The sequence below is a fragment of the Pseudonaja textilis genome, chromosome 1, assembly GCF_049901715.1.
Source record: "Pseudonaja textilis isolate UNSWEBS1 chromosome 1, rPseTex1.2, whole genome shotgun sequence".
NCBI lineage: Eukaryota > Metazoa > Chordata > Lepidosauria > Squamata > Elapidae > Pseudonaja > Pseudonaja textilis.
Window position 1 is genome coordinate 211507513 of NC_141990.1, and position 144179 is coordinate 211651691.

Genomic DNA, 144179 nt, shown 5'->3' on the forward strand with positions numbered 1-144179 from the left:
TGCAAAGGAGCAGAGAAGCCTCCTTGCAGGTTCATTCCACGCGGTTCATTCCAGTTGAGAACTAATGCAATAAATCGACGAAGCGTTGCCTGTTCTCAAGTCCCACTTTCGTTTTACATTTCTGATCTTCCCATCCTTTCCGCGAGGAAGTCCACAGTCCTTTACCATCAGAGCCCACCCACACAACTTGTCTTTTCTGGAGGACTGACTATAATGTGATTTAGAATTTCTTAATCCAAAAAGGCCTTTTACTTTACCAGGCAGGCAAATGCTTTAATACGAAGAGTGTGTCCAAGCTCATTTTCTTCTGCCCTGATCACCATTTCCAAAATGGCCCCACTAATCCTTCTGGGGGTACTCACGGCAGTGATTGCCAGGGTTTCTGGCCACTTTGTTGGGTGGTGCATCTCTCATGCAGGCACCCTGTCTCCAGCAATAGCCAATTACAGTCATCCAAAGAGTCCAAAATAACCAGCAATTTTCAAACATGATTATTTCCCTTTAGTTACTATAGGTCAAGGGTATTCAAACTTGGCAAGTTTAAGACTTGTGGACTTCAAATCCCAGAATTCCTGAACTAACATGATTATAGGAAGTTCGCTTCCTGTTATTCAAGATACTGCTTATAAGCGCTATGTGCTTAAAGCTCAAAGCATTGTTAAGAGACCCCACAAACCCACTTCATGGTCTGTTTCTGTGGCTCCTCTCTGGGAGGTGGTTTCGAAGTATTTCTAGCAGGACTTCCAGATTCTGTAACAGCTTTTTTCCCTATGCCATCCATCTGGTAAACTCACAAGATTCGTTTCTCCCACCATGTACATGTATACATCCGAATTAGACTGTGTTGTTCCTCTGTGTCATATATGCGGGTATATGCCTATTTATTTCGTCATGTTTTTGTAGTGTATATTGAAGGTAGTGATCCTTTGAGAGCTGGATGCAATTTTCATTTTAATGTATGCCAATTCGTGTACAGTGACAATAAAGTTAGTCTAGGTATTTATATTACATTTATTCTTTTATAAAGAATGGCTTCCCCATTCTTTATAAAAATGTCAGTGTACGAGAAGGGGAGGAGGAGGAAGAAAAGTGCTGCTACTCAAAAGCACACATTTTTTTCTCAAGGCATTTGGTTTAATTTTCATTGATTTCTTAGATTGACATCCCGTCTTTTCTCCGCATGTCTGAGGAGGCTTTTGTAAATATTTCCATGAATTTTACCCCCACAACAGCACTGCGAGGTAGGCAGAGTTGAACGGCAATGGCAGCGGGAATCTGAATGTGAAGTTTTCCATCAAATTCAGCACCTTCATCATTGGCACCTTAACTGGCCTACTTGCCTGTGATCCATTTACAGCTCCTCCGCCCACTTTGTTGTTGTTACACATCTAAAAATGATTTATGCCATATAAAAGTTACTGACCTTTAGATTTGCATGATACTGATCTTAATCATTCATTAGCATGCTGGTATTGTTATTGTTAACCTTCCTAACTTCTTGCTTCTATTTTGTCTGAGTTTATCAATAATATTTGGCACATCCTGAAGAAACTGGAATTTTTGAACTTTCATTTTGAACAGAAAAGGAAGAACGTTTCCTAGCTTTTAAATAGTGCATTATTTTATTACTTCAGACATTTTTTTTTTTTACAAAAGCACAGGAATATATCATTCATTATTATTAATTTTTTGCGCTATTACTTTAACTAACCAACTTGGAAATTGGGTTAGTTAAAGGTGAAACGTAATGAGATACTCTGGATAGGCTTGGATGTCGTTGAAAATTACAAAAAGGGTGGGTTTTTTCAGGTGATCAGTTACACTGTCATATAGATCAGTTGGATCGGTCCCACTTTTTTGATGCGGGACGAGTAATCCTTTTGATCCAACACAATATTCTCCCACAAGTACTCTGGCAAGGTACATGTATTTTATCCCAGATGCATCTGGTTGCGAATAGGTATCATGGGCAGAGTAGCAGGCATTTACGGCAAAGTAAGTTCCATTTCCGTAACAGGCAGCTGTAGAGGAAGAAAAGGTGTAAAGAGTGAGCAACAACCAGAGTTTATATCTTTTCCCTCTTTAAGGCACTTTGCCCAATAACACATCAGTCAGATCAAACTCAACTCTCAGTAGAAAAAAACTTTCCGAGTACGACTAGTCCTCAGATCACAATGGCAAGTGAGACTAGGATAGCTATGCTTAAGCGATGTGATAGTAAAGAAGGACATCACAAGACCAGATCATTGAGTGACAGTAATCCCTGCAGGAAGAGGCAGGACTCTCAGAAAAGGAAAGGAAGGAGGGTACACAGGTTGTGGGGGGTGGGAGCAGAGGCTTAACGACTGTGGACAGGTTAGCAAGGGCTACTGGCATATGGGCCAGCTACTGCAGGTATGTCTACAAAAGTGCAGGCTTTTGGAGGATGTGTGTCATAGTAGGAGAAAAGGCAGTGGGAGCAATTTAGTCGGGTTCCTTGCGACCTTGCCTGCTAGTCTCCCCACTGACTTTATTCATGGGAAGCCAGCAGAGAAAGCTGCAAATGGTGATGATGTGGTGCAGCTTGCTACCATCCTCATAATCACAATCTGGGCACCTAAGCGCCTCTGCTCATGGGACCACAGGGCCACTGCAATGATGGAATAGTTGAGGACCCCTCAGTGCCACCATAACTTTGAATGATTGCTGAACAAATGGACATAAGCCAAGATTATCTGCAATAAAATAAATCATTCATCTTTAGCAGTACCGCCGTGGTAATACAGTGGTTAAGACTCAGTATTGTGGGCTAATTCAGCTGACTGTCGACTGCCAGCAATTGGGCAGTTCGAGTCTCACCGGCTCAGGATTGACTCAGCCTTCCATCCTTCCGACGTCAATAAAAAGAGGACCCAGATTGTTGGGGGCAATATGCAGACACGGTAAAAAAAAAAAAACAGCCTAGAGAGGGCTGTAAAGCACTGGGAAGCAGTATATAAGTCTTATGTGCTATTGTTAAGTGCTATTAACTTCCATTCGCTCCTCCCTTTAAACTTGATCTGAGCACCTGACTTTTCCACCATGAATGAATAATTACCAATTGCTTACCAAGTGTAAGATTCACTTAACAACCAAAATGATTCATTTAACAACTGTGACAAAAAAGGTTGTAAGTCACTGTTTTGCTTAGCAATGAAAAATCTGGGCTTAATAATTGGCATGAGAAATGGAGGAGAATAAGAATGGGGGAAAAGGGAATTAAGAGAAAGGACCAGAAAATAAAGAGAAACAGGAAGCAAACAAGGATGAAAAGAAATTACATTGTTCAAAGAGCGAGAGACAATGGGTAAAAAAAAAAAGGATAGGGAAGGAGATTCCACAAGGTAATATACTGTGATACACTGCTCAAAAAAAATAAAGGGAACACTTAAACAATACAATGTAACTCCAAGTCAACCACACTTCTGTGAAATCAAACTGTCCCCTTAGGTAGCAACACTGATTGACAATCAATGTCACATGCTGTTGTGCAAATCTAATAGACAACAGGTGGAAAGCATAGGCAGTTAGCAAGACATCCCAATAAAGGAATGGTTCTGCAGGTGGTGACCACAGACCACTTCTCAGTTCCTATGCTTTCTGGTGCTGTCACTCTAGTGGTAGCATAAGACGGAATCTACAACCCACACAAGTAGCTCAGGTAGTGCAGCTCATCCAGGGTGGCACATCAATGCAAGCTGTAGCAAGAAGGTTTGCTGTGTCTATCAGCAAACATCAGTATTGTCCAGAGCATGGAGGCACTACCAGGAGACAGGCCAATACATCAGGAGACATGGAGGAGGCTGTAGGAGGGCAATAACCAAGCATCAGGACTGCTACCTCTGCCTTTGTGCAAGGAGGGACAGGAGGAGCACTGCCAGAGCCCTGCAAAATGACCCCCAGCAGGCCACAAATCATGTGGCTGCTCAAATGGTCAGAAACAGACTCCATGAGGGTGGTATGAGGACTTGACATCCACAGGTGGGGGTTGTGCTTACAGCCCAACACCGTGCAGGACGCTTGGCATTTGCCAGAGAACACCAAGATTGGCAAATTCACCACTGGCGCTCCATGCTCTTCACAGATGAAAGCAGGTTCACACTGAGCACATGTGACAAAGGTGACAAGGTCTGGAGATGCCATGGGGAACGTTCTGCTACCTGCAACATCCTCCAGCATGACCAGTTTGGCAGTGGGTCAGTAATGGTGTGGGGCGGCATTTCTTTAGGGGGCTGCATAGCCCTCCATGTACTTGCCAGAGGTAGCCTGACTGCAGGCTACCTCGGTACCATTAGGTACCGAGATGATATCCTCAGACCCCTTGTGAGACCATATGCTGGTGCGGTTGGCCCTGGGTTCCTCCTAATGCAAGACAATGCTAGACCTCATGTGGCTGGAGTGTGTCAGCAGTTCTTGCAAGATGAAGGCATTGATGCTATGGACTGGCCCACCTGTTCCCCAGACCTGAATCCAATTGAGCACATCTGGGACATCATGTCTCGCTCCATCCACCAATGCCACGTTGTACCACAGACTGGGGGATGCTTTAGTCCAGGTGTGGGAGGAGATCCTTCAGGAGACCATCCGCCACCTCATCAGGAGCATGCCCAGGCATTGTAGGGAAGTCATACAGGCATGTGGAGGCCACACACACTACTGAGCCTCATTTTGACTTATTTTAAGGACATTACATCAGAGTTGGATCAGCCTGTAGTGTTTTTTCCCACTTAAATTTTGAGTGTAACTCCAAATCCAGACCTCCATGAATTGCTAAATGTGATTTCCATTGATAATTTCTGTGTGATTTTATTGTCAGCACATTCAACTATGTAATGAACAAAGTATTTAATAAGAATATTTTATTCATTCAGATCTAGAATGTCTTATTTTTGTGTTCCCTTTATTTTTTTGAGCAGTGTATATAAGTACTTAAAATAGATAAGTATGTAACTCATATGGTTTTTTTCCCCTTAGTTTCTCTCTTTCTATTAAACGATTATCGCTACATTAGACATGGAACTTAATGAAATAAATATGGAATTGGGAATTTATAATAAGAATATTATATATTAATTGATGATTAATGATGTATAAGGGGAAAATATTGAAATAAGAGTTGCTATAATTAATTGATTAGATTAACACTTATGTCATTTATAGATGATTTATAAGGTGATTGAGAAAAATGTAATGCAGAATCTGACAAAAATATATTTGTGTTATATAGTAAACAGGAAGACTGGTATTAAGGTAGAATTAAGGTAGCTAGCTCAAATTATTAACCAGAGGGGACAATTTTGAATTAATAAAATGAGAATGATAAAATTGCAAATGTGACAGAAAAGGGTAACATGGGAACTGAACATAGAAAAGAGATGATAATTTTAGATAATATTGTAAAATAAGATATGAGAATATCCTAAGGAAAATGAAATAAGTTATAACATGAATTGGAATTGGATAAGTTTAATATTTAGTACTAATAAGGATAATGTGATATGAAATTGAATAAATAAAATGAATAGATAATGCTTGTATTGAGATGTGAAACCTGGAACCATACTACTTACCAAATGAGAATTTTTTTATTGAAAAAACAAAAACAAAATTGGGGAGGAAATTGAATAATGAAATTACTAGGTATGTTTAACTGATATGGGGGCTGGCATTAGGAGAGAGTATTGGAATGTTGAAAATAAGCAATGAAGGATTATGATTTAATATGAATATGTGTACTAAGAGATATATGATTGGTATTAAGTTGGCCTATACTAAAATGTATGATATATTGATGCCACATATGTGTAGATTGAAATAAAAAAACTTGATTAAAAAAAATCTGGGCTCAATTCTGCTCTTTAGATGGAGGTCTGCCTGTAATTACAAAGTTAGGAGTTTCTGGGCTCGGATATAGAGGTTTTCCTGCATGTGGAAAGCATCTTCTACTCATTCCTCCTGCCTGGACTACATCTAATCAGAGATCATCAACTCCTCAAGAGCCATATGATAGTTCCTTTTCCATGGGAATTTCTTTCTTCTATCTTTAGTGTCTAGACATTTGACTCACTACTGACCAAGTCATGAGGTGATGTACTGGACTCCTGCCAGAATGTAAAGCAAGCACATTTTTCTTCCAGATTTCTCCAAGGATAGGAAAGGCTTCACTAGGGAAATTTTTTTGTTCTCCCCACACTATCCCCGGAGGTATACAAATTATGCTGTGATGTAATGTGGCTTGATTAGATTTGGCTTAGCACCTTGCTGCAATGCTCTATAAACCATGGTTACAGCTTAGCATACAACCCCAGATGACTGAACCTGAGGAAACCCTTTAAACCAAACGGGGCTTAGGACAAATTGTGAAGCAGCTGCTCCCAAGAACCAGCCTTAAAGCACAATTTACCATGCAATCCAGCGTAACTCCTGTTAAAGCCAGTGCTGTTTATGTGGGTTACTGAGGTACTGTCTGTTCCATGGAAAAGGAGCCTCTCATTATTGATGCTGCCGTTTTTAGCATCCATCTCCTGCTTTTTAATTTGGTATGCCTTCATTTGGTAGGGATTTTGTATCCTCTCAATCTGCAAATGAAAAGAGAGCAAAAATTAGTAAGAAGCCACGTCCTTAAATTAAAACAAAAAAGAATCAATTTAGATCTTTGGAGAATAAGAGTTCAAGCAGAGGAACTTTTCTTTACTAAAATAAATAAGTTGAAACCAACCAATACAGGTTGTTGTTTTTTTTCATCATAATTGCTATTAAAGGGCAACAGCTGTAGCCTCACCCATTCTTCTAGTCCTATCTTGATCACTGTGGTTCGTGCATAAATTGTGGTGTCAGAAATGTCCCAATTCAGTGAGCTTGACTAACACTAATTCTTTAAGCAGCCCCTTCTAGATCATTCAGAAGTACGGTACTACTAAATATCAGAAGGATTCTCACAGAGGAGACAGAGTGATTTTCTCAGATTGCGAAAGAAAGCTGATTTCAATGAAGCATTCAAATTACTTCCTAACATCAATCTGTTTGCCAGGGAAAGGCTGTGTACTTCAATGATGGAGCTGCTTTTGCAGAAGTTTAGTTTATTTTACTTTATTGTCATTGCACCTCTTACCACGAAATTAAATACCGTCTTCAGTGTACATTGTGGCCATGGAAATAAATACAAACACACATCCTTCACATTCTATGCACTGAACTGAAAACCGCTAATATTGCATTAATGTTGCACTATACCATAGAATAGAAACTGTTTTTCAGCCTATTTGTCCTTGTTTTTATTATCCTGTATAAGCCAAGGGTGGAAGTCTACCTAACAAGAATGGTCACTACATTTAGCAATTCCTTCAGCCAAGGACAGTATGGAAATATCTTTTCTGAGATCTTTTCTAGATCTGTGCAGCAACCTGGATTTGAGGAGCATAAGACATCTGGAATGTACGTGAATATGCCATGCATGCGTTTTGCCCATCGAATCCAATTCTCCACACAGCCCTTCTCTCTTCTAGTACAGGTAGTCCTTGACTTATGACAACCGAGCCCCAAATTTCTGTTCCTAGGTGAGACATTTGTTAAGTGCGTTTTGCCCCATTTTACAAGCTTTCTTGCCTTCATTGTTAAGCGAATCACCACCGTTGTTCAGTTAGTAACACGGTGGTTAAGTGAACCTGGCTTCCCCATAGGCTTTGCTTGTCAGCAGATCGCAAAAGGGGATCACAAACGGAGACCCTGCAACCATCATAATTATGAGTCAGTTGCCAAGTGTCTGAATTCATGGCGATGCTGCAATGATCATGAGAAAAATGACCCTAAATCACTTTTCCCAGGACTATTGTAACTTTGAGTAGTCACGAAACAAATTATTGTTAAGTCGAGGACTACCTGAAATTATCCTGGACTGCCCTACTCTAAGATCACAGCGTAATAAAAAGAATTGACTTCTCTTACTTGGCCAATTTAATAAGACATTTCCCCCTGAGTGCAATATGACAATTTACACTACAGTAAAAGGGACAGTAGAAAACGAAGTTTTTCTAAGGGGTCTTCAAACTTGGCAGCTTTAAGACTTGTGGAGTTCAACTCCCAGAACTCCTTCTCCATTTAAACCCTAACTTTAAATGTCCCAAAGGTGCTTTTTCAAGAGGCAACTGGATTTTCCGGTTTTTCTTTGAAGACGTTTCACTTCTCATCCAAGAAACTTCTTCAGCTGAAGAGAAGATCTGAGGAAGCTTCTTGGATGAGAAGCGAAACGTCTTCAAAGAAAAACCGGAAAGTCCAGTTGCCTCTTGAAAAAGCACCTTTGGGACATTTAATGTTAGTGTTTAATGAATAGATGGCATCAACTTCTTTTGGGGAGGGGGGAGGAGATAAGGCTTTACTTGCCACCCAAAGCAGCAAAACAAAAGATTTGAGGTATTTGTTGTTGCTTTACCTTTTGAATGGTATATTCCTTGCATGTTAGGTTAAACATATCCCGGACTTTTTTATATTCCATCATTTCTGGTTTCAGCTCTACCACTTTAAGGCGCATCGTTTCCTCCATGGCATCCCACTCCTCAGGAATTGTGGTGGTCAGATTATCTTTGCAAATGAATAGGAGACAATTCCGTAAGCGTTTACAAATTGCAGCTTCCCAATTCTGATTTTTAAGTACACGAATTAGGCCAAATATAAAAACGGCGTTAACATCTCTTACAACTTGGATTACAACATGACATCCAGTTTGAGGAGGTGGGCGGTCGAAAACAGGAGCAAATTATCTATTGAGTCTAGGCAAAAAGGAATTGGCCTAATTCAGGGGTCCCCAAACTTGGCAACTTTAAGACTTGTAGACTTCAACTCCCAGAATTCTGGGAGTTGAAGTCCACAAGTCTTAAAGTTGCCAAGTTTGGAGACCTCTGGCCTAATTCAATAGTGACGCTGCTGACTTGACTCCCCTCTGCCTAATAGTGCTGACCTTATTCTCAAACGCAGCATAGAGAAGCTCAAGGCACCTAATCATGATTCTACAAGCCATGTCTAAATGAATCCCAAGAACTATGTCTGGTTCCATGCATCAATGCCTTCTGACAAGACGGTACAATATTGTATTATGACCTGTTTGTCATTTGCCTGTTCACAGATGGGCGGGACAATGGATCAAGTAAAAATGGTGTATTACCTGCATTATATCTGGCATTAAAATACAGCAAAGGGTAGCTATTTCAAGCTGAAGCAAAACAAACAAACAAACAAATTGGGCAATGATCTTTAAAGGGTGTCTACTGAAAGCCACCTCATCCCAGCAGGGAAAGAACTCATTTAAGGAGGAAGCACCATCAGTTTCCTGTCTTTGAAACTCAAATACAGGCACTTATATCAAACGTAGGCATGTCTCAAACACCAGCATGGATTATACCAAAATAAGCTATGAGAATGAGCAATTTTATTTAAAAAATGCAGGACTTTTGGCTGCTTTTATGTAGGTAATTATTAAAATATATACTTTTTGTCCCTTTATTTTGTCTTGAAACTATCTATCAGCCTTCCCTAACATGTCGGTCTTCAACATCTATCAACATGCAGCAGGGAGGAAGAATTCCAAACACAACCATGATGGCAACCTTTGATGATGTCTCCATCTCCAAAAGGGAGAAAGTGTTGACCTTTAGCAGGGGTGTTCAGGGGGCTCCAGGTCACTACAAGATATTTACCTGGAGCCTTTGACTACCTCTGCCATACAGTGACAGAATTTGGATACCAGCAGGCAGCCAATTTGATGTAGTGGAGAGGAACTAAATTCAAGGGCTATATAAATAAGGAGACATGTAATTGGAGGGTGAAAGAGAGGAGGAGGAAAGAAAAGAAAGAAAGAAAAAGAGAAAGAGTGAAAAAGAGATAGAAAGAAAAAAGAGAAAGAGAGAAAAAGAAAGAGCTTCTTGGATGAGAAGTGAAGCATTTTCAAGGAAGAAACCAAGAAAGTCTAGTTGCTTTTTGGAAAAGCACTTTCAGGACAACCATGACCTAGATCAGTGGTCCCCAACCTTTTTTGTGCCATGGCCCGGTACCAGAATCACAAAATGATCCGCGGCCCGATACCGGCATCAGCACGCGTGACAAGGCAAGGCAAGCCGAGCGACCGGCCAGCCAGCCGTCCCCCGCTTCTCTCCGCCACCTTCAACTCCTCCTTTATACCTTTGTTGATGGGCTTCACTTTGGGACAGCTTTGGGACGGTCGCTCGGCTCACCTTGCCTTGGGTGCTGAAAGAATCCTCGTGCCTTAGCTTCATTCGAAGCCCCCCCCCCTTCGATGAAACTAAGGCGCGAGGATTCCTTCAGGACCCAAATGCCGCTTTCCAACCGGAAAAGCTCACCCTCATCAAACAAGATGGCGGCGCCCAGCAAACCGGCGGCCCGGTAGGAAATGTTCCACGGACCGGTACCGGTCCGCGGCCCAGTGGTTGGGGACCCCTGACCTAGATGATTGAGGATCTTCAATGAAGGGAGGGAGGGAGGGAGGGAGGATACAGAATGAAGTCATAAATGTTGACCAAGGTATAGAACACACCTTCTACTTTTTCAATACGCCGAAGGGCAATGCACATTCCCTGGTCATCGACAGCCTGCATTTTACTAGGATCCACTTTGTAACTCCTGTTGTTTATGGTCAGCTCATGCAGCCTCTGATGTTGTGCTGCAGCTTCTATCTGCATATTGGTCAGACTGTCAAAAGGTTTATATTCCCCATTGTCTTCATACCGCCACAAAACAAGGTTTGTCAGAAGCTCTGCCTTGGATTTTTCTTCTCTGTCCTCTCGGATCCTTCTCATCATCATCTGTATTTCTGTACTGGCTTGCAAGACATCTTTAGTTATCCCACAAATGCAAAGCGAGGGAAGAGAAGCTTCATTATCTAGTTTAATGGCAATGTGCAACTTTTTCTGGAGTTTCTCCAGGTTTTTATATTCGCTTTCTCCAAAGTTTGAGATTGATTCATCCGAGATAATATATTCATTCTGGGACTCTAAAATCAGGCTCTTAATCCACACCGCTGCACTTTCCACATTTTTCTGGTGGTCACCGCAAATCTGAAAAATGGCTGGCTCAACCGTTCTCTCGAAAAATAAGGCAGGTTTTAATTCCACAGCAGGTTTTTTGGTGGTAAAGAATTCTGTAACAAATCAACAAAGTCAAGGATTCAGTGCTTCTAACTAATGTGTCTGCCAGCCAAATATTTAAGACCCAAACGGAAGACATTTTCTTACCTGCTACTTTTGAGAAAAAGGATTTCGGTGTACGCATCTCACCACCAGATTTACTAGCCATGACACCTTTTCTCTGCATGCTCTCATAAAATATGTCTAGTAGATGCGGCTGGAAAATGATTATTTTAATTTCTCTCACCCCGGGGGCCGATGTTGTACTTGCATAGTCCACTACAGCATCAATCATGCTATCAGCTACCCTAACTGGATCGCGTTTTGCAATTCCTGCGGGGTGAATAAAAAGTGCATGTTTCAACCAAGTCTTTTATTTTACTAGTCAGTACTAAACCCCACCTTTCTTTGTGAAGGGAAAATTCTTCTAATATTGTACAATATCATGGAAATGTCAGCTAAAAATTCTCTACTGCTTTATTTTGGGTGGGAGGAGGAAGAATATTTTGACACTCCAAATATTGGATTCCAATCCTTAACAGTTTTAGAAAAAATGGTTAATTATCAGAAATTTGGGAGAATTGCAATCCAAAAATGTCTGATTAAGGAAACAATAGATTCTTCCAGGTGATCACAAGTCTTAAAAAGGTATTGTTATTCTTTCTTGACAAGGTCTTCCCTTTAACCCAACATACCCAACCCATTCCCTTGACATTGTTATTGTTTTAACCATTTAGTCATTTAGTCAACTCTTAGTGTCTTCAAAATCAAGCGCTCTCCATGCTACCCTGTCAAACACTGTTTCTTTCAATTGTTGGTCAACTTTGTATCAGATCTGATGTTATCAAGCCAGCGTGTTCTCTGCTTGCCTCTTCTTCTTGTTCACCTAACCATACCTAGCATTGTTGCCTTCTCCAATGAATTTACACGCATGATATGGCCAAAGTAGATCAAAAGTACTCTTATGGTTTTAGCCTCCAGTGATGTGTCTGGTTTTATACAACTTAACACCTCTCTGTTGGTTACTCTGACTGTCCAAGACACTTCCCTTGAAATAACCACCAACTATTGGCCTGCAACTTAGTTTTGAGTCCCACTCAATTTTCTAAATAGATTGAGGGGCCCAAATTTAAATTAGTTTTCAGCAGCCAAAACCCCAGCTCACAACTTAATATCCACAGTGATGCTATTTAGGATTATGATGCAACATGAGGTGATCCTACAACATTATTACTAGAACTTTTATTATGGCCCTTTCTACTTATACAATTTTTCACAAGGCAATACAGACCTGTCCCAATTGCTGGAAACACAACAGATGTAAACTGCCTCTGCTCGCATTCCATGAGTGTTTGAGAGACTTGATTTTTGATATCATCGCTGTGCACAAGATGGATTATATTTTTACAAGGCAGATTTCCTCCTTGAGTGCATATGAGGTTATCATGTGGCTGGGAAGCTGAATGAAAACAAAAGTCAGCTAGGAATCAAGCCAGGAATCAACAGGAATACAATTTCCATATATGAGAACAGCTGGATTATATATTGCAACAAATGTACAAATTAGTTTGCTTTTGGCTGAAAACGAAGAATAAACCCCAAAACTATGGGTTTATGGTTAGCAAGTATCAGCCAGAACAGTATGACTAGTTCAACAAATGGCCATTCAAACCAAGTGTGGTTTAGTCAATAGGTGGAATCAGTTTATGCTTCCTTTGTTACCTGCATAATCCATATCTGCAATTTCATTTTATTCTATTTACACATTTTTAAGTTAATGCAGTTCTAGGTAAATGTGATTGATATGAAACATTGTTCACAATGTTAATAACAATGTACAAACAATCCAATGTATTTGACTTTCCACAACTGTTTTAGAAGTATCTTGAAATTGATAAACAACCGATTAAGCCATAAAATCCTACTAAAAACATTGTCCTTACCCAGATCATTACATTCTTTCACCACTTGTGGACCAGCACCTTGCATAATTGCTTTGGAAACACCTTTTAAATAAATAAAGTCAGTTTGAGCAGATGAGATAAACATGCCTGGTCATATTTAAAGCTTACACTGAACAGAACAATCATTTCAATATGTGAAGCTCTGACTCCATCTTTTTTCTCTAAGGCAAGGACAACCTTTTTAAGTTCAGAGCCCAGAAAGACCCAAACATTAATTCCATTTATAGGGTTGGGAAAAAAGAGCCCCTTTGATGATAATCATACAGAAAAAGGGGAGAGAGTTTAATGAGGCCTGAACCAATTTCAAAACTCACAGGATTCAAAATGGAGGCTTTATGGTGAATTGCTCCTGAAGACCTCCTGTTGTCATAGAGGAAACCCTCTCCTTCAGAGATAATAAAGGAACATATGGATTCTTTGTCCATTGCTAATTATTTTGTGACTTTCTCTTAAAGTTTGCTTCTTTCTTTGTGCAGGAGAGATAAGGGGGAATTTGGCTCTCAGGAGTGGAAGGGAGATCTCTACCCAGGCCTCAGGAAACAGGATGCAAATGGTCAGCATACAAGCTTCTCTATGAGAAGCCAGATCCTGAAATATCAAGACTTCATGTAGACAAAAGAAAACAGTTCTTCACATACTGCGTAATTCACCTATGGACTTTTATTACTCCATGAAGTAATGATGGCTATTAATCTGGATAGAGGTTAACAAGGAATGGTTACACCTCAGGGGAACAGCTTTATCTGGGTTATTAATCTTGCAATTCAGTGATACCTCCACCTTGCCTCCAAATATTGCTACAGGAAGGGTTATGTATAAATATTGGGGCAAAATGAGCCTTGACATAATTCAGCATGGCTGTTCCTATAAATGATAGTTCCCCACCTTTGAGGTACCTGCATCACTTACTAATAATGCAGCTGAAATAAGAAAAAAGGCTACCACTTGCTTAACTATAGTATCAGGGACCAGAATTTCCATCACTAAGCAATGGGAGCAGTGGTACGATTCAACCGGTGTACTCTACATTTTAAAAAGCTCATTTTCAACTTAATTACTTACCTTCTACTGCAGCCCCTGGGACTGGAACCGCTGACGCGCGGTGAACTGCTCTGCTGCACAAATCAGCTGTGCTAAAAATCCAGGCAATAAAGCACAGGAAAGAGCAGGGGCAGGTAGGCAGGGCCAAATGCTCACTGGAACTACCGGTTCGAACCGGTAGAATCTCACACCTGAATGGGGATCCTAACATGCAACATCCTCTGACCGCATCCCGGCATTCCCGGTTACCATTGTTAAGCCAGGATCACAAGCCGTTAAGCAAGTCCCAGCCAGCTTGCAAGCGGGTATGTTGCTGCTGAGCAGGTGAAGGGTGTGCTGGAGGTCGACCTGAATGTGGAGGGGCCAGTGGTGGCTGCTGCCAGAAAGGAGGTGGTGTTAAGTGACCTACAAGCATGACTTATGACCTTCCCTGCCAGCTTTCCCATTGGCTTTGATTATAGGAAGTTGGCAGGGAAGATTGCAAATGGCAGTCATGATCGAGGAATGTTCTAACCATGGTAAAAGTGAGCCAGCTGTTGAGTGTCCAGATTGTGATCATGGGGTTGCAGGAGTACTGAGATGGCTGGAACTCCATGGACTGGTCCTAAGTACTCATTCAGTGCCCCCACTCCGAATGGTTGTTGAACGAGTGGTCACTGAATGAGGACTATCCGTACAACCATAGTAAGTCCTTTGACATGAGATGAGTGATTCTTTTCAGCAGATTATTACTTTTTAAAAATAATGTTACCCTCCTGTACCACACCCACCAAAACTGGACCATCTAGCACGCTTCTTAACTCCAGCAAACAAAAGGAAACAAGCTAGAGAACAAGTGCCTAATTTTATGACAAAATTTGAGGCAGGACACCTATAGTGTTGAAAAACATACCATTTCTGAGATTAAACGTTTGATTAGTTATGTTTACGATGGCATCTGTCTTCTGTTTAGTAATATCTCCCTCTTCCAGCTGCAACTCAACTGAGCCAATTTGCATTTTAAGAATTCCATATTTTAGAGCTGAACTCGGCTCAAAGAAAGCTATAAAAAGGTAAAAAAAGAAGTTGAGACAGACAAATCCATTTATTCTATATTCCTGCCTCCCAACATCTGTGACTGCATAATTTTTATCCTACACTTCCCTATAAATGTCTCTCTCTGTACTGAGTTCATGAATTCAATATAGTTTCAACTGATAGTCAAAAGTGCTGGGCTAGATGACAAAATCTTAGATTTAATTAAAATTTTAATAAAAGTTGTCCGATTTAAACATCACTTAATTTAGGGCATGAGTATTACAACATTTTCTTGGCTCTGAAGTGCCCCGATAGGCACCGTATCCTAAAAACTAACAGTAAAATATGTAGCTACCCTCCATTTGCACTTAATTGCACTAAATCAAATAAAATTAACTGAATTTCACTATGGTTAGACATTTAATAATTTTCTTCTGCATATGAATAGTCTTTGGATAATCTCTGGCAATCTCTGAGATGAAGCCTCCCAGGTGTTCATGTGTGGCTCAAGGCCTTGAATTGTGGCCATGGGTTTTGGCGTAATATAAACCAGCAAGAACAGACTTCTGGCTTATGTGACCTTGCCTCCTTTTCATCCTCTTTATCTACTGTTGCTGAAGCCACAACTATTGGAAACACCTGCATTCTGTCTTTAAACTCCAAGCTACTAGCTCATGTCCAAAATAGGCTCCTATCTCAGAAGTGAAACAAGTAGGTCATTAGAAGGGCAAGAATCTGAGAGGCCTCTAAAGATATGAGAGGAGACAGCTGCACAACCCTCCAAAGAGCTGCTTTGATTTGATGACTCATCCCATCTGCCCCCAGCCTACTGCATGCGCGCATGCGTGCACACACACACACACACACACACACACACAGGGTCATCATTAAGAGGGAGGAGAAGCAACTGTGTTCTGCTCTGCTGTGCAACCCTATCCTAGCATCCTGCAAATTGTTCCTCTGCAGCCCCTGTATCAAAGCCTCTTCCAGGAGCAGCGCAGGCTTCTATGGCGTGAAAATGTCTGATCCCTCACATTCTCCTGAGCAGGGGTCTCCAACCATGGCAACTTTAAGACTTTGCTGGCTGAGGAATTCTGGGAATTGAAGTCCAAAAGTCTTAAAGCCGCCAAGGTAGGGAGACCCCTGCTCCAGAGTACCCAGTGACACTGGAATACAAACAGTCCTTGATTTATGAACATAATTGAGCCCGCAACATCGGTCATAAGCTGTGACGGTCCTAAAGAGGGGTCATCGTGTGACTGTCCCCAATTTTTATTATCTTTTTTTGCAAGTCGTTGTTTAAGCACACTCATTATTCGCCATGGAACGACCGTGCAAAAAAAAAAAAAAAAACACAGTCATGTACTGCAAATGGCTGTAAATATGAGGCTGTTGCCAAACACCCTAAATGTGGCCACATGATGGTGGTGGGTCTCAAATCCAGGCTCTAAGTAGCTTTTTCAGAGTTGTTGTAACTTCAAACGGTCATTAAGCAACTGGTCATAAGTTGAGTCTACCATGGTAGGTATCCCTAACTTTGGCAAGGGACAGGCAGGGGACATGTTTGAAGAGGATCTAAAACAGCTACCTCCAACCTTTTGGGCACCAGGGGCCAGTTCCACGGAGGGATTTTTCTGCGGACCAGAAGGGCCATGGTTTTGTGTGCTGACTGCATCCTGTGAATGGGGCTTCCCTTGTTTGCATGGCCCAATTTTTGGCATACCATGGCCCGTTGATGGTCCACGGACCAGGGATTGGAGACCCTTGATCTAAAGTGTTCCAAGGATGTAAAATTGGATGTATCTTTTCTGCCATATGGAGAATCGCACCTCCTCTATAGCACGAAGCTCTCTTGTCAAGGCAAAGCTAACTCTTCTTGTACAGAATAGAAGACAATAAAATATCCTTTCTTTCCTCAGACCTTATTAGTCTTTTTTGTTTTACTCCAGTTAAGGCTTTACAATACTCTGGTTCACTATGTTTTATTCTTTCTCATTTTTCACAAAAGATTTTTATTTCTTAATTACACATGCACTGATGATGTTACCTAGTTTGGTAGTGAAACGTCTGCTAAGAAACAACAACAACAACAAACCCACCAAGCTCAGAGACCTCCAAAGACCCACAATTAAGTTTTACCTTGACTTCCCTGCTGAAAATTCTCAGATGAAGCTTTGGACACTGAGGAGCTTGTTTGGCTTACACTCAGCCTACTGTTTAATTCATCCATGAACGCCTAATAAGAAAACGGGGAAACACAATTAACAAGACTACAAAGGCAAGTGCAAATTAGAGATAGAGCTTCACAACACATAGGCAGAAATTAAATGGTGGAGTGGGGGAGCAGAGGTGGCATTCAGCAGGTTCTGACCAGTTCTGGAGAACCGGTAGCAGAAATTTTGAGTAGTTTGGAGAACCAGCAAATACCACCTCTGACTGGAGATTTTACAATATCCTTCCTCTGCTATGCCACCAAGCCACGCCCACAGAACCAGTAGTAAAAAAAATGTTAATCCCACCACTGGGGGGATGGGGTGTACATGCATAGAATTGCAGACAGCCAGAATCAGCTTATTATCACTACTATTTGGTTTCTTTTTTCCTACTATTTTTATTTGGAATTGCAATTGGTTATTTCACAAGTGGATTACGGTCTAGAAGAACCTGAAGATTTTGAATTGTCTGAAATGAGTAGGAAACTAACAGCCCCTGGTTCCTCTATTTCTTTACCATTTGGAGGACAACGTTCAATACAGACAATGTTACAGCAAGAAAAAGAACAGGAAAAAGTGACCCTGCAGATGATTATGCAAGGAATTCAAAATATTCAAAGAAGAACAGAGAATACTGAAAAGAGAACAGAGAACATTGAACCAAGAACAGGGAAAACTGATGAAAAGGTGAAGAACATTCAACAAATTATGATGATTCCAAAAAATTGAAGAAGATAAACAAAGAGATAAGAAGATTGGAGACATTGATAGCAGATTAACTGTGGTTGAACAAGATATAAGTGGAATCCTGACATGGGAGATGGACAGATCAGAATTTTATCTCAGATTCCAAACCATAGAGGAAGAAAAGGGACAAAACCTAGCTGAGATAATGATAGAAAGTTTGGCTGAAGCTTTGGAAATAACTGAAGAGAAGATGATGGATGGAATAGATTAGGTCTATCGAGTCTTCACAAGATATGCAATGAGAAATAGCTTACCAAGAGAAGTTCACATCAGATTTACAAAGAAAGCCATTAAATGCAAAGTGGCAAGAGAGAAAACATTGAAATATAAAGGAGACTATGGTTCTGAAACAAGTACCCAGAAGAGTGAGAGAGATGAGAAGAGAATACTGATTTCTGACCAAAATGCTACTTAAAAAAGAGGTAAATTATAGATGGCTGATTCCAGAAGGTTTAATGTTCACCTGGCAAGAACAGAGACATAGAATTGACTCAGTTGAGAAAGCTGAATCATTTTACACAGAATTTTTTGGAGGGAAAGAAGAAGAGGCAGAAAAAGAAATCTCACTAATTGAATACCAAGAGGACTGCCAAATGGCGATTAAAAAAGAAGAAGGTGCAGTAGGTGGAAAGGTGGAAGCCAAAGAACAACGTGAACCAAGATCTACGAGAGCTGCTAAACCTAACTACAAAATATAACCATGGAAGAGAAAAAACTGACTACAATTAATATAAATGGACTTAACTCAGCTGTTAAAAGGAAATTTTTCCATAAATTAGAGAAATTAAAATTTGATATAATCTGCCTACAAGAAGTACATATCAAAAAGCAATATGAACAATTGTTGATACAGCCAAAACTAGGGAAAATATTTACTTCCTTGACACAATGTAAGAAAAGAGTGGTTTTATACATTAAAGAGACCATCCCAGCAAAATTGATTTATACTGATGACGATGGAAGAATACTAATGGTGGAAATAATGGACAATAATATGAAAACACTCCTGATTGCAATCTATGCCCTGAATGACAATCAAGAATTTTATTAAAAATTACACATGAAAATAATTGAACTGGACTATGCTAATATAGTTATGATGGGAGATTTTAATGGAATTGTAGATAATAAACTGGACTATACAGCACAGAAAACAATAAAGCAAAACAGAAAGACTCTCCCTAAATTTTTTTTTAAAATGGTAGATGAAATAAACTTAAAAGATACATGGAGAGAAAGAAATGCTAAAGCCAAACAATACACCTTCTACTCAAATAGACATTTATCATGGTTCAGAATAGATATGATATGGATGTCAACAGAATTGTTAGCTAATATTCAAGAAATAAATATTGAAACAAGTACTTGGGCAGATCACAATCCAATGACAATTAAATGGAAAGGACAAAGAAGATCTAGATATTAAAGGAAAAAGACTTCACACAGTGGATGGAGAAAGAACTGGCTTTCTTCTTTAGAGAAAACAAAAAAGAAGATACATCAATTCAGAATGTATGGGATACAATGAAGGCATATGCCAGAGGCTTGATAATAGATGATACAAGGAAAAGAAATACCATGAAAAAACTAGCCTCTAAGGCATTAGAGGATGAGTATAAAGGACTTGAAAAAGAGCTACAGAAAATGCCACAGAAAAAGGACATTAAGTTAAAAATGGATATAATCAAACATAAAATGTGTCTAATAGAAAAAGAAGAATTAGCACAGAAAATTAGAGGTGCTAAACAGAACTACTTTGAAGATGCAAACAAACCAGGTAGATGGTTAGCAAATAAACTGAGAAAGGAGAAAGAATCAAGGAAAATATTGCAAGTAATAGATGACCAAGGCCAAGTTTGCTATGGTAGTAAAGAGAAGAAGGAAATCATACGAGACTATTATGGGAAACTATACACACAAGAGAATATTGATGAGGAAAGAGTTAAACAGTATTTACAGAATGCTAATTTACCTCAGATACCTAAAGAGATTGAAGCAATGTTAGAAAGCAATATAACGATGATGGCGTTAACTGAAGCACTCAAGAAGCAAAATAATGGAAAGGCACCAACCCAGATGGACTTCCAGCGGAATTTTATAAAACATTACAAGAATCGTTATACCTTCCACTGCTACACGTTATGAATGAAGTTATATTAAAGAATATACCTAAATCATGGTCAGAAGCTTATATTATACACTTGTCCCAAAAGAGGAGGCCGATCCGTTACAAATCAAGAACTATAGACCTATTTCCTTACTAAACGCAGATTATAAATTTTTTGCTTCAATATTGGCAGAAAGACTTAAAAAATATTTAAACAATTTTATCCATCCTGATCAAAATTGATTTCTGCCAAAGAGACAAATTAAAGATAATATGAGAATAATCTTGGATACTTTGGAATACTACGAGGCACACCCGGAACAAATGGCTTTGATATTTCTAGATGCACAGAAGGCATTTGATAATGTGAATTGGTGATTCATGTTATTACAACTGGAACAGATGGGCTTTGCTAAAAATTTATCCAAGCCATAGAAGCTATATACCATAAGCAAATGGCAAAGGTAATGAAAGAGGGAGAACTGACAGATTCTATTGATATAAGAAAATGAGTGCCCACTATCACCTCTGTTGTTTGTGTTAACCTTGAAAGTGCTAAACAGAAATATTAGAGAAGAAAAGGATATAAAAGGGATGAAAATTAAAAAGAAAGAATTTAAGTTGCAAGCATTTGCAGATGATCTGGTTTTCATTTTAGAAGACCCACTAGAAACAGCATCAAAATTGATAGAAAAGATAGAGGCATAAAGAAAGGTGGCTGGTTTGAAAATAAATAAAGATAAGACAAAGATCTTGACAAAGAATATGCTATCAAGGCAAAAGGAAGAACTGATAGATCTATTGAAAATTCAGGTCACAAATAAGATTAAGTATTTCGGGATACATTTGACAGCAAGATGCAGTACACTAAAAGAGAATAATTATATCAAACTTAAGCAGCAGATAGCGTTAGATTTGGCGAAATGGGAAAATTTACAGCTCTCATTAATAGGGAGAATATCAACAATCAAGATAATTATATTACCCAGAATTTTATATTTGTTCCAAACAATTCCAATTAGGCTTGGAAAAGATTACTTTGAAGATTTAAATAAAATTGTGTTGAAATATATATGGCAAGGTAAGAAAGCAAGAATAAAGCTAAAACTTTTGCAAGATGCTAGAATAAGAGGAGGATTTGGTTTGCCTAATTGGGAGTTGTACTACCAAGCTACAAATTTGATGTGGGTTAAGGAATGGATAACATTAAGAAATACATGATCTGTTGTTGGGGTGGCAAGCTTTACTATGGTATAAAGGAACGAGATCACAGGGGTTGTACGGGAGTCTGTGGTTAAACTGGGAGAAGATTAAAAGACAATGTTATTTGAAAATTCCAGTCTGGCTATTGACTATTGAAGCATTTTTCTTATCCGATAATACATAAAAAGGAACAAACAGTTAGATATGGTAAAATATTGAATGAAAAGGGTGAACTTAAATCTATACAAAAATTAGAGGAACAAGGTATAAAGATGAATTGGTTTTCATATGCGCAAATACATTCAAGGTATGACAAAGACTCTAAAACGGAAGGTTTCTATGACAAACTGACTGATTTAGATAAGATTTTGACAGGTACTGATGAAAAAGTGATTAAAAAATTGTATGGATATATACTTGAAATTAAACTAGAAGAAGAACAAGTTAAAGAAATTATGATTGCTTGGGGGAAGAATTTTGGATATGAGATTGATCTAGAGAAATGGCAAAAATTGTGGTCTCAAAATTATAAAATGACAATGTCAACAGCATATAAAGAAAATTTGTATAAGATGTTTTACAGGTGGCATACCATCACCGGAGGAAATCATTAAGAAAATATTGGAATGTGCTGAAATGAGTAGATTGACATTTGAAATCAGAGAGCAAGATGATAAACAATTTTATAGAATTTGGGATCTATTCTATCAATGGTTAGACAATAAAACTTGGTAATGAAATATGTAGTTACTTAGAAAATAATAAATATATAAAGAGGTATTCTTTTATTATTATATCTACAAAATGATTGTAGGATAGGTTTGAGATGATATGAACTGTCATAAAACAATTTAAGTTAAATATGATTATTTCGTAAAATATGAATGAATAGTCAAATGATGATATTAATGTATTTAATACTTGATTGAAAATATGAGAATATATACAATGTAATTGTAATTGAAGACTATGAAATGGAAGCACAACACAATTTGTAAACCAACTGGCACACTGTATGTATATATATGGAAAATGGCTTGATGTTTTTATGTTTTGTTTGTCTATGTTCGTTTTAAAAACCAATAAAAATTAAAAAAAATATGAATCCCTCCACTGGGGGGGAGGGGGTATACATGCACAGAATTGCAGACAGCCAGAATCAGCTTTTGAAGCTGCTAAAGAGACTATGAAGAGGATCCAGTTATTTTAATAACCTGTAAAGAGGTACATGGTTTGCATTCCTGCAAAGTCACTTATTTGACTGCTTTGTACAGCTCTAGTACCATTAGATCTTTTTCTTAGAGTTGTGACCAGATGGTTAAAAGGAACAGCCCAAAGAGGGGAGGGGGGAAATAAGCAATGTAAGGCAAATTGCAAAAAAAAAAAAAAAAGAGAGAGAGAGAGAGATGAAAATTGAAGTGGAATTGCTTTCTACCCAAAACAGAATTTTATTAAAGCAGATTCTCCAAAGCCAACGTCTACTGTGTTTTCAGACACTAAATGTCCAAGACTGTTAAGCAACGGTTTAAAAAAAATTATGTTTTTTGAGACAGGCATGAGACAAGCTAAGAAAGTCTGATAATGTTGTCAGCAGAATCAGGATCTTCTGGAGCCACATTTTGGGTGCAACACTTTTCAAAGAAACTGCAGCGAAATAAAAAAAAAAAATACCTGGGTGGTGGCAGCATCACTGGAATGAAGCACAAAATGAACTTCTTTAAGGGACTTTGGATTTTCAGCTTGACTGAACTTGAAAACTTCATCAAAAAAGAGTTTGGCCACATACTGCTTGGGATATCCGAGATTTCCAGTTCCAATAGCTGGGAAGGTGATGGAACTCAGAGAGAGCTGTTCAGTGACTTTCAGACATTCCTTAATTATGTTCCGTAAGTCCTGGGGGATCACAGAACAAAATTCTCTTAGAATATTTTTTTAAATGATTAGTCTACAATGAACTATGCCTTGGCGTTAATTCTACTAATGGTATGAATAAAAACAAATTGGAACATGAATATAGCTGCGTTAATCGGGCAAAAGGATGTGTCTATCAGTTAATTTGCCAGCACATTGTGCTATCATGCTGGACTATCCCAAGCCAATAGACAGTAGACACCCAAAGCCAAGTGGATGAAAATAGATACAGGTTGTTCCCAACTTACGATCACAACTTGCTAATTGAGAAATTCGTTAAGTGTGTTTTGCCCCATTTTACGATTTTTTTTTGCCACAGATGTTAAATGAATCACTGCAGTTGTTAAATAAGTAACATGGTTGTTAAGTGAATCTGGCTTCCCCACTGTCTTTGCTTGTCAGAAGGTCGCAAATGGAGATCCCGTGATCCCAGGACACTGAAACCGTCATAAATGTGAGACAGTTGCCAAGCATCCAAATGTAAACCACGTGACCATGGGGATGCCAATGGTCAAAAGGGTGGAAAATGGTCGTAAGTCCCCTTTTTCAGTGCTCTTGCAACTTTGAACTGTCACTGAACAAACTGTTGTAAGTCGAGGACTACCTAGATCTAGGAAAAGTTCTCTAAAATTTTTCTTAGTCACGACATTTATTTTCTTCTTCGTGGTCACTTAGGTTAAAAGGGAAGCCACCAATTCCTAGTAAATAATGAAACCTGAGTAGTGAAAGGTAGGATATAACCAACGATGCGTAAAGGACCTTCAACCTTTGCTTAAAAGCCTATTCACTTGTAAAGCTTATCCATTGTTGTTTCCAGGAAGCCCTTGCTTACCGAATGTCTTGTTTAGCGACTGTTTCAAAATATGGCAGTGTGGAACAAAGTAACCTTGTGACCATTCCTCAATCTTACAACAGTTGCTGTGTCCCCACAGTTACGTGACAGATTCGGGGGTTTCACAACGGATGGGCATTTATAGTAGACTTATATACCGCTTCATAGTGATTTACAGCCTTCCTGGCTCTGCGAACCAGTGAGGAGGGGGAGAGAAGATGGTGCCATGCAAGCAGCAGGTGTGCATGCTCCTGTGTGCCGCTCCATTTGCACAAGCGGTGGGTAGGCACACACGCCGCTCACACAAATGGAGCTTTGTGAGTGAACGCAAGTACCCGCCACAGGTGCAAATGGAGCTGCAATTCGCCTGTTGCTGTACGTGGCCCAATTCCAAACAGGCCACAGCCCAGAGTTTGGGGACGACCTGCACACAAATACATTCTCACTGCAGTAGCACCACTGAACAGTTCTGCAAAAATGCATCAAAGGCTATCAAAATTTCTAGGGAAGAAGATCAGGGATAAGTGCACCTAGTTATGTATCCAAGGTATCGAAAAGACCCTTTACCTTGTTTTCTGATTTCTTTCTTTGATTCCAAGCAGGTAAAACAGCATGAAGAACGTGAAGGCAGCTCAGGTCATAACCACTAGTTTTGAGCACACAGCCTTCCTTGATGTCTTTCCCTTGACCTTCTTGGGTCAACTCCACTTGGAGTTCTCCTCCTGCTTTAGCCAGAAGAGCCTTGGAAAGTGGTCCTTTGTCCAGCTGCAAATCTCTGGCGACACTATTGACAATCACATCGGTCTAAAAATGACACGTTGGAATAGGTGATTAAAACTGAAGGGACTCAAACCTGCACTAACCTGACAAAACACAGGCACACTCCAATATTATGCATAACTAAAAATATCTAATCATAACTGTGATATTCAACAGGCATCTCTGAACCTTTTATCAATCAACAGGGAGATTATCTTCCAATGATATGAATTGTCATCCACCTACCTCCCTACCTACCCATATTTGCTGTAAAAAATTCCCATTTTTTACTCCCACCACAGATTCAAATATATGGTCCTATATACCATTTTTCTAGCAGCTTACATCCGAAGATCTTTTTCGTAAATAGGTGGAGATTGTTGGAATTAAAAGAACAAGAGTGACAAGTTGTGTTGTGCAGCATTAGCCCTCAAAAAAGGATACAAAGAATGAGACCTCAAGGGCATGTAGAAGATCTTAGATTTTAATTGTCTCTTTGAATTAATATGTAGTACTATATCATTCTGAATACGTTTTGTACACAAGTGTTTGCCCTGCAGTTTGTCAAGGTTCTTCTCCATCTTCCTTCCTGCTTTCTCATATTTCTGGAACATTATTGCCTGCTTAACTATAAGCTCACTATTAATCCTGGCTTGTTCCATTAAAAAAACAAAAACCCATGTGTATGTACTTTAATTAAAGGTGGCCACATTAATCACACATATCTCAATTCTATATTAAAATAACTATAGTCTACTTACCGCTGCCTCTTCAATCCCTTTCTTCAGAAGCACAATTTTTAAGCCTTCAGCTGTCATCAACATTTCCGGTTCTGGTTGGATTTTTGCCACAGAACGCTTAGCTTCGGGAAATGGGTCGGCTGTAGAAAGTGAGGGCCCAAACACTTCATTCAGGGTTTCAGAAAAAGCTTGAACAGTATCATCTCTGATATCCATAAGGTAAATCTGTTTTAGGCAACTGTTCTCAGAAAAATCGTCTAAGCTTTCTTTGACGGCTGTTACAATGGAACGGGTACACTCTTTTAATGGAAATCCAAAAATCCCAGAACTTATGGCAGGGATAGCTATGGAGCGATGCTGGCAGCGGTCTGCAAGCTTTAAACTTTCCCTCACAGATTGTTTTAACAGCTTTATGCATTTTTCTTTTTCGGCACTCTGCCACCTTGGCCCAACAGCATGAATCACCTGTTTACATGGCAGCTTCCAAGCATTTGTGATTATTGCACAGCCAGGCTTCAAAGAGCCACGTTGCCTCACTAGATCCTTACACTCTTTTTGGAGCTCTGGACCTGCTGCTTCCAGCAGCCTACTTGCGAGACCACCAATGTGCATCAAATCTACATTTGATGCGTTGACTACAACATCAGCCGAACACTGGGTCAGGTCAGCTTTCTGAAGAACTACCAGAATGCCGTTTCCTAGCTTCACTTTATAGCACGGCTGCTGTTCCTCTCCATAGCTGTTCCCTTCTGCTCCAGTTTCTTCCACCTCTTCTGTGCCTTCCTGAATCCTGATCAAACAGTTAAACCTCTGTCTCGCACCATTAATGTACAACTCTTCTTGTTCTTTGAAGAATGACTTTGCCCCTGGTTTATCAATGGCTATGCTAATAGCATGGAGAGAAGACAGAATGTTATGAAAAAGTTCAACTCCCTTCAGAACTGCAACTCTGGGTCCTTCAAGGGAAATCACTTTACGACTTCTCAATATACCAAAATGTATTTTTACACCTTGTCCATTTAAATTGTTCCACTTTGGGCTCTTTTCCTGTTGTATATACATTACAACAGCAGCAGACTTAGTTTTGATATTTCTCTGAATGTATGTATGGTTGTCAACAAAATCAGAGAGTTTCTGATGGGCGGTGGCCACTTCTTTGAAATAACCTGCAATGACTATTTTACCTTCCTGTTCTTCAATTAAGATGGTTTCACCCGAACAATTGTACTTCTTGTACAACTGCTCCGTTAGTTCCTGCCATTCATTCTTTTTTGTAACCGAGCAGTCTTCCAGTTCAATACTTTGGAAAGTCAGATCTTTCTTGAGCTCCTCCTCAGCTCTGTGAAGGTCCTGAGGAATTCCTCCAAACAGTAGTACAGACTTATCACTGAGTTCATAGTAGGCATTTATCATTTTGGTCCAGAATAGGAGCCGAGACAGAGACTCATTATCAACATGTTGAAGAAAAACAAAAATATTAGAATGTATATCAACAGGCTTCTGAACCATGCTGGACATTCTTTCAAGGATGTCACTTTTTAGTTTAAAAACTTCAGCAGGTAGGCCATGCAGAGTTATACGTTCTTTGGAAGCATCGTAAGTAATCTTTAGCTCTGGATATGCTAAGCAAAGATTCTCTTGTAATCCACAATTGCATAAAATGGCATATTTGCAAGCAGTAATCGATATGGTTTCCTCTATTGTCGATCTCTCTCTTTCCATCTTTCTAAGAACATTTTCTATGAGCATATTCATTTCCTCCTCTGCTTCCTTTACACTGCCCGCTGCCCCCACCAAAATCACTTCTCTCTTTGAAGCATCTGTTACGATTAATATGTCATCTTTTACTAGACTGTTTCTTATGGCTTCCCACAATTCAGAATTTATTTCACGCCTGACAACTTTCTGCCGTGACAGGATCTGTGTAAGAACGGTTAAGGCGTCTTCTTTCCAGGTCTTAATCGAGGATCGTTTTCTCTTTGACACGTCAAGGGAAGGATGTACCATGATTTCCGGATTTCCGCAGACTTCAGAAGGCCATTTGATCTCACAACAATGGCCCGCCATTTCGAGTGTTATTTCCTGAAGTAAATAGTTCTGCTGTAGAAATCTCCAGTGGTAGGGGTCAATAGACACAGAGAATGGATCTGGCACCTTAATTTGTAGTCTTTCTTTCCCATACAGGGCAGCTCCCAAAGATTTGTAGTACGGATAAACAGAAACAGGGCCATTCATAAGAGAATGCTTTCGCTGCAAGATGGTAGCTACAACTTTAAAAAAATAACAAGGAGATGAAAATTAGAAAAAAAGCTTCACCGAACCTATCCTGCAACTTTTACTTAAAATACATTTGAATTTATTGTAGGGCACACTGAGCAATTGTAACAGTAAGCTTTCTACAGTTCTAAACCCTCCATCCTCTTTCAGAAAGAGGACATTGGTATGGGTTTGGGGAAAAAGAGTTAAAAGTATCATTGTTTGTCCCCACACAGGTAAATTATTGGCTAGATGGCAACTGCCCCAAAGCCCTGTGGAAAACTGGAATTTAGGAAGTTAAAGTTGGCAAGGAAAACAGGAGCATCATAGGTGTTTGATTTCCTTCCCATGTTTCTTTGCCCAGATGGGGAACCTCATCCTGTCTGTTTTCGTATCTTACAGCTAGCTTGCTTGCTTGGCTTGTCTGTTTACAACTTAATGGCTGCCACTTAGATCTAAGCTCCCTGCTGTCTTGTTTCTGAAGTACTGACCTTGCTGTAGATAATAAAATAAACATTATTTATTCCTTGTTTGGAGTGTCAGGTGTATACCAGATACTCCAAAATCACTTGGGCCTGATAAGCCTAATTAGAAAAGAAACCTGAATCCATGTATTTGTTCTGCCCTATTCAGATTCCAACTCTTGGAGACACATTCCCATTGAAGAAGGAGGTGGTGGCAATTTACACTCAAATATAGGTAGTCCTCAACTTACAATAATTCATTGAGTGACGTTCGAAGTTGCAACAGCACTGACAAATGATGTATGACCATTTTTCACACTTACGACCATTGCAGCATCCCCATGGTCAGTAGTCAAAATTCAGACACCTGGCAACCGGCTCATATTTATGATGGTTGCAATGTCCCAGGGCCATGTGATCACCTTTTTGTGACCTTCTGACAAGCAATCATTGGGGAAGGCAGATTCATTTAACAACTGCAGTGATTCACTTAACAACTGTGGCAAGGAAAATCGTAAAATAGCGCAAAACTCACTTAGCAACTGACTTGCCTCACAACAAAAATTTTGGCCTCAATTGTGGCCATTAAGTCAAGGACTACCTTGTAGCCCAGAACTCAGGTAGAGAGATGGAGGGTACAGATCAAGAATGGATCAGCAGGCTTGGTAGTCTTTCAGATAAAGTAATTATGAATCAAGATGTGGGTTTTGTAAAGGAAAAAGAATTGGGAATTTTTCCCATCCAAATCAGTACGATTCCAAATATGACAACTGTCTCTCTCTGTTATTTCCTTGCTGCTGCTTCCTTCTTCTCTTATCCAATTACTGGAACCAGTCAAGGACAGCCAGTATCTCCCTTTCTATTTTCACAACAACTCCCTGTAAAACAACCACCATAAAACTTTACAGCTGTCAAACATCCCTGAATTGGAAAGTACTGACCTTGGAAAAATGTCTGGCCCAGAAATCACTGATTAAGAAGAACCAAAAACAAAATCCACCTGTGCTGGATTCAACAAAAGGCCTGCCTAGTCTATTTTTCTATTGCCACAAGGATCCATAAACAAAAGATAAAATTATGTCTTCCTCCCAGTTGTTAGCCAGCATATGTCTTGAAAGAGACCAACTGTTTCTTAAACAGGAAGCGATACATTCACAGAGGAATGCAATCAAGATCAAATGAGGTACTAATACCACTCTATAAAGCCTTAGTAAGGCCACATCTAGAGTACTGCATCCAGTTTTGGTCACCACACTATAAAAAAGACATTAAGACTCTAGAAAAAGTACAGAGAAGAGCAACCAGGATGATTAGGGGACTGGAGACTAAAACATATGAAGAACGGTGACAGGAACTGGGCATGACTAGTCTAATGAAAAGAAGGACCAGGAGAGACATGATAGCAGTCTTCCAATATTTCAGGGGCTGCCACAGAAAGGAAGGAGTCAAGCTATTTTCTAAAGCACCCGAAGGTCAGACAAGGAATAATGGATGGAAACTGAACAAGGAGAGATTTAACTTGGAAATAAGGATAAACTTTCCGACAGTGAATCAACCAACAGAACAGCTTGCCCTGGGAAGTTGTGGGAGCATCATCACTTGAGACTTTTAAGAAGAGACTGGACTGCCATTTGTCAGAAATGGTGTAGGGTCTCCCACTTGGGCAGGGGTTTGGACTAGATGACCTACAAGTTCCCTTCCAACTCTGATTATCTGTTAGACTGTTAAATGTGCCCAATAGCTCTTGGTTCCATCACTACACATTAAAATATACATCAGGCCCAAAAATAATTGGATCCTAACTGCCTTTTGCATTCATCTGGTATTTGCACTGACCAAACTGAACTATATTTAATGAGTTTACAGCACCACGCATTACCTTTGCTCTCCTGAAATGTAATTATGGCAGAATTGTCTTCAGGAATGTAACTGATATCCAGCACCAGACCACCACCGTGCTTCTTGCTTTCAAAATAGATAATAATATAGTCTTTAGGAATTTCAGGGGAAATATTTTCAACCAAGATGCTTTTAGGCATTTCCAGAGTTCGAGCTGAAATCTTTTGTTGCTGAACCCTATGGTACTGGTTGAACGCTCTGATAAATTGGTTTGTTTCTGCAAACAAAATTGAAACATAAACAAAAAAAATTAGATAATATCACTGATTACTTAACCCCTGTTCATTCTATTTCTTCATGTAAAAGTTGCTATTTTAATCAGGCAAGTATGCTCAACTGCTGTCTACATAAAGTCCTAGACTTAGGACTGATTAGTTAATGACAGTTGAAAGCTACAACTGTCTCACACTCACCCGCAATCAGAGTTACAATCACATGACCATGGTTAGAAATCAGAATTTCCTGGATTCCCGGCCCTTAACCACTACATTAAAATACTAAGCACATAAGGCATAACACACATTTTTTCAACACGGAGAAGGATTTTCAACACCTCTGCACTTGTTTTCCCTCAAAAAGCAGAGCACCTCTGCTTTTTGGTTGAGTCTTGATGCTGAGATATGACTAGACTTTCAAAACTGCAAAAAGAGTCTTAATGGTCCTAAGTGACTTCTAGCCTGGGGAAGGTCTACCGTGGTCTTCTAATATAAAAGTGTAATTCTACACTGTATCTTTAGATTCCCCACTGAAGAGTTCTCTCTTCATTCGCTTTTCCTGTAAGAAAACAGAACTCTATGAGTCATAAAGAAAACGGAAACTCTATGAGGCAGTATTTTGTTATTTCCTTTTTAAGGATTATGGCTTAATCTATTGTTTCATTACATTTTACTGTTAAGCATTCAATGCACATTTGTAACTGCAATGTCAGCGTTCCAACTAACAACCTCCAAACCAATAAACTCCGAGACAAGCATTTCCTCAAAGTTCCATTTTATTAGAGTCGTCATATTGGCACATCTGGGAAAACCCGAATCTGAGAGTTCTGGGTTTTCCCTTCCCAAAAGAAAATAAAAAAATCCCTCCCCTGCACCCAGCAGTCCATCACATGGTCCTATCAAACATCGGCCCAACTGAAGACCTTCCTCCAAACAACCCCCTCCAGGTGCAGGGTAACATGGCCTTGACTTTCTGTGAAAAAACGTTGTTGAGTCTAATCTTCTACCTCTCTAAGAAAGCCCCCCTCCCAAATTCCGAGGCACTAAATTTGGCAGCTTCGAAGCTTCCAAATAAAATATGGCTTCCAAGGCTGACATGCAATCTGTTTTTCTTTTCAGTTTGGTTCACACGCACGTTTGCTTACAAACATGTACAAATATTTCCTTAAATTAGTGAAGCCCAAGAAACCAGTTTGGCTCAGATTCAGTCCAATAATCCATTTACCTCATTGTTTCATGCACTTATTGGTTACATCACTTCACAATTTCTCTCATAAACCTAACTTGAATGCTAACTATTGAACTTCAGAATTCCACACATGATAAAGTCCCACAAAGGCTACCAGATGGCGGCTGAAAAAAATCCAGACAGTCACTAGTTTTCTGAATCTTTCTATTGTATTCTATCCTCTGGGACCGGCTGGATTTTTGCCAACCAGATATGGCAGCCCTGTGTAACCAACAACCACAACCAGAACTAGAGTAAACAGAGCCACTTCCAAAATCATATACAGTAAGCACAATGGTTTAGATAACATTCATATATCTTCCAATGAACGCTCCAATCCCCTTCAGAGAATCAAATCTTTCAGTGAGTAAACTATTTTGCATAAACTTTTTGGGAGTAAACAATGTCTGATTAACAGCGTAGCCAATCTTGGCCTGAGGCTTCTAACTTTTTACATTTGTGAATAAAGCACGAATGCTTATTCCTGATGTTTTATTAGAGAAGTACTGTAGAAAACCAGAGAGTGCCATCATTTAATAATGCAGAGGAAACTCTCACAGGACTGCCTGGAATTCAACTACTGCCTGCTTGTTTCTTCACTCTACCAATTCTAAGGAATATAAACTTAAACATCCATGCCATCTGTACAATCCAATGTGAATGCCTACTTTCCTTCTGTGTTATCTTTTAAAACTTTTATCTAAAAATTTTATCTAAAACCTTTTAGTTTTAACTTCTTTAACCTTTACCTGTGTAAGAACTGATGATTTTAATGATTAAATCAGTCATGTCTTCCTAAAGCCCCAAAGCTCCTTCTTTTTTCCTACATCTTGCTTAATGAAAAGTTCTAAAGAATTATATGGCTATAAACAAGGTATGCAAGGCATGTTTATTAATTTCTTATTCCTGATGCTTTCTTACCAATGGGCTTGATAAAAGTGATGACAGCAGCATTGCACTCAGGCACCATTTCCATATCAAAATCCTTGTCTTCTTCTGAGAGGCCGCTCACAGTCTCTACCAACAGAATGAGCATGCACTCAATTGTAGTCTCCGGCACATTCTCAAGAGCCACTAGAGAAGATGATGGATTTTGACTCAGTTCCTGCTGGTATTTTTTGACATGAAGTGCAATTTTACTGATTTGGTGGCGATCTCTTTGCAAAACCTCTTGCGCATCTAGTTGAAGAGAAAGATAATTTTTTAAAAATCTAACATTCAAAAAAAACTATAGAAAAACATCTAACCAAAGTCTTCCACTCCCCCAAAACATTTACGTGTGTGTGTGTGTGTGTGTAGGCAAAAGAAAGCTCAGGTTGGAAACATGCAGAAGAGGTCTTCATCCTGTAGTGGATAGACAATGGCTAAAATGATGAGTGAGTGAGTGAGTGAAAGTGAAAGAGGGAGAGCGGGGGAGGGAGGAGAATTGTCTTCACTGTTCATTTGGGTTCACTTTGGTGATCAGATTTTAGGGAAGGTACGTACATTAAGATGACAGTACACTAAAGGAAGGTGTGAGGACAAAAATGTAGAAGCCACTGCTATAGACAGCAATGTTTGCAGAATGCCAAACTGTAAATGGCCTCCACCTTGGAAGATGATCAAATCTTGTGGGAACTCAACATCTTTTTATGAACTTGCATATAATAGGGGAAGTGAAATTTTGACTATTTTTTTAAGAACCCACGCTTTGTTCCAAGATCAGAAAATGCACCTCCCCAAATACTTGTGACATGATCTTCACAGCAAGAGCAAGGAAAGTAGAAATAGCCCATCTTTTCAAAATGGAGTATCTCACAGATAAAAGCTGTTATAGAAACTACCTGCTTCATTTTCAAAGGTGACGATGAATTGTTGTCCATCTTTAATGCAGGACTTCACGGGCCCTCCGCCAGAATGTTTCTTATTCTCAAAGTATAGCTCCAAGAAGTCAATCTGAATTTCCCTGCCTGCATCTGCTGTTACTACAATGCTGAATCCCTCCTGGATGGCCATTTTTCCTGCCTCCTTTTCTGCGTAATCTGAAACATCATAGGAACTGTTGTTTACACCTACACTATATAAAACGTAAACAAATACATTGTTTGATTTAGAAAGATCTTTCAGCAATGGTCACTTGGAGAAAAAGTTGCCCTGTTGGTGATGACTGGAGATCTGGCATTTGTTAAAACCAGTGACTTAATACCATAGCTGTCTTTCATTTAAGGGATAATGACCATTAAGAAATACACTATAGCAGTGGTTAACCTTTTCGGCACTGAGTGCTGAAACGTGCGCCTGGTCTTCCGGTTTCTAATGCGCATGCGTGCACAAAGATCAGCTGGTCAGCATGCATGTGTATGTGAAGACCAGCTGGCCAGCCGGAATCCGGAAGAGCAACAGGCAACGGCTGGCGTGCCTGGATTGATGGCTCCGCATGCCACTTCCGACACACATGGCATAGGTTGCCATCACGGCACTATACCAAACCAGCATTTCATTAGCAAGTGAAACCACAATTCAGTAATATCACTTACCAAGTTGATGGATTTCTTTAGCTACGACAGGCCTCTAAAGGTAAGGGAACAAATAAAACCATTAGAAAGACGACATATCAATTTCCTGATAATATTGTTCCTCGAGCTGACTTTATTCTTAGCACTAACGGTAGTAAGTGGCCCAAGTACATACTTATAAAGGCTTGGCAATCATATTGCTACACTGAGACATAATGCAGCTTGTGTGATTTTAATTCAGAAAGGGATGGGGGCCCAAATATTCTTGTAAGCCAATATAAGGCTTAGTGTTATTATTATTAAATTTTTATCTCCCACCCCCCTGTGTATGTATGTCTATCAGTCTGCCTGTCTGTCTGTAAGCAGCTATCATCCCTAATACTTTTGCTTCCTATTCCCCCCCACTCCCCCCCCCCCAAAACCCCAACAACAGACTGAGAGAGGGACTGGCTCAAAGCCACCCTGCTGGCTTTCATGTCTAAGGTGGGGGTGGGATGGGGGTTAGAATTCAGTCTTTCCTGGTTTCTAGGCCAAGACCTGAACCACTACACCAAACTAGTTCTCTGTTATATGCATAAGGCTACTACGGTTAGTTCTACAAACCATCATTAATGGTATATATGAACCAGCACAGCCATTGTCTCTAAAACAAATGTGCATGGAAGACACAAAGCACCGATTGTATCTATCTAATTGGACTATACTAGCATAGTGCACATACTTACCTGGCTTGGATCTTGTTCTTCCGGAGGCACATTGTTATTAGGTGCTACTTCTACTGAAGGCAATGAGACAGATAGCTTCAAAGGCTTCATTTCTGGCAGACTGGGTTCATGGCTCTTAATACGAAGGACTCTTTCTCTCACTGAAATGTAGAAAAGGATAGCTGTCATTTGATCTAGTTAATGTTATATAAAAAATGAGTATAAAATAAAAAAATGGGGTATTGGTTGGAATCCAGGAATTGAAAGCAAGCTGGTTTATATCAGAGTTCAATCAGTTAGGAAATTGCCTGAGATTTTGGGTTTACACAAGGTTGAATACAGCTATTTTCTATTTCCAATCTGTGGAAGCAGATAAGACTACATTCTGAGAGAACTTCAGTTGTTTAAACATTTTCTAGTTAGAAGGAACAGAAAATATTTACAACTACACCAACACACAAATGAATTCAAAATTCAATAATACTTCAGGATTACAGTTAACAACAGAATACTCTAGTATTAATATGTTTTCAATATACTGAGTCACGTAAACAGGCAATCCCTATTTTAGATTATACTGTAAAATGTGCCGGAATGGCAGTAAAAGTAAACATTAGCAGACTAAATACAATTCCTGGAATTCAGTTTTAATGTATTAGCAGCAAACAAATACAAGGAAATAAAAGAAAGGGCCCAAAGTATATAAACATCATCAGCATTCAAGTTTACTGTATTTTGATCAACTACATTTTTACATTTACATTTATTTCTCTTTATTATTTTTACAAATAACTCAGGAAGGCAAACATAGCCAATACACCTTATTTTCCCCACAACAGCAACCCTGTGAAGTGAGTTGAACTAACTGGCCCAAAGTCCCCCAAGCTGGCTTTCATGGCTAAAGCAACACTTGAACTCACAGTCTCCCACTTTCTAGCCTGGTGCCTGAAACAAATGCTCTTCCGACGACTATTATATCCTGGATTAAAGGGGGGGGGGAGCATGTAACAAATCTCAAGGTAAAGGTAAAAACTAAGTGTGCTTGGCCACGTTTAGAAACCGGTTTGGTGTCGTCTCCCTTGCTGTTTTGTCTATGGAGATTTTCAAGTCGTCCTGGTCCGTGGTCGACCCAAAAGGTGCTTTTTTTTCAAGAGGCAAATAGGATTTTCTTGTGTGTTTTTTTTTCTTTGAACCTGAGAGCTGAAGAAGATTCTATAGGAAGAGAAGCGAAACGTCTTCAAAGAAAAACAAGAAAAGCCCAGTTGCATCTTGGAAAATGAAATAGCACCTTTGGGACTACCTCACACTGTTTACTTCTCTTTCTAAGCGGCTTCTCTCCTGGGCGTTTCTCATCCAAGCCCTATGCTAGGGCTGCGTGAGTTTGTTGGACCAACTAACTAACTTTATTTATTTTATTTGTCAATTGCTTACAAGATAATAGGTATAAGTATGTACATAGTTACGAATACATGAAATGGGTACATATAAGAAAAATAAAAGAAACCATAGGACAGGGACGGTAGGCACGTTGGTGCGCTTATGCACGCCCCACTAATATTAGAATAGAATAGAATATCTTCCCGATATTCTTCCGAAAAGGCTCGTATCGTATATCTCTTCCCCGCCAGAAGCGACACCCAAACCTTCCACACCTACCCTCTTCCTGAGCGAAATACACCGTTATCTGCTCTCCTCTGTCGGGATCCACGAGGATCTTGCATTCCCCTCCTCCCGATCGCTTGGGGCTTTGGAAGTAACAAAGGAGCTTGTTCTTCAGAGATTTGCTCAGGCTGCAGCCCCAGTTCCCCTTGACCACAAGCGGGAAGCGATAATCTGCTTCGCCCTCGGCCATGGCTCCCCTCGCTCCGATGCCGAGGCGGACTCCCGAGTTCCACTTTCGATTTCCTTTCTCCGCTCCAACTTGGCCGCGCCTCGCGAGAGCTTTACGCAACTTTTAGGCTTTCTCCAACCGAGCGCCCTCTAAAGCACGTTGAACTCACCAACACCCATCCCTTCTCCAGCCAATGCCGCTGATGGGAGTTGTATTGCAGATCACGCGAGGGCCAGGATTGGTTGCCTACTCTTGCGGGGTACAACCGTGGGAGCGGAGTCCTGTTGACCCGTAATTCCAATATTCAATATTCCAATATTTGAAGGGCTGACACAGAGAGGAGGCGGGGGTGGGGTGGGGTGTCCAACCTGTTTTCCAAAGCACCCGAAGGCCAGACAAGGAATAATCCAGGGCTCTTTAAACTTGGCAACTTTAAGACTTGTGGACTTCAACTCCCAGAATTCCTCCTCCAGTCACGTTAGCTCAGGAATTCTGGGAGTTGAAGTCCACAAGTCTTAACCTTGCCAAGTTTGAAGACTCCTAAGGAATGGAAACTGAACAAGGAGAGATTCAACTTGGAAATAAGGAGATTTTTTCTGACGCTGAGAACAATCAAGCAATGGGACAGAAGTTGCCTTCGCAAGTTGTGGGAACTTCATCACTGGAAGCTTTCAAGAAGAGACTGGACTGCCATCTGTCAGAAATGGGGTAGGGTCTCCCGCTTGGGGGGGGGAGGGGGGTGGACTAAATGGTCTATAAGGTACCTTCAGACTCTGTTATTGTGAATTAGGTTGGGGGTGATTTCTTAGCAGTCAAGACTGGGACTTTAGATACTTTTTTAATTCCACAGCTAAGCCCTGCAAAAGAGATGCTTTACTACAAAATAGTCCTCAACTTACAACAGTTCATTCAATGACCGTTCAATGACAATGTCACTGAAAAAAGGGACTTATGATTGTTTTTCCACATTGCAGCATCCCTGTGTCATATGATCAAAATTCGGTTGCAGTGCCTGGGAATCGTGTGCTCACCTTTTGCAACCTTCTGACAAGTAAAGTCAATGGGAAAACTAGATTCACTTAACAACTGTTTTGCTGACTTAACCTGCAATGATTCACTTCACAACCACGGCAAGAAAGGTTGTAAAATAGGGCAAAATTCATTGAACAACTATTTCACTTAGCAATGAAAGTGTTGGACTCAATTGCGGTCGTAAGTTGAGGACTACCTGTACTGTGATCCAATTTAGAATGAGCATTTAGAACATGGACCAGCATTATACTGGCTCTTCTGATTTTTCAAATTGGGCAGTATTTCACTTACCTGCTCTGATATTTCACTCTCATTTATTTATTAAATTTATATGACCACCCAATTTGCACAAAGGTGACGCTGAGCGGCTTACAGAATTAAAAATCACAACATAAACATAAACCCATGAAAAAAACTGCAGCCACCAATGGCAGCAGCAACATCATCAAATTGACCATTTGATCAGCTCCATGTCCATTCAGGATCCACAGGGCTGTTGATCCAACCATGAATTTAGGGCCTATCGAAAAAGCAAGAGGGTGGGGGCCAACCATAACTTCGGAGGGGGATTGCTGAGCCATAGAGAGGAGGCCACCACAGAGAAGGCCCTTAAATATGAAGCCAGCTTCAATATTTCTTAACCAGTGAAATTTGAGAAACAGTCTGATGCAGACTAAAAAAAGCTGGGAGACCAGAAGGCCTTGTCCTGTCCTTTCTAGGTGCAGTGCCAGCTGACTGACCCTTAGGCCAGCCACTTTCTCTCAGCCCCAGGAAGGAGGTAAGGGAAGCCAGAAAGGTGGCTTGGTATAGGAACCCAAAGTGAAGAAACCAATTTTCATACAGAATTACAGAAAGACAAAGCACAAACTCTTTTTATTTTGGTACAGAAGCAGAAGAGGACACCTCTGGGCTTCCCATCCAAGGAGTGCACCAGAAATCGGACTCAATTTCTGCAGTTGGAATTTGATCTCTATTTTTTTTAAATTTTAATTGTTTTTTGTATTATCTTTTTATCATTTTGTAAACTACCCAGTGTTGCTTCACCATGACATGGGTGGCATATAAATAATAATAAAATAAAATAAATTTAGTTGGATTTCCTTCTTCACTCGGGCTCTTCCTTGTCATTTTGTATAGAATCAGAACTATTTTCTTTTGCTTGGAATGTTTATTGTTATTGCATGACAGCCAAAATAAAGCAACATTCTTTCTCTCCCTATTAGTTTTCTTTCCATTGTTTACGCTCACTTTTCCTATCTCCCCCTTTATTCCTATTATCTATTCTATAGGGGTGCCAAAAGTCTTTTCTGCTGAAAGGAAACAATTTATGCAGTCCGAAGAAAAACCGGAGGTTCATCACAGAAATTGGGGAAAACTCTTTGTCTCTTTCCTAATGATTCCGACATAAATGACTTTAAACAAAGTAGAACACTTTATTTATTAGAAAAATAATGAAATAAATATTTTTTAGTTTTGAATTCTGCAATTCTTTTTTTCTGGGCCAATTCTAAACTAAATTAGAATATCTCAATGCAAAAAACAAACAAAAGAAAAGGCACCATCTGCCTATCAGAGCTTAAAAGAGATACCAGGGCAGTTATGGAGCTGATCTTCCTCACTGATCTTCATTTGTTACAGTAGTAGTCAAATACCTGGCTTTGGAGCTGTGGATGAATATCTCCAGGCATGGAGAGGTCAGTCAGAAAGAACAGAAGACCTCAGTGGTATCCAAAACAATTTTTTTCTAGAAAATGTAACATTATGTGGTCAAGGCAGTTCCAAATAGAATGGACTACTGCAATACACTTTCAATGCTGCTGCTTTGAAGACCATTCAGAATCTGAAATTGGTGCTGAATACAGTGGCCTCCATGCTGCTAGGTGAGAACAGCTATGGATGTATAGTATCAGTGTTGTGGGCCATTCGTTCATTCCCAATAACCTTCTGAGTATAGTTCAAGTTTTAGTTCCAGTTTTTAATGCCCTACGTCATTTGACTCCAAGGTACAGGTAACCTTCATTTAACTACAGTAATTTGTACAGGAAAGTCCATTGTATGTGAGAAACTACATCACTGCCCTGCAAAACAATAGCAGTTCTAGTAGGAGAGGACCTCACATAACTGTGATTTGCAACTTCCTACCAACTTCCTATTACTTTGTCGGAAAGTGGTAAGGAAGGTTCCAAATCGTAATCATTGTAACTGCATGGAATGTTGTGATGTCCATAATTCAAGGACTGATTATAACTACCACTTGCTCAGTGACATTGTAAGTTTGGCTGCTGAAGGAGTGGTCATTAAATGAAGGTCTACCTGTACCTTGTAGAGTAACTTCTCTAGGTAGAACTGACCTGTCCAGTGTATTCATCCCAGGTGTGGCAATCTAGACTGTCTCAGTTGTGAGCCAAAGGAATGGTGCCCTTTCTCTTGGCATCTTTTTAAAAGATTTTGATGATAACATAAGAGCAAACTTAGGGTCAATTAATAAATGCCACTTGAAACATCCGTTTGAACGTGAAGAGGAAACTTCCTATTTTTTTTACAGACAGATCATCAGAGTTGGAAGGGACCTTGTAGGTCATCTAGTCCAACCCCCCTCCCAAGCAGGAGACCCTACACCATTTTTTTTAAAAAAAAGATGTTTCTGGATGGGTTGCAAAAATACAAGGATATGATCTCATTAATACTAAAATAATGCTCTCCAAGTCTTGGTTAGGAAAGCATCTCAAAGAGGTCCATAATACGAACGTGTTGTAATGGTAGCGTTTGGCATTACATTCCAAAAAGTTGTTTCGGAGGAGTACCCCCGTCTGCAACGCGGGAGCCTTTTTCTTTCACATTCAGCAGGCACAGAATCGAATTTATTGGAAGGTTAAAAAAATTCTAAAGTACCGCAAGGGCCCTAAACAATGAGCGACGGTGTCCTATCTGTATTAAATAAGTCTTCTGTCTGCATTTGCTACGGGATCACCGCCTGTCCCATTCAACGCCGTTCAACCGAACCGCCAGCAATCTGCAAGGCAGGAGTGCTCGTGACGTAGATTTTAACCTTGGTCTTTCTTCGCGCACCCTGGAGGCCCGGGCTCCTTCTATCTCCGCCCCTCTGTGCCGAGTTGTGACCAATAGCATTCATTCTACCACGATTCCGTGATTTCCTATTGGCTGTCAGGAGCGGCACGCTTTCACTCCGGCTCCGACACCTTGGTGATACGGGACTCGGGAAGAAGGAGGCCAAGATGGCGGCCGCTTTGGCGGCTCGGGATGTTTTCCTTTTTTCCAGCCCGTTCTCGGCTTTCCTTCTTTTGGCTGAGCTGCTTTTGCTGGCTCAAGCCCCGGCCTTTAACGTCGCCTCTCCCTTCTGTCACCACCACATCCCCAATGCCAGGGAGGTGAGGATCCTGGGGGAATAGAGGGAGGCAAAATATTCCGAACAAGGGAAACGGATGGGCTGAACTGCGGGGCTTAAGCCATACATTCCATTTTTATGTGTTTTTTCGCTTGCTCGTTTAAGTGTTCAGAGTTGCTCCCATCGTATTTGGGATTTAGCTGACTGAACAACAGATTATTGAACCAAATTGTGGGGGAAAGTCACTAATGGAAGTATAGCCACATTTCAAAACGAAACATTTCCTGTTGGTGATACATAAGGGTTACGAAAGAAAAGGCTGAAACGTTGTTTTTAAACTGTTCATTCTAAAATCAATGCGGCCCTTGGTCAACTGCTTGTTTGAAATGATAATCCCAAACAGGTTTACCTGGAAGTTAGCCCTCTTGCATCTTACCTAGTAGTTTTCTTGTTGGATTCCCCATTCATCAAGATGCTTTATTGGCCAGGCTATTTTTCTGAAGATTTTGCAGGCTTTTCAGAGAAAAACATATGTTGAAAATGCAAAGATGGGTTTTAAAAACTTGGCAAGTAATTTGAAAATTGTAAAAGTGAAAAATCACTTGAAATTAGTTCATAGATCTATTTCAGAAACTTTGCCTATATACTTGTGGTGAATAATAGAAATAATAGAAGGCTGTGCAACCAAATAATAAATATTTTACATACAATCTATTAAAATAAATATGTTTACCTTCCTTTCTACCAAATGTTATTGAGTAATAAGGCTCATTGTGGTTATTAGGAACTGAACACAAACCAGTTGTATCTATCCTTCAGTTGTAAACATGATAGATCTTAATACTTATCAAAGCACTTTTATTAAATGCACCTATTCTCCAAACAGGTTATTTACAAAGTTTATCTTAAAGAAAATCGAGTTATGAAAAGAAACATTAATGAACAGCTAAGAATTAAAACTGTATATGACAGAAGTGTTGAAGTGTAAGTATAATAATTCCAAAATTATTATTGTTAATAGGAATAGCATTCAGTTTCCCTATCTGAACAAGTAGTTAAAACAAATGGTAACCAGTAGCAAAGGAAAAGGGAATGGGACTCAGCTGGCTTTATAAAAAGTGAAGTAATTTGTAATTTGTTTAGTAACAGTGCTTTATGAAGTTTAAAAAATGTCTACTAACTGCTCTCTCTGTTCGTAGATTGCTCCCTGAAAAAAAAAATCTTATAAAGGTAAATTAGTTTTGAATTATCTTTTCTTACATGAAATACTGGTTTAATTATTTTAGGCTAAAGATCTGTGTGATGTATACTTTCAAGGTTGCATTCTAAGTTGCCTAACATCTATAACTGTTCTAAGAAATTATGGCAGATATAATTCACCCATAATGCTAAGCCATAATGTTGTTTCTTTGCTTTTGATTTAAAACAATGCATGGATTAGGTCACTCTAACAAAGCATAAATATATCTCCTTCATTATGATTAATATGTCAACAATAAGATACAGGCTCACATTTCTCATTTCCTTTCTTTACACCTCCCATATACAAATTCCTTTTTGTTTTAAGTCCAGATTTAGCAAAAATCACAATATGTTAGGATTAATTTGTTTCTATCTCAGAGATAACAAGTTACCTGCCAGATTAAAGAAGTGAATTCCCATCTCATCAGTTTCAGCCCTTACATATATGCAGCATGCAGCTAGTTCGGCTGATGAACAAAAGTAGGTAGGCAGTTATTCATTCTTCAAAACTTTTATTTCAACACCAGAATCTGTGCCTCAACTGTCCACTAGTAGATTCAGCATAAAATGATAACATCAGTAAAGGTAATATTTTCAGGAGTGCCAGAGTTTAATTTAAAATATACAGTATGCTTTTCTGAATTATTATTTCTTCTTAAAATTCCTTTTTGTTTCCTGATGTTACTATTTTAATTTATTATAGGTTTGACATAATATCTTTGAGGTCTTGTATCAGGTGGGATTGTTTCCCCTCCCTAAGATTTTAAGTTTACCAACCACAAATTATCCAACTATGATGGTTTTCAAGAATGGAACTCTTGTGATTGGCAAGGGGTTACTATATCTTTTAAAATAAAGTTAATGAGTTCATGGCTGTGAAAATATGATTACAAGGTCATTAGAGTTTTGACTGAAATCTTTAGAAGGAATTTTTTAAAGTGTCAAATCTTTTTTTATTGTGTTATTTTTCTTTTGTTTAGAACAAGCTCTTCCCACAAGCTATTTCTTATTTAGAGAAGGCATTTCAAGTTCGGAAACCTATGGGTACTGTCTTGTTAAGTAGGTATGTATATTTTCCAGCATTTTTAATTGGGAGAATCAAGGAGATTTATTTTTACAAATGCATTCCATATATTATTTTCCATCTCTCAAAGAGAGAAGCTCAATTTGAATAAGCAACTTAACGTTCTGACACTGCTTTATAGTTTTTATAATTAGGCTATTGTTTTGTTTGGGACTGTTATGTGCATTCATCTCACTCATAAATATGTGATTATGATTTAATTGAAGACAGTGTGTAACAAACCAGTATTTAAGGAAGAAGGATGATCCTCACAGATACTGTCGAGAAGCCTGTGCAGAACATACCAAGTGTGGGCCAGTTATAGTCCCTGAAGAACACCTGCAGGTAACTCAAACTTACTTTATGATTTGTAGCTCAGATTATGCAGGAATATTTATACCAACAAAACGTGCAAATATAGTAGCCACCACATTTCCTTCTAATTGGCAAAACTTGCTAAGAAAAATGCTAAAGCACCTATATCAATCTAATTTGCCTGATGCACTTTGAACTGTGTGATACGGCAATTTTCTCTTACATTTACCTTTTGCACAAGACCAAAGGAAGACAGCTGTACCATGACATGTGAAAATTTTTAATTTAAGTTTTTTAAAAAAACCAGAAACCTAGAAAAAAAGATGATAAATATATATGTGAATATTACATTTCTTTTTCAAATTTCTTTATGAACTTTGGGTCTTTTCAAAGCTCTTTTAGAATTTGAAAATGTTGCTGTCTAGAATACTTTGAAAGCAGGGATGGGATTCAGATTTTTTAACAACCGGTTCTGTGGGCGTGACTAGGTGAGCATGGCCATGTGACTGGGTGGGTGTACCCCCCCCCCATGTGTTGTGGGCCTCCTTTTTGCTCCTGGGCCTCAGGGAAGGCAAAAAATGGAGTGCAGGGCAGGCACGGCACCCACCCACCCCCCGCGCTCTGTTTTTGGGCATCCTGGACCCCAGGGAAGCCTCGGGGGGGTGTGTGTGTTTTTGCTCCCAGGAAGGCAAAAAATGGAGTGTACCTGTGTGCCCCTTTGCCTCCTGGGCCACAGGGAAGCCTTCTGGGCAAAGCAGTAAGACAGTGAGGGGGGTCCCGGCACAGCTGTTCATCAGAAGGCATGGCAGGAGCACGATTTGCCTGTTGTCTGAACTATGCAGAATCATAGAACCGGTAGAATCCCACCCCGTTTGAAAGCTATCAAGCTCTTTTTCTTTGCCTAGTGTAAAACTTTGAAAACAGTTAGAATAGAATCTTAATTCAAATGTTTTTTTAGCCTAAGAAAAAATAGTAGGAAATATGTACGTTTTATAGTTAAAAGAAAGAAACCAGTTGGTCTACTGGTGAAACATCAGGTTAGTAGCCAGCAGATCAAATGTTCTAGTCCCGCTTTAAGCATGATGACTGTTGGATAACTTTGGACCAGTCAACCTCGTTCTCAGCCCAACCCACCTCATGGGGTGATGGTTGTGGGGAAATAGGAACGGAAAGGAGAATTAGGTATGTTCCTCGCCTTATAAAGGTGGGATAATAATTTAAATAAATAAATAAATATTTGAAGACTATTTGACACTGATTTCTTAAAATGTAATGTCTTAGCAATGTAGGGTATGTAATATGAATGGACGGAATTGTCAGACTGTTGGTGAAGCAGACAAGGAAGGCATTCGAGATGCTGATTTTATACTGTATGTTAGTGCTCTGACTACTGAAAGATGTGGCCAAGAAAACATCATCGCATATGCGGCATATTGTCAGCTAGAAGCAGATATGGACAGGTAATCTCCAAGCTTACTTTAAATTGATGAACTATCAGATGAAAAGCTCTGAAAAGACTTACTTGCCATCTGGGGATTGATCAGATTTCTCCAAGGACAAGGATAGATCTTCTCAGTAGATGTCACAAGTAGTCTTCACAACTGGCTACTTTTCCCAAAGTTATTGTTTCCCAATCTCAGAAAGTTTGGTTTAGAGGGTGGACTGTGGGGAGCTACAGACCTCGAGTATTTCCAATGAAGATTTACCTGCATGTATTCTGTTTTGAGCAGGGAGACGGAAGGGAGGATAATGTAGCCAGGGAATCAGAAAGACATAAATATCCTAACCCCCCCCTCACTTCTTCCCTGCTGATGTTCAGTTGATAATGCATAATTCTATGATTACACTGCAGGAAAGGTCACACAGAACCTTCAGTGAAGAGAGCAGCAGGAAACAGGATTCCAAGTGAGTCCTGCTGACTGAGTTTTTCCCCATGTGAGAATAATAGGAGAATGATAGCCCTGCAGTGATCTGAAGGCTTTCATAGGAAGCCACATTTTAAAGTGTAATGCCACAGTGATTCCCCTTGTGGTGCCCGGGTGTGATGGTGAGCAGTTGGCCTGCAGAATCTCCCATAGTATACCTTTCATGCTTCCTATCCCACTTGTTTGTTTGTTTTTAACATTTTTTTTAAAAAGGTAGACCAACTTTTATTCCCAGAATCTGCTCAGATGGATACTGTATACATAATAGTTGGCTGCAACACAGGCTTTGTTTAAAAATATGCTTATCTGCCTAGAAAAGAAAAGTGATAAAGAGTATCATGCAAGGTGAGGCTATATTCAGTTAGCTTTATGTATCCAACAAACTATCAAGTTACTTATGGTAACTCTGTGGCAAAAGCACCAATATCATGTCAATATTTAAAGACTTCCACAGACCAAAAAGTTTGAGACCCAGTAATATAACAATTGTGGTCTTGCCCTTGGACTTCCCTCCTATCTTCATTGAGTTGCTACAAGAAAAAATAAATAAAAAATGACTGTGTGAAAACTATTTAAAGCTTCTTGAGGAAAGACATGATATTAACACATTAATTATTAAAGATCTGTAGCCTGAAGCAAGAAATATTTTATTGAAGGGTCATCATCTCAGGATCATAGACTGTATCCATGGCTGAGAAAACCCCAAATATGAGAATCACTTCTGTATGGCCTGTGTTGCTGGATATGTGATCAATATTGAGTTTTTTCTTAGCACAGTAGAAAGTGAGCATGTCAAGTGAACTTAAGGGGGGAAATGGATATTTGATAGGAAACTCGATAGATGAAATTTGTATAGGTACTATAGTTTTCCATGCATAAGTACCACTAGTTGAGAGAGAACATTTTTTCTTTTTTCTGAATTTTCATTCCACAGATTTAATGGTTGCATGAGAAAAGGTTACTCCAGGAACATTTTTGTATATAAGATGTTTGTAGGCTATCATAATACAAGATATTTACATGTAATAATGAAGCGTAGCATTTTTAAATTCCTTATTTTGTACAACGTATCTCCGTTTTTCCAGACCAATTGCAGGATATGCTAATCTGTGTCCAAATATGATTTCAACCCAACCACAAGAGTTTATTGGCATGTTGTCTACAGTGAAACATGAAATCATTCATGCTTTGGTAAGAGCTGGTATTTGATGCTGTGTTTTTTTTAAAAAAATCCCGTAAAAATTAGTTTTCTAAAAAATTTGTACTGGGGCTCAAAAATTCTGTAAAGTATACAAGATCACAATCTCTAGATCTTTATATCAGGCACAATATTAAAAAATGAAGAGGAAGAAAAGATAGTAGTAGTTCACCAAAGGAAAAGGATGAAAAATCAAGACTGTTTATAAACATTTAAGCTTCAATATTATTAGCATTTTTTGATCCTGTCCAATTCCCCAACTTCTCTTTATATCTTTCGTCATTCACCATTTTTTTCAAAGTCTTATCTTTGAGATTGGCTAAATAAGGCATTGCCCTAATACTTGGTTTGGAATTTAACATATTAGTCATATTTTCTTCATGCTATACTATGCTAGAATTTTTGTGATGGTTGTGTTTTTGTGAATATTTCTGACACAGATAATCCTTGCTTAATGACTGCCCTATTCAATGATTATTCAAAGTTACAACAATGCTGAAAATGTAAATTTATCACTAGTCCTCATACTTACAACTGCCGCTGTGTCCCACAGTCATGTGGTTGCCTTTTGCATGCTTCAGAGCCAGCTTCTGACAAGTAGAGTCAATAAAAAAGCTATCTGTTGAATGTTGTGGTTACCTATGGTTCTTGCTTAACGACTGCTGATGATTCATTTAATGACAGTGGCAAAAGTGAGGTTATAAGTCTGGTGCAGTCATGTGATACTAGTCATGTCATTAGTGATGCAGTTAACAGTCCCAATTATCATTAATTGAGGACTACCTTGGTGTGGGATTGTGTCTTTCTTCCTCTCTTCCTAACAATTTTCTGTCAGAAGTTGTTCTAACATAAAATACTTTTGGGGTTTTATTTAAGGGTTTCTCTGCTGGACTTTTTGCATTTTATCATGATGACGATGGAAATCCTTTGACTGCTAGATATGCAAATGGATTGCCACTATTTAATGAAAGGTATATACTGACTTTTACAATTTTTACAAAACTGATTTCACTGAACAGTACTTGTGGATGTGATTAAAAATAGTTATTATAGCATACCTGCTTCTTGGTAATTGCATTGGAAGTCAGTTGTCTTGAAGATACAATTGCTAGTTTACTCAGATTTTCAATAGTTGAGACTCAGCTTATTGATCATATTAAGAACTAATCCTGCTTCCCAGTTGTAACAACTGAATTGTCTTCCTTTCAGCCTTGGTGTGTATCAGTGGAGTGATAAAGTTATACGTAAAGCAGTAAGATTATGGGATGTGCGGGATAATAACATTTTGCCTCATAATGTATTCCTTTTGGTAACTCCTAAGGTAGTTGTAAGTATTATTTTTATTTTATTTCACAAAAATCTGAACTGGTTGTCTAGATTCTTAGTGGCAAATAGTGATGGAAGCTATGTTCAACATGTTAAGATTCAGCCCTACTGCTCAGTCTCTGACAAAAATGTTTCCTCATATTGTCAGTTTCGAAATCAGTTTAGCTTGGAAACCAATTCCTGAGGGTTCTCTGAATGACAAGAGAAGATTAACCAGGAAATATACTGTACCTATAGATGCATACTCTCCAAACCCCCAATGTCCTTCAAACACTGCCACAGAATCTGGAATAATTATAATGCCTCAATACTCTCCCTCCCTCAATTCTCTATAGCAGAAGAAGCAAATTTGTCAATCTTTTTGGTGTTAATTTAGTTCGGCTAGCATCCCTTATTGTACTCTGCTTCCTCGGGCTCCTGGGAGTTAAATAGATCTAAATTGCCACACACTGTTATGTGTGAACAAAGGTTCTGGGAAAATTATTCCACTTCCACACTATTGCTGCTGCTTCTACTTTATGGGGAATTCTTGACGGTTCCAGTTGTATTTAAATTATTAAAATATTTATGTTTTTTCCTGCTCTCTATAATTTGTAATGATTTTAAGAATTGAATCATTGCTAAATGCTCCATAATAATGTACCGCAGGGGCTGAGGTTAGGTGATCTGTCACAGAATCACCCTTTTGCTGGTTTCCAAGTGCTATTAATTTATAATGAAATTTCTTGACTTCAAGAAAATATGAAAGCACCTTAGGTTCTCATTGAAAATCTCCGTTGGGTAAATATAATGTAAATTTGATGTGTAAAATGAAGCAGGTGTTATTTTGAAATAAATAATGTTGAGATTTGTTTTATACCTTTCTAAAGGAGGAGGCAAGAAAACACTTTGACTGTCCAAATTTAGAAGGAATGGAACTAGAAAATCAAGGTGGCATAGGCACAGAGCTTAATCACTGGGAGAAACGGTTATTAGAGGTAAGTATAGTCAATTAATACATAGATATTCATGGGGTTGTTTCAGTATGAAATTCAGCGTGTAGAATTGCAACCGGTTTTGTCTCTAGTAAGTAGAGCAACTCAAGGATGTTTAGAATGATTTTTTTTTTATCGATCAGTACAGCCGGAATGAATACAGGTATATATCATTAACTAAAAACTAAAAGTCATCAGAGAATATATTTATCTACATACCTGGACTTATTTAATTCCTTTATTTTGAAGGTTGTAGAGAAGAATTCTACGTTAGTCTGTAAATAATAGAAAATTGATTGTTTAGCATGCGAAGGAAAGATGCAAGACATCTTTGTCAAGATACCAGGCCAGGAATGAAAGTTCATGTATATTTTATAATTTAGAAGCATTCACATTAACAGTTACAGTAAATTTTGATTCTCCATTCTTCCATTTAGCTACTCCATTGCTCTATTTCTTATTATAAGAAAATCCTGGATGTAATTTACAGATAGCTCCCTGATATCCCAAGAGCAACTCCTAATTTCTCTGTGATTATTAAAGTAATGAAATATGCAAAATTTCAAAAATATTATTTTTCTCTCCCACTTCTTTGCTTCCCACAAAATGCAGAACTGTTTCTCTGGTTACTTTATTGCAGCTAACTATTATTGATTTGGTTTAATTCCAGAATGAAGCAATGACTGGATCACAAACACAGAACAGGGTCTTCTCCCGGATTACTCTGGCATTAATGGAAGACACGGGGTAAAAAAAAAGATGCATTATAGTTATATAATATTACCTGTAGTGCTTTATAAATTACTTCCAAAGTGTTGCAAAGCCCTAGTATGTGGAGAGTAGGAGATACTTCCTAACAGGCCATAAGTGTCATGGATTTCTCTGCACTGTTGGAAATGCATAAAAAGACATGGAAGGGAATAGCAGAAACAGGTGGGTAGATGCCTAGTCAGATAGAGTTGAACGGTGTTTATGGTGGATTTTGTGTTATCCGTTGAAACACATTCCCAGTACTTTTTGCAGCAACCTTTCTGGCTCAGTGGACCTGCGGAGGTGGCAGCGACAGGGTGGGGGTGGAGAGGGGATAGTTTCAGTGTATGTGCATTGCTTTCACAAATGCAGCTTCACTTGCACACGCACACACCCGCTACGTCCATGGCTAGTTCTGAATGGGCTGCAGCCCAATACTGGACCACAGACTAGGGGGTTGGGGATTCTTGGTTTTTTTTAATTATTTCATTAATGAAATATGCTTAAGTATTGGGAAGGAGGACCCAGGAGTCTTGGGCATCATAACACAGGTGCCGTCTTTACAACCTAATAATCCCTAAGACTTTTAAACACTTTGATTCTTTGATGTTAATAGTTCAGAAAGTTGGACTCTAAAGAATCTTTCCATTTCCCTTTGTTATTTTTGCAGCTGGTATAAAGTGAATTATAGCATGGCAGAAAAACTAGAATGGGGCCGAGGAAAAGGCTGTGATTTTGTGATGAAAAGCTGCAAGTTTTGGATCAATCAGCAACGGAGAAAGTAAGAATAATATAGGTGCACTGCATGTTCATTGATGGCCTTGAAATTGTCCTTACACATTAACTATTGTGAATAGTGAGTAGTGTTTATTAATACCGAAACACATATGTATAACACGTTACCTGCTGTTCTGTTTTTAATCTTAAGAAAAGAACCAGTAGCCCCATATTGTGACACTCTGAGAAGTAATCCATTACAATTAACATGCAGGCAGGACCAAAGAGCAGTAGCAGTGTGCAATTTACAGAAATTCCCTCAGCAGTTGCCTCAGGAATATCAGGTATGTTGTATGACACATGAAACAAAAGTATGCCTCATTCTTCTGAATTAATAACCTTGTTCAGAAGCAGTGTTAAACCAAAGGCTGTATTCATTCAATGGGCTATGCCAGGGTTTATGTATTAGGTGATAATTACTTGGGTTTTATCATTACAAGGGATTAAAGCATTCCTGGTGTCCTTCTGTATACTTACAGTTGCACTGATTCTGTCTAGTGGAGAAGGGGGGAAGATAGATGCTTTAAGGTTCTACAAGACTTAGGCTACCCGTTTTGCCTCTTAAAACTATCTAAATCTCCATATTAGGAAATAAAACATCCCAGAGAGATACCTTGCTGGTTCAAAGAGCAGGAATACAAAATGTAATAGTAAGTCATAACAAGCACATTCTCCTGTTACAAACTGTATTGATTAGGTTTAAACATTGTGAAAAGCCATGCATCCTCATTCACCGTGTTTGTGTGAATCCAGGTTTAATATTACAAGAGCATCTTTTGTCTTCTAATAATATTGTGAAAGCATCCTTTGTCTTCATCATCCCTGTTTCTTGGCTACTCTTCCAGCATAGCAGAAAAAAGGGTTTAGATCAGTGCTTTTTTAATGAATCCAACTTACTTCTTTTGAAGTTAAAAGGAATTGAAATCTGTATAATTATAGTTGAAGAGTGTACAAGCATCTTCACATTGGGTTAAAAATTTCAATGTTTCATTTTTTTTCCATTCAATCACTCCCAATTCTAAGCGACTGCCTAAATAAATCCCTGCTGTTTTCTTGACCAGGATTTTCAGAAGGGTTTGCCATTGCTTCTTCTTACACCTGAGAGAGAAGAACTGGCCCATGTATACTTAGCTGGCTTTGTGCCTAAGGCAAGATTAGAAGTCATCATCTCTTACTTTTTTAGCTTGATGCCTTAACCACTGCACCAGACTTATTTCATTAATTAGCTTTTAATCTTATTAAAGCTAAACTGCATTTAAATAGAAGTTAATCTTATCTAAAAATCAGCCAGCTATGGAAGCATCCTTGTAGCTCCAGCAGTAATAGAGAGATAAGGTAGGAGCTATCAAGCATGATTAGAATTATATTTGAATACATCATTGGCTGAATTAATGCATTGCGCTAAAGTAAACCATATCGTGGTTTGTCAGGTTTCGCTTATCCTGTGTTAGGAATTCACTTGTTTATTCTTGTTCAACAAACCGTAACTAAACAATACACACTTTAATGCAATATATGACTGTGAGACCAGGGATGGGTAGATCAGCCTCTACAACTTTTGGAGATCATTGGGTGACACAATAATATTACTGGAAGAGATAGAAATTATTATGTTGTTATAAAGCTTAGTACATTGTGTTGTTTCAATACACAGTTGTTTGTATACTGCATTTAAAGTTAATATTATTATTTAGATAGCTTTTAATATTGAGAAAAGAGAAATAATTTTCTTATCAATATTACAAATTAGATTTCAATATTACATCTTGATTTGTGGAAATTTTAAGAATTTAAAGTAAAAATGGAATAGGGAAACGTTTATTTTAACCCTTCTTCTGGGTTAAAGCTGTTAGCTGTTTGATAGTAACAGCTGTTACTATCAAAAAGCATATCCTGAGGCAGTTTTAATTCTGGTAACAATTGCCGCTATGTTATTTAGTTTCCTTTCATTTGAAACTTCTGTATGTGAATATAATTTCTCCATTAGTAATAATGATGCAGTTATCGTCAAAAGCTGTTACTGTAACTTAACTTTTCCTTGCTTTTGCAACCATATCTGTAACACTTTTTTTTTTTTACAGTATTTTGATAGTCTGTATGGCGTGTTGCCAAACGACTTGCCTCACTATGGTGGGTCGGTTGAAATTGCTGACTACTGCCCTTTTAGTCAAGAATTCAGTTGGCACTTAAGCGGCGAATTTCAGCGCAGTTCAGATTGTCGGATACGGGAAAACCAACCAGGTCAGTTGGCTTTGGACTTGACTCCACCTTTGGTCATATCCAGTAGTGTACATTTGGCTCAAATTTAACACAATATGCTAGGGGATCCCAGATCACTCTGAAGGAAGCCTTAGAGCAGAGGTGTCAAGCTGGATTTCTTCAAGAGCCAGATCAGCATTGGAGTTCTCCACAGGCCAGCCAGGGTCGGGGAGATGGGACAGATGCCTCCTGCAGCACCTTGCCGGCCAAAATGGGGTGCAGGGGCCTCGTAGAGTCGCCCACACCTTGTTTTCTACCTGGACGGCCTCCTGCAGCACTTTGCCAGACAAAATGGGGTGCGGTGGGGGGGGATTTTGGGCAGGCCTTGAGTTTGACACCCCTGCTTAGAGCTATGATGCAGCAAGAACTTCCACTATATACGCTCTTTGAATGGTAATAATCTTGGTTTATGGACAACGCATGGTGGCTGCATAGATCTTTAGGGGACCTGCAATTTTAATATTTTTCCCTTCCCTGAAAATGGTCGTTGAGATTTCTTTTACCAGTACTGCGCTTGAAATGTTTAAAATTTGGCAGAGGTGGTCTTTTATCCTACAGTGCTTTGCCCACACCTTCTCACCCAGTGCTGACCATTCCATAAGTTGGGAGGTGTACTCTACGCATGAGCTGTTGTATGGGTAGAATATCTGGATTTGGGTGATGTAAACCTAAATTGGAAGAGGCAATCCGGTAATCTGCTCTGTGAACAGAACCATTATGGGAAGCAGCTATGCTGAAATTTCTGGTGGCTAAAAGGACAGCTGGTCCCAAAAAGGGCTATGCTTTGTTATTATGGGTTTTCCCTGTTTTGTATATACCCCAGTTCATATATGTATACAGCTATTCTGTCATCAGGTCTGAGGTTATCCCACATTCTATCACCATAGCTGAACTTCTGACAAACCCTTTTAGCACCACTGATGAGATAACTTGAAAATATTATTTATCCGATACCAATCTGTGTTATTTAAAATTCTTTTTATATACAGGTATGGCAGAAAACAATATGTCTTCTTGGTGATTTCTGAACAGAAGTTAAATAAATGCATTTATATCTTGGATGTTTACACATTGCTCGTTTACTAAAATTTGATTTATCAGTTAGTGCTAGCATTGCAGAGAACATGATGACAATGGCTATTGATCAGCGTTACATTGAAATGCTTGCCTATGCTGAACATATGTCTCACCATGGGAATATATTGCTATTGATTTTTATTAGAATGCTATTGATTTTAAATTTGCTACATGCCAGTCAGGGATGGGATTCAAATTTTTAACAACTGGTTCTGTGGGCATGGCTTAGTTGGTGGGCATGGCTTGGTGGTCATGTGACTGGCTGGGCAGGGCCAACTCAATATCACTCACATCGAGGCACCCATCTCCTCACCTGCCCTCTCACGACTGTGGGGAAGCTGCAACAGTCGTAAGTGTGAAAAACGGTCATAGGTCACTTTTTTCAGTGCCATTGTAACTTTGAATGGTCACTCCACACAAGCAAAGCACCAGCAAAGGAGGAATAAAAAACTCCAGAGAAGTTCCTGAGACAGGAAGTCTAGTCCTGCCAAGAATGTAATAAGGGTAAACGGAGAGGTAGTTTCTATAAGGAACACCAAAATGTTTCCTTCCTGCCTTCCTTACAGGATTAGGCCAGTAATTTCTTCTAACAACCGGTTCTCTGAACTGCTTAGAATGTTAATAACCGGTTCTAGCGAATAGGTGTGAACCTGTAGAATCCCACCCCTGACGCCAGTCATAAATTATGTGTGCATTCTTCAAAATATGTTACATTTCTTTTGAGTTGCCTGCCTAGTGGACAGTCAAATATACACTGAATAAATGATAAAGCTGGAGAACAAGTTAGAAAAATAATTTATTGCCAGTTCTGCTTATGATATAAATATCTTAGTAATATCTGATAATTTTATTGTCTCTATAATCTGATAGATCCTAGCAGAAAATTGCAAATTTTTTTGTAGATCCTTTCAGAAACTATGGTGCAGAGAAATATGGGCCAAATTCCATTTGCCTCATTCAAAAGTCAGCTTTCATTATGGAACAGTGCAGAAAGAAATTGAGTTATCCTGATTGGGGTAGTGGCTGTTATCAGGTAACTGCAACACATTTTAATTTAATTTTGCATTTTGTACTACTATGCTATATTAAAATAATTACATTATTAATTTAATTATTTGTTTCATGTTTTCTATACTGAGGCAAGTGTTACATGTATATGACTAGACTTTTTAAGAACGATGAAGGAAAAAACTACACAATTATCAGTTTATAGATTAAGTAATTTGTAAAAGATTTTCTTCTCACATAGATGTATGCAGTCACCAAACCTTTTACCAAATGCATGTGGAGATAACAGGTTTGGATCATCAGGCTTTTGAAATAATTTTAAAGTAGCTATTAATACTAAGGTGAAGAAAATAGAGCAGGTTCATCATTATTCTTAGGAGCAATTATTTGGAAAGTACCAATACATTTTGCATGTTTCTTTATATAATGAGATCGGAAACAAAGTACATCATGAAAGGTTCAAAAGCAGCTGCTTTAATGAAATAGTTTCTCTATGCAATCCACTTTGTAAACGTATCATATTTGGTTTTATTCCAAAGGTTTCTTGCTCTCCCCGTGGACTGACCGTTTGGATCAAGGACGTGGCATATTTATGCAGTCGCTCAGGTCAAGTTCTCACAGTGCATATTCAGATGAATGGATGGCTACATATGGGGAATCTAATTTGCCCAGCGTGCTTGGATTTCTGCGATTTCTGCCCGCCTGAACAGGATCCCCCTCCAGTTGCTAATCTAACAAGAGTTGCACCTCTTGGTAAGTAAAATCGGAATAAAACTTTTAGAATTGCTCCATTTAATCATATTTATTTCTGATTTTTAACAGAAATAATGACATAACCTTCAATCCCTTAGAGGATAAGAACTATTGTAGCTATTCTTCATTGCTCTAAATATTTCTGACACATTCACACAAACAACCTATTATGATTTTTTTCAGTCTTTCATTTGATAGATTAATTCCTAAATTCCTGAAGCATCTCAACTTCTAACTCTTTTTGAAGGGCAGGAGAGAATAAATATTTTAAATGCTCTTCAAAGAACATTAAGAGCACCTGTACAATTACTATTTTTCTCATCTTTGTACTGTTTTTTTCTGTTTTAGATCTGTGTTCTTGTTCTCCCAGCCTGGTAGTAACTCTATGGCTACTGATGGTGAACTTGTTTCCACTACTAGCCGGATTTCTTCTATGTGCATGGAGTTAAAATGTGTATATGGTTTGTCAGGGGTCCCCTACAGCTGAGCACATCTTGAAGGCAGCTATCCAGAAGGGCAGTCACATCGTCTACATGTTGGAAAGAGTCCTGCTAGGAAAGGCTGATTGAAGTTTCTAGAGAGATAGGGACAACATTTGGAAGGTTATCTTAATGAAGAGCTAGTGTTGACCGAAATATGTAATTTTCACATTGATAACAAATTTGGAGGAACAAATTTGTCAGTGTAGTTGAATGCCTTTGGGTGCCACTATTCAGGATGACCTTTTTATTATGTGCAGATCTCTATGATATAATTTGGTAGTTGGGTGTTTGTTTTGGCATCTTTTGACAGAGATATACCTCAGTTTCCTTTAGTCAAAAGCCATAAAATCAGTTGCCATTAGGTTAAGAACAACTCAGCATTGGGTAGAATTTTTTTTTAAGAGTGTCTTGGCTTGGAGGTTAAGATGCTTCCAGAGTTACTCTGTAGACTCTGGTGATTCCAAGTTATTTCTTCTATGAAGCTTTTGCTGCTCAAAATATGAAATAGCTTTTCAACAGCTGCACAATATGCACTTTTAGAATATTTGAATGAAAATATTTATATCTTCATTTTAACAGTAGACAAAACTATTATTCAATGGCTTTTTTCTTCAAAGGCTAGAAACAAAGTATGTTTGCTGGCATGTAAACTCTCTTGAACTCTGTTGAATCTATAGTACAATATTTCTGAGTAACTGAATTTGGGCTACATACTTTGTTTCTTACCAGGTAATTTGAGGAATTTAATTACCTTTGTAGATATTTCCCTTGTGTTATGAAACAGGCAAAGATTGGTAATCTATACTCCACACCATCCCAGTTGACTTAAAGAGTTTGAAATGATGACACATTTCACCATTACGTTGTAGTGCATAATGATAGCAGTTGGAAAACATTACAGATAACATATGGATCCCTTCATAGCTAAAATACAGTTTTATTACCAAGGGACCACATTTGTCTATTGGATGAAAGAACAGTTAACCTTAAATTTACATTATGGAATACAAGGGCTTAAATATACCGGGAAGTCCTTGGTGCTCTCTAAACTTGGTTGTTTGCTCGCAGACATTTCATTACCTGATTAGACAACATCATCAGTGCTAGAGAGTATGGGGTTTGCTCCCTGTTTATAAGCCCCACCTTGCCCTACAAGGTTTGTGGGGGTGTGGTTTCTCTCTTTGGTAATTCCTTGATTAGGGTATTGTTTTCTGTTTATTTTTGTCTGGCATTAATTCCTGCTTATGTGGGTGTTGGTTATTGGAAAGGATGTGTTCTGGGAGTGGGGGTTGTTTCCTATTTAGCTTTTTTTATTGTCTCTTGAATGTGTATAAATGTGGCTTATCTTTATGTGTCTGTTGATGGATGACTGCTTCGTCTAAATGATAAGCGTCCAGGAATTCTCTAGTCTTTTGGGATTTAGATTGGTCTAGGATGCCCAGTTTTCCAGTTGAAACCATGGATGAGTTTGTCCATGATTTGTGAGATTAAGGAGTGTTCATTATGTCTTCTGACTGCTAGTGGATGCTCATGGAGGGGCTCTGCTAGTCTTCTATCTGTCCTACATAGTGGCTGTTACCCTTCTTACACATAAATTGTGTATAAACAAGGAGCAAACCCCACACTCACTAGCACAGATGATGGTACCTAATCAGGTAATGAAACAACTTCAAAGAAACAACCAAGCGCAGAGAGCATCAAGGACTCCACAATTCAATCCTGATTACATATATTCTCTTCTATTGGAACTTAATACTGTTTACAGGACACAGATTAATTACTGTGTCACAGAATACTGCACATTATATAAAAAAATAGTGAATAACTTTTATAATCCAGTTCCTTGGAGAATGAAAAATGTTCAAGGACTAAGTTGTAGTATTCTCTTTGAATTGGTTGGTGCTGTTTTCAGATTGGGAAGTAAATGTTATATAGTCTAAAATGGTGTTTCATATTCACTGAAAGCTGTGACCTATAGAGATGGTGACTAGGAATGGTCCTAAAGCTTCTTGTGAAATGTTCCAGTAGAAGCAGACTAGTCCATGGGACTAGATAAGAATTTTAGATGAGACCCATTCTAAGAATTCTTCTCTCAAACCAGAGTATCGTTACTCCTAAAGGGAAATCTATAATAGTGCCTGTTGGATAATATTTTTTCTACAGTAGTCCCTATTTTTAGAAATAAAATGGTGAAAATTAAGTGGCTTCTCTCCAGAACAGGGATCCCCAACCGCCAGGCTGCGGCCTACTAGCGGGGCACAGCCCATACAGAACCTGGCCGAACAAGCGGTGGCCAAGCATGCGCACGTGTGTAGCTCCACTTGCACAATCGGCAGGCACTCGTGCAAAGCTGCATTTGTGGGAATGGTGGGCACACGTGCCTGCTGCTTGCACAAATGGAGCTGCGCGCGTGCCTCTACCGCTAACACAAACCATCCCCTTCCCACCCCACCCCGGGCGGGCTTCCAAGCCAGAAAGATTGGGAACCGCTACTCCACAACATGCAAAGGCTGACTGAAGAACGTGTGACAGAATTTGCTTATATTACACACCCTGCATTAGCCTTAAATAAAAGAGGGTGGAATGGAAGTAATGAGAATAGCAATAAAATATTAGGTTTGAGAAATATGTATACTTTGAATGAGGAATAGTTCATTTTCTAATCCAAATACAGCTAAAATATTAGTGTGAAACAGATCTATAAAAATAAGGAGGACAAACTATTTTTATATGTGCAATGTAAAACTTAAATGGCATCTTGTAAGGATGTTTTAAATACTTGAACCTTTTTTCCCTGTCTGTCTTGAAGTAAAAAAAAATTGCACTGTAGTAGGGGTTGTTTTTTTGTAAGTATTTATATTTATGTTAATGTAGTGTTGCTATGAAAATAATGCTATGGCATTCTTGACTGAGAAATGGATTCTAGTTGATCCTTTTGAGAAATGGCTAGGAAGAAGAAAGTATGATGTGACAATACACGGCGTTTAAAGAGATTTTGACTGTGTTACTGTTGTATGTTGTAAACATGGGTATATCAATACATTGTATGATACAGATGTGTGGCTGCTTTAATCTGAGATTCTTTGTATGAGCGAGAACATGATAGCAGTTAATGATCCAATCTCAAAGTTAAATAACTTTCCTGTGTTAGTAGAAAATATTCCAGCAAACCAGTGAGCCTTCATACAGTCTTTAATCAGTGCAGAAAGTAAATGTTGACACTATCTCAGATAGCAGACCTGCTTTTAAGCAATCTTTTTTAAATACAAGGGTTTTCAAACATTTTCAACTGCAGAATCTATTACAGGTAGTTCTCAAATTATGACAGCTGGGATTGGAATTTCCATGGTAGGTCATGGCAGTCATAAATTGAGTCATCATGTGACTGGATCCAAATTTACAAACATTTTGACCATAAGCCTTAAGCAAATCATCATTAAGTGAATCTGGCTTTTCCAGTGGATGCTTTCTTTTGCTGGAAATCAGCCAAAAAAGGTTACAAATTGCAATCATGTGACCACAAGGTGTTGCAGTCCTAAATGTGAGCTAGTTTTCAAGCACCCGAATTGCAATCATGTAACTGCAGGATGGTGTGACGGTCATGAGAGCAAATAGAAGTTATAAAGCACTTTTTCCATGGACAGTGTAAGTTTGAACTATCTTCAACGAACAGTTATAAGTCAAAGACTACCTGTAGGTTTTTTTTTTTAATATCCATAAATTTCCGATCAAAAAGTACAAGTGAATTTTTCCCCCCTTCTTGGTTCCTCAACGGAAAACCCCTTCAGGTCAGTCATAGAATGGTTGAGTGTCATGAAACACAATTTTCAAAACCCTGCCCTAGAAGGTAACCAGTTATGAGATCATTTGGAAACCAGTGCTGTATCTAAGGCATAAAAAGGATGGCCTTTTTTTTTTTTTAAGGAAAAAGAGAAGGAATTATATAAGTTTATATAAGTTGAATATCTTGTCAGAGTAATCACTTCCTACACGGAAGCCAACTTTTTAATAATAATTGCCTAATTTGGCTCCAAGCACATCAAGTCTTTCAGGCTGCTTAGGATTTTAAAACTAATAATTACACTGAATATTTGATTATTTTTCCATGGACAGTGTAAGTTTGAACTATCTTTAACAAACAGTTATAAGTCAAAGACTACCTGTAGGGGTTTTTTTTTAATATCCATAAATTTCCGATCAAAAAGTACAAGTGAATTTCCCCCCCCCTTCTTGGTTTCTTAGTAGTTAAAGACACTGAGCTTGTCAACTGGAAAGCTGGCAGTCTGGGTTCCAGACCTGAGCAACATGTGATAGGGTGAATTCCCATGACTTACCCCAGCTCCTGCCTACCTAGCAGTTCAAAAGCATGCAAATGCTAGTAGAGAAATAGGTTCCGCTTCGGTGGGAAGGACTCAATTGAACAAACTTTAATTTAATTTTAATTCAGTATTTCATGCTATTGTAATTATATGTTTGGGAAAACAAAGAAGTAATTCACCAATTCAGAAGTTTTGCTTTTATGTGATGTACCCCTTGTCTATCGAGATAAAATATAACATTATTGATGTTCTTTAATTTCCCTGAATTTCTGGAAAATGCTGTGTGTCAGATCACTTTGTACGTGTGTGTTGTTTGATGCTCTGAATGTTAACTTTTACATAGGTACTGTAATTCTCATTTCTCAAACTGAAACTTATTTCAGATTATTGAAATTAATATTTGCTACATGATGTAAATAGATAATTATTTTCTATTTATTTGTGAGTTGATTTAAGAGCTGGTTAATTATTCGATGTTCAAAATATTTCCATTGCCTATGTTAAATATGTGGAAAGTTCTTTTAGTATACGGTTCATCATGAGAATATTGTGTTAATTAAAGAAATTTATTTCTAAAAAATGTTGTTTTTTCTTATTTACTTATGCATTTGTTTATAAACTGGGACAATGTAGAAGATGCTCACAGCTGCTTTTAAAAAAATGCTATAGAATGATGAATGACATTATTTAAAATTGCTATCAACTTTATCAAAATTGCTATCAAAATTGTATGATCCAGATTCATATTTTAAATAACCTTCTTGGAATTTAGCTTAATTAAAAATGCTGCAAGCCTTGTTGTCTGTTAGTATGAAGTATCCATTTTCCTTTGCAGATTTATGTTTTCAGCAGAATTTGGCAGAGTCTTTGGGGATTATATATTAATGTGGAAAAGTTAAAAGATATGTATGAAAGAAAAAAATTGAGATAAGGCACCGGACAAAAAGAAATTTTTTGGGGGGGAGCATGATATAAATACTGAAAGTTTAAGATGGGTAGAGGAATGGAGTTGAGTTTTAATAAAGCTGGAGCTAAAAAGAGCAGAATAAGCTAGTCAGTGGTTGGAAAGTTTGGAATATAAAGTAAAAGGAATAGAAATAGAACACTTTGTCTTGTCAGCTTTGCAACCCTCTTATCGCTAAGTCCAGTTGAAATTACTCAGAGATCTCAGAATTGCTGCTCCCAAAGACACACGTAGAAATGAAATTAATGAGTTGAGATGACGAGTATCAACAGATTGGTATGTTGTGTAGCAAGCTGAACTCATAGATTATGAGCAGTCATTTGCTTAACCATGCTTTGTCAAGGAAGACACGGCTGGTTTCAAAGAGTATAAGCTAGCAGCCCAAAAACTATTATGGCACTGTGAATTTAGCCATCAACATCACATATGCAGTTTGATCAATTACGAACAGTCCTCAGTTAACAAAGGTAATTGAGACTGCAATTTCTCAAGCAACGCGGTCCTAAAACACAATGTTACATGACTGCATCACTTAGCAACAGCAATCCCAAGAGTCCCATTGCCCTCATTAAGCAAGAATTGTAAGGACTTACTGTCAGTTTCCCACAAGCAAAAACAAGTACTTACAAGTAGCTGGCGGGTGAGTGCTACAGCACAACCATGGCCATCAGGTAAGGGATGACTGTTAACAGTTGTAAAGGCAGTTGCTATGGCCCGACACAAACACACTGGGAAATATCAAATCCTTGAGGGCGAAAAAGTGGTGGGATTGTGAACAATTTACCCGAGCGACTTGTGACCTTCCCTTCTCGCTTCCCTACTGACTTTGCTTATAGGAAGCCAGCAGGGAAAAGGACACAGATTGTGAATACATGACAGTGGGATGCTGTAACCATTGTTAAATGCGAGCTGGTTGCCAAGCACCGAAATGACATTCTTGTGATCGTTGGGGTGCTGGGATGGCCAGAACTTCAAGATCTGGTTATATAAGTACCACCGACACAATTTTGAATGGTGGTTGAAAAAGTGGTTGTAACAAAGGGCTACCTGTAATCATTTCTTCGACCACAAATGTCTAGTTTTAAATTCTACTTCACTCAAGCTGAATTAAGAAATGTGGCTCTTGATAAAAGTTATGCAGTTACCAGGTGTTCAGCACAAAAGTCTGAACAATTCTCACAACAGCTAAACGTATATGATTGACTCTCTGCAAGTTCAGCTTTATGCGGATGGAACTTGAGTGATGAAAATGACATTCCCACTTCAGAGTCTTCTATACTTGGGTCCTGAAGTCAATACAGAAATGCATAATAGTGTTTTGTCTTCATACTTGGTGCAGATGGTTACACAAAAGGAATAGAGAGTAATTTCCCTTAAGACCACAATTAAGTTAATACCAGGGGCTTTTGTTTGTTTTGTTTGCATGTTGTGCGCTTGCTTTAATTCTCCATTGTCAAGTTGACAAGACACCTTGCTTGCTGGCTTTGTTCTCCATGTCAGGCTGACAAATCTTGAGTCGAGACAGACTATACTGGTTAGTTGCAGCATTGGATCTTACATATGTTCTGGATGCTTTTGCAGGCAAGTGATGAACTCTTTGATTGACTTTCCTTGGTAGCAGATTAGGTAGATATTTACGAATAGTGGAAACCTAGGAGAAATGCAGTTGAAGATAATTCTTCGATCAGTATGTTGTTTTGTACCCTGTATAATCATTGATGTGTACGCAAGGATCGGTATCAGGTAATTTTTAACTAGCAATTCTTTTGACTAGCATTTTGCTACACTTATTTTTGTAGAACAGCCTTCTCCAACTAGATTGTTAGATAACTTGGGAAATTCGATCCTGAGATTTGGACATACAATTTTTCATGGATAATGATAGCAGTGTGATTAGAACTGAAGGTTGTATAAATTACCGTAGAAATTATTTTACAAGTTTTGTTTACGAATTGCTCTAATCAACTGAAAATTTCAATTAACTATCCTTCACAACGAATGGTCATCTAAAAATACTGAACTCCTAAATTTCTCTGAATCAACTTGAATTATCAATTTACATACAATAGATCATGATATAATCACGTGGAAACGGAAACCAAATTAAAACATTTAGAGACGTTCCATCTTTTGAAAGTAATTCTTTCATACCACAAGTATGGAATTAAATATAACATCCCACTACTTTTAAAAGAATGAAAAATTAGCATGGTGAGAAAAAGTCATCTTTGGAGTATCTTTGGATTTTTATTTTTTACATAGATGTACAAGTATGAGTGCTGGGTGTATAATAATTGGACATTCTACAGCTAAATAGCTATAGCAATAAGAGTAGCAGAAAAAAAATGAGTTGAATTAGCTTGAGTTGTTTCATTTCACTTGAAATTTTAGATTAATTAATAATATCAGGCCCAAAATTAGCATTAGCAAAACCGGGTTGCAAAAATTCTGACCACTAGAGAGCACCAAAGAGAGAGAGAAAGAGATCTGATTCTTCACTATTATCTAGTGAAAATATTGCTCTGTATTTTTGCAGCCAACAAAAATAACAAAAGTCACTGGATTATTGGTTGAAATGTTCTGAATGACCCACGGCTGCTCATAGGTGTATTTAGTATCTTAAAAAAACCCTACTTACTTGTCAACCATATTCTTCTGCTTCAGGATCTTATAGACTTCAGCTGATGTTTGAGGTCCTTGTAGTTTCTGTCCATTCAACATTTCTTTTTCCAACTGTTCAATTGTCTAAAATAAAGTACGAGTTGCTTGTTTTAGAATGAATGAAATGGCATTAAATTCTATATAAGCTGATGAAAAAATCTGAATATTTTAAAGCTCTAGCAATGAGATGGCACCCTTTATCCTGCTTTTGTACTTTCCAATACAGTACAAACTAAATAAACAGGATTTTGAAGCCATTTCTAAACTTATTTGAGTTTAATGGTTTTAAAATTATGAAATGTATTATAATAATAATATAATTTAGAGCTACATGTGACATTATACATGCATTCACACTTTAACCATTGAATGAACCAGTTGGCTGGGTTCACAAAATCGATTTACCCTCAGGGTCCGACTGTAGCTTCTAACAGTACTCAATCTTCATTGAAAGCAACATAAAAGCCATTTTCATTTTTGAAATATGGATTCAGAAATAATTGGATGACTCTAGGAAATGCTGTAAGTGAATAATGGAGAATCTGCTTTAGAGGCAGATGCATTCTCCCTGTGTTTGCAATGTGGGGAAGCAGTCTCAATTCAAACTTATAAAGCTGAGGGTTTCTTTTTTTTAATTGTAAGGGCTTACTTTCAAGAAATCACAGGATTGTGGAGGCTACCTGTACTTGAAAACTTCTTAATTAAAAATTAATATAGCCCTTAAAAATTCAGGGAGATATTCACAAATACATCTGCCTTGAAAGTAGCTCATGTTGAACTGTGTAGCCAAGTCAAACTTCAGATATTGACCACAGGAAATTGTTTATGACATTTTTATTAGGTCATTAAGTGTTTTATGACCATTTTAGGTCATAAAATTGTCTATAAAATTTGCCAAATGTCAATTCCATGGGAGTCATGGCTCCCAGATTTGGGATGCTTTCTGTAAGTTAGCCCACTTGTGGTACCTTGTTTGAAAATGTTTTGTTCTATGATATGCTATTTTGTCCAGTTAAACGTTACAGACACGAGAGTTATAATAATATATACAGGATATTATCAGACATGTCAAAAACACACTGACCCTGCCCCCATCAACCAACAGCATGTCTGGCTACTTCCCCAAAATTGTGCTCTACTAAGCTATGTAGTTTTATCTTTAAAATGCAGCCAACTTCTCTTCCTCATGCAGGGAATATAGCAAAACATGTCCTTACTTTTCCTCCACGTGCAAATGCTTCAGCCACCTTCCTGTTACGTCCCCCATAGCATGTGGTAATCAGATCTGCAACCCCACAGCTTTCCAGAAATGTATGTATGGAGATTGTGCCCTTGCAGAAGATTTTAGCAAAGGCAATCATTTCCATCAGGCCCAGGCGAATCACAGCTGCCTTGGTATTGTCCCCAAAGCCCAGCCCATCACAGAAGCCAGCTCCAACAGCCACAATGTTCTAACATCCAATGGAAAAATGAGGAAGAAGGAAAAAAAGAAATCATGAGTTAAAAACATCAGATAATCTTGGGTTCTAATAACTGAGACCAAACCCTTACTAGCCCTGATGATGTTACTTAGTTGGATAATGGAATGTCTGGAGGCAAACAACCAAACTCAGAGACCACCAAGGACCCCTCAAATCTTGGGCTCTCCCACACAAGACCCATAACTACCACTTTGATACCACCAACCAGGCTGCCAGGCTAATCCAGATGTTAATTATGCTTTATAGTTTAATACATAAAAACCCAACTAGGAAAAACTGACTGAAACTATGGCTGAACAAACTACAGCTTAAAGTTTAAGCCTTAAACTGTTCTATTTAGTGACTGTAATTAGTCCTAATGATATATGGTTCAGATGTAGTAATAATTCTGTTTTAGGAGATTATATAGGACAAAGGAAAACAAAAATAATGGACTTCTGCTTCACCTTCATTAGCCAGAATTAAGAGGTTAAGATGCTAAAGCAGAATATCATGAAAAATGATCCTTATAAGAAAGAGAGAGAGAGAGAGAGAGAGAGAGAGAGAGAGAGAGAACGAACTTTGGATACCCAATTAGTAACTATAGTTGAACAGCTTTAGTTGCTATTAGAGCTACAGACCTGAGACAGACCTCATAGGTGTATTTAATTAATCTAGTACTTAGAATGTAAAGATATACTGTTTTATTTATTGGTGATAATCTCAATTAAAAATCAGTATGTAAAACTTTTATGACTCAACTAAGCAGCAAACTCGGTATGCAGACCTGCATTTGGCCTAACCATGGAGGGATTCACATAAATATTAAAACGTGATAACTTTGTTTATAGCTCAGAGTGTTATGTGAACATAGCCAGTAAGATAGGTAAATCACACCTGATGGTTTCATGTTTAGTATACATTTAGCTCATTAAGTATTTAATTGGTAAGTTACAGCTAAGCATAGTATAGTTTAATATATCGTATGAACACAATTACTTCCTTGGAATAACAAACCTTTAAGGCACCACAGAGTTCCACGGTGTCACAGTCATCCACCACAGTAATTCTGAAATTTGAGGTTTGCATTAATTCTTTGAAGATCTTCCCATTTTTAGCATTTTTAGAACCTAAGAAAAGAATCACAGGAGATTTTAACCGACAATAGAAGAAAGCATTTGACGGGATAGAATTATTTCCTGTATGATTTTTTTTTAAATATATGTATCTTTGTGTCAAAAATATACAGAAAACATTTAAAACAAAGACAATTTCCCTGTGAAAATGAGCTATCAAGTGAAATTTTCCAAGTTGGTCAACAGGCAGTGAAATAAATGTGAAATAGAAATAGACTTTCTGAGAAAAAAACAAGATTATATTATATTCTTAATTGTAAAATGGCACAAAGTCAATTGAACTGTGGTGAAATATTAATATAAAAATAAAATAAAATAATTATATCATTGGATAATGAAGGATACTAATTATGATTCTTTTAAAAAACATGCACGTTTTCCTTCTGATTGCATTGATTTTATCTCAAGCTTCCTGAAAAGACTCTACAGGTAGCCCTCGATTTACAATGCTTCGTTTACTGACCATTCGAAGTTACAACAGCACTGAAAACGGGGACTTATGACCATTTTTCACACTTATGACCATTGCAGCATCCCCAAGGTCACATGATTAATATTCAGATTCTTGGCAACTGACTCATGTTTACGACAGTTACAGTGTCCTGGGGTCATGTGATCTCCTTTTGCGACCCTCTGACAAGCAATGAGGAAACCAGATTCACTTAAGGACCGTGTTACTAATTTAACAACTGCGGTGATTCACTTAACAAATGTGGTGAGAAAAGTCGTAAAATGGGGCAAAACTCACTTAAACGTCTCATTTACCAACATAAAGTTTGGGCTCAATTGCGGGTTGTAAGTGAAGGACTACCTGTATTTCGAGCAATATATGAACTTTTTTTTCTTCTAATAACAGCCCCTGTGTGGTGTCTTATGGCAGCCTTCCTGAGGGAAGCGGGGGTGGGGAGGGGAGGCATGGACATAGTTACTGAAAGTAACATAGTGAGAACATGAGGACTAGGCTTCCTGAAGGATAAACTTCCTGCATTTGCTTAAAGAAAAAAAGGAACTTCAACTTGATTGTATCTCCTAGAAGGAAATAAAAGAGACTGGCCAGTTTTTACAGGAGTTGCTGTTTGGTGGGAGAGCAAGATTAAAACTAGTTCAGTGTGCCACTGCAAATGCAGGGATGGTGAGGAAAATCTGGATCTGCAGTGTGGACTAGCTGCATCACTACAGTACACTGATTGGCTTCATAAATAAGCTATTTAGTTTGTCATTTGGCGCCTCCCATTGTTCATGAAAAATGGGTTGAATAAACTAAGATTTAAACAAACCACAGTTAATTTAAGAGTGCCAGATATTACTCAGGACCATTCGGCTATGAATTTTATCTAGTGACATTGACCAATTACTGCCTCCCAACCAGGCTGGGGGTTTATAAAGTGTAGGAAGGAACCACATCCACTACCTTGGGCTTTCTGAGCAAAAAAATCAGGGTGCAAATTTAAAAGATGAATGAGAGAATGTGAGAAATGCTGCAATAGCATACAAAGAATAAGAGGACACGAAGTCTTGGCTGCTAAAAAATCTACGACTATTATCCAAGATATGATTGGTTTTAAAAAGAAACTGGCTGACTCCATCTGCTAGTAGTGGATTTATTTCCCTAGCGTGAAAGACCAATAATTTATGAGTCAATTACCGATGGTAGTTTCACAGAACATTTCATTTGCCACTTCATTGGCAATGTTGGCACCCATGAGCACGCTCATATCTATCTTCAGTTTCTCTCGGATGATGTCGGTGATGAGTTTCAGTCCTTCAGGGCCTTCGTCTATACCCTACTTAGCAGAAAAAAAGAGGGGGTCAAAGCAAATGCAAGTTGAACTGCGCTGCAATAGATTACAGTGGTTTATGGAACCGGTTGTTTTCTCTGAAAATTGGGCCAAGGAAGACATAGGGACGACCTTTTTACCTGAGAACCAGTGCTGCAACAAACAGGATTTTTTCCCTTTCTTCCTCCATGGGAGCTGTCTGTCAGCATTTCATTTCAGTTTTATTTAAAATCATGAGAGATGACCAGTCCATTCAAGCTGTAATATCTGTGTTTCCTGGGTTCGAGGCCATAACTTCTAGTAGCAGTGCAGAAGTTGTTTGCATTGGATTATATAGAGTTAGGCTCAAGCTCAGTGATGACACAGCAAAGTCCAATTGAGGCTTATCTTTATTTGCTTATCCCCAATGAACAGAATCTTGCCAACTAAAGCCATAACCTTCAACCCTAATAGATATATCCTGAGAGGTTACAGGGTGCGGCTCCCGTGAACCTCTTCCTCCCTCCCCATCCAGTTTGGCACTGCACAGTCTCTTAAATTTGGGCTTTTCGGTGGAATGGTGGTACAGTGGTCAAAGTGCAGTACTGTAGGCAAACTCTTCCCACAACCTGGAGTTTGACTCAGTCTTCCATCCTTCCAAAGTTGGTAAAATGAATACCGATTGTTTGGGGCAATATGCAAAAAACCCAAAAAATGCTATGGGGCAGTATATAAGCGTAAATGTTTTTGCTATTTCTATATATTGCCATCTCTGTGGAAAAACTCTGCTGCCAAGACTTCCCTCCACTACTTCTCCACGTACGTACTCCATCACAAATAGTAAGGGTAGCCTAAATGAGTACCGCATGTGCAAATTGCAAACCTGATGTTAAGAAAGTCAGCTGAGCATCTCTGACATGATGGTACATTGTATTTTCTCATTCGGTTCAGTTGTTATGTTCTGATTTTCTAATGTTCATTTATTTATTCATTCAATTTCTATAAACGCCCACCTCAGTTAATGACTCTGGGGGGGCTTACAATTCCAAAAGTACAATCACAATAAAAACAATAAAGAATATTTTTACAAAATCAAAACAAAAAAACTTGCTTTTAAACACATTTTTAAAAGGCGTACAGGTAGTTCTTGACTTATGACCACAATTGAGTCCAACATTTCCATTGCTAAGCAGTTAAGTGAGTTTAGCCCCATTTTGTGAGCTTTTTTTTTTGCCATAGTTGTTAAATGAATCACTGCAGTTGTTAAGTGAATCATGCAGTCATTAAGCAAACCTGGTCCCCCCCCCCCTTGACTTTGCTTGCTGAAAGCCGGCTGGGAAGGTTACAAACGGTGATCACATGACTCCAGGACAGTACAACTGTCATAAATACATGCCAGTTGCCAAGCAACCAAATTCTGATCCCGTGACTATGGAAATGCTGGAACAGTTGTAAGTGTGAAAAATGAAGTAACTTATTTCAGTACCGTTGTAACATCACAAGGTCACTAAATGAATGGTTCTAAGTTGAGGTCTACCGGTATAACGTAAGATATACACAAAGACAGAAATGCAAAATAATGGCTCTGAATTATAGAGGAGATATTTTTACAGTCAAAGCTGTCATTGGTTGGTGGGTAACACCAGGCTGATTTTGGATGATCTGGGAAGCAAAATGAGGCTAATCTTGATGTGTCCTTGAAGGAGAAACCACGTGGGAATGCCAGGCTGTTGGCTGGACTGAGAAAATTAAAAACTACCTTGGAGGAAGATAATGCCAAATCCCTCTCTTCACACTCAATAGGAGAGCTTCTTTAACATTTTTTTAGCAGAGGCATAAATTCTTTGCACCGTGGAATATTCCATTTAGCAGCTAATTAATCCGGCCTCATATGTCAACCAATACCTCCATGGCAACATATAATCCTATGTACGCTGCTAATTTAATCATGTTTGCCTCATTATGTCTTCTGGAAGTAGGTGAAAGGTCTTCACAAAAACAGAAATTGTATATATGCACACTGGGTAAGAGTGAAAACCAGAGAAAGGAGAAGTGACCTTTGATCAAGGTCTGTGTGATCTGCTGACTGACTCACCACTCCGTTTTGTTTTTTTTAATCTTAAATTTAAACCAGCCTGGAAAAGTCACTTGAAGCCAATTGTTACTTCAATTTTGAAATACATATGAACCACTGATCTATAATTCAGTATTCAGCAAACAAACTGCTTATGAGACTGAACCGGAGTTGAGTTTTAAAATGAATAAAGGGGAATAAACATAGTTTTTAAGATTCCTATTGCAAAGTATGGTATCTTCCTTTCTTAAAAGTATTCCTCTACCATAATGCTTTTAAAAAAAAAAGGTTGTACAGAATGCCAAATTTGTACAAATCTGATTGTACAAATCTGTACAATTTTTACTAAAACAGATTAATTTCACACATGGAGTTAAAGCAGAATGTAATTTTTATGGTTTCTAGATTAGAATACTCTATGGACTTAGCCATTGTGATTTTTAAACTGTACATACTTTGGATAAACCATAAGCTCAGTTAAATGTTATTTGTTCCATAAACCATGGTTACATCAACTATGGCTTAATGCAGTATGTAAACTGAGCAATTCTTCATGCGTTTGCATCAGTTCTTAAAATGGGTATGTGTATTTATTTAACTATTTTTTAATCACTGTATACTCCAGCTTTCTCCCAGAAGTAGCATTTAAGGGGGTTAACAATAAAATAACAAAATTATACTGATATTTTAAAATGCATGTCAAATAAGGACCATTATTAAAATACCTTTCCCACTGAAAGAAGAAAACACTATTCCTTACCTTGATCAGTGAAATCCCAATTGCTCCTGCTTTTATGTGACCAGTAAGTTGCTCGCAAATTTTGGGAATAAACTGATGAGGTACGACAAATATTAAAATATCAGCTTCCTCTGCTGCTTCTACCACTTCTGGTACAGCAACCTGAGAGGAAAAAAGATTACATGTTATGTCTCACCTGTGCCAATGATGTGTGAAGTCCAAATTTCCAAATGAATATAAACAAGCAAACAAGTCCAGTAATGACAGGGTTAAATTCCTTGAGCCGGAAAAGTTCTTGGAAGTCTCACACAAGCTGTCTGCCAAGTCCGATAATAAAGCAAGAACATAAATCACAAGCTATCGCCACACACACAGAATCTTTCGAAGCTTCTCTCACAAATTAACACATTGTCCCGAACAAGTTCTCAGAGCGAACACACCCACTTTTATTCCCTGTGGGGCGTGTCAGTCCCTCATCTCAGTCTCTGATTTGTCCTTTCTTTCTACGTTGCAACTTACACTTTTGCCTGCGCCGTTGCCTCGCATCAAGCCAGCATTCCTCAGCTTGATCCTCAGTCAGAGGCTCTGATACGCTCTCCTGATTATCTGCCGACACCTGAGGCACAATCAGGGAGGAAGGTCCTGCCGAGGAGGAAAGTCCTGGGGAGGAAGGCGATTCCAAATCCTCTAACAAAGCAGGCTCAAACCTCAGAGCCACATCCTCCCCTTCCTCACCATCCAAGTCTTCATCCTCTAGCAAAGCAGGCTCAAACCTCAGAGCCAAATCCTCCTCTTCCTCATTGTCCAAGTCCTCGACCTCTGACAAAGCAGGCTCAAACCTCTGAGCCACAATAATTACAGTATTCTCCTACTGAATACTGAATGAGGAAAGCACCCCTGGAAGATGTTTACCACAACAAAACAATCAAGCACAGAGAACATAGAACAAGCCGTAAATATTTGTTTGCCCAACAGTTTGTGCAAAAGTGAAAAATGCAGGCAGCCGGAACATATGCTTGGCACAATCTAAACATCACATGTACTTTATTACGATATTTGCACATGGGTGTTTAAAAGCATGCAGTTTGTACACATAACACCAGGGGTTCCTACAGCAATTGTAATAGGTGATTCAGGTTCCTTAACAAAACAAGAGACTTGGACCACATATGGTAGTTTGAGAACATTCCATACAGAATTCTATTCCTGCCACAAAGAAGGAAGGGCTTCTCTCGCAGTTAACTCAGAGAGAAAAACTGCACAGCTTTACATTGACAATACAGGTAGTCCTCAATTTGCAACGCTTCATTTAGTGACTGCTTGAAGTTACAGCGGCACTGAAAAAAGTGACAGGGCTGTTTTTCATTGCAGCATCCCCGTGGTCACGTGATCAAGATTTGGATGCTTGGCAACTGGTTCACATTTATGGACAGTTGCAGTGCCCGGTGTCACGTGATCGATCACCTTTTGCGACCTTCTGACAAGTAAAGTCAGTGGGGAAGCGAGATTCACTTAACAACTGTGTTACTATAACTGCACTGATTCGCTTAACAACTGTCACACTGAGCAACATAAATTTTGGGCTCAATTGTGGTCATAGGTCAAAGCGCTACCAGTACAGAATTCTTTAAGGACAGGCAGATTTAAATTTCACCAAAGAAAATGGCTTGAAACACTTTGGTCTAGTGTTCTGTTATGTGCAATGCGGTCTGCAACAAAATGGGAGAAAGGAACATAGGCCTTGCCCTGGGGTGATATTACTGCACCTCTTTACAATATGAAGAACGGTTGCAAGAACTGGGTATGTCTAGTCTAACGAAAAGAAGGACTAGAGGAGAAATGATAGCAGTGCTTCGATATCTCAGGGGCTGCCACAAAGAAGAGGGGGTCAACCTATTCTCCAAAGCACCTGAAGGCAGGACAAGAAGCAATGGCTGGAAACTAGTCAAGGAGAGAAGCAACTTAGAACTCAGGAGAAATTTCCTGACAGTTAGAACAACTTGCCTCCAGAAGTTGTGAATGCTCTAACACTGGAAGTTTTTAAAAAGATGTTGGATAACCATTTATCTGAAGTGGTGTAGGGTTTCCTGCCTAGGCAGGGGGTTGGACTAAAAGACCTCCAAAGTTCCTTCCAATTCTATTATTCTATTCCTATTCCTATTCTATTCTATTATTCTATTCCTATTCTACTTTATTCTATTCCTATTCCTATTCTATTCTAGTATGTGCCTATGTCCCGATGGGGCATCATGTGTATGGCATATAAGTTATGGTGCTTTATCTTGGTTCTTTCTTCCCAGCAGAAAACAGGCCAGTTTTTTGGCCATTAATTGCCAATTCCCCAATTTGGGGTGGGGGGCAGGTTAAGTGAGTCTGGTTATGTCTTTCATTTCACTTTTGGAATTAAAAATGAAGTGGGTTTTTTTGGGGGGGGAATCGCACACTTATATCATTTCTTTTTGCAATGTTAATTTTTATAGGTACAGGTAGTCCTTGACTTATGACCACAACTGGGCCACTATTTCCACTGTTAAGCAAGGGAATTGCTACGCGAGTTGCACCTGATTTTATGATTTTTGCATGGCTGTTAAGTGAATCACTGCCCTTGTTAAGTGCGTCACACAGTCGTTCAGCAAATCCAACTTCCCCTGCTGACTTTGCTTGTTGGAAGCCAGCCAGGAAGGTCACAAATGGCAATCCTGTGACCCTGGGACAGGGCAACCATCACAAATATATGTGCCAATTGCCAAGCTCCCAATTTTTCATCATGTGACTGTGGGAATACTCAATGCTTGTGAGTGCAAAGACCAGCTATAAATCACTTTTTTCCAATGCCGCTGTAACTTCAAATGGCCAGTAAACAGGTGGCTGTAAGCAGAGAAAATATGATGGTGTTTTTGATTTTAATATGCACTGCTTAGAGCAGGGGTGTCAAATTCAAGGCCCGTGGTCCGGATCTGACCCATGGGTTGCTTAGATCTGGGCTGTGGGGCTGCCCTAGAAACAGCGAAGGACTGGCCCATGGTGCCCCTGCTAGCAAAAATGGAGCTTGGGAGAGCCACACACAGCCCTTCCCAGCTGACAGAGTGCTAGCAAAACAAACAAAAGTGACATTTGATCACAAGGCAAGGAGGCATTGGGAAATGTTTCCCCTTTTGCATTTGAGCATCCCAGAAGGGACAAGTAAGGAGAAAGGGAAAGAGGAAAGACAAAGAAAAAGATGGGAAGAGAGCAAGGAAGGAAAGAGAAGGAAAGAGGGGAAGGGAAAAGAAGGAAAGAGGGGAAAGAAGAGGAAGGATGGAAGGTAGTTAGGAAGGAAGGAAGGAAGGAAGGAAGGAAGGAAGGAAGGAAGGAAGGAAGGAAGATTGTAATGAGAGGAAAGGAAGGTTAATGGATTCCCCCCAGCCCGCCCGAGCCACCACAGGTGCCCCCAACATGAGCAATGTCGAGCTGGCCATGCGCCGTCCCCTCAAGGTCAAACACAACTCTGATGTGGCCCTCAATGAAATTGAGTTTGACAGCCCTGTCTATTGTGAAATGGGTAGCTATATACTGTAAATTGTTTAAAGTAACGAGATAAAATAACATGCTGATAAGAGATCAGATGCAGGATGCTGCAGCTGAACATACACTATGACAACAATGAATAATTAAAGTGCTATTTTATTTTATATGGCACACTCTGCTTGGAATTTTTAAAAAATTTCTGGCAATCAAGTTAAGTCAATTGGCCCCATGGACCACATCTCATCTATATCCTGTATGTTTCAATGTCACATTATGAATTTGGGAGCTGTAATTTGTTCTTGCCTAAGTTACTTATTTGTTCTACTTTCTTTGAACTTAACTGGAATATAATTTGAATCTGAAACCATTCTGGTATGTTTTGCTGTCACTTACCACATTTGGAGGTATTTTATGCCCTGGGAGATATTTCACATTTTCATGTTCTTGGTTAATGATCTCGGTGAGTTTTCGACCATTAATTAGTTCTTCAAATACCCACATCTTGACAACTGGGTCAAACTGGTTGGAGCTTTTGGTATTTTGGCCTATGATTTTTGCAATGGCAGATCCCCTTAAAAGAGAGAGAGAGAAATGTGAAATTGCAACTATTTATATGGTTCATAGAAAAAGCATACTTTCTTACAAATTAATTGACTGCATTAAATAAAAGAAAAAGTATATATATGCAACTCCAACAATAGGATGTACTTTCAAAATAGAAAAGAAAGAAAAAAGAAAGAAAAAGTAGTGTTTTCCAACTTTTTTCAGCGCATTAGAATAAACAAAAGTTACAATCTCAACCTTTTTCTTTACACTTCTAAATATCCCAAGCATCTCAGGAAGGAAGGAAGGAAGGAGGGGAAGGAGGGAGGGAGGGAGGGAGGGAGGGAGGAAGGAAGGAAGGAAGGAAGGAAGGAAGGAAGGCTGGCTTAGAAATTACCCTTGGAATGTTTGAATTTCAATTTTGCATTGAGCAGGTTTTGCATTCTATGATCTTAATTGCTCCCTCTAGCTTTAGGATTCTAAGAAACCTTATTGTTACTCAGTTTTTATGAATGTAGAGTCACTTTGCATAATGAGATGGGCAGCATAGCAATTTAATAATTAAATAAATAAAGAATTATGAAGGTGACCCAAGCTTCTATTCATTAACGTTTTCTATAAAGCATCTATACTATAGACGAGAGGTCTCCAACCCCCAGTCTGTGGACCAGCACTGGGCTGCGGCATGCCAGTAACCAGGCTGTGCAAATAAACAAAATGCCATCTGCAGGATGCAGACAGCACACAAAATCATACCCCGTCTGGTCCATGGAAAAACAGGTCCTTGGTGCCCAAAAGATTGCGGGGGGGCACTGCTCTAGACTATTAACTCTGTTTTTCCAGTTTTCTAATTCTAATGCTAATTTTCCATTGCGAATAGAACAGAATAGAACAGAACGGAACGGAACGGAACAGAACAGAACAGAACAGAATTCTTTATTGGCCAAGTGTGGTTGGACACACAAGGAATTTGTCTTGGTGCAAATACTCTCAGTGTACATAAAAGAAGAGATACATTCATCAAGAATCATAACGTAGAAACAATTAATGATAGTCATAGGGTACAATAAGCAATCAAATCATTCTAGGAAACAGTCAATATAGATCGTAAGGATACAAGCGACAAAGTTACAGTCATACAGTCACAAGTGGGAGGGGATGGGTGATAAGGAGCAATGAGAAGATTAACAGTAATAGTAGTGCAGACTTTGTAATAGTTGGACAGTGTTGAGGGAATTATTTGTTTAGCAGAATGATGGCTTTCGGGGGAAAAACTGTCCTTGTGTCTAGTTGTTCTGGTGTGCAGTGCTGCTCATGGCTGCTGTACTATAGTAGATCATACCAAGAATCACTTTGAGCCAAGCTCAATTGGAAGGAGATTTTGCATGATTTAGTCAATAACTTTCAGGTGAACTAATATTCACATGCTTTACAGGTGCATATGTTAAAGAAGGAATAAAACAATACCAACTGATGGAATTGCTATATGAAGCTTAACAAATTTACCAAGAAAACTATCACAAAAAAATGAGAAGAATAATTGCTGTTATAGAAAGCTAATATTGTACACATTTCACGTGTCTTTAAAGCTGGGTTTTTTGGGGGGGACTCATAAAAGTTTATTTCAGAAAATGTAGATAATGGTGTATTTTATGTGGTTAATACTTTAAGGGGGCAAAGCAGATAGGAAGAATTCAGGACATATACTGCAAAGCTCAGCTAAGGAAAGGCAAATTTATCAGAGTTAGATCTCTTTCTTTTGTCTCTCTGCCAGATTGAGCAATGTAACCAGATTTTGCTTCATAAATGATGAAAGGTGTGAACAGTTCATTTAATATTTGTTAATTAGTTGTAACCTACCAATTGAACTTTGTAATATATATGATAACTTTATCTATTAAAACAAGGCGGACAACTCTATTGAACTGAGAAGGACCAAATCCAAGGTCATGCCTCACCTTCTGATCTAGAGAACATTGAGGAGGAGGACTTATCAAATGAATGATATCACTCCCTACTTTGAAACAGAGATGTTCTAAACCAGAGGTCTCCAACCTTGGCAACTTTAAGACTTGTGGATTTCAACGCAGTGGTGGGATTCAAATTGTTTTACTACCGGTTCTGTGGGCATGGCTTGGTGGGTGTGGAAGGGGAAGGATACTATAAAATCTCTAGTCAGAGGTGGTATTTGCTGGTTCTCTGAACTACTCAAAATTTCCGCTACCGGTTCTCCAGAACTGCTCAGAACCTGCTGAATACCATCTCTGCTTCAACTCCCAGAATTCCTCAGCCAGCTTTGCTGTAGAATCTGAATTCCATTATAAAGATTTAATATTGAGGATGCAGCCCCTAATCTTCCAGTCTAATCTATCTTATTGTTGGACTATCTGGCCTCCGGGTTTACAAGAGAGGTTGTCTCCATTCCTCAAAATTCTTGTCCTTTTTCAAGACCAGGGGTTTCGTATGACGAGGACTATTTGTGTATCCTACAATACAATTGTATGGAATCCTTGCTATGCCTCTTTCTTGACCTGTCTCAAAGGGTTGACCCATTTATTTTTTTAACGTTAAAAAACAACAACAAAAGTCCCAGCTAAAATGCCAAATGCACCCACCAACCCAAAAAGGATTGAGGACTTCTGTTTGAGTCTTTCCCTGACCTTAGAAACCAGCCTGAATTTTAGGTTGCCTGATGAACTTGAATTCTTTAGGCTGACTTTGCAGCGGACATAAAAGAAACATAAAATTTGTTCTCTTCAACCAATCAATAGCCATAAGTCATAGAACTCTCCACATTCAAAAGGTAGCAGAGCATCTTCAGTTAACTGGATTTTGGAAAAAACCCTATGATTTGTGCTTATTAGCATTATAATCTGGCGATAAAATGTTCAGGCCATTTATACCTTCGGGGCTGAGAACCAGATTATCTTTACATTCATTTCTTGGAATGTCTTAACTGAGCCATGGAAGAACCTCGAGTAACAGTCAGGCAAATATTTGGCTGGTGCATTATGTCATCAGAAGCATGTACCAAAGGGGTAACGTTTGAATTGCAATAATGCAACCCCAGCGTTGTCACTTTGATTACAGGTTCCAATCTGCAAATGCTGTTGCCAAGCAAATTACTGTAGAAGAAATGCCATGTAAGCTACTTTTTTCTCCTGGAGAAAATATAAGGCATAGCTCTAATAAATAACAGCTTGAAACAGAAATGGGGAAGGATTTTCAACTTTGGGATTTTAAACATATCCTTTGAGGGTCCCTCCCCCCCATCCCCCAGACATCCAAAGTAGATCTTTTTTTTAAAAAAAAAATGCAGTTTTAGAATCAAGCTTCCATCTGGATTAAGATTTAATAGAGGTAACTTCTTAAAATATTTTTTTTCTTTATACCACTTTTGATGCAATGCTTTAATATTTATTTGTCTGCTAGCACAGGAAGAACTGCTTGGAAAAATGTGAGGGATTAAATCAAGAAGTAGAGGAAGCCACAGCAGAAACCTTCTTTTGATTTCATTGAGTGTATTTAAATACATTGAATTAATTATACTTAATATTGTGGTGTTTTTAAGCATCTCCGACTTTATTGCAAATCCTTGATTTAGGGACAACTCCTGGAGGGATCCTGTGGCATCTCAAGGACTATCAAGGATGACAATCCTGAAAGTTTCCATCATTAAAATTATGTGAATCTAAGAGCCCCCCCCCCACACACACCTTCCCACTAGGTTTCTGTGAAAAGGAAGATGGGTTGCTTTAATTAATATAAGGGGGTGCAAAGTTTGCAGAACATCTGAAGAGCTTCTTGGGAGTTATTCTCAAAGCATTCAAAGGCCAGGAATTTAACACTTCTCTCATCTATATGTTCCTTGTACATTCTGTTTCTCATCAGCACATTCTTATAACTAGACACTGATGCCAACAGAAACTTGGCAAGGAAATAACTTTCCCCCTCTTATTTTTTTCCCCTCTTCAAATTGACACCCATCACTGCTTTACATATATGTGGCTTTAGATACTCAGTGCTGATTTAACTGGATAAGTCTAATCCCATTAAGTTTCAAGTTGTCCTCCTCTGAGAAGAAACATCTATACATATGACAATAATGAAAAGGCAATCCAGGAATCGGGAATTCTGGAGCATAGTAATTGGGGATTAGTAATTTTGTAATTTTGCACTGGTTGCAAAACCAGTGAAGGTGGGGAAAAGCATCTTATAGATGGATACTTTTCAGTGTTAGACTGAATTTCCCCAACTTGCACAATGATAACAGAGGAGGAATTAATGAAGTAAGAAATGGATCTCTCCAAAAATTTGCCCAATTTCTTTTTTATATTTTAACTCATTGTATGCACCCCATGGAAAAATGACCCTGAATTTCAGGCAACCAGCTCCAATGATTATCAGAGAGAAAGAAAGAAAAAAATGATTATTGATTATTGCATTCCTCGCTATTCTAAGACAATTCCCCTATTTAAAAATAAATCATTTAGGGAACAAACTAGTTTTTCCTTCAGTTAAATTTAGTATATTTCTTGATTAAGAGGTATCTTGCCATGGGTGTCCACAGTGCATTGTCAAAAAAAAATCAAGATGGCAGCCACAGTATCTCTGAGGAATTCTGGGCAATGCGCATAAAAACAGGTTAAGATTTGATTGTACTGTTATGGCTGCCATCTTGTCTTTTCTGACCATATTTGAAGAGACCTCTCTATCCAGTTAGTTCATAACATATTTCTAACTTTTGGCTTCCAAAAGTTAATCTCCTGATCTAGTACTTTCCAATAGCAGTAACTATTTCTCAACAAAGGCTGTTATGTCTCAAGTGAAACTGGGCAAAAGGGTTAGCGAGATTCAAGGATTTCTTACCCAAGCATATTTGTAGTGTCATTATCAAAGCTCTATCACTTGCAATAGGTAAAATTTGTAACCTTTTCTTCAAGAAATTCAGGATTTCTTTTGTGAGGGAGAAACAGCTTTCAAATGAAGCAACATAATTTTCATTGTGTTGTTATTACAATACAGGTAATCCTCAGATTACAACAGTTCATTTAGTGACTGTTCGAAGTTCACATCACTGAAAAAAGTGACGTGTGACCATTTTTCTCACTTATTGCAGCATCCCCATGGTCACGTGATCAGAATTTGGATGCTTGCCATTGGTTCATATCTATGGCAGTTGCAGTGTCCCCGGGTCATGTGACCCCCTTTGGAGGCATTATGAGAAGCAAAGTCAATGGGGAAGCTGGATTCACTTAACAACCATGTCACTAATTTAACAATTGCAGCGTCGCTTAACAACTGTGGCAAGAAAAACTGTAAAAAAAAGGAGCAAAGTTCACTTAACAACTCTCACTTAGGTTCAATTGTGGCCGTAAATCAAGGACTACCTGTAATCATTTGTTTCTTATTATTCCTTTTGGCATTCAAAAACCAAAGGGAACTCTCTTATCCCTGGTTGATCAGGATAACAAGGTTGATACATGTAACCTCAAACCACTTTCATACAAAAAGATTGTTGGTCAAAGTCTCCCAGAAATGGAGGGCGTGTGACCTTACAAATGCTGATAGGGCTCACGGGGTGAGCTCCATGGGATCATGTCCTTCTGGGTAAGGGAGATAGAAGGACACCGAGTTTCTGGAATTGAGGGAGACAAACTAAACTTCAAGCGCCGTGCATCTATTTATTATGTCTTGTCCTCAGAACCATATCTCTGAAACCAACGAAATTGTTAAGAGTGCATAGCTGAGTAATCTTTTCAAAAAGAGATTGGTGGGGTGGGGAGAAGCCTCTCTTGCGCAAGGAGACCTGGCACGTGTTTCTCAATAGCTGCTTTCTTGCTAAAGAGGTACAATATGCAGAGTTCATGATCTTTATACTAGATTAGCTATTTCATATTCAGAAACAGCTGCTGGTTGGATCTGGTAGTTCTGCCAATAATGTAATCCTTAGGCAAAGTATAAATATTAGCTATTAACTAATTCATTACCAGAGATTATGAATTATCTAGATACCAGTCAGGCCTGATGCAACTCATAAAATACCCACTTTGCTGTATATGATTAATATCAGCCTGAGTTGACCCATTATAGGATCAACTGAAGGTTTTGGACTGTAATCTACTATGCTTGTTTCCATGGTAGTAATGACTTCTCAGTTGAGACCAGGGGTATCAAACTCCCGTCATCACAGCAGTGTCACATGAGATATCGGGACTTTTCCCCTCTTTACTAATCCGGGCGGGCACGGGGCCAGCACATGGGCCACAGGCTGTGCGTTTGACACCCCTGGTTTAGACTAAAGAAAAGTGACCGGCCCAAAATCATCAAGCTAGTTTCCATGCTTTTGTAAAACTAGAATCAGGATGACCCAACTTTATCATGGCACTGCCTTGGTTCTTAAGCTCTTACATATTACTGGAAAAGATCAGATTGTTCCCTAAAAACAAGGTAATAAAAACCACAGAGTTCCACATGCTAATTCAAGCCAAGCCACCATTTTGTGCCTGGAAATTTCAATTTGAAAAAATCTTTTAACATTTTTTGAGGGAGTAGCTGATGGTGCAGAGCAGTGATACCTGAGCATGCAAAGAAGAACCTTTAGTACTTTACCAAATTTGGAGGGTTTGGGAGTTTTATTAAAATAGCTTAAGATTATTAGAAATCTAAGGGACTTATGCTTCTTCTTCTTCTTTTTTAAAAAAGCAAAAATTGTGTACCAAAATAATTCAATGATTTTTGCTGACTGAAAAAGGCTAAAGGCTATGTGAATCTCTGGCCACAGACCACTCAATGCTGTGCTTAAATGCATAGACACATTTTTAGAAGTAAATTCCAGAATTTAGTTTTAGTAAATGACGGCACCCGATTGGGTGATATATGGGCTTGGAAGCTAAGCATAGCTGGACCTGGCCAATACTTGGAGACTGTGAGAAATTGCATCGTTGTGTTAAATGAAGTTGTTCAACTCAAGGGAGGACTCATCTTTGCCTTCCTGGAACCTAATCATTTCTACAACTCTGGTGATCGTGCAAAGGTCATCAGTAGCTCTCTTCATCGTAATTGATGACCTCAATGATAAGCAGTGTGTTTCTGTCATTCAGGAAACTTTTCAATTTTTTCTAAAATTGGGTCTTGTCTGCTATACCAAGGGCTTGCTAGAGCCCACATCTAACTTTTCAAAAAAACAAACAATAGATTATAAAATTTTAAATTAGGATTTTTGTTTTAAAATTTTGTTTGGGCTTTTTCTTTTCTTTGTTTTGCAGAGTGGGTACGTTTATCTAGTACACCTTGCTCTTGATTGAAAATTTCCTTTCTGTTTGGATCAGTGGTCGCCAACCAGTGGGCCGTGGACCACCGGTGGTCTGTGAGAAAATTTGGTGGTCCGCAGAGAAATGTCCCCTCCCAAAGCAATTAATCTAGCTGCATGAAAACACAAGGTTGTGCTGCCCACATGGCCTGTCCACCCGCTGGCCCCCACCCTTCGGCCAAGCGCAAACCTTACCTTGAGTAGAGCCACGTGAGCTGGAACTGGGAGGTAAGACCAACGGTGGGGGAGGGAACTCCGCTGAGGGGTGGCTTGTTGACATTGGTGGGAAAGTCAGTCCCATATTCTGGGATGACCAAAGGGCTACTCTTGTGACTACTGCAGCTCTGGAATATGGGGCCGACTTTCCCACCAATGTCAGCAAGCCACCATCAGTCAAAATTAATATTTGTGGTCCGCGGGATTTAAAATTATGAGTTTAGTGGTCCCTGAGGTCCAAAAGGTTGGTGACCCTTGGTTTGGATGACTGCAAGGTCAGCTTTAGAGGTTAGCCCTCTCACTGATGGCCTCTTCAGTTTGTACACCCCGAAATCTGCTTCAGAGAAAAAAGACTCAAAGAAGAAAGAAGGAAGCTTTGTGATTGGTATCAATATTGAAGCTGGGAGGACATGGAACAAGTAAACTGGAAGAAACTGGAACACATAATCATCAGATCAAGAAATTCTACCAGCTGCTGGGCAAAAGCCTTCAGGCACCCGTAATGCATACAGTTACATTATTTTCTTCAAGATTGAATAATTATTCAAGCAAAACAACACTTCTTTCAGAATGTGGATTTCTGGGAGAATGGCCAAATTGGATGTCTGGTTAACAAAGCTGTTTTGTTGTAAAATAGAAATGTAAAGCTTTATGTCAACTGAAAGATGATTAACAGAGACTTCATGAAAAGAGCAGGGTGGGGTAAAATGAAGAGAAAGATGGATTTGATCAGTGTAAACATTATTAGAGTTTCAGCTTGTAAGTCAGGTATTATCATCTGAAAATATGTAATAAGTGTCAACCCATGGGGGTTTGCTGCCTGGAACAAAAAAAAGTTTATAATCAAGTTATTTTGGGACCTGGAATTGAAAGAGCCAACAAGCAGATATCAGAGAAAGTTGCTTCACTCTGTCTAATGTTAGAACTTCTCTATTATTTTTCTGTTAAGATGCATATTTCAAAAACTTGCTTTAAGCTGACTTCCAGAATTAACCAGTAAGGTTACAAATAAATAAATGATATAAATTGTGGCTGCAATAATCCACTTAGCCCCTTCCAAAACCAATCAACCATATCTCTCCTAATCCCTTTTTGAAGTATAGGTATACTTCTGGATTCAGAAGCTAAGAAAGCTTGGGCCTGGTTAATATTTAGATAGGAGACTTATATAGGGGATACTAGTAAGCTCTATTATTTTCTTCTTATTTTATTCTATCCCTGCCTGTACTTTTTTTTTAAATTGTAAATTAAATTGTAAATTTTCAGTTGCTTGGATTCCCCCCCTGCCCCCGTATCTCTAGATAAATAGCATTGTTAATCCAAAACAGAACCAATGTCTCCCTGTCGCATATAAATCATCTGGAGTGACTGGTCAACTGACTTTTACAAGAGATATTTTATCAAAATGTTGTCATGACAAGACAGTTAAGATTGCATTGCACTTCTCTCTGGGGTTCTCTTCAGACTCTTTAAGAATATATTCGATATCTCATCTGGTACACAATTCCAATCCTTGTAAACACCTTGAGAGGAATTTTAATGTCCATCTCTATATAGTGTCTTTATGTACCATTGTCATATATATCATTAAACTGAATTTCCAGTTCATTGTAATCTTGTGTCAAATACTTGTTTTTCAGTTTCATTCAACTCATGTTATAAAGAAATGAGGGAGGTTCTTGAAGTTTTGGAAGGAAAGGTGCACAATATTATATATTTTAATGAAATATTCTGAATTAAAAAAAAAAAAAAAACCATGATCATCAGCAGGCTCCAAAGAACATTTATTTCTTGAGTGCCTGGTTTTGTAGAATAGTGGATAAAGGGCACTCAAAGAATAATTTAACAAGCAGAAGTCCGGGCATATCTTAAAAACCAACTCACATGCAGCAGCACAAGCTTTCAGGAATCTCAGTGTGAGTGCAAAAAATGCGTGAATCCCCAAAATAATTTTGTGGTTACAATGTCTAAGTTAGCTAGTACCACAACACCCTGTACTTCCTACATTTCATTTCCCCATCTGTCTGGTATTTCCTCCCCAATGGAGAGATGCCATCTTGTCCAGGAAAGCAGAGGCCTTAATAAATGTGTTAGTTCTTAAGATGCCACAAAACATGGATGGTTTTACTGCCACAGACACCCCCCACCTCCCGTTGGAGCCTGCAGGAGGCCGCCCAAACATTATTCGGTGTTCCTACGTGGTAACGGAACGCGTAACTGGGATGTGTGTGGCGGGGAGGGATTGTGTGAAAGGTGTCGCTATTTTCTCAGGTGTGTAATGACCCTCGGGTAGACCGGCGCTGCCTCTGAAGAGTGAGCGATCTGACCAAGAACTGGCCGCCTATAAAACTCGCGACTCCCCCTCTTTTTTAAAAACAAAACAAAACAATGCAATCCTCGTTTCGCCCCGATCGCCTGACAGGGGACGCTGGGATCTCGCTCTTCGCTAAAAGAGACCAGAGGCGATCCTTTTCCTCCGTGTCGTGTCTCCGCCCCCCCCAAGCCCCAGCCCCACCCCGAAAAACCTCAGGCTGAGCTCCCGGGAAGTGGCAGAAACAGGGGAAGAGGGGGGTCTCTCAACAGGTCTGTTACCCCCACGCCGGCTCTCCCAGCCCCCCACCCCCACCCCATCCCAGCGGCGTCCGTAATCCTTACCAGTTGCCGGATCCGATGATGCAGACCTTCAAAGGAGGCATGGTGTCGGCGGTGGCTGATGGTCCGTGGTTGGGATCTCTCGGAGAGCCGCGGCTGCCCCCGGCTCACTCGGCGTCGAGTCGTGCGCTCCTCGGCTCAGAGCGCTTTGACGGCGGCTGTGACACCCGCCCACCTGGAAGCCGCGCCCGCTGTTTCGTCCCGTAGGTCCAGCCCGCCGGGGAGGGAAAGCGGCCCTGCGGACCAACGAGAGAAGAGCCGGATCAGAGCGAGCCCGCCCGCCCGGCGACTGAGGCCCGGAGAGAAAGGCGGGCTCGATCCTTGCTGGTTGCCCGTGTGGATGCGTCGTTGGAGCTAAGCGTCCCCAAGGGTGGAGGGGGAAAGGAGAAGCCGAGAGGGAAAGGATCAAGAACATAACGGGAAGAGTGGGGGCGGGGGGGGGCGAGGATATGAAACGCGAAAGGGCTCCTTGTGCCGCCTTTTGAGTGTTGTGCCTGCTGAGGAGAAATGGCAAGAAGGTAGCAAGCCTGTGTGGCCAGGATGTGGCCAGGAATCCAAGGGGTCTCTTCCCGTTAGGGATATGGGGGTATTTTGGGGGGTGGGAGAGACTCTCATTGCATCAAGAGAGCGGCAGAGTTAAGGCGCCGCTAGGTAGAATAAGGTAGAATAATAGGCGCGCACGCACACACACTCTCTCTCTCTTTCTCACTCGGACACACGCAGACACTGGCAAGAGCACACCCTCCTCTTGGGGCTGTGTTTGCTCCCTGCCGAGAGTAACGGGGCACCCAATGGTTGCACACGTCCCAACTTTGTCCAGTGCAAGAATTGGCGTTTCCCACTCGTGCCCGTGGCTGCGAAAGGAGCGAGAAGCAGATGGTGGTGGGGGTGGACTGCTTGGGATTCTTCGCGCCTTTCGTGGTTTACTTAATTAGCCCTAGATTCCACGAAGGTTGGCCTTTGCCGCCAGAAGTCCCTGGGTCTAACTTGGGATGGTGCAGTTATTTACATTCGGAGGAGTGGAGTTCACTTTATCTAGATTAGGGGTGTCCAACCTTGGCAACTTTAAGACTTGTGGACTTCAACTCCCAGAATTCCTCAGCAAGTTTTGCTGGCTGAGGAATTCTGGGAGTTGAAGTCCACAAGTCTTAAAGTTGCCAAGGTTGGACACCCCTGATCTAGACAATCCTGCTGCGGAAGAATGTTTAATAATATTTTTTATTGCAGTTTGTTTATTTTAATAGCAAATGTTTGTTCCAAAGGATATTGACTGTTCTCCAGAAACACCAGATACTTTCTTTGTCAGTTTTATATCCAGCCTTTTTTCCCCCAAGAGTTCGAAATGTAATCTTCAAGTTCTATAAAGGAAGAAACCACTGAGGAAGATTAGGTTGAGAGGAATTGTCTCAAAGACACCCAATGGGTTTCCAGGCCTGAGAGCTGATTTCCCCCTAGTCCTAGTTCAACATCTCAACAATCACACTATTACTGAATCATGGCACAATAACATCCCAAACTGAAAAATGACAATTATGTTGAATAATTAACATTTCTGCTGTACAGCATTTCAAACCAGTCTTTCTAAAGGAAAGAGAAAGTATTTTGTAGATCCTGATTTCAGCTTAAATGTTCTGAAACTAGATGAAGCATCAGATTTGAAGATAAAGAAAATACCACTTCTGAAAACCAAAAGGCAACGCAGATGTAATCTCAGTTATGTGTGTTAATAATCTGAATCTTCAAAGATATGTCTCTGTACACTGAACTTTGTTTCCTCAATCAGTCAAGATTGCCTCTGTGCAAAAAGGCTGTGATGGGATGAGAAATAAATTTTCGCAAGAATGATAAAATTAATCTCCTGGGTTCAGGGGTCACTGCAGTTCAAACAGAATGACTCATTCCAAAGTAGATTAAAAATGAGTATTTTCTATTTAGATGAAAAATTATACCGTAGCTTTCATTTTTTGGTCTATATATCAATTCTTAGTTAAAGCAATCCAACATGGAACTTATTGTCCTATACAGCAACTACTGTCATACTCTGAGCATAAAGAAAAGGTAGGGGTAATCTCTCATATGTCCTGTTTGTGAACTTCCCATGTTCATGTATGGAAAAGGAAGAGAATCAACATGGATCCTTTCATCTGAAACAGCAAATCAGCTCTTACATTCTGAAGCCCTGAAATTTGCAAAGCAACAAAGCAGTTTGTAATTATATCTTTAAATCTATGAACATTGGAAGACAGCAGTGGGATTGTTTTTTCTTCTTCTTAGTATTTTCGTAAAATACAGGGCCAACAGCCCAGTGTTGATCCATTGGTTGCAACAGGAATTGATTGACTGTAGTGTCTCCAGAGTCTGAAGTAGGTTGAGAGTGGTGGCTCAAAGTCACCCACCTTTCTTTCATGTCTAAGATGGGACTAGAACTCACAGTTTTGTGGTTTCTATCCTGTGCCTTAAAAAAACCACTAAATTGTTTCTTTAACACTGGAAGACCCCAGATTCAGCCTATGTTAAGGCTGATCAGTATCAACAAAGTCATTTTCTGCTGAAGCTACAACACATTGCCTACAGGAAGATACCTACAGCATCTTCCCCCCCAGTCTAGATTCCACAGTAATTTCCAGTCAACTCAATGGAAGTGTGGTTGATTAGGGAAGAAGAGCTAAGGGCTGGGACTCCAACAGCCTTCCCTTACTTGACATGGCCATGTCAGCAGGCAAATCCATACGGTACCACCGTGTGCCTGGAAAACTGATCCAGACTATCTGAAAGCAAAACTATGCTTGTAGAGCATTTTACTAGAGGAAGGATGAGAGAGATTTCTCGTTATCTTGGCCTTTCTTCTAGATTCCTAGTCCCGGTGACTCGTTGCCCACTCTGACATTTTCAGAGAAGCATTTAATCTGCACCATTCTGTTATAAAGGAAGACAGGTTGGCTGAATGAGTCATAGCGTGCTGCAACGCCAACAGATAATTAGCTTGCGGAGGTGCACAAGGTGTACCTTTCCTTTTAATACCACTTATTAGGCTAGGCTAGCTGCGATATAAAGAACCTGTAAAAGGTATGGAGAATCAGGACAAAGGACACAAAACATTGGAAGAGAATTCACCAATTAGCTTGAATGCCAGCCACATCGGCCTCATTTTTCTATTTGGTATCATTTCATTCAAACACATTTGCCTGGTTCCAAAAAAAAAATCTTTGAAACTTCTTTATAAACTTGACCTGGCATAGGAAAGGAAAGGAAAGGAAATGCCCTTATTGAGTGATGTAAGGATAGTTATGCTTGGTGGTTAAGGCCCTAGGGTAAAAAGTGGGAGACCAGGAATTTATGTCCTGTCTTAGCCATGAAAGCTAGCTGGGTGATTTTAGGCCAGTCAATCACTCTCAGACCTGCCTACCTCACAGAGTTGTTGTGGGGCAAATAAGACGAGAAAGGCGAGTATGTTTGCCATCTTGAGTTACTTGTAAAAAGAATACAGGTGGGATACAAATTAAATGAACAACATTGTGTTCTGTTGGGGTGCTTGTCTTGTCTTGATTTCACAGAAGCCCCAAGTATTCAGCTGGGCTGACCTCTTTAGTATCTAAATCCCAATTGAGGCATCCAGGTGCTCTCACCTGCCAAATCTATGTCTCTCTCCCTATATCGGATTATAATTGACAGTTAAGGAATCCAAATTCTGTTTCCAACAGTGGCTAGAATTTTATGTTCCAAAAATGGTTACAATATAAAATATATCACAATCTATCCCTTTGACATCCTAGCCAAACCCTTCCATTCAAAAATTCCATTCTATTCATATTATATATTTACATTCAAGATTATAGTTTCTTTCTAGAGCCTTAATCAAAATCCTTTAATATTGCTTACTTACCCCTTGAATAAGATGAATAAACATCAACCAAAGATTGGACACTTTCCCTCCCACCTCTTTCAAACATTGTTTTAGATCAGGGGTCTCCAAAACTGACAAATTTAAGACTTGTGGACTTCAACTCATAAAATTCCCCAGCCAGCCAGTCTTAAAGTTGTCAAGTTTTTATTTTAGATAAATGGAAATTATAATCCACATTAATGGCTGCAAATATGAAAACCAGACTGTGGTGTAGTTAATCTATGTTGCTATGCCTGAAACAAGCAGTTCGCCTTTTGTTTGTCTGGTGCCCATATTTTAATCATAGGCCTGCCAATTAATGAGGTGTTGGGATAGGATTATGTATCTCTATACACAATAATTTGCTAAACCAAAAATGGAATTCAATGCTAAATTACAAAATGTACTTTACATACAATAATGGCTGGATAATAAACCAGAACAAAACAAGTCACTTTGTGATTTAAACAGATGTGGGAAATCTGTCAAAGTGAAATTGATCAAATATCTGGCTATTTGTCAGGCTGATATATGAAAAAGGCAAGTTGGTATAAACTGTTTAAGTTATATCCCTTTTATTTTGCTTCATATTTATCTTTTATTTTGTATTACATTTATATTGTACCTTCTTTTTATGCAAATCAAAGCAACCTATACACCTAATAGAGCCATGGTGCTGCAGTGGTTAGAATGCAGTATTGTAGGCTAATTCGACTGCCAGAGGTTCGAATCTGACTGGCTTAAGGTTGATTGAGCCTTCCATCCTTCCAAGGTGGGTAAAATGAGGACCCAGATTGTCAGAGGCAATAGGCTGATTTTGTAAACCGCTTAGAGGTGGCTGTAAAGCATCGTAAAGCAATATGTAAGTGCTATTGTGAAGTGTTGTTGTTATGCTATCTCCTATTTTCCCCACAGTAATCCTGTAAGATGGATTGGACTGAGAAAGAGTGACTGGCCCCAAATCATTTTGCTGGTTTCTGTGAGTAAGGGAAAATGAGAAAGCATAGTCATCTCGTTTCTAGCCTAGCACGCCAACTGAACCACTCGATTGGTTCTTTATGCCTCTCATGTGTGTCACAAATTAAAAAGCAATGTTTGATCACATAGTAATAGCCACCATCTTGATTTTTTTAAAATCCCACTTGCAGATGGCCTGATGGGAAGCAAATTAATAATTATAATTGTTAAATATAAATTGGTATAAAACAACTGTGTAAAGCAACTTGCCCACCTAAAATGAAGCCCTACTGAACTCTACAACAGAGTCATGTAATATATGCCAAATCAACATGTGCATGCGCCTGGTCACCGTGGTTTCAAAATTAAGGGTTTGGGGTTTGTGAAATGCACAGCCAAGTCAATTTTGGCTTATTCAATAAACTATGGCTTCGTCCAATATACGAACCAGATCCTACCAAGAAAAAGTCAGAAATGTCGCAGGGAAACTGGTTATTTATTGAAGGAGCCGTGGTGGTGGTGCAGTGTTTTGAATGCAGTATTGCAGGCAAACTCTGCCTACAGCCAGGAGTTCAATCCTGGCTCAAGGTTGACTCAGCCTTCCCAGCTTCTGAGGTCAGTCAAATGAGGACCAGATTGTTGGAAGAAATACGCTGACATTTGAAAACTGCTTAGAGAGGGCTGTAAAGCACTATGGACCAGTGTATAAGTCTAAATGCTACTGCTATTGCTAAGACCATTCTTATCATCCCCAGGCAGAAAAGATGTCTAATTAGTACACAATCACTTTAACACAAATTGAGAAATGTTTTAAAGCTGACACCAGCCACAGCATAGAAAAACTCACAGAAACTACTGTAGTGCAAGATTTGAAGTTGGGTGGGGGGGGGGGGAGAGAGAGATTTTATCTGCTGTAAATTTCCACCCAGCAATAATGTCTAAACCCCATTGCTACTCCTGCTCCCTCTCTCCTTACTCCCAGCGTACACAGAAATTCCTGGCTAGCCAGGCATAGCATTTGCCTTCCCAACAGTTAATCTGCCAAATATCAGAACCACAATTGAGGCCTAGGAAATTAAGTTAGAGTGGGTGGCAGATGTAGAGATTCAGGGTTGCCATAGAAACCGGTGTACAAAAAAAATTACAAGTAGGAGTAGTAAGAGCAAAGCTGTTCGGCAAATACAAGGAGGAGGAGAAATTCAATACATTTGATGTGGCTAATACAGTAATATAGGTGACAAGGCTGGAATGAAAATTAATGCCTCCACCTCTATAGCTTTAGTCTAAATAGGAACATTTTGATGAATGAAAAGGAAAATAATCCTTGAAATGAACTGTTTTGCCACCTGTTTTTATTTATCCATTTAATCACTGACACTCATTACACAATTCTGCCAACCATGGACGGGCTTCTTGGTGCCATTACAAAGGAACTCCATGTTTGATCTCTTCATCCAAGTCCTCATGATCCTTTCCATCTCTTCATCTGAATCAAACAGATGCCCACACAGCTGTTTCTTCAATTTTGGGAAAAGACAGAAGTTGCATGGCTCCAAGCTTGGGCTGTGTGGCAGATGGAGTAAAATAGGGAGATCCAACTTTGCAATTGATACCTGGATGGATCATGACATGTTACATCAAATTATCCTGGTGTTTCTAAATTCTGCTTAATTGTTGTTTCTTAGTTTTGAGTAATGCACTATGCTTATAGTGTAGTCGGGTTCAAGAAAATCCCATGTATGTTCCAAAAAACTGTAACCATGGCTTTTCCCTAAATGTCAATGGAGATTCTCAGTCATCCAGGTCATGGTTGTCCCAAAGGTGCTTTTTTCAAGAGGCAACTGGACTTTCCTGAGGTTTGGGTTTTGAATTCTTTCTTCAGAAGTAAAACTTTGTGACGAGATTCCATAGAGAAAGCTTCGTTTCCAGGCCATAATGGTTATCAGCTTTGCAAGGCAGTCCAGATAAGAAGCAGGCCCAGATAAACTAATTCTACTTTATTGAAGGAGTTATTAATGGAATCTTGCAAGTCAGAAAGTACATTTCTCCCCCATTGCCTTTACAGCCCATGAAACTAGGGAAGGTTTCTTCTGTTTGCCACCATCACATCCCTGTTGTTGGCTAAATTGCTTCTTATGCAACCATTCTCTTGGCTGTGGCTCTTCCCCCTGTTTCCCAAAGTCATTTCGGTATACTATTACATACTGTAAAGAAATTTCTTACCATTCATCTAGTGTGACAATGGTGGCAATTTTCTACCCTTGGAGCTTTCATTTCAATGTCAGCCTGCAAGGAACTTTCCTTGCATATGAAACTCATTGGTTGCTGTCACAGATTGTCCATTTCATTGTTGATCAAACAGATCAGCTTTTCCCAGTTAACTGCCTTTACAGGTTTTTTTCAGTCCAGCAATGCATATTATTCATGCAACACAGTCATCATAAACAAAGTGTATTCTATGGTGAATTTTAATTGGAAAGACTTCCTTGGTAGTCAAAATATATTAGGCCATAACTATGGCTTATATTCACAATAGATGGGTTCATACAGGTTACTAAGCCATGAGTGCTTTGATGTTATTTAAGACCAACAATTGTGATTTATTGAGTTTGTCATAGCGAGTTATATCAACACAGTCAATAATATTTATTCAAGAAATCTTCAACAAACAAACTAAGATAAGTTTCTATGCTGGTGTCCATCTCCAGGTTTTAACCTAACTTTGTTTTGAAAGAACAGTTAATTTCCCACAATACTATATAATGATCTGTTTACTTTTCTTTATTATCTTCCGATAGTATAGTTCTGGCAAACTTATTGTTTTCTAGCCCATCCCTTGGAGGCAAATGTCAAACATAAGTGAGTCACATTTATAAACTTATAACTCTAGCCCTCTGGTAGTTTGATTGTTGTTATCAAGGAAACATATTTACATTTCTCCAAAGCACACTAAAATGCAAACCATAAAATAAACCTTTGGCATAATTTAAATAGTAAGTTTGTTACATACTCTTTAAAAAGAGCATAGAATTTGTTTTTAATTCTGTAATGATGTTTGCTACTGCACATTTCAAAAAGATTCATTGACCTGCATATCTAAATAAATGATCGGGTTCAAATTAGCAATGCACATTTTAAAAGAAATTGTAGAGCTATGGACAATATGTTACAAGTTACAGTTTAGCGTGTACTTTACTTCTGTTAGGACCCGCATAGAAAATGCTCAACCAATGTTTTTCAAAGTTAGCAACTTCAACTCCCAACAGCTAGCATGGGAGTTCCATCAGTCCACATCTTAAAGTTGCCACGTTTGAAAAACACTGTGCTAAATAATTTACCATTTGATAAGGTTTCCATTGAATCAAGTTCAGATTTTGATTGCTACACGGCCACATCCATGTAATTTTCTTGGCACCAATATGGTAGTGATCTGCAATTATGTTTGTTTTGTCCACTTCCTAGTTTACTTTTCAGCTCTGCATTTTCTCCAATGGTTTCAAATTTATGTACTAAGCAGGTCCATCTTTGCTTTGCTTTTTTAAGAAGGCCAAAATCAGCTACTGATGCCACCTGCTGGGCTTTATCCTATGGTAGCTATCACTACACTAAGTGAATAATTAAGTACAGGGAGCTGTACCTATGCAATTAAAGCCACTATTTTCAGTTTTCCTTTCTTTTCCATTGAGGTACAAACTACTGTGAAATGCTCTGATGAATCGTTTGATTAAAAAAATCAATGTTTTGTAAAGGTTCAGATTTGTAAAGGATTGTAGGTTTGTAGAGATCCAGGTTAAAGTCCATTAGCCCTGAAAACTCACTGACCTTCTTTAGACCAGTCATTGCATCTTAATCCAATTTACAAATTTGTAGTGGGAAAAAACTGGAGGAGAAATTCTATATATACTATTTTGAGCAGGAGTGGGTAAATTATTTTCCGAAGGGGCCACGTGAGAAACCAGGATTGTTGTAAACGGTTGAACCAATAGGCTGAACTTAATTCTGCTCAATATTAATGTTATCACTTTATAAAAAGCAGTAAATTATATGATTTTGATTAGCTGCATCAAACCGACATTTGATTTCTAATTTCTGATTGACTTCATGTGGGCTGGACAGGGACAGCCAAAGGACTGGATGTGTCCTGGGGGGCTGTAAAATGCCCAGGTTTGATCTTGATCTTAAGAAGTTAAATAACATCAAAATACCCAAGAAGTTTGTTCTTCCTCACTGAAGGTTACTGTTTCTTGACTGCATTTCACTCCATTTCAGTAGGCAAAGAAACAAAGAAATGGCCTATTAATTCATAAATGAAATGTGATGACGGCAGAGTAGTTCTTAAATCCCACGTCATCACTAAAACTTTGGAGAACATTCATAGACAATATGAGCTGTTAAGTGCAAAGGCTTTGAAGACACCACTTCCTTTTCTTTCACTGTTAACTTTATGAAAGCCTGTTATCAACACTCATTGTGACCAAATATTGAAATAGGCTGAATGCTGGAGCAACTTCCCTTAACAGATTTCACTCCAGGCACTGAAGAAATATGGCATCTTAAGGAAATTTATATAATCTATAATTTTTTTATTATAAATTTTCATTCATAAACATTTCTGAATTACAGTGCATTGGCAGAGCATTATTTACAAATAAAACACAAACAACACATGTTGGTAATAAATCTCAACATACAAACTAATAGCAATAGTAATGGTATAACAGTACTAATAATATAACCAAAAGAGTTGATCTAGGTTTCTTCTTACATTAGGTTAATTACTTTTTTTATCAATTACTACATTTATATTCATCTACCTCTTTACTTTCATTATACAGTATATATTAACCTTCATAATCTTACTTTTTCTAATTTCTACTTCTTTTCTCTATCCATTCATAGAATTTATTCTATGTCCAAAAGTATCCTGAATAATCTTATAGATTTCTCTTTTCTCTATCCATTCATAGAATTTATTCTATGTCCAAAAGTATTCTGAATAATCTTATAGATTTCTAACTGATATATTGAAGATAAAAGATAAAAGTAAGGGAAAATCAACATTAATACTATATATCCCATTAAAACAATATTGAAGTTGGTGTTTTATTACCCTGAAAAAATTAACAGTGACTCTGGTAGGTATATATTATTACCCTGCTGAGTATTTTGGAAACAAAAATGCTTTATTATTTTGTATTATAAAGAAAGAATAATGTGATTTTGGACCTTACAAAGAATAATGAAATTTATTTCTATTGTGTATTATCCTGGACTTTACAAAGAATAACGAAATGTATTTTGCATTCTACAAGAAGTGTAAAGCTATGGTGGCACAGTGGTTAGAATGCAGTATTGCAGTTCGAGTGCAGTTCGAGTCTTACTGGCTCATGGTTGACTCAGCCTTCCATTCTTCCGAGGTGGGTAAAATGAGGACTCAGATTGTTGGGGACAATATTCTGACTCTGTAAACCACTTAGAGAGGGCTGTAAAGCACTGTGAAGTGGTATATACCGTAAGTGCTATTGCTATTAAAATAGCAGAGATAGGATCCTTTCCAAGTTTTTGTTCTGAATTTTGTTAGGTGTTCTTTAGCAAACTGCTACCGTGGCCCTAGCAGCCATTTATGCGTATGTGTGTTTATCACTGTTGATTCCTGGCAACTACCTGGACAAGTTTCTGCAATTCTTGGCAAGGATTTTCAGAATTGGTTTGCTCTTGCCTGCTTCCCAGGGTTGAAGTAGAATAACCGGCCCAAAATTATCAAGTTGGCTTCATGTCTTAGGTAGGACTAAAACTCACAGTTTTCCAGTCTGGTACAACAGAAGGGTCCAGCATTTTTATCAGAATCTGTGACTTTTTTTATTATGTAGCAAACATGTGTTCTACAAATAGGATTTTCTACAGCATAAATTGCTTTACACATATTTTGTAGCTCTCAGAAAGAGTCCAGCTGCAAATCGAAAGATGATAAAGCCAAAAATGAAAACATGAATCATGTCTTCAGTTCTTGTTGAATGTGCAAAATCCAGCGTGCCCAAATGTACATTGTGGTCTGTACGTTGCAGTCTGCAATACAATGCACATTTTAACCTGTAGTTTGATTATAGTCAGATATGTACAAATGCGTGTAACGTCATTCTCAATATGAGGGAATAACTTTTGTATGCTAATAGTTTTAAGAAATTTCTGTACAATAAATTAATTTTGACATTGAGTTTGGAATGTTGTCCCATAACATTTGAGGTTGATGATGAAACAGTTATTTTTTATCTACAAATGACCCTTTTACCCATTTGTCAGAAGTGGCATGCCTCATGTTATAAAATCTCTCAGTTGCCCCATTGTTATTTTTGAGAATTTTAAATAATTGTATCTTCCATCTTTATTACAGCAAATGTGCAGGGAAAGAAGATATCCTACTCTATTTTATTTCCTAATCTGGAACAACCCTAATGTATGTTTCCAGTTCATAAAAGAAAAGTATCTATGAATTTGTATCTGTAGCTCCTAGAATGCATGGTGAGCAGGAGTATTCCTAAACCCCTCAAATTAAGTGTAATAACATTTGAGGCTTCCTTAGGCCTCAAAGCTGCATGCATTCTTGAGAATCTTAATATGTGGCTTGCAAAGTTTCCTCTGCTACAAGGGCACTGGGAAGGGCAGCTCCATTATAATAAGGTAAAATATTAAAATCTCAAAAAGCTGCCTAAGTTATGTCTATTCCATCTTATACTAAACAAAATCAAGCCACGGTTATTTTGAGTTTCGTTGTTATGTATTATTCTTCCCTAAAAAGAGATAATCTTTTCTAGAAGCCATTCTAAAATGGGCACCTGTTAATTCTTCCCCTATCAGCTAAATTCCTTTACTTGACATTATTAATTAAATTGTGGAAATTGCTTCAGGCATGTCATGATGCAAATGATATAACATACATGATTCATGTTCTACCATATGTGTGATTATACATAACAGGTGCGGTGTCACTGTTCCTGCCCAAGATATTATGGCTAGAGAAACCTCCAAATATTTGACCATGCTTTCACTGCTTTGTGGCCAAAAGCACCTCTATATATAGGTTTCCTGGCTATGCCTGCTTATTTTCACCAAGTGGCAGTAGTGATGAGCTATCTCTCCCAATAATACCATATGGATGTGTCACCTCTCACAGTGCTACTGTTGAGACTGTTAGAGATTACAAGCAGATTGTTCTAGCCAATTGTTCTAGAGATTGTTCTAGCCAATTTCTTAAATTTCCAGAAATTTTACCAGATTTTGAATTTACGGGCAGAATATTCATGGTCAAATAAGACTTTCAAATAAGTATTTTCCAGGGGAAAAAACAGACTTAGGTAACTTCATCCTGTGAGCCTACATTTTGCTCCTTGATACCTACAAATGTCTACTGCAAAGACATTTAGACATTTAAAGACTGAAAACTTTGTCCACTCAGAGAACATTACAGCAGAATAGACTATACCCTTTGGTCTATAGAGGCCAAAATAATTTTAAGACATGCAAATCTATCAGCAAAACAAAAACAAAAACCCTCCAAAGCCTTGTATATGCCTGGCTGAGGATGCTGTATGACCATTGCCATAATAACCTGGGATTCTTTCATTTATTATTATTTAGGATTGTGCTGATTACTGTCAACTGCCTTGACAAGTCTTGACAGTATTTCAGAAATAGTTTACCATTGTCATGTTCCTAGAGCTGACAAATGCCTTCACGCCTAAGGTAGCAGAAGAACCCAAATCTCCCAGTCTGGTGTCTTAACTACTAAACTGGCTGTCTAACTAGGAATAAGCTTCATTAAATCAGTACTTCATCTAGCTTATAGTTGACCTTAAACCTTTAGCTATTAATTAAAAATGCAAACCTTGCCATGAAATGAAGAAAATTATCTCAGATCTTTTTCTTGTTTATACTTGCTTTATTTATGCTAATACCATTTACAAGGTTTATTAATCACATAAATGAGCAAGACTACAGGCTTAATATTTTTCTAATCTACTGTATATAGGTACAAATATTATTTCCGGAAGTGCAAAAAGATCTTGAAATTAATGAACTGCAACATTTTAAAAATCATTCACATTTGTGTGTGAACATTCTCACAACCTCTTTGTCTTCTCCTAGGAAGTACTAAATCACAGTCATTGGCAAGATGTGACATATAAATGCAGAGCAGACAAAGCTTCTAGTTAATACTATATGAATTTGGAATCAACAAGTGACTTTCATTTCAAATTCTGGTTAGTGCTAACTAGTAACTGGGTGAATATGTGCATAATTACTGAACACTTCTCCAATTGTGGTGACAGTTGAAAGTCTTGAACAATATATCCAACGCTTACTAGCAGAATGAAATACACTGAATTGCATGACATAAGAGTTCAATAATATTTACTTGGCTTAGATGTAAAACAGGCTCAACAGAACTAGTAATCTTATAACCGAGCAGACAGGTTTGTCTTGCTATAAAATGCCTTATTTTTCATTGGCTCCACCCAGCAAAGTTTGTTAATTTGAATCTGCATCCTAGTAATTCCCTTATTAAATATACTAGTATTTTTAGTATGTCTATTACCATAATTATATAGTAAGCCTAGTAGATCACAATAGTACAAGGGTCTTCAAACTTGGGAAGTTTAAGACTTGTGGACTTCAACTCCCTAAGCTAACATGACTGGAGGAGGAATTCTGAGAGTTGAAGTCACAAGCCTTAAAGCTGTTAAGTTTGAAGACTCCTGGAGTAGATGATCATCAATCTCTTAATGCAATTCCCTACTATAGCTACCTCTGTAACTCTTATAGGGTTTATACTCCTATACTTACTTCTATAATAATTTTTATTCAGAAGAGGCCAATTATGGCTGACATAATTTAGCACTACTGTAGTCTGAGATAGTGATAGATATCTGAACTACTGAAGCAGTATAAAAGAATACACAGAGAAGAGATACAAAAACAGTACTTACTTTATTATATATGCTTGCAAGTAAATGTCTGTATTTATTCATTTTGATATATACATTAACACAATAAAACACAGTACAAGTCAAAATAAATAAGGCAGCATGTAAAGCACTCTAAATAGGAAAGGCAGCATAAAAAGCTAATGAGGAGGAAGTAGTTCCAGAATTTGGCCAAGTATTATAAACATAAAAAGCAGTACTAGAAATTTTGGATACTGATATTATTAAAACTATACAGTACTCATAGTACTGATGTTGTGGTGAATCAATCCATCTATTTATCCATCCATCATAAAATTTTAAACTGACCATGAGACATTAGAAGAAAATTAGCTTGGCTAATAAATACTCAGTTTATGCATTGCATGGAACCTTAATTGTCAGATTTTAGTAGAACATCTGAAATGTATTCAGGAGGATAAACTTAATTTCTTTCAGTGAAGGTTGATATGGGGCCAATTCAGGGAGAACAGTCATAGCAATGTAGCACTTCTCCTTTTGATACTTCTATTGCCTGCATAAGGAAATTTCCACTATTGTAGCTGACATCGGCAGGGTGTTTTCATTAGCAACAGGCCCATAAATGAGGCACCTGCAATTGTGGGAAGCCTCAGATTCAGTGATTTCAAACTCCCTGCTTTCGGTTGGCAGCCTATGCCAAACTGATGTAGGCAGAAAGCATGTTTCTACCTGACGGTTTTAAGAGAATAACACATTTTTTAAGATTTGGGGAGATTTAGACGAGCACAAGATATTCCTATAAACCTTCTTACTCTGTGGGCTATTGTACGACCTGCACCACTGAAGGCAGCGTTTGTAAAAATGACCAACCATCCCGATCTGCATTTTGCCCCCAAAATTAATCATAATAATAAAAGCGCGGCTATTTAAAACCGAATTTAAACTTAGACACCGGTGTGGGTGGGTGGGTGGATGGATGGATGGATGGATGGATGGATGGATGGATGGATGGATGGATGGATGGATGGATAGATAGATAGATAGATAGATAGATAGATAGATAGATAGATAGATAGATAGATAGATAGATAGATAGATAGATAGATAGAAATGAGTTCGGTCCACGAAAGAGAGCTGCATAAGAAAGAATCCACCCCCGTTGCGAGCACTGGAACTCCGCCGGAGACCTTTCCCCCCCCACCACTTCCCTTCCTTCCCCACCGCATCACGTGCAGGGACGGGGAACTACAAACCGACCGAAGGGCAACCTCACAGCCTCTGCCTCCAACAACCCACCCCCTCCCGTTTCTTTCCTCCCCACCCACCCCCAAAATACGCACCTAACGCCCCGATACGCGCCTACGTCTCATTTAAAATCATGCATTTGTATTTGCAATTTGCACGCAACGCACAACAAAACGGGGGTCGAGCAGCTTGATTTCCTAGCGCGCGCGCCGAGGAGCGCGGCGGACTCTGCCCTAAGCGAACATGGCGGCGCCGGCATCGCCTCCTTTCCTCAGGCGGTGTGGGGGTGGGGTTTAAGGCTAACCCGGAAGGGGTGGCGACCTGGTGCTTGCTTGCTGCTGCTGCTGCTGCTTCTTCTTGGCTGGGGAGAGGCGGCTCAGCCGAGCCGGGTTTTTTCTCTCTCTCTCTCTCTCCCTCCTCCTTTCCTTCCTTGGGCGGATCTAACGGGAGGGCGTGAGGAGCGGGCTTCCTTGCCGGGCTTGAGGACGGGGGAGGCCTGCGGAGGAGGGGGAAGGCGGAGCTGTCGCCCGAGGGCGGGAGCAACCCCCGGCCGCCTCTGGGTTAGGGTGGAGAGCCGCCTTGAGCCTCCCTCTCTCGGTCTCCTTGCGCCGGGGAGCATCCTTCGCCGGGCAGGGGCGAAAAGAAGAGCCGCCGCCCTCCTCCTCCTCCTCCTCCTCCTGGGGCTTCTGCCCAGCGCTCGCTCGCTCGCCTTCTCTCCCCCCTTCGCCTCCCCACGCTTGTTTACCCGTCCCAGAGAGCTCGGGCTACGCCTCCCGCCCCGGCCGCCTTCCTCGCCGGCATTGCTCCTGTGCGAACTCTTCCCTTCCCCGCCATTGAGGGGGGGAAAAAAGCCCCCCAGTCTTTGGGTTTCCTCCTCCTCCTCCTCCTCCTTCTCTCCGGCTCCCACTCTCCACCCCCTTCGAGGAAAAGTTTCCTTCCAGGCTGCCGCTTGGCTGCGGACCGCGTTTCTTTGTTTTAAATTGATGCCATTTTCCTTGCCTTTTGGCCTGCCCGGCTGTGGCCCTGGTGTGCAAAAACAGCCCTGCCTTGCTGCCGCCTCCTCCTCCCACCCGTCCGGTGGACTGGGGTCTGTGGCGGCTTCGTGTCTTCGTTTGCCATGCAAAGCGGCGAGCCCATGCCGACGGTAGCAGCGGCAGCAGCAACAGCGGCAGCTACGGTGGTTACAGCGATGAAAGTGTCGGAGAGCGAAGGCAAGCTGGAGACTTTCCTCCCGGCCCAAAACTGCTCCAGCAAGTGCAGCAGCAGCAGCAGCGGCAGCATCGGCGGCGGTGGGCTGAACAACAGCCGAGGAGGAAGCGGTAACAAAGTGTGGCAGTACAGGTAAGGTGTGCTGTTCACTGGAGCCAGGTGGGAACAGCAGCTTAGGAATCCGAAGCCGGCTGGCTGTGATTTTGCTTTTGTAACAGGGAGGGTGAGCACACGCACCTTTAAAAAGGATTGTAAGAAATGGTGACCATGCTTTCTCTCCCCCCCCCCTTCAAAATCCCACTCACATTATAATTTATAGGTCATGCTTCCTTCAGAATCTTATAATTTATAGGTAATGCTCCTGGCAGAACAATAAAGCCAGTAGAACAGCTTGCCTTCAAAGAAGTTATGGGTGCTCTGTCACTGGAGGCTTTAAAAAAAAAAAAAAAAAAAGGCCGGACAGCCATTTGTCTGAAATGTCTATGGGAGATTCTCCCTAGTCCAGGTCATAGTTGCCCCAAAGGTGCTTTTTCAAGAGGCAATTGGACTTTCTGGTTTTTCTTTGAAGAACTTTGGGACAATTTGTCAGAAATGATATAGCCGTCTCCAGCTCGAGCAGGGTGTGGGTGTGGGTGTTGAACCACAAGACCTCCAAGATTCCTTCCAACTCTGTCATTCTGTTAAATGCGTTACTTTGTGCCTTTCCGGGCGGGGAGCTGTATTTTCAAAATCCTTTTTTTTCTGAACCCCCAACAGGGGAAATGTATTGTGAACACTTCAGTCCCCCGTTCCCAGTTCAGTCATGTCCAATTTTCAGAGACTGCCTGGACAACTGTTGTAGGTTTCTTGGCAACGTTTTTCAGGAGTGGTTTGCGATTGCCTCATTCCTTGGTCTGAGAGAAAGTGACTGAGTTCATAGTCACTCAGCCGACTTTGTGCCTAAGATTGGACTAGAACTCACAGTCTCCCAGTTTCTAGCCTGATGTTTTCACCACTGCCACTAACCAGGTTCACTTAACTTTCAAAGTTACTTTGTCTGTTTCAAAAATGAGATAATTAAAGCCAGACACAATTGGTAAACAGATAAGGGAGAAGCACTAGAGGAAGAGCAGTAGGACAGAGGGCTTTGACATGCTTCCCATTTCTGCGAATGAGTTTGATTTAAAATGTCAGAATCATTAGAGGAAGTAAAACTAATCTATTATAATCAGTTAACGCTTCTTGCTGTTGTGTATAGTGAATGTCACTATTCAGAGAGAACATTTGTATAAATATGTTGGAATATGATACATGTCGTATGTTTAATATAGTCATAGATGATATGTATTTAGGTGTGTTAATGAATATAGGAAATATAAACACATTGAAATAGTTTATAAACCTATAAGCTGTATGTATAATTTAGGCTAAGTCACAATTTCTTCTAGATAATAGAATGATTGTTAAATTTACACATTATATAATTATATATAACATTATATATTATATATAACATTCTCAAAAATCCACCTCATCCTGGGAAACCCTTTTTTTGAACTATTACCATCTGGCAGTTGGTACAGAATAATAAAAACAAGGACAAATAGGCTGAAAAACAGCTTCTATCCCAGGGCAGTAGCACTTTTGAATTCTGCTGTATAGTGCAGTGTTGTTGTGGTGTCGGGGGTTTCTGGTTCAATGTGTGAAGGGTGAAGGATGTGTGTTTGTGTTTCTTTTCATGCTCATGGTCATGATGTGCATTGAAGATGGTGTTTGATTTCGTTGTACGAAGTGCAGTGACAATAAACTAAACTAAACTAAACTAAAACTATATGAACCAGAACCCAGTTCATTGGTTATGGTCATTATTCAGGACAGCTAATCATGGATTTGTGATAGAACTGGAACTACTACTTGAGTGTATGTTTGTGAATCACCAAATCTGGCACTGGAATTTTTGAAAGTAGGTCAGTGTGCCTGCTTTCAGCCAAAGCTCATTTTCAATCTGCATTGTTTATAATCTGGTAAGATGTAAATTTATTTTTGTGTAATAAATTAAAAGAATGAGTTTTTGTTTTTCCTTAGGAATGAAAGTCAGCTGTGTGACCTGTTCTACTCATTCTCTCTGGACCCAATACAGCTCATAAGTTGATTGTGGGGGAAAATAGGCAGGGATATTATTTGGTTCCTTGTACAAAATAAATAACAATATAATATATTTTTGTCTATTTGAATGCTACAGATATGCCAATATAAAGTGCAAGTTTTACTTCTTGCTACATTCACAATTATGGATGTTGTGTAGTCTCACAGCTGTTTTGGGTATCAATTTATTTACTATTTCTCAAATTTAATCCAGTTCAAAATTTAGCCATTCTATTAAACTTAAGCCAAAATTATTTTAAAAAGCATTTGTAATTTGATTATTTTATACTATAGTGTGAGCATTTAAAATATGAACACATTAAAAATGCTGCTAATAAAATATTTTCAGCTACTGGTTAACTAGCATTTGTCCTAAAAAATTCTGATTTGTGTTAAACAATTATTTTCTTCCCTTCTAAATATTAATATATGCCCTTTTCCTTGAAGAGAAGAAAGGAACACTTGTCAGTGCATGACTATTTATTTCTAACTATTAGATTATTGACTAATATAGCTGTACATAATACTTCTCAAGTTTTATAATGAAACAAAGCAGATACTTTAAAACATATAAAATATTTTATAGAATATTAAATTAGCAATTAAAACATGAAAATAAAGCCATCAACAATTAAAACACATTAAAATATGTTTTTAAACCCTTTTAAATTGCCAACAAGGGTGCTTTTCTTACTTTAGTAGGAAGTGCACTTTAGACAAAAGAGGTGACTGTAGAAAAGATGTAATTGAAAAATTGATCATTTAACATTTATGGACATCTATATGAACCAATCTATTCCAGTTGAATTATAATTTCATCAGAAGTTGTCAAATTAAAATGGTTAAAGAGTCTAGACTTTAATTAGCTGCTAGGTTTGCCTGACTTTTGAATCAATGCTGTATGCAAGTTAGTTGTAATTTCAAAATACCTATTCAATTAATTTTTAAATTGTAAGGTTGTTAAGATTACCATCATATCCACGTTTGCTTGGTCCTACAAATCTAGCAAAAATTAATTCTGAATAAAAAGGAACAAGGTAATATTAAGACATGTCTACCTTTTCAGAGAATATATTATTCCCTCTGGGTTTTTTTGTTAGATTTGTTGTTTAAAATAGTGGTGAAAGAATATTCATAGGAGATGTTGAAAAAATGCTGGGATACTGGTTTTATTATAATTTGGTCTTTCTGCTATAGCATGTTGCTTGATTATTTGCTGTCAAGTTTCTCTTGATTCTTAGTCATTCATTTCTGCCTAAAATGGTTTGCAACATAGTACAAGTAATTACCAGTATCCACAGATTAACAGATACAATAAAAAAAATTAAACCTATCAATTCAGTCAGCATCAATTAAAACAATACAAATAAACGGCAATAATTCATGGTTTGATTGATTGGAAATAATGAAAATTGACTAATTTCAGAAAAATTCTACAAAGGAAATTACCCCTCCTTGACAGCTATACAACTTGTCTATGATAGACTTCCCCATGGAGAAGAGACTTGAATTTCTTCTGTCTAGTTAACAATGGCTATGGGGAAATAGGTAATTTTCCACTGAGCCTTAAATCTCAGATGATTTTTCATGAGCCATTAATTATTTCTTTATGTTAAACTACCGTGTTTCTCATATAATAAGGCCGGTCTTATTTTTTTTTTTTTTGAGCCCTGAAAAAATGGCTAGGCCGTCTTTTCGGGGGGTAACTTAATTCCTCCCCCCTTGCATCTTCGGGTGGGCGGGCGGCGATGGCTTGGATATTGACCTCGGCATTGGTGGGGCACTTCGTATCGGAGTCAACACAGGCAGCACCATATCCGAGTATGCAACAAAAGTACTTCCTAACGGCAAGTCCCCCCACGATTCCCCCCCATTTCGCATGTTTTAATATAGGCCTTAATTTGGGGGGAGGGACTTAATTTCATTTCATGCCTATAAAACATGCTGGGGCTTCCTATTGGGGAGGCCATATTGTTGGAGAAACAGGGTACTTTACTGAATTTCTGATATCATGTGAGCTATCTGGGGTTTTTGTAAAAAAAGAATATCTCACACTTTAAAAAAATATATCTTCGAATAGTGAATCAATTAGTGTACAAAATGGATCTAGAAGAATATAAAACAAAATATATACAATACATTTCTGAAAAAAACACAAATGTTTTTTACTTAATATATGAAAACTATAAAGAAATAGTTGATTGTGCAATATTATTTATTGCAATATGCCCCAAGTCAAAAGTGTAATGTTATTTTCAGTTCTGTGAAGATGATTCATGTTTAACTTCTCTGGTAATTGAAAGTCAGTTTAAGCAGCCTGTCAAATTTATCAGCAATAGGTGCCATTAAAGGAAAAAAAACTGTTGTTACACTTGAATGCTCTAGACATGAGATTAGAAAATCTAAAACCATGAAGTCTGACACCCAACGAGTTCCTAAAATAGCACTCGGCATTTGCCTTTGATTTACATTTTGAGCAAATATCCCATGTGGACAACAAATCTGGGGAGGGGGAAAATGCAAAAATAGATATTTGATTTTTTTTCTAGCTTGAATTCAAATGGAAATTACAATAGACTGTTCTAAATTCCAAATAACTGTTCTGTCACCTTCAGGCATTTGAACACACATACTCCAAAGAGAACTGTAGGGGACCATAATACAGTTATATTAAACTTGAATCTATAATTTAATATTCTTTTGATAAGAAGTAGCTCTGCATCTACCTGAAATTGCATGACTTGTTGAATCAGAGAATGCTGAAAGAGAAGCTTACTCTAATTTTAAATAAAAGCCCATCTTTGAATTTAAAAAGATTGTGTGATGTTACAATTGTGCTTAACACTTTTCAGGAGGACTGTATAGATGCATCCTATATAGTTACCCCTAGTTATCAGTGGATATGGCTAAACTCACCAGAAACTGATTATGGGGAGGGAAACCCTTTTATTTCGGAAGCAGAACTTCCAGAATCTGAAACCATTGTTTGAAATGGATTTCTCATTCCTGAGTTTGTGACAGGACTGACAAATCAGGATATGATGTTGATCATAATGAAAGTTTATGGTTTCTGAATAATTTAGCTTTATTTGATAGTGAAAAGATTTAAACCAGAAGGATTAGACCATGTTCTAACCCAAATTCATTTTGCAAATTTGACAAATATGTTGTGTACGAAGCTGCTGGATCAATGAATTAATTTCCTACTATTTGACAATGCATGTTTCAGTAAGGCTTAATAAAGAGAGCTGGTTTCACCTTTTTTGTTGTCAGGTTCCAGCAGTTGTGAGTTATTTCCCTTTGGGATAGATTAGTACATTGGCATAAAAACCACTGAGGATTACAATATATAACCTAGGTTGACGGTATAGCATTTCTACGCACCATGTTGTTTGTGATACACCACAAATGGTAGACCTCAAAATTAACCTACAATGGCCAAAATCTTACAACATTTTGATATTATTATCAGAAAACTTGTAAGATTTTGGATGAGTTTTATCTTCCAAAGTTTTATAAATTCCAAGTTTTATGAGTCTCATGTGAGTATAATCATTTAAAAATAATAATAATTTGGTCTTGTTTTTCACACCATAGACACAGCACAGTAGCCACATGGAACATCAGTAATGTTCAGACTACAAGATGGAAGCAGTGGTTTTATTTCATAAACTATGGTTAAACCAACCAAAGCTTGACACAATATCTGCATCATACCAGTCTATGCCAGTAATGGCAAATCTATGTTACGTGTATCATAGGTGGCAAGTCATAACATTGTGGGTAAGATGGGAGTATTTACTAATATCCAGTAACAATTATTCTTGAAAGAGTCCCATTGTGAGTTTAGAAGCTATGTGAGAAAAGGGTGACAGCCTTTGGGCCCTCAAGATGTGTGAGTGTTGGGTGGTGGTGGAATTGTTTCTCTTTGGGGGTGTACGTGTGTGTGTGTTGTGGGGGGCACCAATGTCAAGTGGCCTTTTCTGAATTTTTACCCACTGAGCCTAAAAGCTTTCTTATCACTGGTATAAGCTGGGTCAAGACTTCCAGGAATGTAACAATGATATTTTGTAACTGAACTTGCTTTCTAAAATCAACAACTTAGTATCAACTGAAGGCATGGCAGAAGTCAATGACATTTAGTTGACCATCTTTGTATAGACAAATCATTTTTTTTTATTTTAGTAGGCAGACATTGCTCTTAAAACCATAGCAACGTCTAGAAATGTATTTATATAAACATACTTTATCTATTTCAAAAAATGTATCAGTTTTTAAAAGGAAAATGTTTCTAACATTAGCTCAGACCTAGCAAAGGGTGGTGTCCAAAGAAGTAAAGAAAAAGTTACAGCAGTATCAGTTAAATTGTTACATTTTTTTTTCATTGGCATCTGCTTAAAATGCTGTTTGCATTCCTGTATCTTACATTATTTTTAAGAATCATCATATTTGGACTTAATTGGCTATGTATAGTAAACTGACCTTGACAATGTTCTTGAACAGGTGAAGTTCTTAAATAGATGGTTTAATTTGTGACTGAAAAGAAAAACAAAACAAAACAAGCTCTACAACTTAAAATGCTCAGTTTGTTCTCTGTAGAGAAATGCATAATACATATAGTCCTCAACAATCACAATTCAGCCCAAAGTTTATGTTGTTAGATGAGTTTTTGCCCCGTTTTATGACATTTCTTGCCACTGTTGTTAAGTGAATCACTGCAATTGTTAAGGTTAGTAGCATGGTTGTAAAGAGAGTCTGGCTTTCCCATTGACTTCGTTTGTCAGAAGGTCACAAAAGATGATCACATGATTCCAGGCCACTGCAAAGGTCATAAATGTGAGCCAGTTTACAAGCGTCTGAATTTTGATCATGTGACCATGAAGATGCTGCAAAAGTAGTAACTGTGGAAAACAGTTACATCACTTTTTTTTAGTGCAGTTGGAACTTGGAACGGTCACTAAATGAACTTTTGTAAGTCAAGGACTACCTGCATACAGAAATTGACTTTTGAGAAATGGCAGCATGCCAATAATACAACATAGATTTTCTACATAAAGGCCCCAGTTTCAATCCTGTGCATATTTGGGTAAAGCTAGAAATAACTTTGAACAGTCAAAACAGTTAATGCAATGCAGGATGGGGAAACTTCTGACTTACAGGACCTTCCCAAGTAAAATTTCTCTTCTGCAGACAGATAGTCCTGTACAGGTAGGGATGCTGTAATGGTCATAAATATGAAACACTGTTATAAGTCATTTTGTCAATTCTTTGTAACTTCAGACGGCCACTAAATGAACTGTGGTATGTCACAGACTACCGTACTGATCATGGAGAAGAGACTCGGGGTTTTTTTTGTTGGTTTTTTTCCCATCACCATATTGTCTATATGTAGCTTTGTAAAAAGCAGCCAAATTCTCCATGCACAGAAAAGAATAGAATACTCTAAATGTAGTGGAAGTTTGTTTGTTTTTAATTCCATGGGCATATTGTTTTGTATCTCTGCATGCAAATAGAAAAGCGCTTTCTGCATAGAAAGATAAAATATTGATTTAGCTGTGAAGAAAATGCCTTGCTCTTGATAGTAACTCACTGTTTCCTCCTCAGTAGTTTGAAAGAAGCTTTGAACTAGACAGTGATATCATGAAACATTTGGGAGGTGTCCTGTGAGACAATGAACCATACACCCCAAAACAGTTTTTCAAGTGAGGTTAAACTAACTGGACAGTAGTTTGACTCAACATAAGGCATCTTCATATGATTGCATTCCCCATCGGGCACTTTGAAATGTCCTTTGCCACTGCTATCTGAACTTACATGAAATGCTGCCGGTGCATATTAGAGGTAATATTGAGTCATTAAAATCTTCCAAAGAGATTGCTTTGTATCTGTATATTTCTCATTTACAAATGATTTGTTATTGAAAGGTTGATGTTAACCTTGGAGATATGAAACATAGCAGAAAATATGTCACAGGGAAGAATTGTGTGGAGTCCATATTGATTTATGCTTGGATCGTATTAGTTTTGCAAACATGCCTATAAAAATTATTAGGCTCATGCATTCTTCTTTTTGTTGAAAGGGAGAAAGAAAAAAATCTTCAGAGTATGCAAAGGCTTCTGAAGTTGTCTTGAGAGTACATGAGGAGAAAAATGTACTTATCTATTTCTTTTCTACCTTATACAAAAAAACCCTTCCTACTTTTTCTCACCTTGTAAGCCGCTTATATAATAAGTGCTAGCTCTGAATACCAAATAGACCTGGGTGCAGATTCTCAATTTCTCTCTTTCTCCCTATTCACTTCTCTTTCCCTAACACACACGTTGCTTAGAAATGGAAGAACAAACCAAACCACCTCATTATTTGTGTAAATAGTTTCCTGGTTCATAGCAGAGTGCTCATTTTTTAAATGTCCCGAAGGGTAGAAATGATAGTCGTGCATACATTTACCATTTTAACGTAGGTTTATTTTAACATTGGCATGACCATCTCCAAAAAGCAAACAGAAATCTAATTGCATTTGAAAAGGACAGTTGTTTTTGAAGTCATACATTGGAAGAAAATTTTGAGAGTAGATTATAGTAAAAAGTGAAGGTGAAGATTCCCCTGTCCAGTTGTGTCTGTCTTTAGGGGGCCAATGCTCATTTCTGTTTCCTAGCTGAAGTGGCTAGTAGTATCCTTTCTGTGGTCATGTGGCCAGCATGACTGAATGGAGAAGCACACTGAACGCTGGTACCTTCCTACTGAAGTGGTACAAATTATCTGCTTGCATTTGCCTGCTTTTAAACTGCCAGGTGGACAGGAGCTAGGGCAAGAACAGAGCTTACCCTGTCACACACTACTTGGCTTTCAAATTTTTAGCCTTCCAGTTGACAGCCCAGCATCTTAACTGTTAGGTAGCTCTTCTATTTAGTCAGGGATGATAAGAGAGGTTAGCATGATTTCCAGGCCAGAATCATATTTATAAAAGATTAAGCACACATTAGTCTACTAGAGTTGCTTCCTTAGTTAGCTACCATCTAACTAAATCCAGTATTGAAATGCATTTTGAATCCTTACGTATAACTGGCTTGTGCTCAGCTATGTTGCATTATTTAACAAAGGCTTTTTGGGGGTCGAATAAAAAGGGAAGAATAAACCAGTGTCTTGGCTCCAAACAGGTTAGACATATCCTCATTTTGAGCAAAAGATTGGATGGAAAAAGAAAAAAAAGAACTCCATATGTATCAAACTGACTTCTATTTAACTGAAGGCTTGGCATAGCTCTACAACGCATAGAGGCAGCTGCAGTGGTGATGCCAACGGATACTACTAATAAGGCATTATCAATTTTTCAGTTTCTTGGCTCTACCAATAGTAAATAACTATCCATGGAATACCTTCAGGATGTATAACATTTAAGCTTACATTTCTGAGCAAAACACTTAGGTATTTAGTATTTCAACCTCCAGATTATCTAGAGATGGAAGATATTCTGTTTTATCTTTTTACTTGCTTGGATTATTTTTGTGGAACCAAACAAGCAGAATTTGATAGCAGACCTTAGATATGTTTGAGAAGGGTGATGTGTTACCCATTCTTTTCTATCATGGAGGATAAAGTTATTAATGAGTATTAGTTATAATAGAGTTAGTTACTCATTACCTCCCGGTTCAGAGATAGGATACCTCTAAATAAAAATTGCTGGAAAAAACTAGTTGAATTATAGTTTCGAATTGTTGTTTGGGGGGTTTCTCAGAAAAAAAACAACATGCGTGCCACCTGGAAAGGGTGTCTACCATTTATGGACTAGATAACCTTTGGACTGATTCAGCATGTTGAAATTATATAGAATATTATATAGAATATTTTAAGAAAGTACTTTTTAATAGTTGCAACAATACTGATGAATGTATTTCTCAACGTATGTTAAAAGTCAAATTAGAAAATCAGTTGTATGAGAGGGGTAACTGCAAATTTGCTTTTTCTTGATAGAGAATTGAGGTGAATGGATTATCTTTAATTTGAGTCTTCATAGGGTTGCCTGTAATGTTGTTGATAGAATAAATAGAATAGAATAGAATTTTTTATTGGCCATGTGTGGTTGGACACACAAGGAATTTTTCTTGGTGCAAATACTCTCAGTATACATAAAAGAAAAAACACATTAGTCAATGACGAATGAAGTCATTTGCATTCACAGAAGAGCATAAAATGAACTGAGCTGAATAATTTTGGAAATAAATAAACGAAGACTGTGGGGAAAAAAATGAATCAGAATTCCACGTGCCAATTCTGCACTAACAAGTTCCTTCATGGAATTTCATAGATATGACATGTTCAGTCTTCTGATACTTTTATTTGAGCTATAGGTCATATTTATAAATTGTGCTAAGGCTTGTTCGGTCTGCTTTTCTGTGACTTATTTAATGTCCAAACCTATTTTATGAAAGAATCTAGAATCCTTTGAGTGAGAAACTATGGTTTCTTTTAACACACTATATGACATGGCATTGCATGGACAATTTCTGTGGAATCTGGATATTAAATAATGTTTATATATTAGATTGATTATTAGAACACAGAGAAGATACCGGGTTCTTATGTAACTTTCTCTAAAGTATTCAGGGAAGAGGGTCAAGAATCACATGAGAGATTTTGGTCGTTATATCATTTTATATATTTAAAATAATTCAGCTTTGTGTTACAGTGGAATAAGACCACAATTAATCTAGCCCAGCCCATTATATCATACAGGGACCAACTGGATGCATTTGGGAAGCTCACAATTGTTTTTTTTACAGCAAGCTATACATGTGTGCTGCCTATAATGTAGTAGTAATAAACAGCCATCAGGATTGGAATTCATTGATCTGAAATAACTAGTTTGGGCCCTTTCAAAAACCATCCAGACTGGCTGCCATAATTACAACTGAATTCCATAGTTGAACACACAGTTTTACCTTGCTTAATTGCTAACATTTATTTAAATATAATTGCTGGATTGCTTTGCTCTGTGCATCCTGACCAGCATTGTTCACTATTCTCAAAGCCGCAGACTTAGCCCGCAAAAGATAATAAAGCTGAAGGAAGGCAAATCTTTGGGTGCATGGTTACACAGGTTGGAGCTCTTCTCTTTGATCCCAAGGGAGTACATTGAATGCCCTGCAACAATAGCTTTGGCTTGCATTGTTCTCCTCTAGCATTTTCTGAGATTTTCTGGGAAACCGTCAAACCTGCTTTAAAGGCATCTAAATTGTTCCTTCACTGAATAAAGGCAAATGTTGTATGCAGAGACATCACATTCTGATGTTTTGAAAAATGAAGAACAGTCCCATTCACAAAATGTATGGATCATTCTGAATAATAGGAAGAAAGAAACTGGCGGAACAATAGATCTGGGCGAAACATAATCACGGTCAAAAGTGTATTTCTTAAGTATGTTAGCTGAGCATTGTATCACCAGTGGTAGCATAAAAAGTTTGCGAAGAAGCGTTTCTTTTTTTCCCTCCTCCTTCATAGTAAGAAAGGAAGAGTTAAGAAATCATGCCATCCAGGGTCCTAGTGGCACCTTGAAAGAGAAGGGGCTCAATTTCTCTTGGTGTGTGGTCTTCCAAGCATAGCCAGAAAAACCCACAGGGTCTACATTATCTATCTATCTATCTATCTATCTATCTATCTATCTATCTATCTATCTATCTATCTATCTATTAGCTCAAGGTCAAAATGAGGTACAAATATGTCTGTCATGGGAACTTGTTAATAAAGCTATTCTCCATGAATTAATCTAAGGACCTGCAAAACGTTTTAGCCCCAAACTATTAATTCCCTGTTATACCTGTATGGTGAAATGTTTAGAAATATTTATTTGTTTTAATCATTATCATTTTGTCCAATATTGAAAACAATGGAAAAAACCTTCATGTACTTATTCCGTATCTCCATGTTATTTTTTCCCTTTATTTCTGTATGTCTTTTGAGTTTGAGAGAAAGGCTTTAAAATCTTTTTTTTTTTTTTTAAAGAGCTTTAAATTCTTATATGGAAGGATTTTGAGTGATTTCCCTACCTTTTTTTCCCCCCTCAAAATATTTTTCTTCTAGATCAGCTTATCAGACTCAGAAATGGTAAAATAGGGCTGTATCATAGGCTTATTTATACTGCAACATTACTATACTATTTTGTTTTCATTTCCTTTTCTAATAGTACTCCATAAAGTGGAATGCACATCTCTTTTTTAATTGTCGTATAATTTATGTTATGCAATTATCTATGACTGTGACAAAACGTCTTTCTTTGGAATCACAAACAGTAAATCCAAACCTGGTGGGATTATTTTCCTCCTGTGCATCCTTTTTGTTGGTCTCAAAGAAATAAATAGATAGATGCTTCCTTAGAGAAATACAAAATCTTCGTAAGGAGGTTGTCATATATGTGTGTGTTTTAATGTTGTAAATCATATTTGTAATCAACTGTACACAACTAGGGCATGTGCTTTTCAAGAGATGACATATAAATATTTTAAACCCTAAATTTCACTAATACAGTCCAGAGTAGGTGAATTGACATGCCTGGTCTAAGAAGTTAGTATAGATATTATGGCTGTAACCAAAATCTGGTGGATTTGAGAAAATCAGTGGGCACCTGTTACAAACTCTGTAGGAAAGATAAGGGCATAGGGGAGAATATTAATAAGCATGTGGATAATGGCAAGTCAATAGACATCTTTTTATTAAAGCCTATGATAAAATCCATCATCAAAGACTTTTCAGTAAACTTAGCAGCCATTGGAATAAAAAGCAGATCCTCTTGTGATTAAGCAATTGGCTGAAGCATAGAAAACAATGAATAGGTGTACAGGTAGTCCTCGACTTATAACCACAATGGAGCCCAACATTTCTGTTGCTAATGGAGACAGATGTTGTGTTTGCCCCATTTTGCCACCTTTGTTGCCACGGTTGTTAAGGAAATCACTGCAGTTGTTAAGTTAGTAGCATGGTTGTAAAGTGAATTTAGTTTCCACATTGACTTTTGTTATGATGTGTACAGAATAACCCTTGAGTAACAAGGATATGCACATGGAAACATTTATGAGAGTAGTTATAAATAATTACTCAGCCACACACAGCTACATTAAATTGAGTTAAAGTTTACTTTAAGAAATAGCACAGTCCAATAAATGGTCCAGGTCATATACATTTAACAGTCCAAAGAATATCTAATTTCAAAGTCTTCTTACCCGTTGCCTTTGTCATTTACAGTAAACAAAGGTATCAAGGTACAGCTTAGATAGCAACAGAATGTGAGAGATACAGAATGTCAGAGAGAGCAAGCCATGATCTCTAGCTCCCTCTTATGGCAATTTGCAATACAATCAACCAATCAGAACATAGTACAAATCAATACAGTGATCCTGTCTTAAAGCTACAAACATACATTGTTGGTTTATATATTGCCAACCCAACTAATTGGTGGACAGATTCCTAACAACTTTGCAGGTCAGAAGGTCACAAAAGGTAATCACATGACCCCAGGACACTGCAACTATCATAAATAGATGCCAGTTGCCAAGTGTCCACATTTTGATTACTGTATGTGACCACTGGGATACTGCAATGGTTATAAGTGTGAAAAATGGTCATGAGTCACTTTTTTCAGTGTTGTTGTAACTTCAAATGCTCACTAAATAAACGGTTGTAAGTTGAGGACTATCTGTAAATGAACCATGGTGGCACAGTGGTTAGAATGCAGTACTGCAGGCTATTTCTGCTGACTGCCGGCTGCTTAAGGTTGATTAAACCTTCCATCCTTCCAAAGTTGGCAAAATGAGGACCCAGATTGTTGTTGTGGGCAATATGCTGATTCTGTAAGCCTCTTACAGAGGGCTGTAAAGCACTGTGAAGCGGTGTGCTATTGCTATTGTTAAATGGACATTTCTCACAATGGAGGGATCTAACTAGCAGGCGGTTCTGTCACAGAGTGTTTTTTAACATATTGATAAATGATCTGGAATTGGAGATGACTAGTAGAATAAACAAGCCTACTGATGACATTCAATTGTTCAAAGAAGTAAAAACAAAACAGTGACTGAAAAGAACTTCAGAGAGAGCTCTGTATTTTAGCGGGGTATGGATCAAAATGGCAGAAGTTGTTCTCTATGAGCAAATGCAAAAAGTGATGCACATAGATCCTAAATATCCTAACTACTCATACAAATTAATGGGGTCAGAGCAAGCAGCGACTGATGAGGAAAGAGAGATTGGAATAATAGTAAACAATTCGATAAAGGTGCCAATAAAGTGTGCATCCACTGTAAAAAAAAAAAAAGGCCAATAGTATGTTAGGCATAATAAGAAATTGTACTGGAAATAGAGATGCCATTACCGTACTGCCCTTACCAATTATGTGACCACATATTGTTCTGGTCAACGCAGCTCAAAAAAGATATAGTGGAGTTGAACAAGGTTCAGAGGAGGGCAAAGAGGACCTTGGGGTTACAGCAGCTTCCCATGATGAATACTTATGACAATTGGGGTGTTTAGTCTCAAAAGAAAGAGAATGAAAAGAGGTAGGATTCAGGTGTACAAAATTAGGCATGTTGTGGATAAAATGAACAAAGAGAAGCTATTTTCTCTCTTTCCAAAATATTAGAACCAGAGGCTAATCCATCTCTGTAGGCAATTTATAATTCAGGTTCGGAATTTGCTACCGTATGATGATTACCTTCAAAAAGCTTTTGTCTATCTTCAAAAATGGGTTTGACCAATTCATGGAAATCACGATGGGAATGTGACTGCTGCTGAGTCCATTTGCTGGGATACTCGGGGGCTTCCTTCTGCAGTTGGTTGGCCAACGTGAAATGTGTTGGACTAGATGGGCCGGGGGTCCAATCCTGTAGGCACTGTGTATACCTTGCTATATTCTTACCCAATGCATAGGATTGTGCAAGTATTAATAATTGGACTGATGCAGATTGAACTTTTGAAGTTTTGCCAAAGAATCCATTAAGTTGAGAGCTTTTGATCTTCTGATGAGTAAGGTGGTTCGTCTATATAATTTGCGATAGCTTTCTTTCTTTTATGCTTTTAAAAATAGCTAGACTTTCTCCATGTCTGCTTTTTTTATTTGTACCATTTACCCTGCGTACCGTGCTCTGTTCCAATGTTGATTTAGAAAAGCTCCTATTGGATCTCCTCTGTGCAAATTATTAAATATCTTTATTTGTTTCCATGATTAATTTTGGAGGTATTTCATTTTCCAAATCATTCATACAGCATCATAGTATTTCTGATTTATTTGCTCTGTGGAAATTGCTCTAGGAATGTAGAGATGACCTTGATAAAGGAATGGATGAACCATTAAGGGTCAAGAAATGGTAATTCAGTCTTAGGAAAATGGAGAGCGTGGGTGGGTGGGTGGGAATAACCCCAGTTTGATTCTGATTGGTATAAGATCAGGCAGAGAAAAAATTTTTAGGGGCTTTCCAAACGGATGTTACCCTTTTGAGGTAGACAAGGTCAGGAAATCCTCAGTACTGCAAGGATTCCAGGAATCAACTGCTACAATTTGGGGTGGTGGTGATGGTAGCTCAGTTTACATATATTTTGACTGCCTTTACACTGCAAATTACAGTTTTCACAGGCCTCCAAAGAGATTCATACATGAATGCCTTATTTTTTGCTTATCATAATTATAAAGTTGAAAGTTACAAGGTTGCTGTATAATGAATTAATCCAAAAGATCAAAGTTAGATCAGTGGCTTCTTGGATTCTGCCATATAACTGGGGAAGTTCCATCTTTTCTTAGAGGACTGCATCCCTTTCCACAAATAAGGAATGAATCCAAATCTTGAACTTGAGTAGTTAGTCCTTGAAAGGCTGAAAAATAACTGGCCCCTTTTATATTGTTTTTTTTTATTTCTGGTCCCAACTGATTTGCTTCCCATGCTGGTCTTGAAGGATGGCCAGAATAATCGTGGAACCTGGTAGTGACAACTGGTTGAGGCAAAAACACTGACAAGCTTCTGAACTTTTCAGCAAGATTAACTTATTGTTGTAGTATCTTTTGCTGTGCAAGTCGCCATGCCTGCTGAAGATTTGCTTTATGGCCTGGAAGCAGAGTCCTGTTGTATTCTAGTAATTCGTGCAACACAATATCAGCAGAAAACTTGCTGATATCAAATGGAAAAAGACTAGATATTTTTTGCAAAGACTGTGTACTAAGTTTGCTTCTACTTGACATATCTACTCCCCTGTTTAGAATTTTGCTCCGCTCCTCTAAGAGAGAACTGGTCGGTCTTTCCTCTGATTTTGTACTATCTAGGCTTGTCTCTTCATGTCTGATACTTCTCATCATAGGAGCTTTGGTTCTATGTAGAGCTGAAACTTTTGCCATCAATAGTTGGTGATATGATGGTTGAGTTACAGTGGTCTTCTGACTAACTAGTGGTTGAAACTGTTGCCTTGATTCGATATCTCTGGGCTTTTCTATTTTCTGTGTTTTTTCAAAAGCAGCTTGTATATCTCTCATTATTGTTGCAGGTTATAACAAGAATCTTGAAAGCTTGACAGAGTTTCTACCTGCCCCATTTTATATCAGAATCAAAGGCAGGCTTATACATTCCTTCGCCAAGGTTATCTCTACATTTCTTTCCAGGATAAGACTGGGCAGGCTGTCTGATGAAGCTACAACTCCTGCCAGCCAAAACAAAATTGACAGTGCCAAGGAATGATAAGCATTCTAACTCAGAATATTTGAAGGACATCCCTAGATTAAGGAATAAAATGCTATCCTATTTATATAGCACATAAAATTTTGGGTTTTTTAATCTTTACAACCTTCAGCTCAGCTTCTTATTTGTAAGTAGGTCAGCTGATACCTGAAAATAAGAACTATAATAGTGATCTTACTATGATCCAGCTTTTATGATGAATAGTTTATGACTTTAGATAGACACAAGTTCCTGACAGCCTGTGCTACAATATTACTATATGGAGGTTCTTTGTTTCTTCCACTTTAAGAATACTCACCCGATTATTTTGTGTTGAGGCAGGCATGGTTGAATCCTCTCTGCTTGCTTGTTCCTTTCCAGTTCTGATAATTTTTCTGTGCTACTTTTCTGAAATTTACTTATAGTTTGTGAATAGGATGCATTATGACATCAACAAGAAAGCTGCCAATCAATAAGGTGCTCCCTCCTCTAGTTTCATTAAATTTCAGTTCTGATTATTTATTGGTTGAAATGCTTCTGTAATTATTTGAGTGTTGTTCTTAAGATGGATTTTTTTTTTTGGGGGGGGGGGAATCTAGTTTCCGCTCTGCCCCACCATTGCTCATATATTACAGGAGACATTAAGAATTAAGCATTTTTTAAAATATGCAAGCATTCAGTGAACAAAAATAATTGTGTATACAATGTATTATAAAATACTGAATAATTTAATTCCCATGAAATAAGAATTCTTTACATTCTACAGAAATAATTGAAACTCAAAGAGAGTGATTGCTTCTCTTTGTGATGGGGCCTGCCCTCTGGAATGATCCCCCCCACCTCCATGTATGGTCCCAAATCTATTGGCCTTACTAAAACATGAACAGCCTGGAGGTTTCCTTGGGTACAGGGGCTAGGATGATGAGAGTCCTGTTCAGAGGAGGTTCAACACTTGCACGTTCCTGCTTGCCAATTACTTGCTTTCATTTAAATTTGCAGTGTTCATTTTTAGTTATTTTGGATATTGTAAGCCACCCAGAGTCAGGATGTTTATGGTGACTGTACATATAAATAAATAATAAGCCTCCGAAACTAATGTATAATAAGCCTCTGAAACTATAATAATAAGCCTCTGAAACTACAGTATTTTAATCAGGATTTGAATTTAATCACATTTGAGTCTGTAGAATAGGCTCTTTGTCTTCTGTGGAGGACTCTGTGTAGGATTTTAATTAAGTGAAAGTCCCGCATAGCTGCTTATGAAAACCATTTATGTGTTTAAATGGGATTAACTGAGCACAGTAGCAAATGCAGTATCATTTTTGCAGTTTTTCAGCCTGGATGTCAGTACGAATGAGCTTTGACAGAAGAAATCATTTTTGAACCAAAATTTAGATTTCAGCCAAGCAGTTTGTTTCATGACCACAAAAGTTTTAAAAGCATAATTTTTAAAAACCGTTTACACTATTCACATGAAGTTATTCCTGCAGCAGGCAAGACTCGGTTTCATCTCAGGATTATTCTATTGCGGTGTGTGTGTGTGTGTGTGTGTGTGTGCGCGTGTGCGGAATCCGCAGATACTCCTTCCTAATTTCTCCACAGTTTTCTGCCACAAATATGTTATCACCTGCATCCAGATTTATGATATACAAATATATCACTTTCATTCTACTGAGCGTAGGCAATTAATTTGGTCTTCATCATCATTCATAAATTTCTCACTTTCTACATGAATTATTTTGGTTTGAAATAACTCCTTAGAACAGGTGCACAATCAACAATCAATCTGTGAATTCAAAGGCATTATTACATGAAAAATTATTGTATATGGAGAGAAGATGCCAAAAATAAATATATAGTTTCAGATGCTTTCAGAAATTGTGACAAAATGACTCCTGCTGCCGCCTTGGAGGACATTTCTAGGTAGCTGGATTCTGGCTTATTTCTTCATTAAGTAATTTAAAATGAGTCATATTTCTGAATCCTTTCATGCGTTTCACTTATTCACATACATTGTACATTATTCTGAGGGACAGGTCTGTGACATAGACTTCTGAATGAAAAATAGGTTAAATTGTTTTTTTGCGGTCATTTTCAGGTAATTATTACAGTTGCTTGTTTAGGAGGCCAGTTTCCAATTGTATTGATTTCTTTTGTTGAAAAGCCTAGTAAAATATGGTATCACCATTCATAGCTATTTATTAAACTTTAAAGCAATTTTATATAATTCACTGTTGATATCTAGATGTGGCGACATGATTAAATCTCTTGGTTGGAATGGTTTCTCTGACCATTTAAGGTACTTTTACATGGAGCAGGAAATAATGATAATTCAGATTTGTAAGACTCATTTGTAGCTTCTGATTTCTAAAATTTCCTTCAGGTGTAGCTCTACTCGGAGTGCTAATCTGTTATGAACTAATAAGGGGCTTAGGTGATTTCTGAGATTGGTCTAATTCTTTGAAATCCCCTCTTTATGTAAGGCCCGAGTTCTATTGTGGAACATAAAAAATAGACCTGTCTTCAATTTCCTGGAGGAATGCTCTGCTGCCTATAAAGCTTCTTAAATGTGATGCAGCAATATTTCTTCTTTGTGGTTTACTGGGTAGAAATTAATTTTGTGTATTTGAAGTGTGTGTGTGTTAATTTTTTTCAAGGACACTTTCGTTCTTTCGTTCTATTGTTGGCACCTTGTGATTGTTAATAATTGCTACTCCGCTAGATGGCAGCATCTAATTGGTTTTGAACTCTAATGGCAAACCACTTCTCTGTTGCTGTCAAGAAGGGGACAGACTTTGTTTGAGGGAGACTTTAATATAATTCCTAGGGAACAGTGCAAAAATGGATGCTGTGCATCCATCATATAGAAGAACATACATAACATGGAGTTGGTTTGCTCTGTGATGCACATATTTTAGTGAGGGGTCTTTGGTGTTCTCTGAGCTTGGTTGTTTTCTTGCAGACGTTTCATTACCCAAACAGTGTAATATAGTGAGTGTCAGTTATTGGCACTTATTTTAGTTACTCATTTTGGCTGCTGGTTGCATTTGGAAACTTGTTTGGTGGGAGAATTTGCACATTTATAAAAATGGCTTTAAAGAGGATGTGTAACCGTTATAAAGCACCAGTGTACAAATGCCCTCCCTATCTATTCCTTAGTATATTTTTTCCTAGTATATTTTCCTGTAGTTCTGCTTAACTTCTATTTAAGTGGGCATACCGGAAAGAAAAACACAATTTTTATTTTCTATGGATGTTTATGAGGAAAAAGGCGTTTTTGGAAATAAATAAAGGTGATTGAAAAGTGGAATTTTTTTTTTTTTTGGCATTAAATTAAATGTTGCTCTAAAATAAGGGTTTTTTCATATAAAAAACCAGATCGGTATACCAAGAAAAGCTAGATGTGGCACACAAAGCAAAATAATGATGTTGATGATTTATGATAGATACTCAGGAGTCCAAGAAGTGTGTATCATTTCAAAATTTTAAATGTACTTTTCCTTAATTAATAGTGGCCAGTGATTTATTTGTATACCTTGTAAAGGTATTCTTTTAACCTTAATCAACTTCCATTTTCATAATGAATAATAGGTAAAGAGCCCAAAAACATTTCTTTAAGGTTGGAAACCCGAAGGGTATTTAGTAATTTAATCTTTAATATTGAAGCTTTATAAACAAGAAGTGTCCAATAATTTATTACTGATTCTAGTAGTTTATGCATCAGTAATGTTGGTCCCGGTTTTCAGATTGGTAGATTATTTAAAGCATCTCAGTTCTAAATCAATTCCGCAAAGACAAACAAGGAGCAAGAGCTTGCAGGAATTTCTGTTTTAAAAGTCGTTTAACATTTGTGCTGAGTTACGAAGTCTCTTCTATTAATCTATCAAATATGAAACTACGCAATATGTATGTGAGATATTTTAATTGTTGTTATTTGCCTATAGCTGATGAACTCTGTTCTTATATTTGTCACAGTGATCACATGGAAAACATTTCTGGCTATTTGATGAAATATACAAATCTTGTAACAGGCTGGCAGTACCGGTAAGTCCATTTTTCCAAAACAGCACTATTTCAGATGGAAATTTAAAAGGCAGAAATTGTTAGTAATATTCTGATTGTTTTAGAAAATAATATGTGAATGAAGAATTATTTTAGCAATAATCTGTTGTTTTAGTGCATGTATTTGATTTCCGGAATGGTAAATTTTTAATTGAACCAGAGGGCTTTGTATATTTTACCCTTCAAGAGGTAATGCAAAGAAAAATACAGCTATGAAATATATCTGAATATGGAGGATATAGCACAGTTGCTATTATAAGCAACAGAAAGATGATTTTGAATGCAGTATTGACTTTTGATTAGTCATAATGTTTACAAGATTTTAAAAGATTGGAGCTCATATTTTGAGATTAATTACAATAAAACGTTATTTGCTGCAGGTCAATTCAGAAACAAGTTTCATGGTTTTGTTCTGTAGTTTAATCCCTAATAGGTAGGACTAAGAATTTGCAGTCTTGGTGTGACACAGTTACAACTGTCTTTTTTCTAGTGAATATTTATGTGAATTTGAAAATAAGATTTGAACACAGAGTTTTTCAAAGTTTTGCAAAGGCTCTGGGGAAGCTACGTTTTTGCTCTTTGTTTATCTTCCTCTTGTCTTTCCTTCTGCAATAAAAATTGTTACGATATGACAGTATGCTGGAAATGCTTATTCTCTTTGAAATACTCTCCGAAGCATGGTCTTAAACAGGAAAAAAAAAATCATGTTTTTCCTGCAGTCTATTTCCCCCCCCTCATGCTTTGAGTTCAGTTTGTTGAACATTAGGGATCCATTTTCCACTTGTTCCCGATATTTGCAATGTAAATTTATTCTTCAGTCTAGGAGCTACATTTTGGAATCTCAGAACTTGTGTAATCTTGTTGAGCTACAGAGGCTCGTTTACAATTGGTTCTGCAGTGGTTCAACTATGCCCATGTAAAACCATTGCATCTTTAGTGTCCAATAGCTTCTAAATGGAGTAGTAACTATCTTGATCTTAGAGGTGCTACCATTGTAATAAAATGGAATCTTCTTAAATAACACAAACATTTTTCCATAGCATAGGTATTATTTGGAGTAGTGACATTGTCAGTCCTCTCATTTGTCCACTGAAGCTAAAAAATATTCTACCATTATTATAACAATAATAAGCACAGCATCATTTGCCTAATCTAAATTGCCCAATAGATCTGCCATATCGTATGGCTCAGTGTGATTAAAATACAGATTTCTTTCAATTAGTGATTGCAAGTTAGCCCAAATTAGGGAAAAGTTTGGAGTGTTGCTTCTACTTATTGGCGTCTTCACTGCTTCTTTGTTATTTAAAAACCTCAGCTAAGAAATCTGGATATATTAGTAGCCATGCCTTCTGATTCCTTATGATCTCTGTAGTTCCAGTTTCTTCTGTTTATATGAACAATTTTTAAATCTAAGCATAAAAATCTCCAAGAATGTGCAAAATCCTATTTAAAAAATGGAAAGATGAAAAACCTTTGAACATGTGCACAGTCTTTGGGAGTCCGGCAACACACAGATTTGATAAATATATGTATGAATTTTTCTGTATGTGTTAGGAAGGCTTTCTTGCTTGTACCAAAATATAAGGCTCCTCTACTAAAACTTCCCAGCTTCAGCTGGCTGTGTATCCAGGGACATTGCTTTGAGTTTTCAGGGCTGCTGAGTATGAATGACATGCCACCTCACAGTTTTCAGTTTCATGGATTTTTGAAGTCTTTCAGCAGAGGCCTCAGTGATAATAAAAGCTTCAAAACGGAATTCGGGCCTCCTTTTCCTTATAGACTTTTTTTTTTTTTTGATATTCCAAATATTTTAATCCTTGTGTTCATTTTTACAATGTGGTTGGTTGGTTTTGATTTATTGCCTCATCATTTGCTTCCCTGTTGTTGTTCCGGGGGCATTATGCAAACATTGCAGAAAACAGAAAGCTCACTTGCTCAATCCCAAAGGCTGAGTCCACATTTTTCCATCCTTCAGTGGAAGATGAAGAATGGCAGAAGGCAGTTTTTTTTTCTGAACATTTGGTCCCCTTCCTGTACATTTCCCTATGCCACCTTCCACAGATTATTTTCCCATGTTCTGGCAAAAACATCATTGGGCACAAATATCTGAGAGGCAGAAATACTTAAAAATTAATTACCTTTGTCTGTAAAATATACCCCATACTTCCACTCACTCTCTAACAAAAAATAAAATAAATTCAGAGTGAGTTATATTCCTCCAAGAAGGAATTAAGTCAAGATCCAGGCTGTGTATGATTTCTGTTTAGATCAGTTCAGTGCTTTTTGAATTTGTCAAAATGTGTGGACTTCAACTCCCAGAATTCCCCATTTCCCATGCTGTCTGGGAAAATTCTTGGAGTTGAAGTCCATCCCTCTTAAAACTGACAGGTTCAAAAAACACTGGTTTAGATTATAATTTTTGCAGTGGTATTGTCCTAACACTGGACAAACAGCAAGCACCCTTCCTCTCTCTGAATTGTGTGGTAATGTCATTGAACGGCATTGAATGGCTGGACAACATGAGTTCAGCTCCAAGTCTTCCAAAGGAACTGCACTGTTCAGCTTCCAGCTCACATCGAAGCATTTGGGGCTTTCAAAAGCTGTCTTTGCAGATAGTCACTAGTAGGACAGGACTGCGGCCTTCTGGATTGAGATCTATATGTGGGCATATTAGCTGAAAAGGTCTCAAATTTGGAAGTTAGCTGCATGTTTGAAAGAGTGGGGAGATTTTTGAATTTGCTTTTCCCTCACCATTTACAGGTATTTTGTCTTAAACAATGAAGGTGGCCTCCTAGAGTATTTTGTGAATGAACAGTCCAGAAACCAGAAACCTAGAGGTACTTTGCAGCTGGCTGGAGCTGTGATATCCCCTAGTGATGAAGATTCTCATACTTTTACAGTGAACGCTGCCAGTGGAGAACAGTATAAACTGAGAGGTACGGGGTTGGTTTTTATACAATAGTTCCGTTGCTTCTTGTTCATTAGGATGCAATCCTACTTCTTTGGTTTGTGGTCTATACAGATAATCCTGGATTTATGACCACAATTGAGCCCAATTTTTTTCATTAAGTGAGAGATTTCTTAAATGAGTTTGGCCCCATTTGGTGACTTTTCTTGCCACAGTTGTTAAGTGAATCATTGCAGTTGATAAGTCAGTAACCTGGTTTGTTAAGTGAATCTGGCTTCCCCATTGACTTTGCTTGTCACAAAAGGGGATTACATGATCCTGGGACACAGCAAAGGTCATAAATATGAACCACTTGCCAAGCTTCTGAATTTTGATCACATGATCATGGGGATGCAGCAAAGGTCATACTTATGAAAAAGGGTCATACGTTTTTCGTTGCTATTGTAACTTTGAACACTAAACGAACTGTTGTAAGTTGAAGATTAACTGTACTGGCCTTTGCTTTCATTCTGTCTGAATTCAGGCAGGGTATTTGTTGGTATAAAGAAAGAGAGAGAAGCAGGCATGTTGTAGAAAATTAAATCCAGGTATTTATTTCATTGAACTAATTCATAATTCAGCAAGAGAGATTTCTGAGAAACTCAAGGCTGCAGGCCTTCATAGGTTTTATTTGTAAAATAACACAGTGGTTGTTTTGAAGTAGTTTGAAGATATCTGCACCCAGACCTTTGAAAACACTGACTAGCTTGTGTAAACTTAATATCAAGTTTGGTGTTCAAATTGTTTTTGTTAGGTGTTAGTTTCTGTTCTGTGAAAAGGAATGAAATTTTAAAGACAGAATATGCTTTTGTTATTAGCTCGTATTGTTGCTATTTTACTTGTGTTTTGGCAAATACACCACTGTAGCCATTGAGGTTGAGTCTGTCATTAAATTTTTCCAGTTTAGTTTCCCTTGAGCATTCAACTTACTTTTGAACATTGCTTTCCCCCTCTGGCAATATCCAGCATAGTCTCCTTCCTGTTTAGGAGTTTTCACATTCTTCTGGAAAAAAACAGATTTTAGGAGAGGTGGAAATAGCTCATCATTTGCTATGATGGTGGTGGGGAACTTCATTTGTCCATTTTTGGGAAGCTAGACTCTTTCGATATAACTGGACTTGAAACTGTATTGTGAAAATTCCTCTTCTTTTGCTTTTTATTCAGCTACGGATGCCAAAGAAAGACAGCATTGGGTCAGCAGACTTCAGATATGCACACAACACCACACTGAAGCAATTGGAAAGGTATTGTCTGTCAGAAACACTGTAAGTCATGCAGCAATAAGAATGTATAATGTCTACCAATCATGTGGACCAATAGACCAACAGATCCTACTTACATTTACCAAAGAAAAGAAAACCCAATAGAGAACAACAGCAAAGTCTTAATTTGGTTTAAATTTAATTTGAAAAGCAATTCTACAGATTAAGAATTAAACTTCTTCTTGTAGCTGACATAGGTTCCTTTTTCCTTTAATGTGAAGCTAAAGTTTTATCCAAAAAAATGATATGAATGATACAGAATTATTTAAAGAGAAGATTTCAGTTATTTTTGACAGAATTTCGTTAAAAAAAATCCCAGATGTGCATGTAGTTACTTTTATCTTTATAGGAACTGAAACAATCCAAGACAACTTAGGAAATCATAGTCCTTGGATTTAAAACAAGCAATAAATATTAAACTATTATTTGAAGTTTAGATGAAACATTGATGAAAGTCATGTTTTGAAAGATTTTCTGTGTTTATAGTCCAAAAAGAGGAACACAGCAGCTATATACACCTCCAGAAGTCCTTTTATAAATTAGCTTATTAATCTGGTCAATTTATATGAGCCTCTGTAATTTTCTAATTGTTTTAACTTATTTGATGCATAATTGTCTCTTGGAGCAGTTGGGAAGTCTTGGATCTGTTTTCACTTAGTAAAATTAAAAGCCACAATCCTGTGTTAATATCTGGGAGTAAAGTGTATTAAATGTGGTGTGACTTGTTTCAGAATGAACATAGGTGAAAAAATGGGTTGTGAATGTGTTTGCTCTTACAGAAGTGAAAAGGTGGATAATATTTATCTTACTTATCTGATAGTATTGACTATCCTGGTTAATGCTCAGTTAATCGTGCAATTGTTGTGAGTCAGCAGCTAGCCTGTGTGAAAGTGGTTGTAGCTGGGTTAGCTCAGAAAATCTCAAATAGGGTTTTGTAACATATTGAGGAATCACTATTAAATGATTCATAGAATAAAATGAATTCTCTGTATCTTGCAGTTCCTAAGTAAGTTGCTGCTGCATGACTGATAAACCAGTTTTCTAGGTTGCAAAATTAAGCTTATCATGTCCTCTTTCAGTTACACATAAACCGTGGAATCTGTCTTTAAGCATTAAGCATTATCATTAGCCAGCCATCTGGAAAAGAATACTTGTTTTTACACAGTATTATATCTTTGCCAAAATAAAATAACTAAGGCAGATATGATCTGTGGAAGAAGCTTCCCCCGTTCCACATGTTTATGTTTTTATTTTCATTTTTTGCACTGCCATAATGTGCAAAACGACAAAGTGCAAAATAAAAACAAAAGTATGAAAAAGAAACAGCAAAACAAAGGCAATAACCTAAAAATATTTAGTATTAATAAATAAAAGCTAATCCATTTTAAGCAAATAACTAAATCTTGTTCATAGGATCATACTGATTAGCCTTTTTATTTTGTTAATTCAAAGCTGAGAGTGAATGTATTAATTACCAGTACATCAGTCCAATATTTAAAGTTTAGAGTTTATTTCTTTGCAATCATCCAAATTTCTCTTTTTAACCACACTGTAAGCTTGATATGTCCCAACTTCTTCATACATTTATAAAATTCCATGTTTTCAGTATATAGTTCAACGTTGCATTATAATTTTTAGACTTTACTTGTCTTCTCCAAATAATATCAACAATAATAAAAATAATATTAACTGTAGATTTAATATGTATCTAATGTCTTCAAATTTATTATTTTCAGGATAAAAAGATTTATAACTGTTAATATATGCTGAGCTGTTCATTAAACAAAAATCTTTTGATGACTTAATCTAACCTTAAAATAACAAATTCATTTTATATTCTTTTAAAAATTTAAACTTTTAAAGTTTATTTATTAGTAGGCTATTCTAATTCTGATTTCAAAATTCTTGCAAATTAACTATGATTTTAAAAATTCATCTAAGATACTTTCCAATCTGGGAAAGTAATCTGGGAATTTCAAAAATAGCTAAAACACCTGATCTAAACTGAGAAATAAAAAATGCTTTAGCTGAATATATTTAGATCATCCCAAGTATTTACACAGGATTAGATTAATTTAATAATATGCTGCACTAGAATGTTAATAATTTTTTTTGACAAGTATTAAAACAACAGCCACTTTTACGTTCAGTTTTCTCAGACTATCAGTTTTTCACATAAAGAGGGATGGAGCTTCAGCTTATGCTTAAAAATTAGTGTATCTTAAAAAAAGTATATCTTGCAACAAGTAGTGCTAAAAACAATTTAATTTCTGCAAAAAGAACAGTACCTCCTGCCCTCTGCTTTAATGTAGAGCTTTTATAGGATTCATCAAATTTTACTATAAGAAAAGTGAAACGCAAACACTTATTGATTATACTGAAATACTGTACATTGTCTTCCATGCAAGGCTGGGTTTGGGAGCCTACCCCCCCGCCAAATATTTAATACATGCTCCAAACCTGATTGTATTATTAACTGTATTACAATATATTATCAGGAATTTAGAAGCAGTCTAATCAGGGAATAAAGTACTTAATAAAATGGGTAAGTGAGAAGGATGAACGTTTAAACAATTAGTTTTCAAGGATTTCCTAATGCGTATGTTTGTTCACCAGAACAATCCTCCTCTGAAATCTCGCAGCTTCTCTCTCGCCTCTCAAGGAAGTGGCTCTCCTGGTATGCAGAGAAGACCCAGCCAAAATACAGCTTCCTTTTTCAGTGTTGGCCATCACAAGTTGCCGGCTGGGAAGAGAATTCCCATTCTGCAGCCAGATCACTTAATCGATGTACGAGAGGTTGGTATGGATCTTTGTTTTTCTTGGTTCCTCTGGAAGAAGGTTTGCCTTTAGAAGGTGAAGAAGAAGCCCCATGTGCCTTCTTAAAAACCATGATTATCTTTGTGGAAAAACACTGGGACCCTACCAGTTTTGAGAACTTATTGAGACTTACACTTCTTTATATAATATGCACTGATATGATAATTCTAATGTACATTGGAATACCACAGGATGCACAGATACAACGCATGTCCTTTTAGGTTGAATATTTCTATTTGCGTACTGTAGTTGCATGTTAAAAAATGTACACATTTCCCTCTATGTCTATGAGATTCTTTTGCTAGTACTGTTACTAATAAATTAAATGTATGTGCAGTCCAGCTTCCAGCAACTTGGTTGGTTGTGGAAATATATCAAGGAATATTTAATATTTAAAATATATCAAGTCATATTTTGCCTACTATTTGCTTAGGCTTATTTAGAAGCTACTTTGTTGCAATATTTTTTTTTGAAAAAGTTAGTAAAACATTTGAACTAGTGACTTAAAAATCTGTAGCGCAGGTTTGAATGACTTAACTATTTTGTATATTTGTACATCAGCTTACATTAGATAGATGTTGCTTTTCATCATATCTTGAGTTACTGTTGTAACTTACTAGGGCAGTTTGTAAAAGAGTGTTTCTAATGCTTATTTGTTGTTGCATTAAAACAAATCTTAACTTGTGAGAATAAAGGATTGCTGTATAAAACATCAAATGCATGTAATTTTGGACAGTGCCGTAATGCAAACTAAAAACTAAAGTTGTGAGAATTCTGCAACCCTGCATTCAGTTTTCCTTTTTCATTATAGATGTTAGTTAACAACGGATGAAAGTCAGGTACAGTGTAGTCACTATATTTCTTGATTTTTTAGGCATAGTTAGGAGCCAGAGAATGCCCAGTTGACCTCATCTACTCTTTTCTTTTCCTCTTCTTTGGCCCACTGGCTTTTCTCATTATTCTTCTGTACATCTCATCCTCCATTCTCTTTCAGTGTGATCTATGTATGCCTTTACATCTTAACATTGCTAAATGCTACCCTTACTTAATGCACTAGAGTTTGGCAGTAGAATTAGAAATAGCATGCAAACACTGATGGAAAGCTGACTGGGATTAATATTTGATTCAGCATGGATGGAAAATGAATTTATTTGGCCTTTAAGTAGGGGAGGAAAACAACATGTAAACTGGGTGTAAAGAGAACACAAAATCTTCTATTTGCATGAAAGTTAATATCAAACGTAGCCAGAAATGTTCAGTGGTCTCTTCTGTATTCAAATCCTTTTAAGAGCTAGCAAAAAGGTCTAAATATTGGAGGTTACCAAATGTAGAACATTATTCCTTTACTTTTTCTCATAGCTCTACAATGAAGGCAAATTTTACGAATCATGTTTGAAACTCTCAGAAAGTTGAAGACAACTAATGAGAATATGAATATATGGTACCTGGATATAAAAGTGGGAAAACAACAATCCTGAGTTCTGGAAAAATTGTTGGCATCAGCATTTCTAATAGGCTGTTTTGGAGTCCTGTTTCTTTTATTGATTTGGAGTTGGAGTTTTTCCAACTCTTGGTTTCTCAGATGCAAGAGATAATATAATATTCATACATATATAATATTGAAGTAATACATAAAGTACTTGTGCTGGATTTTGACCATGCAGCAAAATTCCAGATGCCTTGACTTCTTTAAATTCTTATTTTTTCCACTTGGATGAATTTATGTCATTTTCAGGAGAAAAACAAATCACCTATCACATTTTCATAAAATGATTTAAATGCAAAATAGAAGAAAATCATAATTTATATACAATATTCAGTATAAAATCTGAGAACTTGTTAGAACTTTGAAATCCTGGGTAAGAATCAAAGACCAAGGTAGTATATTATACTGAGAAGCAGAGAACTTGGGTGTTAATCACTGAGACTAAGAAATTAAATGGTTTTGGATTAAAAAAAACCCTTTTAACTGATTCTTCTCTTTACTATTATTTCGACTAGCAAATAAGTTGTCAATTATTGTAACGGCATCTGTTTCTTTGCTAGAGAGTAAATTACAGATTTTTACAACCCTTGTAAGGAATGGTCACGTTTGACTAAACTGTAAGGAATGCTATTTTCACAAAATGCCATTTTGACCAAGGACGTGTTTTAAGTTAAAAAAAAAAAAAGTTTTTCTGAATGTTTATGTTAACGACATTGTAAAACCTTTGTGCCTTGATTATCTGCAGAAGATGTCTCAAGCTGAAGGACAGCAGAGAGATTTGGTAAGAAGTATTGAATGCCTTCCTGGCTCCGGTCATCTTTCCTCCTTAGACCAAGACCTGCTGATGCTCAAGGCAACCTCAATGGCAACAATGAATTGTTTAAATGATTGTTTTCACATTCTCCAGCTGCAGCATGCCTCACAACAAAAGGGATCCTTATCTACTGGTGAGTTATTATCTTTGCTCCGTTTGAATAAAAAGGTTAAAATCAGAAGTTGTGCATGTTACCGTATTTTTTGGACTATAAGATGCTCCGAAGTATAAGATGTACCTAGCTTTGGGGGAGGAAAACAAGAAAAAAAAAATCTGTCTCTGCCTCTCAGCAATTTGCCTCCTTGAAGCAAACAGCCTGGTCAGCCTCAGCACAGCCTGATTAGCACAAGCAGCTGATTGTCGATTGGATTGGCCTCCTGAGGAGCAGCTGTTTCAGGCTGCAGGGATCGCCATCACCAATTGCCGCCTCTGCGCACCCCATTTTTGGCTTCTGTTTGGGCCAAAAATGAGGTGTGCCGAGGGCGAAAACAGGATGCAGAGTCTGAAAATGGGACACTAAGAGGCGGCAATAGATGGTGGCGATCCCTGCAGCCTGACACAGCTGACCATTGGGAGGCTGATCCAACTGACGATCAGCTGCTTGTGCTAATCAGGCTGTGCTGAAGCTGACCAGGCTGTTTGCTGTTTGCTGCAATAGGCAAATTGCCGGGAGGCAGATGTCGAAGGGTGGAGGCTGGTGGATGGGCGGGGCTTCGGCAACATTTGCTGTATAAGATGCACAGGCATTTCCACCCAATTTTGGGTGAGTGGGTGGGGAGAATGCATCTTATATACAGAAAAATGTGGTGTTATACAGTATTTTTCTAGAAACCTCTAAGCAATCTGTGGTTTATTCTTCTTCAAAAGGTGGATTTATTGTGGGAATTTACTCTCAGTCTCATTTGGTCTTGTATTTCTGTTTCAGACAGTATTTATAGAGAGCAGTACTGATAATACAAAAATGAAATATCTCTGTTAAACACTCCTATTACTAGAAAGCTTTACCTATATAGTCTTGTACTTGTTGGGACTAGAATATCACAGCATGAGTAGCTTATTTATAAATGATTTTGCTTTTTCCTCTAAGTGGATAAGGGTATGTTACCTGTCTGGCATTAAGTCATATAATAAAGGCCATTATGCAAACCAGCCATCATGGCTTATTTAGTTAATAGCGGTTAAACCAATCATGATTTAATGCAGTCTGTAAAACAGGCCACAATTAGTCTGGGATGGTCTTAGGATCCCAGTTCTCTGAAGATGTTCCTTTTTCAAGAACACATTTCATTTCTATAACTGAATGCACTTGAATTTGTGTCTGTTTTCCATGCTTTAGAAGTTTTTAATATGCCTATGTAAAAATAAAGGGAATGAAGACAATGCCCACCATATAGAAATGTGATTATTATGCAAAGTAGTAAGTGTAGGGATTTACATGCAAAGTAGAACATACACACTCCTCCAATATTTAGGACTCCTGAGAGGTTTCACTGCAGTTGCCTTGAAGTTTAAGTACTGTATATAAAATATGTTCAGTATATCCAGATAAGTACACCGTAAAGCACTTTTTTTCCCCAAGTTTCTTTTTTGAAAGAATAAGCTGATAAATCCAGGACTATAAGCTGAAGATGCAACCAGGGCATCAGTAGTGTCTGAACCCAGATGTTCCTTTATTCTCGTTTATATATGTGCTTCTTTTTAACAGGACTTTATTAGTTTCTGCAAACACTAGCGTTTGAGAACAGAATGGAACATTTTCATTATTGATAAGGAAATGTATCCATTCAGGAAGACTGACTGGGGGTGGAGAGGTAATTGGAGATACTAGCATCATTACATAGGGTTTTTTTTAAAAAAATATTTCAAGCAACTGTAATTTATATAACAGAGCACGCCATTGGTGGCATTCTTTTTGACTTAAACTTGCATTGTTCAATTCTGGTTATATTTCCTTCTCCCTGTTTTAATGGCCTGCCTACAGTGTTGATTCAGCAGCCTGTCTTAACGATATTATATAACAATCTAGTCTTACTGGGTTCTTTTATCTAGTGTCTGATTACATCTTTCATAACCCCATCTCCTTCTAGTCAGGAACATGTTCTGTGTCCTCATTGCCCACTCATAAGCCTCATTCTAATGAGAAGAGAAGGAGAAGGTGGTGCTATTTTGCATCCACCAGTTTTCTTAGTGCTGCAGAGCAAGTTTTTAGTTGCCTGCAGTGTTTTGGAAGAGAGGGTGTGACACTGTTGAATGGCAGAAGCAATTTTAAGAAAAGCTTCAATTCCTCAAATATGAGCAAATTTCAGCGCAAGGTCTCCCTTTCTTCAGGGACAACAATCAGCTGGTTGGAACCAAAGATTTCTTTGCCAAATCATTTCAAAAATGGAGCAGATCAAAATTTACCTGCGGATCAAACGAAGCCAGCATCAGTCAGAGAGGAAGAGTCCAGTTCTGAATCTGGTCAGCTAACCAGGGTAAGCATTAAAACCCTTAGCTCTGTATTGTGGTTTTGTTTTATCCTATTTTATTTTAAAGAAAAGGACCATTCTTGGAATGTTCAACTATGGTTAGAATTATTGATAAAAGAATAGAGTCTGCTTGACTAGAGTTTAAACTTAGAAGAAGTATTGTTTCTTACTTTTTGTTGTTCTTTTAAGCAACAAATGTTGCTGAATATTAGGACAAGGGAACGTTAGTGAAACTTTAATTAATGTAGCTGTATATTGTTTTAAAGTAATATATGGGTTAAACCGGAAAACTTTCAAGGAATGCAAAATCAAGAACTTCCAGAGGAATTTAACAGTAATTTGCTTTGCTTGACCTAGATAAAGGGATATTTTGTAATATTAATGAGCTTGGGAGATCACATTCCATCACTACATTTTTATTAAAGGCAAATTGAAAGAATGCTCTAAAAATACTAGCTTGTTCTAAAATGCTAAGTTATTGAGGCAACTATATAAAGATGGGTATAAACATTTTTGGCATGGCTGTTTATTGCAGGAATTGTTTTCAGAAGTGTCCCTGTGAGTAAACTTTATATAGCAAGGGAGGTTATTATTCCTTCCTTTCTCTATTGCTAGACATAAATCAGTGGAGCTCTTAATAGAATAACAGGGATAGTGCATCTTGATGACTTTGCTCAGGTAGTATTCAACAAATGCCAGCACTTGAAGGGAGAGGAGAGGCTGCTTCAATTCTAATAGCTGCTGTTTATCTAACTTTTTTTTCTCTTTTTTGCTTGTTTCTGCTGTGATATAATATAATCCAGGAAATGGCCCTTTCTTGCTCATAGCATTTGCAACCACCTAGAAGAGTTGCACTGGAAAAGACTTGATGTCCAACTTTTCTCCTTCAGTGAAGGAGAATTCTCCACACCCAAACATTCCTAACTTATGAACATAACAGAGCTGAGAATGCAGCTTCAGATCATAATATAGTGTATAGTACACATTTCAAAGAGAAGGGGGAGTAAAAGTATATACTATAATAAGTAAATAATAAAAGTTAGATAAATTATTGTGGGAGGATGAAAGTAGAGAATGTATTGTATTAGTTTCGTAGCTGCTGTTAGTTCTTTGTAGCTTTTTTTCTTTTTAGACTACTCCTGTAGCTATTATTTCTCCTTTTTATCCCACGTAAGATGGTTGCTAGAGTACAGAAATAACTAAGGAACAGAGATGTCTTTCAGCCTACTTAGTTGCTCCACTCCTGCTTTCTTCTTTTGGCAAAGATGGGGTGGTTGGGATTACTATCCATCATAGAAAGGCAACAAGTGACTATATATTCTTCTCTGCACTTGGTTTATGAGGGCAAAAGCTATGGGGGTGCTATTGTGTTGTTTTAATGATTCAGTTGTGTCTGACTCTTAGCGATTTTAGAGGCAAGTGATTTCTGTGCTACCCTGTCAAGCACAGCTTCTTTCAGTTGTTGGATGTTCACCTTTGTATCAGCTTTGATGTTATCAAGCCAGCATGTTCTTTGATTGCCCCTTCTTCTTGTTCTACTACACATTCCTAGCATCGTTGACTACTCTGATGAATTGGCACGCATGACATGGCCAGAGTAAATCAGACGTAGTCTTGTGATTGTGGGAGTTTTCTTTAGCCAGACTAATAATTGCCAGCTCTTGGCTTCAGGTGGCTGAGAAAGATAGCTGTTGCAGCAATAAAAGTATCCAATGACCTCTGCACATGGACTGGACTAGGGCCTTAGGGAACATCACATTTGTCTGGTGACAAATGACATGCAGAAGTGAAACCAAGCCACATGTTATAAATCAAAGGGAATAAATAATGAGCTTGAATTGTGGAAAAAATTCTGATAACCCTGTAGAGTGGTAAAGTGGTAGAATCTAGATCTGTGTGTGCTTGTTGGGAGAGAGTGTAAGGGAAGAGCAGGGAAAAGAAATGGAAAGTCATACTTCACCTACAGCAACAGCTCTCTCTGGAAGGCATGACATCTAGATAAAAATAGGCAGTTTTCTTCTATGGGTTTATGTGCAGAAGCGATTTAATTTCTATTTGCTGCAAATATTATTTGATGCAAATTCCATATTGTAACATAATTTAATATGTGAGCTGATTGCATTGCCAGTACTTAAAAAAAAACCCAAACTGTTATAGGACCTTATAGTCTATAGCAGGGGTCCCCAACCACCAGGCCGCGAACCAGTACCGGTCTGTGGAACATTTCCTACTGGGCCACTGGTTTGCTGGGCGCCGCCATCTTGTTTGACAAGAAAGTGCTTTCGGGTGAGTTTTTCCAGTTGGAAAGCGGCATTTGGGTCCTGAAGGAATCCTCGCGCCTTAGTTTCATCGAAGGGGGGGGGCTTCGAACGAAACTAAGGCGCGAGGATTCTTTCAGCACCCAAGGCAAGGCGAGCCGAGCAACCGTCCTGAAGCCGTCCCAAAGCAAAACCCATCAACAAAGGTACAAAGGAGGAGTTGAAGGTGGTGGGGAGAAGCGGGGGACGGCTAGCTGGCCGGTCGCTCGGCTTGCCTTGCTTTGTCATGCGTGCTGATGCCGGTACCGGGCCGCGGGTCATTTTGTGATGCCGGTACCAGGCCATGGCACAAAAAAGGTTGGGGGCCACTGGTCTATAGCTTCATCTGTAGGTAGAATAAAAGAAGGAGAATGTATACATATAGAGCTTGATATTATTCATTGTTTAAGAAGAGAAACATCGTTTGTGGGATTTAAGAAGTTGCCTCTACTGAGTTAGGGCAACAAAAAAAGTTTGAAATATTAAAGTATTTTAAATATCTTACATTTTTTTTAAATTTATCTCAGGAACCAGAGGAAATAAATCCAGAAGATGAGTTGGAAGACACATGTGAGAATAAAGAGGATGACCTTGGAGCTGTGGAAGAACAGCGTAGTGTAATCTTGCACCTTCTTTCTCAACTCAAACTTGGCATGGACTTAACAAGAGTAAGTTACTAAATATTGATACTAAATATTGATCTGTATTAAAAGCAGAAAAATGCGCTCCTATAAACTGGAGTTCATCTTAGCCATGCCATGTTAGAGTTAATTCAGAGAACTGACTTGGGATTCAGCCATCATATTAAAATCGTTATCCTGTTTAGGATTTGCCCATGAAAGGATCTGAAATGAGCTACCTGCTCTACTTTCAAAGCTTAAGTTTGTGAGTTTAAGACATGTTAATAGTGTAACTGTATAATTCACACTGTTTCATATTGCGTGTATCTTTTTATATGTCAGTACATTACAGGTACTTCCTAATTGGTGAGATGCAGCAACAGTTTGTTGACTTGCAAGATAGCCTTACAGGCACCAAGTGCCTTAGAATACTATGAGTCTGATTGGGGTAAAATTGGGCTTTGGTTGCTCTTGTGAAATACTGATCAAAAGGTGTCAAAACTATTAGCAAAGAATGTTGGGAGTTAGATGGATATTACTCAAGCTGATAACCTTCTCTATTTTTCAAAAAAAGAAAGAAAGAAAGAAAACATCAATCGATTAATGCATGGACTTATGTGGTGATTACGGGACATATGAAAAAATGTGACTTAGAAAGTTAGTGCAGTAAATGGCAAAGACTATGAGTTCAGGAATGAAAGGGGGAAAAAAGAAAGAAAGATATGCTGTGTGTCCATGATACTGAAAGAAAACTGTAATATATTAGAATGAAAATGGCCTGGTGTTGTGGAGTAAAGTTGATGAATAGATACAGGAGGTCAAGATATAAGACTAACTGTGAACAAAGGGGCTAGGATGTACATCCGAAAATAAGAATTGGTGTCAACTGGACTGTGTGGGTGCATATGATAGTTGGAGTCCATGGGTTGTGATTGTTGCATAATGTTTTGCCTGTGTACTTAATTGTAAATCTATTCTTATGTATCCATGGAAAAGTAGTGAATGAAAAAGCATGATCGACTTGCTTCTTAATGAAGGATTCTGAGAATGTAAATCAGAAAAACTGGTATTTTTCTATTTTTTGCTTGTTAATAAAAATACAGCATGATCAACAAGAGAAATAAAATGAAACTTAAAGAGATTCATATATAGATATAAGTTCACATATACTTCGTTTCTTTCTTTAACATGCTATAAATCAAAACAGATCTTATTAGTTTTACAGCCTAAAGACATCTTAGGCAGGGGTGGGATGTTACCGGTTTGGCCCGGTTCTATAGAATTGGTAGCTCTGAAGAGCAGCAGACACCGAACCAGTTCAGTGTCTGCTGCTCTGTTTGATCTACCTGGCCATCCGGGCTCTTGGCTGTCCTTTATTTCCTGTTTTTTCAACCTTGGCTGCTTTGCGCGGCACATCTGAGATTGAAAAAGCAGGAAAGAAGAGGATTTTCAACCGCTCCGCATCCTTGTGCAGCGCTTGTCAGCTGTCCAGGTGGCATAGCTGAGGTTTTTAGGAAATGGTCTACATGCGCGCGCAAAATGCACTCTCACCAGGGGTGGGATTCTACCTGCCGGAGAACTGGAAAATCACGCCACTGGCTGGCCCCGCCCCACCCCACCCCGCCCACTCCTTATCTGGCATGCACGCCATCAAACTTGCCTGCTAAGTTGCTATTTTTCCTTCCCCCTGCCCTGACCATCAGCTGATTTGCTGTGCTGGGAGATTTAGATTAGCTAGAAAGCAGGAAATCGTTGGATTTCTTGCTTTCTAACTAATCTAAAAGCAGAGCTGAGCCTGAAGCTTCTATTATTCAGTGCAGACTCTGGTAGGAGATGGCAGAAACACAGATCTCAAAGTGAATCTATGATTCTGTGAGCAACTCAATCTGCCTGCCTGCTCTGCCTGATTTTGGGTAAAAGTTGCTCTTTTTTATAAAAATATTCAATATTTACGTACATGGTATGTTGTGAGTTAATTTTGTGAGTTTGCTTGCAAGCAAATTTTATGAGTTTGCTTCCAAGCAAATTTTATGTGAAACTCAGGTAGCCTATTGCAGAAAGATAGATCTCTGAATGAATCTGTGATTCTGTGAGCAAATCATTCTGCCTGCCTGCTTTGCCTGATTTTGGGTAAAAGTGCTCTTTTTTAATAAAAAATGCAATATAAATATAATATTTACATACAAGCCATGCCCAGCCAGTCACATGACCACCAAGCCACACCCACAAATTAGGCCACACCCATAGAACGGATTGTTAAGAAATTTGAATCCCATCCCTGATAGTAGAAGTCAACAATCCAAAAAACACATTTTCTAAATCCACTCTTTAATATGTGGGATGTCATTTTGTTTTCCTCTTCAGAAAAAGGTTCTCTTGGGGGGGAAAAATTGATATAGGAGAAAAAGGAAAAAGTGAAAGAAAAAAGAGTGAAAGTAAATTAACTGTAGGAAGAGAAAGTACTAGCTATATTTTAAAAAGGTAGATTATTGTCTCAAGAATAAGGAAATAAGGGGGGAAAGCGTGAAAGCTGCTTGGAACAGAATGAAAAGAATTTTGTTTCAGCACCTCACAGGAATGTGTGAAGTTATGTTAATGGGAGGTAACAAAAATAATGTTTGATGGAGCAAGAAGCTGAAAGATACTGTTGATGGAAAAAAATACACATGAGAAAATGAAGGCTGAAAGTGGGAGCGTGTGAGATTTGCTGTGCAATGTGCATAAAACAAAAATAGTTCTTGAGAATTGGATTAGAGCAAGCAAGGCTTGATGAAGATTAAAAGTGGATAGAAATGAAAAATATTGATGGGAATTAAAAATAGTTTTGCAAATGTGTAGAAGAGGACTGAAAAACGGATCTCCCAGCAAAGCTAATGGAATGGAATTAAGGATGAAATTATTTGGGATGAAACTGAAATACAGAGCAATTAGTTTGTTAAGTCTTCCTGCAAAGCCATTGGGCAGAATTTTGATTGTCACTAAGTAAAATAAGTTCACTGTGGCTTTATGCCAGGCAGAAAATATCAGGTTTGATTTTTAACAAGTCCTTGTCAAACATATGAATGTGGAAAGCAAGTTTATTGTATGTTTGTCAATTTAGAGAAAACATATGCTAAGAGGAATTAATTACGGAAGGTTTGGTGTGATTGTGAAATTTAAGGTTGGTTGCTGAATGCAATAAAAGCAGTATGTGATGATGAAAATAAAGCAGGTGTGAGACTAAATTGCAAACTTAATGAACAGTTTCAGTGTAGAACACGGAATGAGACAAGGATTTGTGATGTCCCCTTGGCTATAGAGATATATACAGGGAATGCACGTGCAAATGCTAGAAGTTATTTGGATGCCTGTGTATATAAGTGATACCATGTTTTTGTTAGAGGAATCCAGTTGACCTTCAGTGAATGTAAAATTGGATAACGGAGTGAAAATTATGGGTTTATAAGTGAATGTATCAAGTAGTTGTGTTTGATGGGGAAAATGGAGTGAACAATTGGAAATTATATGTATTTAATGAAAAAAAAAAACCTGAAGCAAGCAGTTACTTTGTGTGCCTTGGTAGAATATTTCTTAAAAAGGGAAAGATAGCTAAATCAATTTTAAGATGTGAAAAAGCTGGTTGAAAAGTAGTGGGTGGTATGTGTTCCATTGTGAAAAGAACCAAAAATAGCTAAGAATGTGCTATGGCCTGCACATGAATTAGGCGTACCAAAAGAAATTTACAAAATAAGTTGAATGCAACAGGAATGGGTTGCTTATGAAGCATGTGTGACATAACACAAAGGTGTAGGGACAAGACTAAATGGGTCCTAAATGAATTTGGATTACAAATGAAATATGTAAAACTTGAACAAGCCAGGCCAAAGCAACGATTGCTTACAAGAATAGAATGTATAGAAAGATATAGCGAACAGTGATAGTTTAAACTTTCTTCTTCTTCTTCTTCTTCTTCTTCTTCTTCTTCTTCTTCTTCTTCTTCTTCTTCTTCTTCTTCTTCTTCTTCTTCTTCTTCTTCTTCTTCTTCCTCTTCCTCTTCCTCTTCCTCTTCCCCCTCCTCCTCCTCCTCCTCTACCTCTCCCCCTCCTTCTTCCTCTCCCCCTCCCCCTTTCTTTTTCTCTCAGCAATAGCAGTTAGCCTTACATACCGGTTCACAGTGCTTTACAGTCTTCTCTACACTGTTTACAGAGTCCGCATATTGCTTCCAACAATCTGGGTCCTTGTTTTACCAACCTCAGAAGGAGTCAACTCTCCTCCCCCCCAACTCCCTGTTCCCCTTCTCCTTCCTCCCTTCCACCTCTTTTAATTCCAAAATGTCTTGTGGAAATATAAAAAGCATGGAGTATGAGAAAATATCAAACGCTAAAAGCCACAAATGTACAATTGTCATGTATACCGTTGTGCCTCCCCCGCCCACTTTGTTAGCGCTCTAAAAAGGAAAAGAAAATCAGAAAGTCATTCTGCATTTTCTGTAATGTCGTTTTCTTTTATTGTAGGTGGTTCTTCCCACTTTTATTTTAGAGAAGCGCTCTTTGTTGGAAATGTATGCCGATTTCATGTCCCATCCAGATCTGTTCATTTCCATTTCCAATGGCACAAGTCCCGAGGAGAGGATGATCCGTTTTGTTGAGTATTATCTCACTTCCTTTCATGAAGGACGCAAAGGGGCAATTGCCAAAAAACCATACAATCCAATCATCGGGGAAACATTTCACTGTTCGTGGAAGATGGGGAAGAGCGATGTACTGAATGGCACTAACAGTAACCCTTCCTCTCATTCTGCCTCTGAGCAAGTGCCTGTTTCAGAAGAGAGCCAGGCTCAAGAGGAGTCAGACTCTTACACCGTCCGATTTGTCGCAGAACAAGTGTCTCATCATCCTCCAGTCTCAGGGTTCTATGCTGAATGCGTGGAGAGAAAGATGTGCGTTAACGCCCATGTTTGGACAAAAAGCAAATTCCTAGGCATGTCAATAGGAGTAACCATGGTTGGTGAAGGTAAGTGGGAAATGTTGCAGTGCTTGTTACGGTCTTCGGACACTTGCAAGCTACAGCTCTGGACTGCTGCATTTTTTAAAAAAATGTTATTATTCGTTGAGCTGCGATGTATTGCTAATCTTTTGACACAGATTGCTCCAGTCTAATGACTTCCTAAAGCACGGGTGTCAAACTCGCAGCGTCACGTTGCCGTCATGTGATTTTTGCGACATTTTCCCCATTCGTGGATCTGGGGTATGTGCAGCCTGCGTGTGACACATCCAGCCTGCGGGGCCCCTAGTTAGACACCCCTGTCCTAAAGTATTGGATAACGGGCTGGTAATTATTGGTAATCCTTGACTTACGACCAAAATTGAGCCCAAAACTTCTGTGGCTAAGCTGGGCACTCGTTAAGTGAATTTTGTTTCATTTTACAACCTTTTTGCCACAGTTGTTAAGTGAATCATGTGGTCATTAAGTGAATCTGGCTTCCCCCATTGACTTTGCTAGTTGGAAGCCAGTTGGGAAGGTTACAGATGGGGAACACATGACCCCGGGACAGTGCAACTGCCATGAATACGTGCTAGTTGCCAAGCGTCCAAATATTGATCCATGGGTATGCTGCAATGGTCATTAAGTGTGAAAAGTGCTATTGTAATTTCAATCAGTAAAAATGGGTTAATATGTCAAGGAGTACCTATATGGGAATTAAAGTAGGAAAGAGACCTACGAGATAATCTAGTGTGGTCTCGGCCTAGTATGGGAATAACACTACAGCATCCCTAACCAATGGCCATGCAGCTACTAGTTAAATACTTAGAGTGAAAGAAAGATCGCCACCTCTAAGGCAGTCTGTTGTTTAATAACTCCTATTCCTAGGATGTTCTTCCTCATGACTACCTCTAATCTGTTGCTCTGTAATTTATGCTCATTATTCCTGAAAGGCCCCTGAACAAATCTATAATGTCTTTTATGTGACAGCGCTTCATATACTTGAGTACAACTATTATGTCTCCCCACAGTCTTCCCTTCTCCAGAACAAACACATACAACACCTCAATCTCTTTAAGTTTTCCCTTCCAGGCCCTTTGTCATCTTGGTTCCAGTTCTCTGGACATACCCTGATTTGGCAATATGAGTTCCTAAGATGTGGCACCAAGAACTAAACATTGTGCTCTTACCAATGTAGAATAGAGAAATGATGTCCTCTCTTGATTAAATCCTTCTGTTGATGCAGTCTAGGACTGAATTTGCTTCTTTTGCAGCTGTGCCACGCTATTGTTTGCTTGTAATCCACCACTTTCTGAACTCACACCTTTCATTTTTCCTTGCCATATGAAAGACTTTTCATTTATCTGTACTGAAATTCACCTTATTGTTCTGGTTAATCAAAGCCCTTCTGCATCTTGATACTATCCTCTTTGCTATCTCTCCTCATTTTTATCTCACAGGAATTTTTTCCTATTTATTAATTTCTCCTGCAAGTAGTTTATAAATATGAGGGCCTAGAATAGAATTCTCTATAAAATTCCTCTTTTAGTGACAAATTCTACGGCTACAACAGTAATGAAAAAGTAACTGTACAATCCTCACATTTATGACCTTCGCAGGTCCATAAACCAAAGAAAAACTGAAGCAAGATTGTAAGCACAGTGGCATTTTTGCTTAGTGATCGTTTCACATAACAACAGAGGCACAGGTCTCATTTGTGGCTTCTCTCATTCTGCTAAACGGAAACTGCTTATCAT

At 38.3% G+C, this 144179-nt stretch overlaps 4 protein-coding genes across 11 annotated transcripts in view; 2 read left to right on the forward strand and 2 right to left on the reverse strand.

Moving 5' to 3' along the window:
* Positions 1–1599: 1599 nt before the first annotated feature.
* On the reverse strand, positions 1600–37219 carry LOC113441196 (protein mono-ADP-ribosyltransferase PARP14). Its single transcript, XM_087920384.1, has 18 exons — positions 36602–37219; positions 34967–35106; positions 34263–34296; positions 33570–33767; positions 32668–32925; positions 30284–30520; positions 25706–27954; positions 24753–24989; positions 23114–23335; positions 17312–17408; positions 15048–15197; positions 13094–13156; positions 12442–12609; positions 11259–11483; positions 10562–11164; positions 8447–8595; positions 6422–6596; positions 1600–2021 (listed from the first exon to the last, which is right to left on the reverse strand). Exons 1-18 carry the CDS (start codon positions 36795–36797, stop codon positions 1732–1734), a joined length of 5691 nt encoding a protein of 1896 aa, XP_087776510.1. The 5' UTR covers positions 36798–37219; the 3' UTR covers positions 1600–1731.
* Positions 37220–41001: 3782 nt separating this feature from the next.
* LMLN (leishmanolysin like peptidase) lies at positions 41002–61202 on the forward strand. Of its 7 annotated transcripts, XM_087920394.1 has the most exons (19): positions 41573–41724; positions 42041–42138; positions 42354–42384; positions 42775–42880; positions 43377–43459; positions 43687–43804; positions 45056–45234; positions 46785–46890; positions 47774–47868; positions 48107–48224; positions 49093–49200; positions 49868–49944; positions 50618–50728; positions 50876–51008; positions 52806–52965; positions 54963–55093; positions 55608–55821; positions 56170–60415; positions 60546–61202. In XM_087920394.1, exons 5-18 carry the CDS (start codon positions 43437–43439, stop codon positions 56268–56270), a joined length of 1674 nt encoding a protein of 557 aa, XP_087776520.1. In that variant the 5' UTR covers positions 41573–41724; positions 42041–42138; positions 42354–42384; positions 42775–42880; positions 43377–43436; the 3' UTR covers positions 56271–60415; positions 60546–61202. The 7 variants fall into 7 exon arrangements, with proteins under 7 accessions (XP_026563873.1, XP_087776517.1, XP_087776518.1 ...); XM_026708088.2 differs by lacking the exons at positions 41573–41724; positions 42775–42880 and adding an exon at positions 41002–41197 and having other exon boundaries at positions 50939–51008; XM_087920391.1 differs by lacking the exons at positions 41573–41724; positions 42775–42880 and adding an exon at positions 41003–41197.
* LOC113441207 (glycerol-3-phosphate dehydrogenase 1-like protein) lies at positions 59478–85767 on the reverse strand. Its single transcript, XM_026708092.2, has 8 exons — positions 85647–85767; positions 75314–75491; positions 71435–71575; positions 68489–68627; positions 66725–66837; positions 65465–65698; positions 64225–64331; positions 59478–63237 (listed from the first exon to the last, which is right to left on the reverse strand). Exons 1-8 carry the CDS (start codon positions 85685–85687, stop codon positions 63141–63143), a joined length of 1050 nt encoding a protein of 349 aa, XP_026563877.1. The 5' UTR covers positions 85688–85767; the 3' UTR covers positions 59478–63140.
* Positions 85768–100966: 15199 nt separating this feature from the next.
* OSBPL11 (oxysterol binding protein like 11) overlaps positions 100967–144179 on the forward strand; it is a 56559-nt gene continuing 13346 nt past the window's right edge. The window contains exons 1-9 of one of the 2 annotated variants that reach the window (XM_026708127.2): positions 100967–102011; positions 122663–122731; positions 125510–125685; positions 126861–126961; positions 129575–129754; positions 132007–132208; positions 134404–134549; positions 137368–137508; positions 141954–142452. In XM_026708127.2, the coding sequence (XP_026563912.1) occupies positions 101788–102011; positions 122663–122731; positions 125510–125685; positions 126861–126961; positions 129575–129754; positions 132007–132208; positions 134404–134549; positions 137368–137508; positions 141954–142452 (1738 nt within the window). In that variant the 5' untranslated portion in view covers positions 100967–101787. The remainder of the gene's footprint in view (positions 102012–122662; positions 122732–125509; positions 125686–126860; positions 126962–129574; positions 129755–132006; positions 132209–134403; positions 134550–137367; positions 137509–141953; positions 142453–144179) is intronic. The other variant, XM_026708128.2, reaches the window with a different exon arrangement.

Excerpts from the sequence above, each read along its gene's own strand:
- LOC113441196 (XM_087920384.1), bottom strand. The coding sequence starts at position 36,797 with ATGGCCGAGGGCGAAGCAGATTATCGCTTCCCGCTTGTGGTCAAGGGG. Across the intron at positions 32,926-33,569 it reads CACCTTTGAAAATGAAGCAG|ATGCGCAAGAGGTTTTGCAA; the intron begins GTAGTTTCTATA and ends CTCTTCAACTAG. Across the intron at positions 2,022-6,421 it reads GAGTTACGCTGGATTGCATG|CTGCCTGTTACGGAAATGGA; the intron begins GTAAATTGTGCT and ends CTTCCTCTACAG.
- LMLN (XM_026708087.2), top strand. The coding sequence starts at position 41,045 with ATGGCGGCCGCTTTGGCGGCTCGGGATGTTTTCCTTTTTTCCAGCCCG. Across the intron at positions 52,966-54,962 it reads GATACGGGAAAACCAACCAG|ATCCTTTCAGAAACTATGGT; the intron begins GTCAGTTGGCTT and ends ATTTTTTTGTAG. Across the intron at positions 55,822-56,169 it reads AACAAGAGTTGCACCTCTTG|ATCTGTGTTCTTGTTCTCCC; the intron begins GTAAGTAAAATC and ends TTTCTGTTTTAG.
- LOC113441207 (XM_026708092.2), bottom strand. The coding sequence starts at position 85,687 with ATGCCTCCTTTGAAGGTCTGCATCATCGGATCCGGCAACTG. Across the intron at positions 71,576-75,313 it reads ATAAAATACCTCCAAATGTG|GTTGCTGTACCAGAAGTGGT; the intron begins GTAAGTGACAGC and ends TTTTCCTCTCAG. Across the intron at positions 66,838-68,488 it reads GTTCTGTGAAACTACCATCG|GTTCTAAAAATGCTAAAAAT; the intron begins GTAATTGACTCA and ends TTCTTTTCTTAG.